The following is a 144,179-nucleotide window of genomic DNA, read 5'->3' on the forward strand; positions in this document are numbered from 1 at the left end:
TGTAGGGGAATGGGTGGGTGGCGGGTTGGTATGAACTTGTTGGGCCAAAGGGCCTGTTTCAACACTGCAAGTAATCTAATCTAATCTAATCTAATTTAATTTAATCTAATCCAAAAAATGTATCCCGGAATCATTGCAGGAAGGTGGGGAAGAAACTGTGCTAGCAAGGGATGAGATGTTTGTATCATTTCTTAGAGTTCTGGTGAAGGGTTACTGGATCATTAATTCCGACTTCTCTGTAGAGATGTTGCCAGGCCTGTTGAACTTTACCAGCACCTTCTGTCCTTCTTACTGATTTGCAGAATCTGCAGTGCCTTCATTTTTTTTATTTGTATCATTGACAGCCACGGGTGAGGTGCTGAAGGATTTGAAGACAGCTAATGTGGCAGCATTATTTTTAAAAAGGCTGCCATGAACCACAGACCAGTGACTCTGACGTCAGAGGTGGCTAAATGTTTATAGGACCTTCTGAGAGACAGGATTTACATGCATTGTGAAAAACAAGGACTGATTAGAGATAAGTTAGCATGACATTTTGTGTGGAAGTACTGGTCTCAAAAAGTAGTTTACATTTTTTGAAGAGGTGACCGAGAAGATAGAAATAATGGCAATCAGCATACATTGTCCACGTGGACCTGAGCAAGCCCCAACATTCGGGAGAGCCAGCCAATAAGGCACAACATTGTCTTAACAGTAGGAGGCAGAGGGTGCTGGGAGAGATTTGTTGTTTCTATTGGTCAACTGTGACCAGCGGTGTGCCACAAGGAGCAGGATGTTTCTTTTCATTGTTTTTATAAATGATTCGGATGGGAATGTAGGAACCTTGGAAGTTTGACTATAAAACCCCCAAAATTATTTGTTATAGTGGGCAGTGAGGAAGGTTCCGGTAAAGAATGGTGGCTCAGTGGTTAGTACTATTGCATCAAAACATCAGGATCCCAGATTTGATGCCAGCCTCGGGCAACTGTCTGTCTGGAGTTCGCACATTCTCACCGTGTCTGCGTGGGTTTCCTCCGGGTGCTCCGGTTTCCTCCCAAAATCCAAAGATGTGCAGGCCAGGTGAATTGGCCATGCCAAATTGCCCATAGTTTAGGTGCATTAGTCAGAGTGAACTGGGTCAGTGTCGGTTAATCTTCGGAGGGTTGGTGTGGACTTGTTGGGCAGAAGGGCCTGTTTACACACTGTAGGTAATCTAATCTTGATCTACTGGGCCAGGGGCCGAAAAATGGCAGATGGAGCTTCTTTCTGTTAAATGTGAAATGTTGCATTTTGTTAGACAAACCAGCGCAGGATTTACACAGTTAACGGTTGGGCCCCTGGGCAGTGTTGTTCAGCAAAGAAACCCAGGTTGCAGGTACATAGTTCTTTGAAAGTGCAGTCGCAGGTAGACAGGGTAGGGAAGAGGGTATTATGCACGCTTATCTTCAACTGACACACCATTGAGTATAGGAATTGGGACATCATGTTGTGGCTCTGCAAGAGAATGGTAAGGACACATTTTGTGTACTGAGTACAATTCTTGTCGCCCTTCTATAGGAAGGATGTTATAAACTGGAAAGGAGACAAAATATTTTAAATGATGTGGCGGAGGCGGGAGGTTTTCAGATATATGGCAAGTCGATGATTTTGTTCCTTTTGCGTAGGAAGATGTGAGGTGACCCTATCGAGGTTTATAAAACCATGAGGGGAACAGATAGGATGCACGTCCAAGGTGTTTTCCCTACAGTAAGTGTGTCTGAAACCAGAGAGGATAGGTTTAAGGTGAGAGGGAAGAGATTTAAAATGGAACTAAGGGGCAGTTGTTTCTCACAGAACGTTGTACGTGCATGTAGCCAGCTATCAGAGGAACTGGTATTGCTCAGTACCATTACAACATTTAAAAGAAAATTGGATGGTACATGTATCGGAAAGAGTTGGAGGAGTATGTGCCAAAAGCAGAAAAATGGAACTGGTTCAGTAGAAGAAACAAGGTATAGAGAATTCCTGATACTGATGTGGTGCTACAGACCACAGCAGCAGCAGAAGAATAATTATATTCAAACAGGATCTGCAACTTTTTCTTCTAGGGATAATCCCTCGGTCTACCATTACTACTAAGCTGATCTATGGTTCGGTGATGAGTGTGGGTGAACATTCCAGACAGAACCATGTGTACCTAAACCTGATGGCAAACCTTTAAAACTAACGCACTTACTGCTTACATTCCAAACAGTTGGACTAACATCTGATAGAGTGGGCGAAATAACACCACGAACAACAGACCAACAGTCCGACCATATTCAGTCATAAGTGGTGATGGACGGTTAAACAACTCACTGGAGGAGATGGCTCACAAATATACCCATCCTAAATAATGGAACAGCCCTGTAGCTTAGTGTAAAAGACAAGGATGTAGTATCTGCAGCATTCCCAAAAAGAAGCGTTTAATCATTGATCTACCTAACCCCCACATGATGCCCACAAGCATCACAGATGCCAGTCTTAAATCAATTCGATTTTCTACACGTGACGTGAAGAAACAACAGAACACAGTAACCTGCCAAAGTCAATGGGCCCTGACATCATTCCTGCAATAGGGCTGAAGACTTGTGCTGCACAACAAGCCGTGTCCCTGGGAAAGCTGTTTCATTCCAGCTCCAAATCTTCTAACTCTCTGGCAATGTGGAAAATTACTCAACTATGTTCTATTTTCCAGGAGGGGAATAATTTCATCAGAACATGTACCACACGCTCAGCTTCATCACAATAGTGAAATTCGTGGAAGTTCTTCTTGACAGCTGTCGAGCTGCACAGAAACGACCAAGCAATGCGAATAATTGTATCAAATTGCTCCGAGGTCGAAAGGATAAACCCAGATGGAATTCATGCTTTGGAGATGCCAGTGTTGGACTGGGGTGTACAAAGCTAAAAATCACACAACACCAGGTTATAGGTCAACAGTTTTAATTGGAAGCATTCGCTGTCGGGGCGCTGCTTCTTCAACCGGGTTGTGTACTTTGTGTTTTTGCTTTTTAACCCTGGATACAGCACCGAATTTTAGCCTCCGTATCGGAAAAGGGGACGGGAAGTACAGTCCTACCGACCCTGTAGCGGCCTACTTCCTAACATCTGACAGCTTGTGACAACCTTTACAGAGCTTTCCCACAGACTGCACAGAAAGATCGGGAAACGAGGAAGCCGTACAACACATTAAGCATCACTCATTCCAGGTCTTGAACATCTCCCTCATGCACTCCTCCCCCAAAATCCCTTAATGTTATCAACCATTGGAAAAATATTAACTATTAACTTCAGCATTCCCTTCGAACCATCGTTTTGTACACCCATTCAATGTAATTATGTCTAATCCTTTATCTTCAAGCCATGGTCCTGCGCTATCTCTTCCCATTTAGTGTCTATGCTGATTCAGTGCGTTTGATCCCACAGGCTTGAGTGGGAGAGACTTCCCCAAGTTCAACAGTCTCTGGATGTAGATATTTATTCTCCTCTCAATGCAGAATGTCCTGTCTGGACCTCATAATGTGGCCTCATGTTTCTGACTTCCCAGCCAGGGGAAATATCATCCTTGTTGCGAATCTGCCTCATCATCATAGGTCCATATTACTTACTCAGATTTCCACTCATTTTCCAAAACCCCTTGGAATACAGGCTCAGTCCACACAAGTTATGTTCCCACAACATGCCTGATATCCCAGAGAGTATCCTTGGGGGGAGGTTTGCTAGTGCTCTTTGGGAGGGTTGAAACTAACTCTGCAGGGGCATGGGAACCTGGACTGTAGCTTTAGGGTACAGGACCTTGAGTGTAAGGGTACAGGACCTTGAGTGTAGGGAGGTTAAGAACATGGCATCGATCTCGAAGGAGGGTGCCTGTAAACAAGAAGGTGGCTTGAAGTGTTTATACTTCAATGCCAGAAGTATAAGAAATAAGGTAGGTGAGCTTGCAGCATGGGTTGGAACCTGGGACTTCGATGTTGTGGCCATTACAGAGACGTGGGTAGAAGAGGGACAGGAATGGCTGTTGCAGGTTCCAGGGGTTAAAGGTTTTAGTAGGGTCAGAGATGGGGTAAAAGAGGGGGAGGTGTGGCATTGCTTGTCAAGGATAGTATTACAGCAGTAGAAAGGGGGATGGAGGAAGACTTGATATCTGAGGTAGTGTGGGCTGAGGTTAGGAATAGGAAAGGTGAGGTCACCCTGTTAGGAGTTTTCTACAGGCCTCCTAATAGTCCGAAAGAAGTAGAGGAATGTATTGCGAGGATGATTCAGGAGAAGAGTGAAAGTAGCAGGGTGGTTGTTATGGGGGACTTTAACTTCCAAGGTATTGACTGGGAAAGCTATAGCTCAAGTTCGTTAGATGGGTCGGTGTTTGTCCAATGTGTGCAGGAGGGTTTCCTGACACAATATGTAGACAGGCCAACAAGAGGTGAGGCTATACTGGATTTGGTTCTAGGTAATGAACCAGGCCAGGTGTTAGACTTGGAGGTAGGTGAGCACTTCGGGGACAGTAACCACAACTCGGTGACTTTTACTCTAGTGATGGAGAGGGATAAGTGTGCACTGCAGGGCAACAGTTATAGCTGGGGGCAGGAAAATTATGATGCGGTGAGGCATGACTTAGGATGCGTGGATTGAAAAATAGGCTTCAAGGGAAGAACACAAATGATATGTGGAGATTGTTCAAGGAACAGCTAATGGGTGTCCGTGATAAGTATGTACCAGTCAGGCAGAGAGTAAAGGGTCTTGTGCGGGAGCCGTGGTTTAATAAGGAATTGGAATCCCTTGTAAAAGGGAAGAGGGCGGCCTATGTAAAGATGAGGCGTGAAGGTTCAGTTGGGGCGATTGAGAGTTATAAGTTAGCCAGGAAGGATCGAAAGAGAGAGCTAAGAGCAGCGAGAAGGAGAGATGAAAAGTCCTTGGTTGGTAGGATTAGGGAAAACCCAAAGGCCTTCTATAGGTATGTCAGGAATAAAAGGATGACTAGGGTCGGTATCGGTCCAGTCAAGGATAGTAGTGGGAAGTTGTGCGTGGAGGCAGAGGAGATTGGTGATACACTAAATCAATACTTTTCGTCAGTATTCACTCAGGAGCAGGACACTGCTGCTGATGTCAATATTGAGTCACAAGTGATGAGAATGGATGTCCTTGAGGTACGTAGGGAAGAGGTCTGGGGAATACTGGAAAGGATGAAAATAGATAAGTCCCCTGGGCCTGATGGCATTTATCCTAGGATCCTCTGGGAAGCTAGGGAGCAGATAACGGAGCCATTGGCCTTGATTATTAGGTCGTCGTTGTCTTCGGGGACAGTGCCAGAAGACTGGAGGATAGCGAATGTGGTCCCCTTGTTCAAGAAGGGGAGCAGGGATAGCCTGAGTAACTATAGGACAGTCAGTCTCACTTCTGTTGTGGGCAAAGTCTTAGAGAGAATTGTAAGGGATAGGATTTATGAACATCTGGATAAGAAGAATGTGATCAAGGATAGTCAGCATGGTTTTGTGAAGGACAGGTCGTGCCTTTCAAACCTCATTGAATTCTTTGAGAAGGTGACCAAGGAAGTGGACGAGGGTAAAGCAGGAGATGTGGTGTATATGGATTTTAGCAAGGCGTTCGATAAGGTACCACATGGCAGGCTAATGCAAAAACTACGGAGGTATGGCATTGAGGGTGCATTAGAGGTTTGGATTAGGAATTGGCTGGCTGGAAGGAGACAGAGGGTAGTAGTTGATGGTATAGGTTCATCTTGGAGCGCAGTTACTAGCGGTGTTCCACAAGGATCTGTTTTGGGACCATTGCTGCTTGTCATTTTTATAAATGACCTGGAGGAGGGCCTTGAAGGCTGGGTGAGCAAGTTTGCGGATGACACGAAAGTCGGTGGAGTGGTGGACAGCGAAGAAGGATGTGGCAGGTTACAGTGCGATATAGATAAGTTGCAGAGCTGGGCAGTAAGGTGGCAAATGGAATTGAATGTAGCTAAGTGTGAAGTCATTCACTTTGGTTGGAGTAACAAGAAGATGGATTCCTGGGCTAATGGTAGACTACTTGGTAGTGTGGATGAGCAGAGGGATCTTGGTGTCTATGTGCACAGATCTTTGAAAGTTGCCACCCAGGTAAATAGTGCTGTGAAGAAGGTATATGGTGTACTGGGCTTTATTGGTAGAGGAATTGAGTTCCGGAGTCCTGAGGTCATGTTGCAGTTGTATACGACTCTGGTGCGGCCTCATCTTGAGTATTGTGTGCAGTTTTGGTCGCCATACTACAGGAAGGATGTGGAGGCATTGGGACGAGTGCAGAGGAGGTTTACCAGAATGTTGCCTGGCATGGTAGGAAGATCGTATGAGGAAAGGCTGAGGCACTTGGGACTTTTCTCATTGGAGAAAAGAAGATTTAGGGGAGATTTGATAGAGGTGTACAAGATGATTAGAGGTTTTGATAGGGTTGACAGTGAGAACCTTTTTCCGCATATGGAGTCAGTTGTTACTAGGGGACACAGCTTTAAATTAAGGGGTGGTAGGTATAGGACAGATGTTAGGGTAGATTTTTTACTCAGCGGGTTGTGAGTTCATGGAATGCCCTGCCAGTAGCAGTGGTGGACTCTCCCTCTTTATGGTCATTTAAGCGGGCATTGGCCAAGCATATCGAGGTTATTGCGTTAGTGTAGTTTAGGTAGGCTTTGGTCGGCGCAACATCGAGGGCTGAAGGGCCTGTACTGCGCTGTATTTTTCTATGTTCTATGTTCTATAGATCCTTCACTGCACTCCCTGAAGATCAGTGTTGTCCTTTATTAGGTACAGAAATCAAACTGCACATAATGTTGCACAATGTCAGACAAGGGTTCTCACCAAATTGAGGCTGCAGTAAGACACCCTTACTCCTGTATTCAAATTCGCTTCAAATGACGGTCAACCCACCATTTCGCTTCCTAAATATTGCTTTCAGTGACTAGTGTACAAGAAGATCCAGATTATTTCCAATCTTACAGCTAACCACTTAGTGGGTATATGTACACTAGTAACTGTATCAATGCCATTCCCAGTCGTGATCTCTGGCGCCAAAACTCACAGCTATGCATGTACTTCCAAGGTCTGTGCAGATGAAAACAAGAACATTCGCATAAGTTACTTAAAAACAATATTTTTAACCTATCCCTTTTCAAATGGCAGGCGACTGTTCTATTGTTCCCACCAAAGTACATCACATTTACACATATTGGTCTTCATCTGCCATGTACTTGTCCATTCACTCCAATTGTCTCAGTCACCTTGGAGCATTTTGATATCCTCTTTACCAACTCATAGTCAGACACTGTTTAGTGCTGTCAGCAGGCTTGGAAATATTACATTTGGGGCGAATAACCCTATGTTTGAGGTGTATTGGGAATATCTGGGGCGCAAGGCCCAATTCCTGTCACACACCACGATACGTCCACTCCCAAAAAAGTGTTCTCACACTCAGGGATCAGTGCAGAAGCCACCTCTGGACTTCCTGGTTTGATGCCCTTCATTGAGACTGCGTCTTTACTTCTGGGGTGTATCACCTCATATTTATCAGTCTTACATTGCATCTGTCATTGATCTGGCCATTTCATCTACATGTTCCTGTTACATAAGAACTTCCTCCTCACTGTCAAACAAACACTTATTAAACCACATTCCCTCACCACCCTCAACATCCACATCTCCATTATTTTAGAGTACCCCAAATAGGAAGTGACACAGCACTGACCCTAATGTTCCACGTCTCCAGTCACACAAACAGCCTTCTGCCACCACCCTCCTTCTCCTTCCACTGAGATTGTTTTAAATAAAACTTGCTAAGTTACCCTTGATACCACAAGATTTTAATAAATTTATCAGTTTCCATGCGGGGCTTTGTCAATGGATTTGGTGAGAAAACCATTAAAAGAACTCCTTGAAAATTTCCAATAAAATTCATTAGGCATGACTTCCCTCCGATAAAGCCAAGGTGAGTGTCCTTGATGAAACATTGCCTCTCAAATGGAGATCCATTTTATCCTTCTTTGTATTCTCCAATAGCTTCCCTGAAAGTGAACTGATTCTCACTGATCTACAGTGCCCTGTTCTTTCTGCACCATCCTTCCTGTACAGTGTAACCACATCCATCCTCTAGCTTCTCTCTTCTCTCACCAGATTCTATATATATGAAAAAAAAATTGGTCGGATCTTTTGTTCCTTATTTCCAACAGCAGCCTGGGAAAAAACGCATCCGGAATATTTTTTTCCAATATTTAGACCAGCTAAAACCAATAGTCGAAGATCACATCTTATATCAATTTGCTCAATAGCTTCCCACTCCATCTTCTCAAATTCTGTCTATGCCTCCTCCTTCACACAGATGGTTTCTAATGGGTTCTAACTGTTCGCTTGTAGTATTATTCTGCTGGATTTCCTTGTGAAAAATCTTAGGATTGTCCGCAATCATGCTTGCTCCCATTCTCCAAGTCCCTGTTTTATTCAGCCCTTTCTGTGTGTGAATTTTCTCGTTTTCATTAAGATTGTTTTTCAATCGTAAAACTCGAGGAAACACAGGCCGAGTTCCCTCACCAGGCAATCTTGCCATCTGTGGGATTAATCTGGAGAATGCCCTTTCAGTATATGTTGGCAGTATATCCTTCCCAAGATCAGGACACCGAAATTTTACACAGTATTAAAGGCACAGTCTCAACAATACTTGGCGTAAGCGAGGGAAGACACATTTACCTTTCATAAATTACTGTAGATGCTGGAATCAGTACTGAAAACAAGAAATGCTGAAGACTACGGCTGTTCAGAGAGCACCAACGGATAGAGACCAAGCTAATACTTCCACTCTGGATGACTGTTCGTCATCTACATTCTGATTCCCATTAAATAAAGGTAAACTGACAATCTATCTTCGTGTTTCCACATGTATCTCCAATACCCATTCCTTCAGTTTCTTTCTAATAGCGTGCTGTGACATTTCTTTTCAAAAAGTCCTCCTGAATATACAATTATATCATATCTGTTGGTTCTCCATTGTTTATATCTTCAAGAAAAAATGCCTGAAAATTATAACTTCCCTTTCATATATGCATTGTCTTGAAGTTGCTATTACTTTCTAAATGACCAATACCAGATTTGTTATAACAGATTTAAACAGATTCCCTTCTGTGCATGACAAGTTACTTGTCCTCTTCTTCCCTTTTTGGATCGTGGAATGCACTTATAACCTTCCAAATTGCACAGGTGAAGCACTGTGTTGCCCAATGCAATCAATCTGTGCATTGATTCTTGCTCTGAAATTTCATTGTTAAGTACATTTGGTCTGTCAGACATATCAATCGCTAAACCCGGCTATGTTTTCAAACACACCTCGTTACTAATATGAATGAGTTGAGTCTTTAGTTACACAAGTCTCATGGTCACTTTGTATTTCTGGGAGATGTTATGTATTCCTCCACGAAGACAGAGAAATATATAACGAGCTAGTATATCTGCAATTTCTCTTTTATCAACAATAAATTATCCTGTCCACATTTGTTCCACACTGCTTAACATTTCACGTGGCTTTAAAATTTCCTTTCAAATATTGTCAGAAGCTTTGCATCAGTCCTTACGTTTCTTTTTCAGTTTGTATTCTTGATGTCTTTTTAATGCCCTTATCAATTTCTTACTCTTCCTTTGTTCCAATGAATCCATACTGTCATCCATTGTTCTGATCGACTTTCCTTGATATAACTTCAACTTCGTCTGTTAATCATGGTTGAGTCACCTTACCCTTTTGCTATATGCACCTTGGAGGATATATGTATAGTGTGCAACTTACAGTGTTTCGATAAATGTAGGGCGGCACGGTGGCTCAGTGGTTATCGCTGCTGCCTCACAGCACCAGGGACCCGGGTCCAATTCCCACCTCGGGAAACTGTCTGTGTGGAGTCTGCACATTCACTCCGTGTCTGCGTGGGTTTCCTCCTGGTGTTCCGGTTTCCTCCCACAGTCTAAATGTGTGCAGGTTAGGTGAATTGGTCATTCTAAATTGTCCATAGTGTTAAGTGTAGAGGAATGGGGCTGGGTGGGTTGGTGTGAACTTGTTGGGCCGAAGAGCCTGTTTCCACACTCTAGGGAATCTAATCAACAGCAAGTGCATGTCTTCCAGTGTATCTTTATGATGCAATTTTAAAATTGCTAATTTGCTCCTCAATCATTCATGATTTCAGTCAGATACATGCAATTTAATTTTAAAAAATACTTTGTATTCAAACGTCATGTAAAATTTAATATAAGAAGATAGTTATTTCCAAAGGCTCCTTTCCCGCATGGTTTTCAAATAGTTCTTCTGATCACACAGCAACTTCTAAACAGCCTGATCTCGAGTTCACTGTTCAACATGTTGTTCAAGGAAAACAGCTCATACACACTCATGAAACTCATTTTCCCAGCATTAACATTAACTTTGATTCACATTGTTTCGATGCGATTTTAATGTCTCCATAATTACTGCAGTATCAAAACTCTTGCATTTCTATTTTGTAACATACGTCGCATTTCTGTCACAGCATTGACATTAATAAATACCTCCCATCAATATTTGCTTATCGTTGCTGTTTCTGAGCTCCACATTAGCAGATTCTGTGTAATCTGAGCGACGTAGGATCGAGGGAAATTAATGGCCGATTCAGTCGAAATGTTTGACCAAGGCATATTTGAACTTTGACATTATCTCGCTGCATCCTACACGTTCTTCACAAGTGTCATTCTGACATTTTCACCAGTTCTCCCGTTATGCTCGTGAAGGAGAGAAGAGCAAAATATTTCAACAATTCTGTGCATTCCCCCAAACAACTGAGACCGCTCTAACCTGGGTGTGAAATTTACAGCAGGCAGGTAAAATGTTGCTGCTGCTGTACAGAATCTTAATACGATCACACTTGGAATAGCGTGCACAGATTTAATCTCCACACTGAGGAAAGCATATTTGAATTAACCAAGAGATTGTTCCCTTAACTTATTTCCGCTGTGAAGGTTTTAATCATAGAATCTCTAAAGTGTGGAAGCTGGCCATTTGACCCATCGACCCCATATTGAGTCTCAGGAGACCATCACATCCCAATCCGAAACACTGCTCTCGCCCAAACATTCCCTGTAACCCTGCATTTTCCATGATTAGTGCATCTAGCCTGTACATTCCCGAACGTCCTGGTAATTTAGGATGGCAACTCCACTTATTCTTCAAATTTTGGGACTGTGCATCAAAACTGGAAAAATCAATGGAAACCTTGACAGACACGGGGAGAACGGGCAAACCCGGCACAGAAATTGAACTGAGGCGGGAATATAACGCGGTTCTCTAGCACGGAGAAGCAGCAGTGCTTACAACTGAGCTACTTTCTGTCGGTCTTAGAGCTTGCCTGCATAATAAAGGAGCAGCACACACTTGTTTCGAGAAAGGAACTTTTCCCACGTGAAGTGAATGTAACAACTACCACTTTACAGAATCAAAGTGTGGCCGCTGACTTTCTGAAGGCTCTGCGTTGTCCCTCATCATAGATCACTTTGCAAGAAACAGATTGCATTTTTGTCAGGTTCAATTTAAACAAAGCTCACTCACACGAAGATTCAGCATAACACGCAATTAGCGTAAATGGCAGCGATGGGATTCAAGCCCACAGCAACTTTCACAGTGAAGCTTACAAATAGCGACTTATGTTGCTCGGCCAGACCACCACGCAAAACTGAACCCATGAACAGGATTTGAATCGAGCTCCTGAGGACATTACTACATTTCTGGCTGCATAGAGAAGTGCACAAATACCAGTGCACAATCATCTCAACTGAACATAACATTGTCTGATGGGGGGACATGTCCAGCTTATAGGAGTGGGAGCGCTGTTACCATCAAACACAGGAAGCATGTATCATAGATAGTCAACAAAATTAACATTTACTGTGAAGTCCGAGATTATTTTGCTAAATCTAACACTTTGCTAAAATTTTAAGTAGACAGCCTAATTTTGCAGGCAGACAGCTTGCCCTTACAAGTCTTGCAAAACTGTCAGATTCAGCAATAGTCACGGAAAACATAAACTTCATATCAACAGCCGAATGTTCACAGTTCTTATCCTCGAGAAGGATAAACGAAATGAAGTAAAAAAAGAATATGTAAAAGTTGTGCAGCCCCTCACGTACGGCATCTTGGCAAGTGTATTGAGCCCCCTGCAGAAGTTACAATAAAGTTTTCTCTTTGCTCTTGCTAGCATTTGAGTCGAGTCGATTTAATTTCTATGACTGTAAACATGGGGGCTCGTCCAGGACCCGGCGACTGGGTAAGAATCTGACTATTCACAGGAGGTGTAGTCGCCAGCACGTTGAAGGACATTCACTTCATCTCGAGCGCTGAATTGGCCCTTTTGCGTGAAAGGACTGGGAATATGTGGATCGCCCCGGGGTAAGAGTCGTGGCTTAAGTAATCCTACATAGAGAATCATTCTAAGGGAATAAATAAAGCTGGAAGAGGTTCCAGTGAACTTTCGCTCGGTATTCGAGTAAAACTCTAGGTTAGGGATTGCTGTCTTTACAGTGCTTTAGAGACAGCAACTTTAAGGGTCGTTTGAGACTTGGAACGATCACTGCCTGGGTTAGACTCGCCAAAGACGTTCTAGACATGTGGTTTCTTGGTATGCGAAATACAAGGAATTGAGGCGGACACGCCCAATTGGAGAAGGGATCTCCAGAGGTAAAAGCAAGTCAAAAAGGGAAAGAAAACAGTACAAAGAAAAGGAGAGAGTGAGACATCTAAACACTTTTCCAGTAAAGTTGAAATGGGCTCCAGCAAGAGCAAACAAAAAGAGGGTCCAGAGGGGACTTGGAATGGTCAACCAAAAGTGCAGAACATGTAAAATAATTACGGCTCAGAGTCTGTAATGCAGATAGTACTGTGGATTAAGGAATACGGTTTTTCGGAGGGTGGCAGTCTTAGTTGAAGGTAGTTGGAAATATTGAAGTCATGGTTGGAGGTGAGAGAGAAGGAGATACGGAAGGGAAGAATAAAACCTATGAATTGGAGTGCTTGTAAAATGTGGAAGGCTGATATCTGGGAAAGTAAATACCAAGTAAAGGACAGATCAGATACACGTATAAACACTAGCACACATGCAGACGTGCGCGAAATACCACCTGATGAAACTGTACAGTGTCTTTAGTCTGTTCGAGATCCTGACCTTGATGACTGCCCTCCCAGTCCTACAGCCACCCTAAGAGATCCACCAGCCGAAGGTTCCAAGCCAGTGGCCGCCGTCTTAGGGTGTGCTGGATCACCAATATTCGATCGTATCTGCACCCAGTTGAAGCAAGAAGCCTAAAATGAGATCGGCCACTCCAAGACCGAAAGACATCCAGTGCCTGCTCCGGATCAGTCCACGACGGACGAGAAGTCAGACAGCGAGAGTAATCACGTGCGATCATCTTAGCAGGTCGTTCTGCAAGCACTAATGGTTGAGGTTGCAGTTCCAGAAGGTCGCCCAGTGCTGGTCCACCGATCATGGACCATAAAGGATTTGGAAACTGCCGATGGGCAGTTGCCTGATCCATGCGACGTTGGAGGTAATAAGTTTGCAGAAAAAGTAACAAAGTTCTGTGTCGAATTCCGTCCCACGTTACATGAGATGAGACATCTCCTAGGACAAACACTGGTGCCGATGTCAACAAAATCAAGTATAAATGGTCAGCCGTAAACGTCCATGTCAGATCAACCAACCCACAAGCGTAAGAGAACACAGACTTAAATGCTTTTGCTCCACGCTGGTAGCCGCCTGAAGGGAGGTATTCTCAGTGCGAATGGACGTTACCTAAGTTGCAATGTGTAAACAACCAGAAGGTGAGACAGTCTCCCAGGACCTTACGCGCCTCAATGAAGTCCATAACGCCCATGTTGGACGGAGACCACCCGAGGACATGACGACAGCAGAAATTACACCGTATGAAGCATACCTGAGGAACATCTTCTTCAATGGAATCAAAGATGAAATAGTCAAAAATGTAAAAGACACATGTATTACCTGGGGCACTAGAAAGCTGAATTGGATAGAACAACATGTGATACAGGCTGAAGAAAATGCTGGCCCAAGGGAAGGATAAGCAGAAACTAAGGATGGAACAGCAAGCACATAAACCTCAGCCTACTATGATACGAATGGTCAGCCATTGGAGGGAGGTCCTACAGGAAGAGAGACGGATGTGTAGGTCGCGGAAGAGGAAGACGAATTGGTCATGGAAGAGGCGCTGGCAGAGGTAGATCTGGCGGGTACTTTATTTGCGGAGCAATGGACCACTGGGCGAGACAGTGTCCATCCAGACAATCCCAATCGGCCCTGGAGGCTGGACAGCAGGGTGACTGACAGGGGAATGCTGAGGTGGAGGTGGGCAGCCCACAAGGTACAGGTAAGCTTCTTTCCATTATGCTTGGCAAGGAAGGCTCGCTTATGCTAATCTCTTCTGCTGAACATACGGGCACTGAAACAAGTCCCAAGGCCATATTGAGCACTGAGATTGCGAAGTGTGGACTATATATTCAATGTAGATATGATGCATATAAGTCGATGCCTACCTCCATGTTATCTGTGGAAGGCACACCAGTTACCTTTTTTGGTAGATACAGGAGCGACATTTTCAGTCCTTAAATTAAGCCAATTCAGAGAAACGACGGAAATAAAGATGAGTGGAAGGCCCCTGAACACAATGGGTGCATCAGAAGTCGTGATATGAGAGAGATTTTCGTCACCCCAAATTTGTGAACCTAGTACCGGGGAAGCATTCCAACGCACATTTTTGTTATTCAATTCTGTCCTTTAAATGTGATGGCTCCGGATCTCATAGGGAGTCTGGGGTTGGATTTGCTCAGTACCCCGAGTGTTTTAACGTAATTCAAAGGGAATATTTACCCGTCCAGGTTGTAAAGTACGACCCAGGAACCCTGATGTATGTCTATGAGTGGCGATTAAGCCAAAGAGTGATAAGTTCAGTGAGTGATTGCCCTGGAAATACATTACCATGTTAATCCTATTAACACCGATTTTCTTGCTGGGGTCATGCTGCACTGCACAGCACATATACACCGCGATGGCCCTGACGAATCATATGGAAAGGATTGCTTCAGGAGATTTGTTAAACTAGATCATTTGTTATTGTGCGAAATTTATTGGATAGATCAGAGATGTGCAGTCAGTGTGAACATATCTAAAGTTTCTGTAACGGCAAACAGACACTTCCTTTTTGATGTGCAAGGCTCTTTTTCCTCACGTGTCATTGACAATGGCGTCCAGCGACAGGTGGCAGGAATTGGGACCATGGGTGCTAAAGGCACAAGGGTTGGTTCTCAGGGACGATGTGGGTATCTGCTTCAATGCAGATATGCCGACATATAGGAAGAAAATAATTTGGCTCACTCAGGCTGATTGCGCAGTCCAAATAAGCCCCATTAGTCCTGAAGAGCGTTGGAGGGTAGTCTAGCGTTTCCCTAAGATAGAAGCCTCGGAGCCAAGATCAAAAACGGCTTCTACTGAGTTGTGGGCAAAAGGCAAACATGGTGTGGGGCTCATACGAGGCTGTGAAACCCTAAGAATAACCCCGAAGTCCGTATATCGTGCATGCAGGGCAGACTAACCGTGAAAACCCGAGGCCATAGAAAGAATTACTCCAGTCTTTGAATCCCTCCTAACGGTTGGAATGATAATCCCCTGTGAAAACACCGTTGAGAACCCCCATTTTTCCGGTCAAAAAGGCAAACATTCCAGTTGAACCGGAGGAATGGAGGTTTGTTCAAGACGTGCAGGCTGTCAATAACGCTGTTGTCCCACACACCCCAACTGTTCCCAACTGCTATATAATAGTACCTCAAGTCACATCGGTCAGTAAGTGGTTCTCTGTTGTGGATTTAACAATGCCTTCTTTCATGTGAATTCTGGTTCGCTTTTTCATTCAAAGGGAAATCATAGCTTCAGGCGACATTGTCAAGGTTACTATGAATCCCACACCATATGTCATGAGGTTTTACGCAGGAGTCTGGCCACTCTAGTTTTAGGCCCGGTGTCAGCGCTTCTGCAGTACAAAAGCACCACTGACAGAGAAACAATGTGAGAATGGTACACTTGTATTGCTCTGCCATCTAGCGAGGTAAGGGAAGAAAGCTTGTCTCGCAAAGCTACAGTTTGTGCAAAACAAAAAAAGGCTCTAAGATCACTTAATATCTGAACCAGGGAAGGTAATTGATCAAGACAGAGTTCAAACAATCCAGCAAATTCCAAAGTCTCACACGAAAAAACAAGTGCTATCCTTTTTAGGCATGTGCTCCTACTGTAGAATGTTTATTTCACATTCCGCACCCCCTGAGGCGCCCCGAAGTGACATAGCTGATAAGAAAGGTTTTCAGAACCTGAGTCCGTTACAATGGACCCTAGAAACCGAGAATTCATTTGTTGAATAAAAAGGCGCTCCAAACTGCACCTACACCGGGGATTCCGAATCCAAACAAGCCTTTTGTACAATCTGAAAATGAGAAGCGTGACTGCATGACATTTGTGTAGTTGCACGACCATGAGGGATAATTGAGGCTGGTATCATATTTTTCGACGAAGCTGGACCCCGTAGCAGCGGGATTGCCTAAATGCCTGCAAGCCATGACTGCAGCTGAAAAAGCTGTTGTCGCATCCAGCGACATAGTCTGCTGTGGTGAATTAACCCTACTGGTCCCACATGAAGTATCCTTACTGCTTTCCGAGCTAAAGACAGCACACATGTCGAAAGCACATTGGCTCGGAAACAATACTGTGTTATTGGAGATGCCGAACATTACAATAAAGAGGTGCAACGTCCTTTGCCCTACGAGCCTTCTCCCCACAAAAGGAGACGGAGACCCACATGCTTGTGTCGCTCTGACAAATGAATGTGCAGCCCTAGACCAGACTTGCAGGATTCACCACTTCAGAATCCGCATATGAAGGTTTTGTGGATTAGTCAGCATTCCAGAGAAAGGAGACAAGACAGAATTGCAGTTGGTATGCTGTAGTGACTATCGACGAGGTAGTCAAAGCGGGATCACTCCCTTCTCATCTGTCAGCTCAGGCAACAGTGCTGATTGTCTTGACTGAGGCATGAAAGTTGGTTAAAGGAAGGCAGTGAATATTAACACCGATTACAGATATGCATTTGGGGTGGTTTATAATTTTGGAATCCCGTGAAAACAGAGGGCCTTCTTGACCTCCACCGGAAAGCCCGTCACATACCGTGACCTGATTTCTGACCTCGTGGAAGTGGTCGTATTGCCGAAATCAATCGCTCTGTGTAAATATGAAGCCAACACGAAAAATATCGATTTTACTTCTCAAGGCAATGCAAGGGCAGGGTTAGAGTTAAGGACGGCAGCGCAGCAGCCGCCAGGTGATCAGTTTGGGATGTGTATGACAAAAATTTGTAACCGAACAGCAGATGTACAGGAGTTACAGTCTCTGGGCTCGCTTGAAGAAACGCGTGAGTGGACAAAAACAAGGCCCAGAGTGAGGGAAGGGGAATGGTGTGGCCCCAATGGTAAACCTTGTCTACCATCATCATTATTTCTATTCCATTCCAACTGACACACGTAAGGGCCATGTGTGAAACGGGGGATGCATGACAGTATTTCAGCACAATGGTACACGAAGGAAATTAATCATTACTCCCATAAATATTGCGAACGATGTGTTATCTGTGCCACTAATAATGTGTAGAGGGGAATGCAGATGAGTCAGGCAGCACACCCCCAACTCCAAATACTCTGCAAACATTTACAAATGGATTTTATTGAACGAACACTCTGCGAAGGGAAAGGGTATTATCTGGTAAATGTTGATGTTTTCCACATGGATGGAAGTGTTCCCCACGTCGAAACATGATGCCAGTGCAGGAGGAAAGGTTTTGCTAACTTAAATAATTCCGAGATGGGGCAACCCTGAAAGGCTTAGTAGTGAGAATGGGACACCATTTGTCAATAATGCCCGACAGGAAATCAGTGATTATTTGGGAATAAACATGAAACAACACTGTGCCTATCACCCAGCGAGCAGTGGGGCAGTGGAAAGAGAAAATGCTACCCTAAAAATAATTTGACAAAATGGTATGAGGAACTTGCGGTGACATGGACAAAAGCACTTCCAATTATTATAATGTGTATGAGATCTAGGAGGAGAGAGAGAGCTAATTTTAGCTCGTTCGAGATTTTGTTTGGTAGGCCTCCCAGTACAGGAATTAGACAAAGACCCACGGTAAGACAGATAACAGACCACTGTGGAGGTGAAATGTTGTGTTCATGTCTGAAACTCTCTATACTTTTCTTTCAAATGCGGAAGGAAGTGGAAGTAGCACTACCCAAACCAGCAGAAGGTAATATGCACGATTAAGAACCTGGAGACTGTATCGTGTTGAATGACTTCAGGAAGTAAAGCTGAATGCGAAGAAATGGCTGGGACCGTTTCAAGTGTTCCTCACGACACAGACGCCGAAACAGCTACCTGGATACACGCCAGCCATTGCAAACGTCTAACTGGGCCTGAGGAGACATCGGACAGCACAGGAACCAGTTCAGTACAAGTAGTAATTATAAGCCTCGTACGCATATGGGGATGCCCCAGTTCGCACTGTTAGCAAGCACCCTGGTAGTACTGGTGTCTGGGATACAGCCGCAGATGGTAATCTTAACTGACGGTGCAAGAAGCAACTTCACATGCGACCCATGGCCGTTTATAAACCAGGATGAGAATAAATTGGATAATAAATATTTATGCAGGGACTTTGCTGGCGCCAGTGACTGGCACTTAGAAGTAGATACCATGGCTACAGGGACACCTGACCCGGGAACTACGTATTCTATTACCAAGGTAGGCGGTACCAGGGCACGGGTGATAATATCCAAGACTCAGAAGAGCGATGAGGGAGTCTGCGGAAATAGATAGATCCTTCTCCGACATCGAGAGCCAGGTGAATATAGTGGATGAGTCACCCCGCACCCCGCTGAGATGTCGTGCGGAATGTCTTGCAGATAGTAGCACTGGTGCATGGCAACCAACAAAATCAAATCATGGACCTAACCCCAAGCAGGGCAGAGGGCATGACGGTCACGCCCGAACCCAGAGGGAGTCGTCAGCGAACTCGGTAGTGGAATTGGCCTTGCAGGAAGTAAATGGCGTAAATGTGACGCCATAGATTGGCAGATGCGAACGACCATTACTAGATGTGAAGGGAACAGAGCATGTGCTTTGGCCCGAATACAACACCGGAAATTAAACGTTGGCTACGTGGATAAACGCCAGCCATTGCTGGCTGCACGACCCAACGGTGGACTGCTGAACGAATTACAGAGAACCTGGCGAGAAATGCTAGCTGTTTGCTTCCGCGGGCGGCGACTATCCTGCCCCTGATAAGGGGATCAATTATGGTAAACCTCGCACCACCCCTCGAAAACAAGGCCAACTGCAATACCAAGGCTGACACGTTTCCAACCACAGCCTCCCATATTATGGAAGGAAGGGGAGAAACGTGTATTTGCACAAATGGCTCAACTCCATCTGGGGATGATTGGGGGTATTGGATACTACATGTTGTACTAGTTGTAGGACTGGTAATACTCATAATGCTTTGTATAGAACCCTGCTTGTGTACCTGTCTACGCCATTTCCATATGAGTGCAGTGGGATTCCAAATGGTAAAACAATCAGTGGCCCCGCAACAGGAGGATCCGATTGCGAGGACCACACCATACCGTGACGTTGACGACTATGACGTGGGAAAATTAGCTGTGTACAGTGCAAACAAGGGCAAGTGATGACACCAACTCATAGCTGTGCTACAGGAAGGTGGTGTCAGAGAAAAAGCCGAGTGCTACCCAAGCAATTTTGATGTAGAGCTATCTCGCTTTGTCTCGTTTTTTTTGTTGTTTTTGTCATTACTGTAAAATGCCAGTATTTTACAGGGATAGATGTAATGGAAAATTAACAAAATTTGCATTTGCTGTGAAATCTGAAAGAGAATACTTTGCTAAATCTAATACTTATATAAAAATAACAATTTGCTAAGATTTTAAGTAGACAGCCTAACTTTGCTCGATTCTGGCAGCAGACAGCTTGGCCTTGCAAGTCTTGCAAAACCATCAGATTCAACAGGAGTCAGGGAAAACATATGCAATCATACCAAGAGCTGAATGTTCCCAGTTCATGTCCTTGAGCGTGTGATATTGATAAGTGAAATGTAGTATATATAGAATATGCACAAGTTGTTCAGTCCCTTACATGCAGCATCTTGCAAAGTGTATTGGGCCCCCTGCAGAGGTTACAGTAAAGCTTTTGCTTTCCTCTTGCTAGCATATGAGTAATATCTATTTAGTTTCCATGACACCTGTTCAACAAATAACCATCTCCTTCTGCATCACGAAGTTGGATCAACAACCTGATGGAACAGCAACATGGCATCTGAGAGAGGTTTAACAAGGAATAGTTCATGTGATGTGCAGATTCTGCTAGGTTATTAACCCCAGATCTACCTGTTTATTAAGGAATAACTCCAATAAATTAAGCCACAGCGTCACGTTAACCTAGGAGGGAGGGATGAGCAGGTTGATCCAAATACCTCTTAAAGTTTCCAAGAATGACAATGGTCTTGTTTTAGGACTCAGAAATGCAAAACAATTACACGTCAAATTCAGGAATCCGTTTCACTTCTCGAACCTGCAACACAGGAACAGCAGACGGAGATTATTCGAAACTGTCACAGCAGATGTAGGAGGAGGATGTTTCGTGTCTGGATCCTGATATAGAGTTTCAGGAAGAGGCTAATCAGCACTTCCACATTCCAACACAGGACCCATAATAGATCATGCAGCACATAACTCGTGTTACATAGCAACAGGATGAGGCCATTCAGCCTTCTAAATGCTGCAACACAAGAACTGGAAGAGACCACAAAGTTACTGGAGATTTTCTCACGAGGTTAAGGCTATTCAGCCGATTGAGTCAATTGCACAAACTTCGCAGGATATGAAACCGTTTGAGTTTTTTTTAATGTGAACAGGAGCGGGCAATCCATCCACATTTATGTTCTATGGGAACAGGAGAAGACCAATCATACTTCCGTTACGATTTCAGGGATATAGGAGGAGACTGTCCCGTTTCTCCGGCCTGTTATGAAAAAACACGAGGAGACACTTCAGCCACTTGAAATGGTGCTCTGCTGCAGCAAGTTTCCATATGTCCCCAGTCCTCTTATGAAGAAAAAGCAGAAGGCACTCACGTCTTGAGTGGCTTGGTCAGGAACAGGAGCAGGAAATTCAGCCTTTTTAATACGAGGACGGCATTCAACGTATCAAGACAATAATGTAGTACCACAAGAAGCCCATTCAAAACTCGAGTGTGTAAAGTAGGAACAGAATGAGTCCAATCAACCACTCGTGCCTTTTTCATGGCAATTGCAGCTGAATTTTTGCCACCTTGTGCCTGTTACACAGGAATCGAAAGAGAATGTGGAGACTATAGAAAGGGAAGAACTTCGATTACATTCGGAAGCCAAACACCCAAGGTTAGAGAACGATACAGAGGTACAGACAGATTCGCGTTAGAGATAGAAAGAGACAATAAAGAGAGAAACAGACCACATGTTGAAATATGGGGGAAAGCACAGGGGAAAACGTCGAATTGGAGGAGTGAGAATTTGATAGATCCAATCACATGAAAGAAAACATAGAATAAAAGACAGAAGGAGGCCAATCAGCCCCTTGACCCTGTCACAGAGGAACAGAAGGAAGCCATTCTACTTCTTCACTCTGTTTTGCAGTAAATAGTAGTATTAAAATACTTAAGGAGAAATTAACGTTAAAGTTTGAGTAAGGACAACTTTATACGTTTTAGGCTGGCATTTTGAAAAAGCTGCTTAAAAGAAGCTATTGTCATGAAATTGGGAGGCCTTCACAAATGAGATTAAAGGGACTAGCGACAGTATATTTCTTTTCATGAGGAGTGTAAGGCTGGTAGCTGTAGATAATGCTGGATGACGAAAAGGATGGAGGTTCTGGTCAACAAAAAGAAATAAGCATTTGATTGGTGTAGGTAGCAAAGATCCACTGAATCCATCGAGGAGGACAAGGACAGTAGGATAATACTCAAGAGGGAAATCAGGAGGGAAACATGGAGACATAATATAATTTTGGAAAATAGAGTAAGCAATGATCCAAAGAGTTTCTGCAAACATATTATGGTTAAACGAATAACTGGGAGAGAATCGGTCCTCTTAAAGTTCAGCAAGGCGACCAACATGTGGGACCACAGGATTTAGGGTGACACTAAATAGATAGTTCGCGTTCTTATGTACTGTGGAGAAGGATACGTGATGCAGATAACTTGAGGAAATGAGCAATGATATCTTGATAAGTGTTCCTATGACAGAATATGAGGAGCTGTCCATCTTAAAATGCATTAAGGTGAATGACTCCCTGTCATTTTTCCTCCTTTGCTTGCAGGGGTTTTCCCCCATGTCGTAACAGAGTCAAGTTTCTGGAATGTGCTTTATTCTTGATGCTACTGAAAAAACTCCACAGAGGCCAGCATCCCATCACCAGAGAGAGTACTTGACACTGATCCAGCTCCCTCAGAGGCAGCTGTCAGGGTGACCGAACCACTGGTACCCCAGTTTATGTTTTCGACACTTCTGTTCTTTTTGTGTGTGTGTGCCAGGTGTGAGACAGTGAAAGACACAAGGTATACAAATCACTGTTCCATTTCCACGACCAGGAAGAAAAGTGGTCAGTGACCAGCAGTGCCCTTCACACCAAAGGGCAATGCTGCATGATCAAACGGTGAAGGGGACGGCAGGGATTAAATCAAAATAGAGATGGAACTCCCCCTCTTTAAAGCGATTCTTTGATAGGTACGCAGAACTTAGTACAATGAAAGTCATGCAGGTTAGTTTGGTTTTAGAGAAGCATGAAAGACCTGCACAATATCGAGGGGTAAATGGTCTGTACTTTTCGATGTTCTCTGACCTGACCAGGTGTTTCAATGAACTCTCCCTTGATAGAAAGCTCTTTAGATCAAGTAGATTGGATGGGGCGGTGTTTGTGCAGTGTGTCCAGGAAGCTTTTCTAACGCAGTATGTAGATTGTCCAACCAGAGGGGAGGCCATATTGGATTTGGTACTCGGTAATGAACCGGGACAAGTGGTGGGCTTGTTAGTGGGTGAACATTTTGGTGATGGTGACCACAATTCTGTGACTTTCACCTTGGTTATGGAGAGAGATAGGTGCTCGTAACAAGGAAGTTTTTACAATTGGGGGAAGGGAAATTACGATGCTGTAAGACAGGATTTGAGGAGCATACGTTGGGAGCATAGGCTGTCAGGGAAGGATGTGGTGGAAATGTGGAACTTTTTCAAGGAGCAGATACGACGTGTCCTTGATATGTATGTACCGATCAGGCAGGAAAGAAATGGTCGTGTGAGGGAGCCTTGGTTGACGAGGGAGGTTGAATGTCTAGTAAAGAGGAAGAAGGAGGCTTACATAAGGTTGAGGAAACAAGGTTCAGACAGAGCAGTGGAGGGATACAGGATAGCCATAAGGGACCTGAAGAAAGGGATTAGGAGAGCTAAGAGAGGGCATGAAAAATCCTTGGCGGATAGGATCAAAGATAACCCCAAGGCATTCTATGCGTATGTGAGAAACCTGAGAATGACGAGAACGAGGGTAGGTCCGATCAAGGACAGTGGTGGGAGACTGTGTATTGAGTCGGAAGAGATAGGAGACGTCTTGAACAAGTACTTCTCTTCAGTATTTACGAACGAGAGGGACTGTATTGTTGAAGAGGAGAGTGTGAAACGGACTGATAAGCTAAAAGAGATACCTGTTAGGAAGGAAGATGTGTTGGACATTTTGAACAACTTGAGGATAGGCAAGTCCCCCGGGCCTGACGGGATATATCCTAGGATTATGTGGGAAGCAAGAGAGGAAATTGCAGTACCGTTGGCAACGATCTTCTCGTCTTCACTGACGACGGGGGTGGTACCAGGGGACTGGAGAGGAGCGAATGTTGCCCCTGTTCATAAAAGGGAATAGGGATAACCCCGGGAATTACAGGCCAGTTAGTCTTACTTCTGTGGTAGGCAAAGTAATGGAAAGGGTACTGAGGGATAGGATTTACGAGTATCTGGAAAGACACTGCTTGATTAGGGACAGCCAGCACGGATTTGTGAAGGGTAGGTCTTGCCTTACAAGTCTTATTGAATTCTTCGAGGAGGTGACCAAGCATGTGGATGAGGGTAGAGCAGTGGATGTAGTGTACATGGATTTTAGTAAGGCATTTGATAAGGTTCCCCATGGTAGGCTTATGCGGAAAGTCAGGAGACATGGGATAGAGGGAAATTTGGCCAATTGGATAGAAAACTGGCTAACCGGTCGAAGTCAGAGAGTGATGGTAGATGGTAAATATTCAGCATGGAGCTCAGTTACAAGTGAAGTTCCGCAGGGTTCAGTTCTGGGTCCTCTGCTGCTTGTAATTTTTATTAATGACTTAGATGAGGGAGTCGAAGGGTGGCTCAGTAAATTTGCAGATGATACAAAGATAGGTGGAGTTGTGGACAGTGAGGAGGGCTGTTGTCGGCTGCAGAGGGACTTAGATATCATGCAGAGCTGGGCTGAGGAGTGGCAGATGGAGTTCAACCCTGCCAAGTGTGAGGTTGTCCATTTTGGAAGAACAAATAAGAATGCGGAATACAGGGTTAATGGTAGGGTTCTTGGTCAGGTGGAGGAACAGAGGGATCTTGGGGTCGATGTACATAGATCTTTGAAGGTTGCCACTCAGGTGGATAGAGTTTGTAAGAAGGCCTATGGAGTATTATCGTTCATTAGCAGAGGGATTGAATTCAAGAGTCGTGAAGTGATGTTGCAGCTGTACAGGACTTTGGTTAGGCCACATTTGGAGTACTGTGTGCAGTTCTGGTCGCCTCACTTTAGGAAAGATGTCGAAGCTTTGGAGAGGGTGCAGAGAAGATTTACCAGGATGTTGCCTGGAATGGAGAGTAGCTCGTACGAGGATAGGTTGAGAGTTCTCGGCCTTTTCTCGTTGGAACGGCGAAGGATGAGGGGTGACTTGATAGAGGTTTATAAGATGATCAGAGGAATAGATAGAGTAGACAGTCAGAAACTTTTTCCCCGGGTACAACAGAGTGTTACAAGGGGACATAAATTTAAGGTGAAGGGTGGAAGGTATAGGGGAGATGTCAGGGGTGGGTTCTTTACCCAGAGAGTGGTGGGGGCATGGAATGCGCTGCCCGTGGGAGTGGTAGAGTCAGATTCATTGGCGACCTTTAAGCGGCATTTGGATAGGTACATGGATGGGTGCTTAATCTAGGATAGAAGTTCGGCACGACATCGTGGGCCGAAGGGCCTGTTCTGTGCTGTATTGTTCTGTGTTCTATGTTCTATGTTCTAACCCATTGGGATGGTCGAAAATTAATTGTTCAGCTTCTCGCCGAGATACTTGTATCATGGACAGCCACAGGTAAGCTGCCAGAAGACGGCAGGGTGGCCTATATTGTACGATTTTTAAAGAACAACTGGGAAGGAAAAGCCAGGATCTGCAGATCGGTCTGCCAGATGTCATTGGTGGGTAACTTGCAACAGGGGATTCTGAGAGAATAGTTTTTGGAAGGTAAGGACTGAGCAAGATATTCAATACGGCTTTTTGTGTGGGAAATCATATTTCACAAATTTGATTTAGTTTCTTTTAAGATGTGACGAAGTAGATTGGTGAAGGGGCGGAAATATGAGTTGGTCATATGGTCTTCTGTAAGGTGTTGCAAAAGATTCCACATGGTAAACTGGATAGCATTTGTTAGATCACATGAAATACTGGGGGAGTTGGAGGTACTTGACCCGAAGGTAAGAGATGAAGGAAATGTGTGTGGAGAGTGTTTGTTTTGCCCTGGAGGCCTGTTTCCAGTTGAGTACCATAAGGATGTATTGGATTTTGTAATGAACATAAAGGATTTGGATGTGACGAAGGTAGGAATGCTTCGTGGGTGTGCAGGTGACATCAACGTTCGTGATTTAGTGAACAGTGCAGATGGTCAACTCAGAGTACAACGGGACACTGATCAGATGGGCCAAAATGTCGAAGACTTGCTAATGGAATTTATGTTCTACAATCTTAAGGTGTAACGGTGTGATGAGGCAACTAGGGGCAGAAGTTATAGGTAGGATCTTGGGATATGTTGCCAGCCACAGACACCAAAATATAAATAATAGAAAATCTGTAGTGTGGAAACAGGGCATTCGTCAAATTGTTTTACATTGACCCGCCAAACAGAATCTCGAATAATGCAACCATGTATTACCTCGCTAACCTGACATTTCGCACAGCCAATCCACCACAACCCAGCAGTTTAGCAAGGTCACTGCGCATGTTGTACTGTGGGACGAAAGCCAAAAACAGTGTTGAAACCCACACAGACCCATGGAGAATGTGCAAACACCACACATGCAGTCACCCAAGTTCGGAATCAAAGCTCGGCCCTTGGTGCCGTGAGCCAGCAGTGCTAACCACGGAGCTACATTCTACCCCCGTGACCAGCGCAGAGAGACTGCATTCTCCTACTTTCTCTGGAACCTTCACATCTGTTCAGCTGATGTCGAGTTCCAGTGGGGTACTTTCGGCATGCCCACTTTTTCTCTTGCACGAGGATTTACGTTAACCCTCCCAACCTCTGAGGGACAGGGCCTTCAGCTGCAATTGACCACGTCTTGCACTTCTGCACTCACCCCCTCCCCCTTTCCTAGATCAAGTCAACCATCACTACTGCGGTATACATAATAATTGACTATTGAAAAATAAAACAAAGAGTGCATATGCTAGAGATCTGAAACAAAAGTTCTTCGACTGCAGCGTCCTCAGGTTTGAAATGTTCACTCTGCTTTCTTCCTTTAGATGTTAAGAGTCCTACTGAGTTTTGCCAGCAATTTCTTGCATATCTAATGCCCTGTTTACAAAATGCACAAAATTTGCAATTTTTACTTTGAGAGATAACTCCCACCAGTACTTGTTTCTTTGAGCTATTTCTACGGTCCAGACAAATTGTTTCTGTATATTCTGAGCGCCGTGGGTTATGGAGAGATTAATTATCGATTCAGCGAGATGTCACTGAGACCTTCCTTGATGTTAAGATAAGTTCGCTGCATCGTGTTTGTCGTTCGCAAGTGGAATGGTGAGATTCTTCCCGGAGCTCCCCCTGTGCTGGCTGAGTGGAAAAGCACAGTGATCTCCCGACAAATATGTACGTTGCTCCGGATCTCTGCTCTAATCTTGCGAGTAATTCAGAGCAGGCAGGCATGGTCTTCTGTCATTGCCCTCACTCCTGGACCTGGGGGAAGGGGATGTCCTGCCTGTGACCTTTCTCACCCGAGAGGAGATTATGCCCATGCCCAAAGGTTTGGGGAGGGCAGTAATGTCACCCTGCCTGCCACGTACAGGCTCAATATCAGCGGCTGTGCAGGTTCTCTCCACACGACTGCGCTTGTCCCAGTGCACTATGGGTTTTCAAAAATGGCACAGGTTCCTTGGGATGCTGGGTAATTCCAGGCTCTATCGTGGTGTGAATGGTGTGCAGTAAGAAGTGGGGAAGACCGATGTGATTCTCATGGTGAGGACCCAAACAATAATTAATGTGGGTAGTTTGGTGAGATCCCTTCAGCCTCATGTTCGAAATCTCTCCCCAACCCCAAATCAACTGGCACTTTGCATAAAAAAACATTAATTATGAAGATGAATCCATTAGATCAACAGGAATTAGAGCAGGAGACGGCCATCTAGCCCCTCAAGCTTGCACTGCAATAACGTCAGAGCGGATCTTTCCATAGACCCAACTCCACTTACCCGCCCTCTCACCATTACCCTTGATTCCTTTACTCTTCCAAAATCTAGCTTTGCTTTAAAAGCATTCAGAAAAGGTACCACAACTACTTCATGCAACAGAGTAGTCTACAGATTTACATGAAGATGTTCCTCCCAACTCTGTCCAAAATCTGGTCAAATTCATTTTGAGAATCCCCCTAGGTTTAAGTTTCACCCAGCAGTGAGAACAACCTCCCGACTATTACCGTATCGTTCCCTTCAAAATTTTATGTTAGCATAAATCCTCAATCATCCATCTAAGTCATCATGAGTTTAGTTCCAATCTACTGACTCGCTCTTCATTATTCAACGCTATCAATTCTAGAATCAGCATAGTGAAACTCTTCTGCACCCATCGAGTGCGAGTCCGTTCTTTCTCAAGTAAGGAGTCCAAACCTGTTTCCGTTACACGAGTTGTGGTGTCATCAGCAACATTTACAGCTCCAGCATAATCTTTGTTTTTAAACTGTATCCCTTCAGCAATGAAGGATGATATTACATTTGCCTTCTTAATTATCTGCAAATCAATGCTTTGTGAATCCTGCACAAGGAAAACCAGGGCCCTCCACATAGCAGCATGCTGCATTTTTTTCACCGTATAAAAGGATGTCCAGTGTACTGTTATTCCTGCCAAAATGGATGAACTCACATTGACCAACATTGTACTCAATCTGGGAGACCTTTCCCCATGCACTATACTATCGATACCCCTCTGCCGACTTTCAGTGTCTTCTGTAAACTACGCCCACCCACTTATTTTCTATCACCTGCAAAATTTGTCACGCACAAAATCATCTACGCAATACCCTGATCAATGGATTTAAGATCCTCCTTTTCAGTATTACAGATGTCGTTCTTTGATAGGAGATCTACCCTACCTAATCTTTACTTTTGTATAACATCCCTTCATCTAATGTCCGGCGAAGTTTCAGTTCTCAGTGTTGGTCGCCCGATTACCATGTTTCTCGAATGGCATTAAATCTTATCCATTTCTCAATCCCATTTGAGAATATAAAACATTTTGCAACGTTTCATCAACTTTTTAAAATCATCATTCCCTTCTTCTTTTGGGCCATTATTTCTCATACTGACGCCGTCAGGAAACAGTGTGACACCGTCATACTCACAGAATCAGGCTTGATAGGTCATGTTTCAAGAAGCTTCATCACCCAACACTAGGGATATCTGTCCATCCGGCATGATAGACAACCAGTGGTGGCGACTCGGAGGGATACTTTCGGGAAAGGAGTTACACTGGAATTCCCCTACATTGATTCCAGAACCTGGAAAATCTTATGGTAACAGGTCGGAGATGGTCAAGGAAAGCTCTTGATGATAGACACCTACTGCCCTCCACACTGTTACTCGGTGATAGCACAGTTCCCCTCGATGTTGAAAACAAATCGGAGGAAACACTGAGGGCGCCAGGGACATAAAACTTAGTCTCGGTGTGAACTTCAAAGTCCATCACCAAGAGTGTCGCCAGAGGCCCAACACTGACTGAGCAGGGAGAGTCCTCAAATACACAGCAGCCAGACTAGGGGAAGTGATGAGGGAACCAACAAGAGGAAAACATTTTCACCAAAACAATTGTTACAGATGGATCTACCTCGACAGTATCTGTTGAAGCAGCCAGCACACAGTCGCGGTGGAGGGATAATCTCAGCCAGATATTGAAGATACCGCCTACTGTCTTATGTGGCACTCCCTCCAGTGCAGTAGGACATACTGATCAAGGACCGAGTAAATGGAAACTGCACCTCCATGAGGCACTGTGGGCTCACAGTAGCTGCTGCATTAATGGTCTTCCCTCTCTCATAAAATCAGAAGTGAGCTGTTCACTGATGGTTCCAAAATGTTCAGAACCATTCTCAACTGCACCCATGCTAAAACAGGCTAATCAGACCATCAGAAAATTTAAACTGTAACAGAATGACGCCATTCAGCCGTTCGAGTCTCTTACTCAGCAATTGAACCACATCTTTTAATCTCTTATGTCAATTACATGGAAAATGTAAGGGCATATACAGCCTTGCAAAGCTGCTACACGGGATTACTGGAAGGACTGGTTACTGAAATGGGAGCTGGACTAAATTAGGTATAAATCAGTCTCTGTCAGTTTGACAGAAACTCACGACTGCAGTGACGCAGTGACCAGCGCTGGGGCCTCAGGTACTTACCACTAATATCAAGATTTCGAATGATTTAACAAATGTATTCTAACTAAGATAGGCAAGAGCTTAAATTGTCAGGAGGCCATGCAGTTTCTTTAATTGGATAAACAATGGATGATAATTTGGAACCTGGAATATAACGTGGGTAACTGTGAACCTGTTAATTCTACAGGAAGAATCACAAGCTATATATTAATAAACATGGAGAGATTACAGGACTTCGTGGTAAGTGTGTACTGGAGGATTCACGCTGTCGTTCACAAATGGGAAGTGTTGCTCCATCTCATTTGAACATCAGCTCCCTGATGTTCGCAGTGGCGCAGTTGATCTCAGTACATACTGAATATTTTTATGTGCTTGGATGGCGGTGAGGAGTGCTGGGACTGTCTGTTTTGTGCTGTGTATCAAGGGGAAGGCCTTCATCCGATAGCCAATCCTTTCTTTTGACGTGGAGACTCGAGGACAATGAATGAAGAGGACAGCGCAATGAGTTTTCACGAACATGACGTACTGTGCATGGTCACACTGCAACATGAATTGGGGGAGGGACAGAGGATCCAATCACAAGAATGAGAACTAAATGCATTGCCAGATCAGCTGAAATAGTTCGTTAGAACTTACTTTCAATCCAACACAGAGAACCATTAATTCAGAGGAGTTATCTGTTCAGCACAGTGTGAAATTCAAACTCTGTATAGTCTAACCGAGCTATCTGCTGAGGGTGGAAAGATGTGCAGACCATGCAAATGCATTAATCTGTAAACTCGTACAGGATATGCGTCTAACTCTGGGAGCTGCCCCCACAACAGCAGTGTATTCATCCAGACACATGAGGTACCTGTCCAGCATTGGCAGCTATGCAAATCACAGCAGTGCATTGATCTGTAAACCCGGACGAGATATCTGTCGTGCACCACGAGCTATGCAGACCACAGCAGCACAATTGTATTCAGGCTACTCTCAGTGAAGCACACTGGAAGAGGTTGAGATGGCTTTTCAGCCACGTTCTCTAACTTCCAATATTTTTTGATATACTCTTCCAATTTTTCAGGAGAATGGATTGTAAAGTCCTGAAACAAACCCAATGTCAGCATGTGGGCCAGCAATGGACATGCCCATCTCCTTTTACTAAGAGACAGCATTGCAAGGAATTTGGCAAAACTGCGTTGAGTCTCCAAAATCATTTTTTAAGAAGGAAACAAATCTCTTAATGATAGTGGCAGAGTCAAAAAGTTCCATCTGGAGCTTCTCTGCTCTGCCCGCTCTTTATATCTACCTTTATTATTCTGTTTTCTGGAGACACTTCTTTTTTGCAAACTTTTAAAATTTTAAATTTCCTCCGATGTGAATGGAGGAGGTGAGTCCCAGCCAGGGGACTCTCGCGGGAATGGGAGGCCTCGAGAAAGCAAAGTGGGGCCTGGAGACTGGGCCGACTACAATCTGAATACTGGAATTGGTGCGGCCTGGAGAATCAGCCCGATATGGTCTGACGCCTGGGCCTGTGCGGTCTGAAGACTGAGCCTAGTATGGAGTGGAGACTGGGCCTGGCATGGCCAGGAGACTGGGCCTGGCATAGTTTGTAAATTATGCCAGTGGCCGCCTGTAGACTGAGCCTGGTGCTGTGTGGCGACTGGGCCTGGGGAACGAGGGAGACTCGGCCGGTATAGTCAGTTGACCACGTCAGGTACAGTCTGGAGACTGGGAGCCATACAGCCTGGGGACTGGGCCCATTACGACCTGGACGCTTAGCACGATGTGGCCAGGAGACTGTGGTGGCTGCAGTCTGGACACTTCACCTGGTGCAGTCTGGAGACTGGCCCGGCACTGTCTGGCTACTGAGCCCGCTGCAACCTGGAGACAGGACTCGGTAGTGTCTGGATACTGAGCCCAGTGAGGACTGGATGCTGGGTCTGGTTAGTTCTGGAAACTGGGCCAGGTATTGTATGGAGACTGGACCGGGGCCGCCGGGAAACTGGGCCCAGTGCTGTCTGGCGACTAGGCATGTGGAACTCTGGAGACTGGGCCCCATATTGACAGAAGACTAGGGAGACTGGGCTCGATGTAATCTGGATACTGGCATCAGTGCAGTCTCGAAATGTGGCCCGGCCCAGTGTGGAGACTGGTCCCGGAGTATCTGGACACTCTTTGCTGGCATAAATTTGTGTGTCAGGGACTGTAATTCAAGTTGGCTATTTTTTTCCCTTTTACTCTTCTTCTGGACTTCCAATTTTCATTCTTTTATTTTTGGACCAAATATCTAAGAATCTGTACCCAGATTCCTTTAAACTAAGATGGAGCCATAAGTGAAGCCATTGCAATGCTTCCACTGCATTCATTAAAGTGTACGTGACATTGAAGCCAATTGAATTCAAATGTGAGGGATTCACTGTCTTTGATGGCTTTTCCAAACAGAGCTGCTGCTTCTGCAGGGGCACGGGGCGTACAGCAGAGGCTGGTATTACATCACTTCCAACATAAGATGGAGAGACAAAGAGAGACAGTGAGAGAATGAGGAGAAGCATTTTGAACCTCATTTCAATGGATTCACTCGCAAAACAACACAAACCCAATTGCTCAAAGACGCAGATGCAGAGATTGACACATTACCACACTAAAGCACGAACACGAAGACACAGGAAAACACACATACACATACACACACACACACACACACATGCACGCACGCGCACACACAAACACATAGTCCAATGCAGAGCTTTGGCTCCGAGTCACTGCCTTGCCATTCAATAAGTTAATGGCTGATCTGATCCTGGCATCACCTTTATTTCCTCCTGGGAATTAAGGCAGAGCCATGCGGTTCAGCTGGTAAAATGAGTGATTGTAATTCCATTAGTTTGAAAATAGGTCTGTAAAAGGATGAGCCTGGTCCACATGTTAACATCATAAATGAGTGCAAAGCCAATTGTGATGATATTTGGCAGCAAGGTTCAAAAGATGATTGGAGAAGCTGTTCGAAGTTAAAAGGACATCGGGCAAGTGGGAGTCTTTCACTGTGAGATAGTGAGATTTCAGGGACAGCATGTTCTTGGCCGTGTGGAGAGCAAAGCTCGCAGGGGTAGGGATCAGGGCATGGCAGCGGATTTGAGTGTCTCGTCAAGGGAAAACAAGCAAGTATATGTCAGGTATAGGCAGCAGGGATCAATGGAATCCCTTGAGCGTAATGTGTGTAGGAGAATACTTACCAGGGAAATCAGGAGGGCATAAACGGGACATGAGACAGCGGTGAAGGTTAAGGAGAATTGAAAGAGATTATATTAGCATGTTAAGGGCAAAAGAAAATCTAGAGAGACAATAGGGCTCCTAAAAAACTTAAGCAGCCATCTTTGTATGGACTCACACAAACCATTACGTTTATGAGGTTTATTGTCACGTGTGCTCACATGAGGACGGAAAACTGTGCAAGGGACCATATATGACGCAACCTTCGGCACAAAGTTTCCCTCCCCCACCAAAGTACAGAATCTTGATACAAAGCAGAAAAGTAAAGAAAACACAGTTAAAATGTAAGGAATTATAGACATTCTGATAAAAGTGGATGCACAGAAACACAGATAACAGTTGAACAACACACGACAAATGTCTCTGATTTTGCTGGGTTCACAGTCCTCACAAAGATTTGAACTCATCCCACTCCGATGCCTGAGAGCTAGTTCCTGCTCAGTGGGCGAGATACACCATGAAAATATCGCGACAGCATTTACTGTGGAGGAAGACATGGAAGCTGGGGAATTTACGGAAATATATTGATGCAGTGATGTTTTGAAATGCGGCTAACTTACAGAACAGGAAGTGCCAGAATTTTGAAAATGCAAAACGTTAGATAAACACCCAGGGCCTGTTCAAGTATACGTTTTTCTACGTGGGCCTTCGTGAGATCCAACAAGATCCTACGTGGTGGCCTGATTAATAAGATTAGATCACAGGGGATCAGGAAGAGCTTCTAAATGAAAGTAGGAGGCAGATGTTGCAGGGAGAGATTTGCTGTGACCAGCGGTGTGACACAGGACCAGTGCTGGGGCCACTTTGTGTTATTTTGAGAAATGATTTAGATGAGAATATACAAAGGATGGATGGTAACATTGTAGACGACACCAAATTGCTGTTAAAAGGCAGTGAAGAAGGTCATTTAAAAGGAAAATGAGATCATGATTAACTGTGCGAATAGGCCAATGATTGGCAGGAGGAGCATTCTGCAGATAAATATGAGGTGCTCCCTTTTTTTTAGACAAATCAGAACAGGACATACACATGTGGACGGGGTGGTATGGAAGGCAATAGGTACGATTACCTTCATCAGACAGAGCAATGAATATAGTAATTGGGACACGAAGCTGTGGCTGTACAAGATGACAGTAAGGTGAAATTTGGAGTACTGCCCTGATATACGAAGAAAGTTATAAACCATAAAGGGTGCAAAATATTTAAAATGATGTGAAAAAGACTGGAGGTCTTGAGGAATAAGGGTAGCCTGGATAGAACAAAGAGAAAAGAGCAAAGAAAATTTACAGCCCAGGACGCCTTTTGGCGCTCCAAGCCTGAGCCAATCCAAATCCACTGTGGAAATCTGTCACCCAATTCCTAAGCATGTGCAACCCTCTGCTCCCCATGTATTCATCCATCTGTTCAGACGCATGTGAAATGAATCTAACGTTACTGCCTCTCTACCTCTGCTGGCAACGCATTCCACACACGTAACACCCTCTTTGTGAGGTGTTTGCCACGAGTATCCTCCTCAAACATTTCACCTCTCACCTTGAAAGAGTGATCTCTCATTACTGAATCCTTCACTCTGGGAAAACGTTTATCTAGATCTACCTTGTCTACATATTTTATGATTTTGTAGACCTCAATAAGGTCTCGCCTCAATCTCCTTTTTTCTAATGAAAAAAAATCCAAAGCTACTCAACCGCTCTTCATAGCTAGCACCTTCCATACCAGACAACATCCTTATAAACCTTGCCTGCATCCTCTCCAAAGCCTCAACATTTGTTTGGTGATGCGGCGACCGGAAATGTACACAGTATTCCAAATGCAGCCGAACCAATGTCTTGTACAATTTTAACAGACCTGACAGTTCGTATACTCAATACCCCATCCAATGAAGGCAAGCATACTTTATGCCTTCTTGACCAATCCATCCACCTGTGAGCGACATTCAGGGTACAATGGACTTGCACTCCCCGATCTCTCTGCTCATCAACTTTTCACAATGCTATTCCGATTAATGTACAATTCGTTCTAAAATTAGACTTGCCAAAATGCATCAACACACATTTGCCTGGATTGAACTCCATCTGTCACTTGTCTGCCAACCCTCCAGTCTATCTATATTCTCCTGTATTGACAGTGTCCTATGTTTTCTGCTCCTCCACCGATCTTCTTGTAATCTGCAAACTTGCTGATTATACCAACAGTGTCATTTTCCAGATCATTGATGTACAACACAAACAGCACTGGCGCCAGGACTGATCCCTATGGAAAATCACTCGTCACCTTTCTCCATTTTGAGAAACCTCCTTCAACTGCTATTCTCAGTCTCCTGTTTTTCAACGAGTTATTTATCCACCGAGCTAGAACACTCTGCACAGCATGTGACTTCACTTTCTCCATTTGTTTACCATGGGAACCTTATCAAACGCCTTGTCAAAGTCGATGTATATGACATCTACAGCACTTCCTTCATCTATCAAGGCGGTTACTTACTCAAATAATTCGAGTAAGTTGGTAAGGCACGATCTCCTCCGTACAAAATCATTTTGCCTATCACTGCGAAGTCCATAGGTCCATTCTGTTCGAAATATAAATAGATTTTCCCCCTCAGTACCTTCTCCAGCAACTTTCCCACCACTGATGTCGGGCTCACTGGTCTGTAGTTAACTGAAATGTTCCTAGTACCCTCTTGTACAGGAGGGAAAATGAGAAATTTTCCAATCGCCCAGCACCTCAGCTGTGTTTAAGGATGCTACAAAGTTAGCTGACAGGGCCGAGGTATTTTCTGTCTTGCCTCCGTTAGCAACCTGGAATACATCCCACCCGGTCTTGTGGATTTGTCCATCTTAATAAGCTCTCGCCTACCACCCACATCATACCTACTTTTGTGAACGTAATCCAGAGTAATCTATCTTCTATCTCTAATCTCAATATTCATCATGTCCCTCATCTCAGTGAACACTGAGGCAAAGTAATCATTAAGAATTTGACACATCTTCTCAGGTTCAAAATGCAGCCTTCCTTCCTTCCTTATCCTTTAGTGGACCAATGCTTTCTCCAGTTACTCACTTACTTCTTATATCCGAATAAAAATCTTTGGGATACTCATTAATTGTTCTCGCAAAAATTATTTCATGATCACTTTTAAAAGAACATAGAACATAGAAAAGTAGACGCTTTGGTCCACGATGTGGTACCGAGTATTAATCTTAATGTAAAAGCAAATAACTTAAGGTACACACCCCTCAGTTGTCTGCTCTCGATTTGCATGCCCAGCAGTTGTTTAAATGCCCCGAATGACTCTGCTTCCACCATCATCGTTGACAACGCTTTCCATGCATTCACAACTCTCTGCTGGAGGAACCTTCCTCTGACATCCCCTCTACACCTTTCTCCTAATACTAAAAAACTACGACGTCTCGTATCAGTCAATCGTGCACTGGGGAAAAGTCTCAGGCTATTGACTCTATCTATTTCTTTCATTACCTTGTGTACGTCGATCAGGTCACTTCTCTTTCTCCTCTCCAGAGGTAATCGTCCGAGCTTGGTCAACCTCTCTCCACAAGTCAAGCCCTCCAGTCCAGACAGCATCCTGGTAAACCTTTGTTGGACCGTTTCCAAAGCCTCTGTACCTTTCCTACAATAGGGTGACCAGAACTCTACACAATATTCCATGTGTGGTCTCACCAGTGAATTGTAGATCTGTAACAAAACCTCGTGGAATTTAATTCGATCCCCCTGTTAATGAAAGCCGAAACATCATATGCTCTTTAACACTCCTACCCACTTGGGAAGCAGCTACGTGGGATCTATCTACTTGAACACCAAGATCTCTCTGTTCCTCCACACTGCCAAGAATCGTGTCTGTAATCCTATATACAGCTTAAGAGTTCGACCTTCCAAAATATATCACCTCATATTGTCAAGATTGAGCTCCATTTGTCATTTCCAGCCCAGCAATGCATTTTACCGAAGTGACGCTGTAGCTGCAGTATTCCTCGATACAATAAACGGACCTCCAACGTTTGTGTCTTCTGCAAATTTACTCACCAACCCTCAACCTCCTCACCCAACACATTTATAAAGTGTACAAAGAGCACAGGCCCAAGAACAGAGCTCTGTGGGACCCACTCAACACTGACCTCCAGGCAGAATTCTTTCCACCGACATGCACTCCGTGCCTTCTGTAATCCAAACAATTCTGAATCCAGATAGCCAAGTCTCCCTGTATCCCATACTTCCTGACTTTATGAGTGAGGATATCATGGGGAACCTTATCAAATGCCACATCTACTGCTCGACCTTGTTCGACCTGCCTTGTCAACTCCCCAAAGAAAAATAAAAATTGTGAGGCATGACCTGCCCCTCACAAGGCCCTGCCGACTGCCTTTCTTCAGGCTATGCTTTTCCAAATCGTCATTAATCCTATGTTGAAAAACTTGGTGCTCGAAAATCACAGCAGGCCAGGCACCATCCGAGGAGCAGGAGATTCGACGTTTCGGGCATAAGCCCTTCTTCATTTCTGAAGAAGGGCTTCTGCCAGAAACGTCGATTCTACCTGCTCCTCGAATGCTGCCAGGCCTGCTGTGTTTTTCGAGCACCACGTTTTTCCACTCTGATACTCCAGCATTTGCAGTCCTCACTTTCTCCTAATCATAAATCCTATCCCTCAGAATTCTTTCCAAACTTTGCTGACCATAGACGTAAGACTAATTAGTCTGCAATTGCCAGGGATTTCCCTATTACCCTTCTTGAAAAGTGGAAGAAACTCCTTTCTCGAATCCCGGAGTAGCTAAGGATAAATCTGGCCTTGCCCTGGGGACTCACCAATCTTAATGTTTGCCAAAGCTTCCTGCACATCAGCTTCATCGATCTTGATTGAATCAAGCCTGTATAAGAGTTCCTCAAAGCTCCCATTCGAAACAAGGTCCCTTTCTTTCGTGATAAACGAAGCAAAAGACTCGTTTTGGGCTTCCCCGTCTGCTCATATTCTGCGCACAAGCTTCCGACGCTATCCCGGATCGTCCCTACATTATCCCTGATCATTTTCTTATTCCTGACGTATGAGTTAAATGCCTTTTTCATGTCCATTCCTGACTCTCCTCAGTCCATTTCTGAGCTCCTTTCTCGCAAGCCTGTGATCCTCTAAAACTGTGGTAGATCCTTGTTTCCTCCACCTTACGTGAGCTGCCGTCTTTCCATGGATGAAAAGTTCATCTGTTCTTGTCATCCCCTTCTTACCTGTCTCAGAGAAACACATTTTTGCATCACTCGCAACAACTTCTCCTTAAACAGTCTTCACATGTCTGCTGCGCCCTTTCTGTGTAACAATAGCTCCCATGCTGTACTTCCCAACTCGTGTCTGATAGCGTCATCATTTCCTTTTCCTCAATTAAGTATCTTCCCTACCTGTAACTGCTGTCTTCCCTCTACAAGACTTCTATAAATGTGAGGCAATTATGATGACTGTCACCAAAGTGTTCTCCCACCGCGAGATCTGACACCGGTCCTGGCTCATTTCCGAGCACCAAATCTAAAATAGCCTCTCCCTTCTTCGGCCTGTCTACATACTGAGTAAGGAAACCCTCCTGAACAAACCTGACAAAAGCGGCTCCATCCAACAATCTCCTCTATGGAGATTCCAGTTGATTTTGGGAAAATTGAAATCACCCATAACAACAACTTTGCTACATCTGCATTTTGACAAAAACTGCCCAACAATGAATTCTTCAATCTTATTAGTCCGCTTAATTCCTCGTTTAAGAATGGTCCTACTCTCCCAATATTCCACGAAGGTCCGTTCTGTTCTTAGCTACCTGGACTCTATGTACGCTTCTCTTTTCCTCTTGTCTATTTGTACCATTTCTGCTGTCATCCACGATTCACGAATCTTGCCTTTCCTATCCTTTGCTTTCAACGGGACATGCTTATCTTGCGCTATCTTTACACTATCTTTGAAAGCCTCCCAAATTTGAAATGTGGACTTCCCTTCAAATAGCTGCTCCCAATTCGCATTTCCCAGCTTCTGCCTAATTTTGAATAATTGGTCTTGGCCCAGGTTAGGACTTTTCCGTTAAGACAACTCTCATCTTTGTCTATGAGTATTCTAAGGCCTACAGAATTGTGGTCACTGTTCCCTTAGAAATCCCACAACGCAAATTCTACCGCCTCGCCTCGATCATTCCCCAACACCAGCTCCAATAAGGCCTCTTCCTACGTCCGACTATTGACATACTGCTCCAGAAAACATTCCTGGACGCTTCTTATAAATTCCATCCTATCCAGACCTCAGACACTACTTGTCTGCGAGTCACTGTTGCGAAAATTAAAATGTCTAATCACCACCACACTGTTGCCTCGACATCTTTCCATAATCTGTTCACCTATTTGTCTTTCGACCTCACACACGCTGTTGGGAGGCCTGTGATACAGCTCCAACAATGTAACTGCACCCTTCTTATTTCTCAGTTCCACCAATAATACTTCACTACTAAAGCCCAACACATTGCCCTCATTTTGCAGAGCCGTGATATCATCTCTGACCAGCAATGCAACTCCTCCCCACCCTTTTTACTTCTTTCCTTGCCCTGTCTGAAGAGTTTATATCCGGAACATTTAGTTGCTAATCAGGCCCTTCTTTCAACCAAGTCTCTGTGACTGTAATAACGACATTATTCCAGGCACCAACCCAAGTCCTACGTTCATCTGCCTGCTCCACTATACTCCTTGCATGAACGCATATGCACTTGAGAGCACCAGTTCTTTGCATTCATCTGCTCTCTGCCAACTCATACCATTATTAATGTTAACTTCATGATTCTTATAGTCTCCAGTTTCCACCTTGTGGTCTACTTCTCTGCTATTCTGGTTTCCAGCCCCCTGTCACATTAGTTCAAAACCTCCCCAACAGCAGTAGCAAAATCTCCCGCAAGGACGTTGGTTCCAGTCTGGTTCAGGTGTAGACCATCCAATTTTTAATACTCCCACCTTCCGCAGAACTCGTCCAAATATCCAACAAACCTGAACCTCATGCACAATCCCCCAAGCCACGTGTTCATCCTGCCTGTTCTTTCATTTTTCTGCTGGCTTGCACGTGGCACCGCAAGTAATCCCGAGATCACGGCCTTTGATAGTCTGGAAATTATTTTCCCTTTTGCGTAGCAAACTGAGTGGTGAACTTGCAGAGGGTTATAATAATGCTGGACATGGATAGGGTAAATTGCCAACGTCTTCTCCTCAGGGAAGAGGTGTCCAAAATCAAAGGTACAGGTTTAAGGTAAGAGTGGAGAGATGTTATAGAGATCGAAGAGTTAGATGTTTCGCACAGACTGCTGTGTATATATAATGAACTGGCAGAGAAAGCGGTACAGGGAAATACAATTCCAAAATGTAATATACAATTTCATGGATACATGAGTAGGAAAGATTTGGAAGGCTATATGCCAGATGCAGACAAACAGGATTAGTTCAGTTTAGGAGAACGAGTGAGCATGGACATGTTGGCCTGAAAGGTCTCTTTGTATATTGCGTGAATTTTAGACCCTATGACATTATAAATCACGTTCATCACCAATGCTTTGCTGCTCTCAGCTCATTTCTACGACAAAAATCCTCTTCAAAGTTCGTGCTCCTGTTACTTTGAAAATAATATTCTTAACATTGATGTAGTTATGTACGCCACAGCAGCAACAGCAAAATGGTATTGAACCATAAAATGCAACCTTTTGCCCGGTATCCTCCCTCAGTCTACCATCACCAACAAGCCGATATATGATTCAGTGATGAGTGTGTTGCACGTGCCAGGGTTAGAAACGGGTGTACTGAAACCTGATCACAACCTGTAAAATTTACTCAACTGGACTGGTTACATTCCATACAGCAAAACGAACATCTGAAAGAGAAGGTGAAATGCTTTCAAGACAAACAGATCTGATCGAAACTCTTCAGTCCTGCCCCATCTCGTCGTAAATGGTGATGGACGAATAAAAACTTACTGGAGTAGATGGCTCCAAAATATCCCAATTATTTAGAATGGAATAGCCCTGCGCATCAGGATAAAAGCAAAGCATGCAGTATTTGCACTGTCATCAGCCAGAAGTGTTCTGTCGATGATCCACTTCACCCTCGCCATGATACCCACAGGATCACAGATTTACATCTTCAAACACTTTGATTCACTGCATCTGACGTGAAGAAACAGCTGAACAAATTAGATGTAACAAAGACAATGGGCCGTGACACCGTTGCTGGAATAGGACGGAAAACGTCTGTAGCATGTTGTCCCTGGTGAAACTGTTTCATTCCAGCTCCAAATCTTACAGCTCCCTAACAACGTGGAAAGTTATTTAGCTGTGTCCCATCCCGAAGAGAAGAATAATTACAATTTAACCAATTACCACCGCTTCAGTCCCATCAAGACAGTAACATTGTGGGAGTTATTTTTGACAGAGCTGTCAAGCAGCTCAGAAATAACCTGCCCAGTGTGGTCTCTGATGGGTTCCCATGTTGAAATGATGCTGTTGTGGAAATGCCATTGCATTGTTAACCACGCCAGGCTAATGCTCTGACAGCTGGTGCAAATTAAAAAACATTTAATAATATATCGAGATCGAAAATCTAGTGTCAGTCAAAGTGACCCTGAATTCAATGTCGATTGGAAGCACCACTTTATTCCCCAATGTACTTTCAGGAAGCAAATCTCGCATGCTTTCCTGGTCTGGCATAAACGTGACGTCAGACACAGAGACATATGATGAATTCATCAATAGTTTCCGAAAGGGCCAAGCAAGACCATCGATTATATCACATTGCTCTGAGGTCTTCAAGAATAAACCAGATAGAACAACCATCACCACGCTCAGATTTGGGAAAAGTATCTGGATACACAGTCCTGGAGACCTGCAGAGCCCTGCTTCCGAACACGTGACAGCTTGTGACAACATTTACAGAGGTTTCCCACAGACTGCACAGAAACATCGGGAAAGGAGTACGTCATTCAACACATTGAGCCTCCACCGATTCTAGTTCATTTGAGAATATCCCATCAATGCACTTTGCCCACACAATATGCATATTCCTTAATATGATTAACTATTATAAAAATATAAAAATAGACATTTGATTAATCCCTTTGGTACATTGAGCTTTCTACCATAATCCAAAATGATGGATGTTGCTCTATCTCCACACCATTAGCCTGTTCAATTCCTCTAGTGTATAGAAATCCTCATTTATATTCAGTGCCTTGACTTCCACAGCCTTATGTGCGAGAGAGACCCCCAGGTTCACCAGTCTCTGAGCACAGACATTAATTGACATCTCAGTGCAGAGTGACCTTTCTGTACCTAATACTGTGGGCACCTGTTTTAGACGTTCCAGCAAGAGGAATTATCATCCCTGATACCAATTGGGCTCACCCTGTCAAAGAATTATATATGTCACTAAGATATCCTCTCATTTTCCTAAACCCTCAGGATGCAGGCTCATTCGTCCGATACTCCTCTCCTACACAATCCTTTCATCCCAGAGATCAGTCTGGCTCTACGTCGCTGCTCTCCCTCAATGTCTGGTGTCGTTTGTTAGTTAAGTAGTCCAAAACTTCACAAAAAACTCCACAATGTTCGAGATGACGTATCACCAAGCCCATGAACAGTTGCAGTGAGATACCATCACTGCTGGACTCAAATCCCCTTGAAATGAAGTGCAACACAACATTTCTCTTCCTAACTGTTTTCTATTCCTGCAATATTGCTTTCGGTGAATGTAGTGAAAGGAGATCCAAATCCTTTTCAGTGTTACAGATAACCATGTGGGTCTATGTACGCTGGTCAGCGTGCCAATGCCATTCCCAGTATTGATTTCTGGTTTCAGAACTCACTGTCCTGCATGGACCTCGTAGGGGTTTGCAGCATGAAATAATAAAATGACCATAATTCACCTTATCCTAGCAATGTTCTTTCACCAATGCCTTTTCAAATGGTATTTTGACATTCTATTTTTCCCACCAAAGAGCACATCAGATCTTCACCTACCACGTATTTACCCAAGGCACTCCACTTGCCACAATCACCTTGGAGCTTTATTTTTCCTCCTCACCCACTCCCATCCAACATCGGTTCGTGCCATCAGCAGACTTGGAAATATTGCATTTGATCCTCTCAATCAAATCTTCGAAGGGTACTGGGAATAGCTGAGGCCGAAGTACCACTGTCTGTAGTATCCCATAATGCTTCCTCTACAAAACAAGGATATCTTTAAACCGATATACTGCTTCCTGTCAGCTCGCCCATTCTAAAACCATGTTCATGTATTAGCCCCATTACCACTCAGTTTGATTTTGACCTCTAGGCTTGGGACTTTATGAAAAATATTGCTAAAAAACTCAAATGCACTGCATTCATTGTTTCTCCATACTGCATCGGACAGTCATGTTAACTTTGTCGGTAACTATTACTTGCAACACAAAAAGTTTCTCCAAAACCGTTTATTTACAAACATCATTGTGTTGTCGAGAATGTGTTGCTGGGAATGCACAGCAGGTCAGGCAGCAACTGAGGAGCAGAAGAATCAACGTTTAAGGCATCAGCCCTTCATCAGGAATAAGACTTGTGGGACAAATCTGAGAGATAAATGGGACGATGTTAGGGTTGGGGGGAATTTAGCTGAGAAGGCGAAGTGTGTTTTAAGGTGATGGAGAAGGTGATAGTTTTGAAGGAGGAGGGATGGACAGTTCTGGTGGGCGGTGTCGAGTTAGAGGCTTGGGACTGGGATAATGTAGGGTGGGAGGAATTGAGGAGGCTGTTAAAATCCACATTTATCCCGTGTATTTGTCGGTTCCAAAGGCGAAATATGAGGCATTCTTCATGCAGGCGTCGACGAGCAACGGTTGGCTGGACCTGCATCTCGTTGATGTAGAGGGAGAGGGCGCTGAAGAGTTCAGCCAGAGGGCTTTGGGGTTGGTGGGTGCTTGTGATGCAGAAGATGTTCCATGAAACAATCCACAAGAAGGGAAGACAGAGCGTCTTGTTTCCCTTTCCAGATTCCGCATGTCTCCCTGAATGTCTGAGGCAGCTCACACTACAGCCTCCAAAATAACATCCCCAACACCTGCACTAACTTTTCAATAACAGGAGACAGTCAGAAGTCCCTGAGATGCAACATAGATGCCTGACCCTTTAGAATAATACTTGAGGGACGTCCATGTTACTGACCGCACAATCAGCTGAGAGGGATATACAGGCAGTCCGTGGACAGGCACAGACCAAGTTACAAAGAGATGCGTCTAACCTGCTGAAAGCCCCTCTATCCAACATGGAGCACCATATGGGACACACTGGGAAGAGAACAACTGCCTGACACACACCATTTAATTTTTTTCTGATCTTCAAAATGCCAACACTCGACCCACTGGGGAGTCAAAAGCCGAGGTCATGGAAAGACACAGAAAGACAAGTAATTAATTAACTGCTTACATATTGTGAACTTATAGATAAAGAGACAGGAGAGTAGAACTATCTGGAGAAGTGAGACAATGGTTGTCCCAATCACAAGGATGAGAATATTCAATATAGTCATTGTCAGATCAGTAGAAATGGTTTGGCACATCAACTTCTGAATCTGCCTCATAGAACCGCCCAGACGACATAAACGGAGCAAGATACCGGCCAGAATGGAGAGCTGTGCAGACCGTTCTGGTGGAGTACTCCATAAATTGGGCTATCTTCCCAGCATGGGGATCATTGAGAACCATTGCAGTATATCATTCATATGCTTTATTTCAGAAATGTGTTGCATGGGAGGATTTGCAATCCATCGAGAGACAGTAGATGAACTCCCATATGTTTCTGCATCTCATTTGCACATTATATGTATTTGTGTTGGTGTGTTGTTGGCAGTCGATATGAAAACCGTTTTCTTTAGGTAGAATACGCATGGAGGAAATCAGTTTAAATGTGAACAACTGGCAAAGATTTGGGTAATCAACATAGAGAGACTAAACACCGTGGTATAAACAGAGAATGCATCTTTTAAAAAATGTTTTGCGATTTACATCTGAAAGAAAAAATCTGGGACTTTTTCAACATATAATTTCAATTTCATCACATTGTAAACTTTTGCTACAAATTCTGTTGGACGATAACTTGGTAACTTTTAACTTTGTAAAACCCCAGTCTTCAAATTATGACTGAGTGAATAGGTTCCGATAACCCCTTCCTGACAGGATTTTTATATCATAATAAAAGGGAGAATTTTTTCGGTCTGGATGGAATGGCCTCAGCCTATCCCTGTGTACCAGGCTCAATAGGCTGAATGGCCTTCTCCTAAACGTGTACAGCAGGCCGGAGGCATTAAATGACGCAGCAACCCTTGGATGATGAGCAGCCAGTAAACAGTATTTGCTGGAGCTCTCACCCTTCTCAGTTACAGAAAAACAAACAGCCCTATTTACTCCGTGTGTCCTTTCATTAACACCTCGTACAGCTGCAGCAACACTTCTCTCCTTTAGCAGAATGTGCCAAATATCAGCTTTCAACCTCTTTAAGTGGGAATAGGCTCGTATGGTCTGACTAACCTCCTCATATCCCTCTGTAAAAGGCACATGGTGTCATATTGGTTTCTCCCCGTTCCAGAGCAGCAGTCTTGGTGCTCTGAAAGATGTCTCAATGTTCTGAAAGGCCTTAATAACTGGGCATTTAACACTTCGAGTAGTATTGCACAAAGTAAGTGAACAATAAATATTTTTACGTTGCTTTACGGCCTTTAGACATGGCTCCATCAGCCATTGTTTACAGCTGTTCAGTTGTTTTTTCCCTGTCTTGTTTCATAAACAATTTGGGACATATGCAACCCTGCAGTGATCTGACATTATTCATAAATACAAGGATTAAAATGATTGAAAGATTTATGGTCTATCCCTCAGCAACCATCATCCATTCCGTTGTTCCAACACGCCGGTAAAAGCTTCTGTTAATTTAACCACGAATACAGAAAAGCTCATCTTGCCTCGCAATCTGTTAAAGCATGGGTGACAGAGAACTACCCAAAATATCTTGTTGAACAATAAAACTAATAATTCTAAAGTGAACATTAAACAACAAAATATTCCAACTCCGAGAATCCTTTGTCTAAAATATTTATCTAGCTTCTACTCTGCCACAATATACTGATCCAATAAAGCCCCTATTTAATTTACAGCCTATAACTTTCAAAACCAGCCAGCAGTGTAAATCCTCCTCTGCAGAATTCTCCGTGTCACCTTCGGCCTTCTGCTGCAGAATTTGTTTTAATATATGGGTAAAAAAAAGGTACCTGTTAGAGAGAGTTCCAGTCGTTCAATGTCAGAAGGTGCTCTTTTTATTGCTAACTGTCTGTAATGTTGGCGTTTTATATCCCAAAACAGTGGATCATCTCATTGGTTTGATGCTGTCAAAACAGCAAAATTCAAATTCGATTCACATTTAGAATATTGGGGAGTAATTTAAACAAGTTGGTTGAATTCGAAATACTGTGAAAACAACAAGGTGTCTTATGTTACAGCCCAAATGTTTCATTTTAAAATTGTTCAGGGCACTTTGTGCCTGCAGTCAGCCACATGACAGCTTGTCAACTTTCTCTTAAAGGTATTCTTTCAACTTCATGCTTTTAACTTCATCACATTATAACTTCTCCAGAGTTGGTCACCAAATACTCTAAGCTTCTTGAACGTACACAGCAGCTTAAAATACAACTTCCACGGAAACAATCACCAGCATTTCTAGTAAATTTTCAATAACCGAATTAAATTAAATGTCACTGAATGACAAGTTACAATCCTAGTCTGAAGCAAACACAGTTGAAGGGATTCCTCATGCAATTGAGCAAATTATCAGCAAAGATTGGTAAACACGGGCTTTCAGTAAATAGGCTCAGCACAAGTTACAAAGACGTATCTGAAAGCTGCTGAAATCCCTCTGTCCAACATGAAGCAATGTGCAGGACAAAGAAACCGCAAGTTATGCTTCAAAAAGAACATTCCGCAGCTTCTTCATAGTGGAATCTGATGCTGTGGGGTAAGCATCACAAAAGGCCAGGGAAAGATAAAGGATAGTTATTCACTTTTAAACTGAATGTCAGTTTGATGAACAACAAATGTGAGGGTTTGCAAAGTAGAGAGCGGGAGAGACACTGGGAGAGAGCATTGTCGAAGGATGTGTTCACAGGTTTCAGTATGCTGAAATTAAGACATTTCAACAGCACTTCGCGGCATTTCCAGTAATGATGTAGAAACAGAATGTTGGTGTGAGCTCAGACAGAGTCAGAGAGTCATGGAGATGTATAACATTGAACTAAACCCTTCCATGCAACTGATCCCTGCTGAACAGAAATCCTAAAACAATCTAATCACATTGGCCAGCACTTTGCCTGTATCGGTCTAAACCGTTTGTCGTGATATACCTATCCAAATACCTTATAAATGTTGTAATTGTACCTGCCTCAACCACATCCTGTGGCAGTTCATTCGAAACAGGCACTACCTAATGCATGAAAAAGTTGCTCCTTAGGTTCCTTTTCATTGTTTTCCCCTCTCACCTTAGATTGCAACCATCTAATTTTGGGGAAAAGACCCTTGATATTCACCCTGTCCATGCCCCTTATGCTTCAGGCAAAGGAGACCCAAACTATTCAAACTGTCTCGAAAGCTCAAGTACCAGCAACATTCTTGTAATTATTTTCTGACTCACTGCAAGTTTCACAACGTCTTTCCCAAAGGAGGAAAGCGAGAATTTGAATGCAGTATTTGAAAAGTGATTGAACTACTGTCCTGTACATGACGTCCCGACTCCTCTCGTAAAAGCGCTGACCAATAACGACAAACATACCAAAGCATTTTCACAATTCTATCGAACTGTGACTGCACTTTTAAGGAGCCATGAACCTGACCCCCAGGTCTCTTTGTTTATCGACACAGGACCTGCTCATTGAGTGGATAAGTTTTGCAATGATTTGCCTCTCCAAAATATAGTACTTCACATTAATCTGTCGTAAACACCATCTGCCACTCCTCAGCCTATTGGCCGATCTAATCAATATCCCGTTGTACTCTGAGGTAACCTTCTTCCCTGTCCACTACACCATAACCTTTGGTGATATCTTCAACCTTGCCAACTAGTCCTCCTTTGCTCACATCCAATACTTTCATATAAGCAATGAAAACTAGTGGAACCAGCACCAATCCTTGTGGCACACCTCTGGTCACAGCCTAGCCAGTTCAAAAACAACTCTACACTCGAACCCTCAACTCCTACCTTCAACCAATTTTCTAATCAAAAGGCTGGTTCTCCCCGTATTCCACATATACTAATCTTGTTAACCGGTCTACCGTGTGGAAAGTTGTCCAATAACTTACTGAGGTCCATTTCAACGCAAAGACATGCCAGAGAATTCCTAGAGGGCTGGTACTCCAATGGCAACGCCATAAACACGAACATAGATCTAGATGCCATCTATCAACCCCTCAGAAAACGAACAGGAAATGACATCACCACAAACCCCAGGAACCACATCCAGGAGAAAGATATAAACAGAAAGCAGGGACAACAGATTCGCTTCACTGGGAGGTCAGGTAACGAAACGTCTGGATATCAAACCTACAGCTCAGCAAGCAAACCTACACCCTGATACTTACCTGGTCTAGTCTACATCTGGCTCCAGACACACAGCAACTCTGAACTGCCCTATCGAAAATCAGAGTTGGTCAATAATTTCTGCCTACCCAATGACAACTTCATCCCATGACGGAATAGTGAAAAAAAACTCGATTCCTGCTGTCTATATCTGACATATGATTCCCACTTATCCAGGAACAGAACCTCAACGTCTCGAGTCATCCAGCATTTCTCACACCTCCCACCTTTACCCTTCACCCGAACAGGAGCATACTGACTCTGAACTCTTGACATCTCGTTTTTGTAGGCGTCTCCCTTCCCAGATGGCTACTTACCTGCCACGATGAGGTCCAATGTATTTTGAATATTCGCGCCTAATATCATCAAATTTGACCTTCCTCCAATTTCGAACTTTACGTTTTAGAGCCGGTTCGCCTGTTATTTTAAAACTAATAAATTCATGATGACTTTCCAGAAATAGTGCCCCCCCCCCCCAATGGTAGTCAGCTTTAGCTCCTTCTCTGTGATAGCGAGTAATGGGCAAGCAGCTGCAGCTTTGATACGGGGGTGGGGGGGGGGGGGGGAGGGTGGGCTCAGCAAAGTCTAAGACTCTTTGGGCTGAATCTAACAATATTTTGTTTCAGTCACATTTTCATTGTGTGTGACAGGGAATTGTTTGCTCGAGGCCGAGCTTGTTTCCTTTCGAACTCACTTCATTCACTACATACCCCAATCCACGATGTCCCTTTCATTCAATGACAGTTCAATTCTCCCACTTATAATGGCTGGTGATACTCACCATCGCCTGGATGCTCCTGGTAATTCCGGGATCCCTGGCACTGGCGCTATCCTTAAAAGGACAATGGAGGTTTCTCAGTTGGGAGCATAGTTTACCGTGAGCATTCCAGATAACTGGCAATTACACAACGTCTTCGCGGGCACCGAAATCCTGCTGGATGGGCGCGTACAGAAGAGGACCATTCTCTTCTCAGAGGGGGCCACACCACCAGACCCACCCAGCCGAGTGGAGTATCTGCAGTCTGAAGAAATGGCCAGCAATACGAGACAAGCATCAACGACTTTCACCGTATTCTCTCTGCTCCTTCATGCTGAATGTCTGTTATACCTCCTGCCCCGTGAACAAGGCTCATTCTCCACCACTCTCTACACTGCACACAGTAACTTCCTACCTCACTCTCTCTCTTTTTCTCTCTTTCTAGCCAATCCCCCAAGAACATTCTGCTATCCTCCCACATTAAAAACACTGCATGGATTCAACACTGCGGACTGACTACATTCGGATACTATCCCAATTCATATGCCAACAGAAACAGCACGGCCACCCACACCCACCCTCACTCCCTTCTTTCCGATCTCTCATTGCAGGAGAAAAAGCATGGAATAGTACGGAAAGTGCCAAGCCAATTTTTGGAGTGCCCGATACCTGTGTCCTCACCCCCTTCCTGCCACCCTGTGGAGGGGACCATGGTACAATTCGGCGAGGACAAGGATGCGTCGCGTGGAGACTCGGAGATATCCATTCCCTACAACTGAGTCAGAAGCAATTTTCATTGAGGGACAATTCTCACTTTGAACCTACTCGCAGCTCCGTTTACCCACGGCATAACTCAGAACGAGTGGCCTGATGCAATCGATCTTTTGTATCGAGTTGGTACAAATGGAATCCCCACTGTCTCAGTGGGCATGAGGTTGTGCCCACAACACATTGTCTCCAACAACTCCCAGGAAGGAAACATGTGGCTCTCTCTTACGCATCCTTCTGTAAACAGCTCAGAAACTGAACCGTATTTGTAGTATTTGCTGCTCTCCATATCTGTCCTGGCATCTCGAATAATCTGAGCTCATATGCACCCAGGACCGTCTGCTCTTGGACCCCGTCGAGAAAGATACAGGTTGTTTTATGCTGTTTTTCAAAGTCATTCCAACCAAATTGCACGACCTTACACTGCTCTACTTTGATCCTCATCTGTGTCATACCTGCAAGCATGGAAATTGTACTCTATTGTACTCCACGCAAGACGATTGACATATTGGCCATCTCAAACATCTGAGTAAGAGTAATGCTGACACAGCGAGTGAAATAGTGAGAAAGTAACCGAAGATCAAACGATATACTTACAGATTCCCTACGTCTGTATAAATGTCAAGGCATTGTTGTGTATGCCAATGTTTCTGTATTACTGTTTGTGTACCTGTATCAATGTGTATTTAAATGTAGGTACATTTATATGTGTATTTGTCTCTGCGCGAGTCTGTTTGTGGATGCAGGTTTTGCATTCTCTGTGATGCTAAAAGAGATACAATGTCGCCCACAGCGACAGGGACAGAGGGTAATAGGCCTCGATGATTCAGTCTGGTGCAGAGTGGTAGAATTGCAGGTCACAGCGCATGCGCACTGTCAGGTCCAACCTGAAAGTGCGCACACACACACACACACACACACACACACACACACACACACACACACACACACCCACACACACACGCGCGTACATATGGAAGAATTGCAAATAGACTTGGGTCCGTCAGAATAGATCTGTGCACCTCCGACCGAAATATTTTATCAGGAGATGAGATAATTTATTGCACATTCAGTAACTTGCAATGTTTCCTAATGCTTAAATATTGTTCGAGAAAGAAACGAAAATTCTGAAAAAAGGCTGTATAGCAGTCGGAATATCGCAGGAACAACATTGCTAACTATCAGCAAAACTGCTCTATGCTTCCAAATATACTATTTGAAAAACAAAACAACTGTGCATCGTTCGAGATTCACATCATTTGGTGTCTTGTCGAAGAAAAAACCTGCCACACATGCAATCGTGTGGGGTCGCCAGCAGAGTGTAGTGTCGCATGAATATATTAAAAAACGGACAGACAGAAGACAGGTGGGAGACTTTGATTCCAATATTAATGGAATTACTCGGAAAACAAGATTGCAGAGATGCAGACTGAAGTATTCACAAGCAGAGACAATGACACGAATACACAGAACACATGCACACAACTATGGGCACATGCACACAAACACATGAATACACTCCCCACAAGTACGCACCCACAAACACACAGGGGTATATGTATGTGTGTATACACAAATGTGTTTGTGTGTGTATATATATATATACATATATATATATATATATATATTATAAGTTCAACAGGCAGTTAATTGGTTTAGTTCAGTTGGCTGAATGGTTGTGAATGGTTGTTTTAAGAGCAGAGTGACGCCAACAGTGTGGGATCAATTCCCATTACCGGTTTTAATTCCATATGAACGACACTCCTTCGCCACAGTTTCCCTCACCTGCGATCTGATAGCCCTCAGGTTAAATCACCACCAGTCGTTTCTCGCAAAGAAAAGAGCAGACCGTACGGTCTGGTCAGACTAAGACTACACCACAATTAATAGGCAATCAATGGTCAGTCGGACAAGGCAGGTGAATGACTTGGAGAAAGATTTCAGCAATGATGAGTCGAATAGCCTAATTCTGCTCCAGTTTCTCATTCGCATACGAACTTATGGTGTACAGAATTCTTTTTCTGCGAATTAAGTGGAGGCTAAATTTGAAAAGTATTTGAGTGAAGCGCATTAATGGAAGTCTCGTCAGGTTTGAGGGGCTGAATGTTCTATATCTGTTCCAAACTGTTGTGTTTCAAAAGGGCAGTGATTGTTTTGAAGGGAACAGTCTTTGAGAATAAGGCATTCTCATTTCAGACTGGGATAGAGATGTTGCTTGCTCTTTAGGATTGTGCAATCTGTGGTGTTCTCTTTTTCAATACGCTGCGAGGACTGGATGACTGAAAACACTCAAGGTTGGGTTCCAGAGGGGTTTGATGAACAAGACGACAGTGTTCAGGAATGTTCAGCCAAACTCACATCAACAATGAACATTCTGAATGGTGCAGCATGCTCGACGGACTAAAGGGATAACTGCTTCTCCTAACCAATGTGTGCTTATCATGGCTGTTGAAGCTGAAGATGAAGACCCCATTCATCCATTCTGCCCTCGACGGATTTACACAAGAATAGATAGACATATTTCAGCCCTTTAAGTATATTACACAGTATCGGGGTGGGCTGAGTTGCGAACCAATGTTTCTAGTCAGCTGGCCTGCAACAGGTGAGCCCTGGTTAACTATAAAGGAAGAAATATTCACGATAAATGTTTATTTTCATGTTGCGAAACAGTAACGTAGTGGAGTGCCTCAGGAACCAATGTGAGGCAATCAACCATTTATAATGTACACCAATGACGTGGATGAGGGGATTGATTGGATTGGAGCACACTTAGTTCATTCGCTGAGATAGTCATTTAGTTGGACATGGAGACTCTGCATTGGGTAAAAAAAGACAGGGGAGGTTAGTGAGAAAATCTTCAGCAGTAATGATTTTACGACGATTCGTGCTGTGACTGACGTAGAAAACAATATTAAAATGCTTAAATAGAGGAAACATTCGTAATATTCTGTGGTACTCAGGGATTTATATGTTCCAGCACTAGAATCACTTAAATTTAGTCCGGAGATTTAGGAAGTGATTACGAGAGTGTATGCAATGATGCAGTTTCATACAAAGGCTATCAGGTTTAATCATGAGGATGTTTACTTGCATTTGTACATGACAATGCTTAGATTATAATCTAATGCATTGTGTGTCGTTCTGAACCCCTATACTGTTAGAAAAATATGCAATTGATTTAGAAGCTTTTCAAAGATGTTGCACTTTACTCGTTACTAAAATGAAGGCCTGATGGATGCATAGAGTCATACAGCGAGTAAATAGACCGTTCGGTCAAGCTATCTGCACCGACCAGAAATTTAAATCTGATGTAATTCCATTTGCCTCATTATGAACATAACCATCTAATGCGCCTATGCATATACCCATCCAGATGAATCAAAAAGTTTGTAATTGTATCCAACTCTACCATTTCCTCTGGGAGCTCGTTCCACATGCACGCTATCCTCTGCATGAAAATCTTGCCCCATCACCTAAATTTATGCCCTCGTGTTTATAACCTCTAAAAGTAACCTTACCTGTTTACCGTATCGACATCCCTCGTGGCCTATACAGGTCCAGGGCAGTTCAGGCATGAAAGTGGGAGATATTCGTATTGAACCATCTAACCTGAGGAGAATGCATCAGAAGCATAGCCGATGGATGAGAAAATGAAACTAAGGACTCAATTTTAAGGAAACAATGCATTACTTTTATGGCAGATACTATGAAGACAATAAATTCATGTAGGCACATGTAATCATGTATTTTCATTTTAAACTATGAATCACTCCTAAATTGAGAAGAGACCAATGATGGAGTCATACAGACAGGGGAACATTCAACGAGACTGTACATGGTTCCCGTTAATTTCGTGTAATAGCAACATATGAGAGCTGAAAACCCAACAGACACCTGTTTCACTTATGTAGGATCCCTGTTGAGGATTCAATGGAATATCTCTACTGCCTGCCGCAAAGGAAATTCAGCTAAACCAAACTGTTCCAGGCAGACACCCCAATGCTAGCAGCTTGTGTGAACAGAATAACTTCAGAGGTAGAAAAACAACTGAGACAATCGCAATTTTCCTTTTGTCATGATATTAACTATTACTTGGACGAAACTCTTCTGAACTAATATTTTGCAGGATTGTGCACATTTCTGTGTCACAGAAAAATAAATATTGATGTACATATTGTTAATTTCCAAACTGTTTCTTATTTACCTTTCCATCGTAGCTCGAGTAACTTTGCTTTAGAACTTATTTTTTTAAAAATTAACAATCTGCATAACTTGCTAATAACACTGAACCTGAAGGAGAAAGTGAGGACTGCAGATGCTGGAGATCAGAGCTGAAAAATGTGTTGCAGGAGAAGTGCAGCAGGTCAGTCAGCATCCAAGGAGCAGGAAAATCGAGCTTTCAGACATAAACCCTTCTTCAGGAATGAGAAAGGTGTGCCAAGTAGGCGAAGATAAAAGGTAGGGAGGAGGGACTTGCGGGAGGGGCGTTGGGAATACGATAGGTGGAAGTAGATTAAAGTGAGGGTGGTCGGCCAGAGAGGGGGTCGGGGCGGAGTGGTCAGGAAGAAGATTGCAGGTCATGAATGCGGTGCTGAGTCCGAGGGTTGGGACTGAGATAAGGTTTGGTGAGGGGAAATGAGGAAGCTGGAGAAATCTGCAATCATCCCTTGTGTTTGGAGGGTTCCTAGGGGGAAGATGAGGCGCTCTTCCTCCAGGCGTCGTGTTGCCATGTTCTGGTGATGGAGGAGGCCAAGGACCTGCATGTCCTAGGCGGAGTGGGAGGGGGAGTTAAAGTTTTCAGCCACGGGGTGGTTGGGTTGATTGCTGCGGGTGTCCCAGAGGTGTTTTCTGAAACGTTCCAAAAGTTAGCTGCCTGTCTCACCAATGTAGAGAAGGCCACATCTGGTGCAGTGGATGCAGTAAATGATGTGTGTGTAGGTGCAGGTGAATTTGTGATGGATATGGAAGGATCCCTTGGGACCTTGGAGGAAAGTGATGGGGGAGGTGCGGGCGCAAGTTTTGCATTTCTTTCAGTTGCAGGGGAAGGTGCCGGGAGTGGAGGGTGGGTTGGTGGGGGCTGTGGACCTGACGAGGAAGTCATGGAGGGAGTAGACTTTCCGGAACGCAGATAGGCAAGGGTAGCAAAGTATATAGAACAGAGAACATACAAAATAGAACAGTACAGCACAGAACAGGCCCTTCAGCCCACGATGTTGTGCGACTACTGATCCTCATGTATTCACCCTCAAATTTCTGTGATCATATGTATGTCGATGAGTCTCTTAAATGTCCCCAATGTCCCTGCCTCCACAACTGCTGCTGGCAACGCATTCCATGCTCTCACAACTCTCTGTGTAAAGAACCCGCCTCTGACATCCCCTCCATACTTTCCTTCAAACAGCTTAAAACTATGACCCCTCGTGTTAGTCATTTCTGCCCTGGGAAATAGTGTCTGGCTATCGACTCTATCTATGCCTCTCATGACCTTGGATACCTCAATTAGGTACCCTCTTCTCCTCTTCTTCTCCAATGAAAAAAGTCCGAGCTTAGTCAACCTCTCCTTATAAGATATGCCCTCCAATCCAGGCAGCATCCTGGTAAACCTCCTCCGAACCCGCTCCAAAACATCCACGTGTTTCTAATAATAGAGCGACCAGAACCGGACGCAGTTTTCCAAGTGCGGTCTAACCTAAGTTTTATAGAGTTGCAACAAGATCTCACGACTCTTAAACTCAATACCACTGTTAATGAAAGCCAAAACACCATATGCTTTCTTTACAACCCTGTCCACATGGGTGGCCATTTTAAGGGATCTATGTACCTGCACCCCAAGATCCCCCTGTTCCTCCACACTACCAAGAATTCTATCCTTAATCCTGTACTCAGCTTTCAAATTCGACCTTCCAAAATGCATCACCTCGCATTTATCCAGGTTGAACTCCATCTGCCAAATATCAGCCCATCTCTGCATCCTGTCAATGTCCCGCTGCAGCCTACAACAGCCATCTATACAGTCAACTAGACCTCCAACATTTGTGTCATCTGCAAACATGCTGACCCATCCTTCAAACCCCTCATCCAAGTCATTAATAAAAATTACAAACAACAGAGGCTCAAGGACAGAGCCCTGTGGAACACCATTCACCACAGACTTCCAGGCAGAATATTTTCCTTCTTCAACCACTCGCTGTCTTCGCTTGGCCAGCCAATTCTGTATCCAGACAGCTATGTTGCCCTGAATCCCATTCCTCCTGACCTTCTGAATGAGCTTACCATGGGGAACCTTATCAAATGCCTTGCTGAAGTCCATATACACCACATCCTCAGCTCGACCCTCATCAACTTTTCTAGTCACGTCTTCAATGAACACGATAAGTTTTGTGAGGCATGACCTGCCCCTCACAAAACCGTGTCAACTGCATTTAATCAAGCCATGCTCTTCCAAATGGTCATAAATCCTATACCTCAGAATCCTTTCTAACACCTTGCAGATGACAGACGTGAGACTGACTGGTCTGTAATTGATGGGGATTTCCCTATTTCCTTTCTTGAAGAGAAAAGTGGTAGGGTCAGTTCGGAGGTGGCGGAAATGACGATAGATGATACGATGTGTCTGGAGTTTGGTTGGGTCGTAGGTGCAGACCAGTGGGGTTCTGTCCTGGTGGCGATTGGAGGGGCGGGGTTCAAGGACAGAGGAGCGGGAAGTGGAGGAGATGCGGTGGAGAGCATCGTCAAACACGTCTGTGGGGAAATTGCAGTCTTCGAAGAAGGAGGCCTTCTGGGTTGTTTGGTATTGGAATTGGTCCTCCTGGGATCAGATGCGGTGGAGGCGAAGGAATTGGGAACATGGGATGGCGTTTTTACAGGGGGCAGGGTGGTCGGCGGTGTAATCTAGGTAGCTGCGGGAGCCAGTCTGTTTATCGTAAATGTCCATCTTGAGTCGGTCGCACGAGATAGAAATGGAGAGGTCGAGGAAGGTGGGGGGTGGGGAGGATGCTGAGAAGGTCCAGGTAAGTTTGAGGTCGGGGTGGAAGTTGTTAGTAAAGTGCATGAACTGTTCAATTTTCTCGTGGGAACACGAGGTGGCGCCGATACAGTCATTGATGTAGCTGAGGAAAAGGCGGGGTTTTGTCCCAGTGTAGCTGGCACATATCCGACGAAGGGGCAGGCATAGCTGGGGCCCATGCGGGTGCCCATGGCTACTCCTTTGGTAGGAAGGAGGAGGGAGGATTGGAAAGAGAAGTTGTTCAGAGTGAGGACCAGTTCAGTCAGTCGAAGGAGGGTGTCAGTGGAAGGGTACTGAATGGTTCGGCAGGAAAGGAAGAAGCGGAGGTTTTGAGGCCTTCATGATGGGTATGGAGCTGGATATCGACTGGATGTCCATGGTGAAGATAAGGCATTGGGGGCCAGGGAAGTTAAAATCATGGAGGAGGTGGAGGGCCTGGGTGGTGTCCCGAACGTAGGTGGGGCGTTCTTGGACTAAGTTCTTGAACCTGAACCACTCTGAGACCGATATCAACTGCCACAAGACATCTCCTGAAGTGGTGTATGTTCATGTGCGGCAAGACTCGGCTTAGATTCAGGCTTGTGCTTTTAAGGTGTGGGTAAAATACAGGTAATCGTACTGCTGAACAGCGCATATTTCCCCAGAAAAAATAAGGCGCACATTGAGCACCTCAAGATTGACGTATAGGAATATGATGAAGCTAATCAGCCTCCCAACTATTAGATAAGAGGGGTAGCCCATTCTCTCCCTCCTGCTGTTTAAAGAGGAAGAGAAATAAGCTAGTCAAAATGTTGAGTTGCCAAATAGGAACCAGCGGTCGCCAAAGCATGTCCTTGAGCTTCTTCAATTGGATCAGGTGGCTTCAGTCCCTCAGTCCCTCAAACAGGAGGATGACATCAATGCCCCAACACGACAAACGAAGAAGCAGAGACTGGATGGACAGACTGATCCACGTTGTTCCGCCTGGCTCCAGTGTTCATGGTACACACGTGTTACTTTATTGTGGGTTGCTGACGGTGAGGAAGGACAGTAGTTGTTTTGTGCTGAGTCTCAAGAACGCAACTTCCATCTCCAATAAGATAGGCTAGTGTTCTCTTTGGATGTCAGAAGCTGGTGGAACTTGCTACCTCTATCAAGAATAAGGCATTTTTCCTGCTTACAGATTTATGAACAACATGATGATCAGTGAAGGGTCACAAACTAACTGCACATTGGGATAGTGAGAGTGTATTCAGATCCTGCAGCTCTGTCTCGCCTAATATGGGGGCCCCACAGAGATACGTAAACTATCAGGCAAGGTATCATCGTGAAAAAAAATTTCTTATGCTATCAATGTCTTTCAATCAACATAATGAATGTTAGTCCACAATCTTCAACATTTAATACAATCACCTCTTATTCTGTCAGCGTGCTCCAAATTGAACACTTATTTCCTTCACACTCTCCTCATAGTATCATCAGCCCAGGGATTAATCTGGTGAAAATCCTTTGCACTGACTCTGTTGTGCGGAGAGTTTTGCTTATAAATGAGTGAACCTCTGTCCAGAATACACTAAATACTGCTTCAAGAATTCTCTACAGCTTTACTTCTACCTCGATTCATTTTGTAATGAAGGGTAACATAAAATTCACTATCGTGATTCATAGATGGCCTGCATGAATTCTGTTAGTGACTGATGACCAAGGTCATCAAGTTCCGTCTTTTTGAAAAGCGCTTCCCGACTTCTCACATTCTAAGAAATACAAAATGAAAAGGACTGTATACGATGTTCACATCAGTTGATTTTCAAATTATTTACTTGCGTTGTGAATCGTGGTGTTTCAACGACTCATACATGTAATACCAATTAGTCTAAGCCTTCAGAACAGAACAGGGCCCTGCTCTCAGTATTCTCTTCATCATTCACTTCTCAATGCATTTATTATATTCTCCCTTACGCTTCACTGTTACTTTCATAGAACATAGAACATAGAACATTACAGCACAGAACAGGCCCTTCGGCACACGATGTTGTGCCGAACATTTGTCCTCGCTTAAGCACCCATCCATGTACCTATCCAATTGCCTCTTAAAGGTCACCAATGATTCTGACTCTGCCACTCCCACAGGCAGCGCATTCCATGCCCCCACCACTCTCTGGGTAAAGAACCTTACCCTGACATCCCCCCGAAACATTCCACCCTTCACATTAAATTTAAGTCCCCTTGTAACACTCTGTTGTACCCGGGGAAAAAGTTACTGACTGTCTACTCTATCTATTCCTCTGATCATCTTATAAACCTCTATCATGTCACCCCTCATCCTTCGCCGTTCCATTGAGAAAAGGCCGAGCACTCTCAACCTAACCTCTAACGACCTATTCAGTCTTCACTCACATGTTCTTCACTCACCTGTGCACAACCATGTGAAAATATCTACTCAGATTAAAATACACCGCTCCCACTGCTTCTCATTCGTCGATGTCACAACCAACATCCTCCACAAACTTCAGTATCTTTATCAAAAATAATTTTACTGTCATGAATCTCGGCTGACTCTGATAAATCATATCATTATTAACCGAGGCTCTGGTTATCGTTAATTACAAACAGCCCGACCAACCATCAAACCAAAAATCTTGGTCCGCGAGGTAGTTGACACCTTTGTCATCACAAAACGAAACAAGATAGTAGAGACATGTAACATCATAAACAACACCCTCACAGGCATAAAGTTCACCAAGGAGGAAGAAAGCGACAACAAACTCGCATTCCTGGACGACACAGTCGAAAGAATGGACAACGAAGAACTTCAAACCTGCGTGTACAGAAAACCGACAAACACTGACCAAATACTTAACTGCACCAGAAACCATCCCAACACACACAAACGAAGCTGTACCAGAACACTATTCCAACGAGCCACCACACTGCAGCACAGACAAACTTCGGAAAACAGGGGAGAACCACCTCCACAACGTATTCAAGAAGAACAGATGCTCAAAACATACAGTCCGCAGATTCTTCAGAAACAAACCACGACAAGCAGGCCAAACACAGCCAGAAACCCTGACCTCCTTAGCATACATCAAAGAAGTCTCAGAAACTACAGCCAGACTACGAAGACTTCTCGGAATCCTCATCGCACACAAACCCACCAACGCTCTCAAACAAAAGTTAAAAAACTTGAAATACCCAGTACATCCCATGGAGAAAACCAACGTCATCTACAAAATTCCATGCAAGGTCTGCCCCAGTCATCATCTCTCTTTCTGCCAGATAGAATGTAACGCAATGTGAACAAAACAGGATAAGTTTAAAAGGAGAGAAGAGTACGTTATGTTTAAACTTTAATCACTGGATGTCCAGATCGATAAGGTTGAACATATATGCATAGGATATTCGGAATTAAAAACACAGATACAGAGAACACAATGCGCAGGGCCATGTGAGAATACAGAACAACAACAGTCAAGAAATAACTCATTCCGAGCTGGTGCAGAGATGATGGTCTCAGTAACTGCCAGCTTTGCTGTAATTTTCACGTGGAATCCTAAATTGTAACAATGAGATATTCGGGCCATCGAACCTACACTGACCTCTGAAGAGCACTCTACCTAGAACCACCTGCCACTCTATCCAAGTATCTCCTATGGCTATCCTGCCACCTCCGCTATACCTGTACTCCCATAGCCAAGTCAAGAAGCTGCAGATGAGCAATTTAATATGGTCAATTCCCTTAAACTTTCCATGTTTGGACTGTGGGAGGAATCGGGAGCAGCTAAAGGAAGCACTTCCAAACAAGGGAAAAATGTGAAAGCTCAATACAGGCACTGGACTAAGCGTAAAATTTTACCAAGGCCCGTAATGCTATACAACATCAGCACTAACCCTTGAGCCACCGTGCCACCGGGCCACACTTACAACTGCGTTACTGTGTCAAGGAATACTGGGGAACATGGAAATCTGAAAGGTAAACAGAAAATGGTGGCGAAATTCATCAGATGAGTCAGGATCGAAGAGTGAAACAGAATTGGCATATTGTGTCTGATGTAACTCTGTTCTGAAAAATTCATATTGGTCTCAAAACGTAAATTCTGTTTCTTGCTGCTCAGATGCTGATAGATGTGCTAAAGTTTTCCTGCGCTTTCAAATGTCTTTTGTTCTTTTGGACTGGATATATATCTGACCTGAAAGGAGATGCAGAAGCTGCCATTTCTGTTGACTCTCAAGCATTTGGTTACCGTATGGAAATGTAAAATAAAAAAAAAAGATGTTTGACAAATTTTCAACATTGATAACGTCATGGACTGTTATTACTCGCCATGAAAATGTTGAAATCAGTGGCCATGATGTCGCATAATCAACCCTCTGAAAGTAATCGATGAAGTAAATACCCCGATCATTACATCAATGCCATGTCGTATCCTGATGTCACTGGGGTCGCACTCATCTACCAAGTTCTCAAACTTTATGAAACATGAAATATCTTGGCATATTTATACAGGACATATTCATTCATGAGTTTTGAACGCACTAGCATGGGAAGATTGTATTTGACAAACCGAATCATTCTTCAGAAGGTGACAGAGAGCCATCTGAATGAATCTCTTCTCTCCAAGTGATGCGCATACGCACACAGCTGTTTTTAGGGACTTTTCAAGATGTTTTCAACAACTGATCGTGAATTATCAACAAATTAGTCCCGAGACAGAATGGCATGTAACTTGGAAGATAACTTGCAGAGGTTGTTTTTATTCACTATTCCCATTACTAGTGCAGAATATTCTCTAATTCGGATTTGTCATAATTTGGTCAGGCTCCTTGATGTCAGATTACGTCAAGTCCTGTTTCGATGGAAAGGGAGTTTACTCTTATATCACCTCAAATTACACTGGAAGATCCATTGAAAGAATAAAGAGAAAAAGATGAGAAGACTGTTTCATTTAATAATGTCCTCAAAATTTTCAGAAGTAAATTGGGCACTGACTTTTAATTCTGTCCGAAGGTTTCTGTCCTATTAGTAATAAGTCTCTTTGGTGAAGCTTTGTGAAAGAGAGGCGGAAAGAAGCTTCAGATTGTATCAGTAATGACCAAAACCATTCTGTTCACGGTGCAGCAGATACGTGGAAACATATTATTGCCTGTAGCTGTTGGAAATTGATCGTTCCAAACTCATCATTCACTGATGTCCTGCAATAGCACAGAAATCAGCAACGTTCAGCATCTAGTTGAGAGCAAAAAGCGAAAGTGATGGTCAGGGAAAGTGGGAGTAATAGGGGAAGTGGAGTGACATACAGTACAGGAAGTGTTAAGGGAGATGGTCAGTGGAAGCGTCTGTAGCAGCAAAAGGCGCAATGACAGGGAAGTAGGTTTTAAAGGAAAGATTAGGAATGCGAGGAGGAAGTGTGGCTGAAAAAGCATCAGTGGCAAAGAAAAAGCTGTATTTGGAAAATTGAGATTGATGAACAAACAAATATCACTGTTCAGGAAATCTGGGGTCTGGTTTCCTTTGAAAATTAAGAACAGATTTCTCCTACTTTTAAAATTAACACGAGATTCTTGTTCATATTGTGCATTAACTCTGCATTTCTGTTTGTCTATCAAGTGCACACAGCATTTTCTTTTCTCCCCAATGCATTATTTCAACATGACGTCACTTTTTAAAACAATATTCCGAACGGTGGTTGTTTCTTCTATTAATTTGCTTCCAACTCAACCCAATGATGAGAACGAGAAAATTGATCTTCTACGGAATGTTTAACTGTAGAATTTAATGCAACCTTTATTCTCATCGCTCTACCTCTTTCAAGCAAACTTAGCGAAAGAGTCTGCGTCCATCCTGCAGGTGAAAAAAGATCTTCAGATCTGAGTATTGCAGTGAATAACATAAAGAATAAGCTGCTCTATGACTCTATGAAGGTGCGCGTAAAACGGAAATGTTACAATGCACCGTTCCAAAACCTTGTCGAAAATTAATGATGTACAAGCCTTACGCATAATACATTCGACGAGATTACTTCCAGTCTGGAAACAGACCCTTCGTCTGAACAAGTGCATAACGATCCACCGAAGAGCAACCCACCCAGACCCATTACCTGACATTTTATCACTTCAACTAACACTACGGGCAATGTAGCATGGCTAATTCACCTAACCTGTACTGTGGGAGGAAACAGGAGCACCCGGAGGAAACCCATGCAGACACAGGGAGAATGTGCAAATTTCACACGGACAGTCGCCTGAAATGATGAATTGAACCCGGCTCTCTGGTGCTGTGAGGCAGCAGTGCTTACCACTGCGCCACCGCAGAGCAGAGTATAAAGGCAGAATTCAGCTCCATGTCCAAAATACTATTTGTGGCTCCCTCATAAAAGACCTCAATGGCATCACACTACAAATTCACGAAGGGAGAAAAATAAACAGGAGAATGGCATTCTGTATTCTTCCTCTGGAACAACTTGTGTAGAACAGGAAGAAAATCAAGTTTTGTTTCTGATATTCATAAATGTTGATGGTTAGAATGTGCGCGATGATGGGGGTGTTGTCGGATGATAAATAATGCTGTGGATGACACAATGCTAAGCCGGGTCGTTCACAGTAAGGAGGATCGTGTTAGGTTACGGAAGGGTACAAAAAGTTTGTTCAGATGGCCAGAACAATGACCCAAAAAATACCTAACGCTGGAAAATGTGTATGCCTCACTTTGGAAGAAAAAAACAAGACAAGAGAGTACTCAACCATGAAGATAAGCTAGATTTGCTTTTCGAGCAGAGAAGGTTGAAGAATGAACCTGACAGAGGTCGTGTAAGGTACGGACAGAGTGAACAGACAGGAGCTGTTCCCCTTAGAAAGTGACACATGATTTAAGTGAAATACAAGATATTGTGAAAGTATTTGTGGAATCAGCTTTCAACAAAGAGGATGGTATTTTTCCAGAATGCATTGTCGGGAAGGTTGTTGTAGAAGGCATTGTTACAAAACTTATAAAGTACTGGTATCATGAGGGACATAAGAAGAGAGGATGTGTTGGTATGCTAAATGATATTAAGGTGGACAAATCCCCAGGACTGGATGGGATCAATACCAGGTTGCTGATGGAGGTGTGAGAGGGAATAGCAGGGGCTCTGACAGAGATCTTTGTCACCTCCTAAAACACAGGTAAAGTGCTGGAGGACGAGGATATTTTTAATGTTGTTCCCCTGTTCAAGAAGGGTTCTCCGGTTTTTTCAGGTAACTACAGACCTGTGGGCCTGATGTAAGTGGTGGGAAAGTTGTTAGAGAAGGTACGGAGGGATCGGATCCATTTCTGTTTGGTAGATAATGGTCTTAAAAGTGATACGCAACGTGGTTATGAGCGGAGGAGTTCGTGTCTTACAAACTTATTCGAATTTTTTGAGGAAGTGACCAAGTTCATAGATGAAGGATGTGATGTCTATGTCATATACTTGGACTTTGATAGGTTTCCCCACGGTAAACGAATGAAAAACGTGAAGCCACATGGTGTGCATGGTGAATAAAGACCTTTTTGAGCAACAGAAGACAGAAACTAGTAGTTGAAAGGAGTTTCTCGAAATGGAGAAATGTGACCAATGGTGTTCTGCATGGATCAGTGCTGGGGTCACTGTTGTTTGTGGTTTCAATAAATAATCTGGAAAAGGACATTGATGGTCTGAATGGTAGGTTTGCAGACGATATGAAGATTGGAGGAGTAGCAGGAAACTCAGTGGACTGTTAAATAGCACAGGAAAATACAGATAAACTGGAGATTTGAGAGAAGAAGTGGCTGATAGAATTCAAATCCGGCCAAATGTGAGGTGATGCATTTTGGGAGGTCGAGTTCTAGAGCGAACTATACTGAAAATGGCAGAGCTTTGGGAAAAGTCGATGAACAGAGAGATCTGGGAGTTCAGATCCATTGTAGCCTGAAGGTGGCTGCACAGCAGATAGAGTGTTCAAGAAGTCATATGGTGTGCATGCCTTCTTCGGACGTGGTATTGATTATAAGAGGTGGCACGTTATGTTAAAATTGTACAATACATTGATTCGGCCGCATTTAGAATACTGTGTACAGTTCTTACCAGATCACCAAAATGATGTGGACGACTTGGAGTGGGTGCAGAGAAGTTTTACGAGGATGTTGCCTGGTATGGAAGGTGCAGCTATGTTGAAAGGTTAAGTAGGTTAGGTTATTTTCATTTGAAAGAAGGAGATTGAGGAGTGATCTGACTGAGGTTGACAAAATCATGAACAGCAAAGACAGGATGGATAGAGACAAACATTTTCCTCGGGTAAACAATTCATTAACTAGAGATCACGTTTTCAACCTGACAGGTAGAAAGTGTAAGGGTGTTCACATGGTAAGTACTTCACGCAGAGAGTGGTGGGCGTTTGGAACGCGTTGCCATCAGAGATGGCAGAGTCAGACACGGTCGATTCAGTTAAGATGGTCTGGTCAAATGCATGAGTAGATGGGGAGCAGAGGGATACAGATGCTTAGGAATTGACGAACAGGTTTGGACCGTACATTTGGAACGGCTCTTACTTGGAGGACTGAAGGGCCTGTCCCTGGGCTGTAAATTTCCTTTGTTTTTCATTGTTCTTTGAGATGTGGCGGTGTGACATTTTTGTCATCACAGAGATATAACTGACGGGGTGCAGGACTGGTAACTCAGTATTCTATTGTACAGGAACCATACCCAGGAGAGAAGAGAGAGAAAAATGGAGGTGGTTTTGTTTATTAATTATGGAGTGAGGTACTGATTTCAGGAGGAATGATATCTTGGAAGAATCTTCAAGCGAGGCTTTGTATATTGAAAATGAGAACACTACAGATTGCACAATCCTAAAGAGGAAGCAACATCTCTATTCCAGTCTGAAATGGGAATGCATTATTCTCAAAGATTGTTCCCTTCAAACCAATCACTGCCCTTTTGAAACACAACAATTAGGAACAGATATAGACCATTCAGCCCCTGACTACACTCCCATTGATGCACTTCACTCAAATACTTTCCAAAGTTAGCATCCATTTAATTCGCAGAAAGAGAATTCTGTACAGCAGAAGTTCACATGCAAATGAGAAACTGGAGGAGAATTAGGCTATTCGACTCATCATTGCTAAAATCTTTCTCCAAGTCATTCACCTGCCTTCTCCGACTGACCATTGATTGCCTATTAATTGTTATGTAATCTTAGTCTTACCAGATGATAGGGTCTGCTCTTTTATTAGCGAGAAACGACTGGTGGTGATTTAACCTGAGGGCCATCCGACCACAGGTAAACGAAACGGTGGCGAAGGAGGTTCCTTCATATGGAACTGAAACCGGTAATGGGAATTGATCCAATACTGTTGGCGCCACTCTGCTCCTAAAACAAAAATTCAGCCAACTGAACTAAACCAATTCTCTGCCTATTGAAATTATATATATATATATATATATATACATATTTCTGTCTGTCTGTCTATCTATCTATCTATCTATCTATCTATCTATCTATCTATCTATCTATCTATCTATCTATCTATCTATCTATCTATCTATCTATCTATCTATCTCTCTATCTATCTATCTATCTCTCTATCTATCTATCTATCTATCTATCTATCTATCTATCTATCTACCTATCTATCTATCTCTCTCTCTCTCTCTCACTATCTATCTATCTATTTATCTCTCTCTCTCTCTATCTACCTATCTATCTATCTATATATATATATATATATATATATATATAAAATAAACCCCTGTGTGTTTGTGCGTGTGTGATTGGGGGGAGGGGATTCATGTGTTTGTGTGTATGTGCCCATATTTGTGTGTATCTCTTTGTGTATGTGTTCTGTGTATTCGTGTCATTGTCTCTGCTTGTATGTTCTTCAGTCTGCATCTCTGCAATCTTGTTTTCCCAGTAATTCCATTCATCTTGGAATCAAAGTCTCCCACCTGTCTTCTGTCTGTCCGTTTTTTTAATATATTCATCACACTGCACTCTGCTGGCGACCCCACACGATTGCATGTGTGGCAGGTTTTTGCTTCGAGAAGACACCAAATGATGTGAATCTCGAACGATGCACAGTTGTTTTGTTTTTCAAATAGTATATTTGGATGCACAGAGCAGTTTTGCTGATAGCAAGCAATGTTGTTCCTGCGATATTCTGACCACTATTGAACCTTTTTCCAGACATTTCGATTCTTTCTCGTGCAATTTTTAAGCATTAGGAAACATCGCAAGTTAATGAATGTGCAATAAATTATCTCCTGATAAAATGGTTCAGTCGGAGGTGCACAGTTCTATTCTGACAGACCCAAGTCTATTTGCAATTGTTGTGTGTGTGTGTGTGTGTATGTGTGTGTGTGAGTGTGTGTGTGTGTGTGCGCGCGAGCGCGCACACGCTGTCATGTTGGATGGTACTGTGACCCGCCATTCTCCCTCTCTGCATATCAGACTGAATCATTGAGGCCTATAACCCTCTGCCCCAATCGCTATAGGCGACATTGTATCTCTTATAGCATCACGGAGACTGCCAAAACTGCATCCACACACAGACTCACGCAGAGACAAATACACATATAAATGTACCTACACTTTAATACACATTGATAGAGATACACAAACAGTAATACAGAAACACAGGCATACACAACAATCCCTTGACATTCATACAGACGTAGGGAATCTGTAAGTACATGTTTTGATCTTCGTTTAATTTCTCACTATTTCACTCGCTGTGTCGTGGTTTCTCAGCATTACTCTTACTCAGATATTTGAGTTTGCCAGTATGTCAGTTGTCTTGCGTGGAGCACGATGTTGTAAAATTTCCATGCTTGCAGGTGTGTCACAGATGAGGATCAAAGTAGAGCTGTATAAGGTGGTGCACTTTGGTAGGAATGACTTTGAAAGACAACATAAAACAATCTGTATCTTTCTCGACGGGGTCCAAGAGCAGAGGCTCCTGGATGTAAGTGAGCACAGATTATTGGAGATGCCAGAACAGACAGGAAGAACAGCAATTACTTCAGACACGCTTCAGTTTCTGAGTTGTTCACACGAGGTTGCGTAAGAGAGTGCCACCGTGCATCCTTTCTGGGAGTTGTTGGAGACAATGCGTTGTGAGCACACTCACATGCCCACTGAGACAGTGCGGATTCCATTGTACCTACTCGACTCAAAAGGTAGATGGCATCAGGGCCAGGCCTTCTGAGTTATGCCGTGGGTAAACGGAACTGCCAGTGGGTTTAAAGTGAGAATTGTACCTCAATGAACATTGCTTCTGACTGAATTGTATTGCGTAGATATCTCCGAATCTCCACGCGAGGCATCCTTGCCCTCGCCGAATTGTACCCAGGAACCCCTCCACACGCTGGCAGGAAGGGCGTGAGGACTCCAACAATTGGCTTGGCACTTTCCGTCCTCTTCCATGCTTTTTCTCCTATAATGGGAGGTAGGAAAGGAGGGAGTGAGGGTGGGAGTGGGTGGCCGTGCTGTTTCTGTTGGCATCTGAAGTGGCGTAGTGTCCGTACATAGTCAGTCCACAGTATTGATTCCATGCAGTGTTATTAATGTGGGAGGATTGCAGAGAGTTGTTGGGGGATTGGAGAGAAAGAGAGAAAAAGAGAGAGCGAGAGGTCGGAAAGATACTGTGTGCAGTGTAGAGAGTGGTGGAGAATGAGCCTTGTTCACGGGGCAGCTGCTATCACAGATATACAGTGAGCATGAGGGAGCAGAGAGAATACGGTGAAGGTTGTTGGTGCTTGTCTTATATTACTGGCCATTTCTTCAGACGGCAGATACTGCACTCGGCTGGGTGGTAAGCTCAGACCATGGTTGGTGGGTCTGGTGGTGTGGCCCCCACTGGGAAGAGAATGTTCCTCTTCTGGACTAGCCAATCCACAAGGAATTCGGTGCCCCGTCGACAAAACATTGTGTAATTGCATTTTATCTGGAATGCTCACGGTAAACTGTGCTCCCAACTGAGAAACCTCCATTGTCCTTTTAAGGATAGCGCCAGTGCCAGGGATCCCGTGAAATCCAGGAGCATCCAGGCAATGGTGAGTGTCACCAGCCATTATAAGTGGGAGAATTGAACTGTCATTGAATGAAAGGGACATCGTAGATTGAGGTATGTAGTTAATGAAGTGAGTTCGAAAGAAACTAGCTCGGTCTCGTGCCGATGATTCCCTGTCACACACAATGAAAATGTAACTGAGACAAAGTATTGTCAGATTCAGCCCAAAGAGTCTTCGACTTTGATGAGCCCACACCCCGATTCAAAGCTGCAACTGGATGTCCATTACTCGCTATCACAGAGAAGGAGCTAAACCTGACTTACCTTTGGGGGGGCATTATTAGTGGAAAGTCATCATAAATCTTTGGAAACGGACGAACTGGATCTAAAAGGTAAAGTTCGAAATTGGGAGAAGGTCAAATTTGATGATATTAGGCACAAACGTTCAAAATACGATTGGACCTCATCGTGGCAGGTAAGTGGCCATCTGGGAAGGGAGTCGCTTACAAAAACGAGATGTCAAGAGTTCAGAGTCAGTATGCTCCTGTTCGGGTGAAGGGTAAAGGTGGGAGGTGTGAGAAATGCTGGATGACTCGAGAAGTTCAGGTTTTGTTCCTGGATAAGTGGGAATCATATGTCAGATGTAAACAGCAGGAATCGACTTTTTTTCAATATTCAGTCATGGGATGAAGGTGTCATTGGGTAGGCAGACATTATTGGCCATCTCTGATTTCCCAGAGGGCAGTTCAGAGTAAAACACATTGCTGTGTGTCTGGAGTCAGATGCAGACAAGACCAGGTAAGTATTAGGGTTTATGTTTGCTCGCTGAACCGGAAGGTTTGATATCCAGACGTTTCGTTAACTGGCTCGGTAACATCATCAGTGGCGACCTCCAAGTGTCGCGAAGCTGTTGTCTCCTGCTTCCTACTTATATCTTTCTCCAGGATAGGGTTCCTGGGGTTTGTGGTGATGACATTTCCTGTTCGTTTTCTGAGGGGTTGATAGATGGCATCGAGATCTATGTGTTTATTTATGTCGTTGTGTTTAGAGTGCCAGGCCTCTAGGAATTCTCTGGCATGCCTTTACTTAGCCTGTCCCAGTACAGTCAGACTACTCAGACCCCTCGGAATCCTAATAGTACACAAACCCACCGACACGCTCAAACAAAAACTAACAAACTTAGAATACCCTGTACATCTCATGGGCAAAACCAACGTCATCTACAAAATTCCATGCAAGGACTGCCAAAAACACGACGTAGGACAAACAGGAAGAAAGTTATCCACCAGGATCCACGAACACCAGCTCGCCACAAAAAGACACGACCCTCTCTCCCTCTTAGCCGGAAACACGGATGAAAATAGCCACCGTTTCGACTGGGACCACACATCTATCCTGGGACAGGTTAAGCAAAGGCATGCCAGAGATTTCCGAGAGGCCTGGCACTCCAGACACTACGCCATAAACAAGCACATAGATCTAGATGCCATCTATCAACCCCTCAGAAAACGAACAGGAAATGTCATCACCACAAACCCCATGAACCCCATCCAGGAGAAAGATATAAATAGAAATCAGGAGACAACAGCTTCGCTTCACATGGAGGTCGCCACCGATGATGTTACCGAGCCAGGTAACGAAACGTCTGGATATCAAACCTACAGCCCAGCAAACAAACCGACACCCTAAATCTCAACCTGAGCTTCAAAACTTAACAAACCATGCAACATGTTCGTATTGCAGTTTGCTTGCTTAATGAACATATGTATATCAGATTGGTTTTCCAAACAATTGAAAATGGATTAATCATCGTCATTAGACTATTAATTCCATATTTAAAGTGAATCGCCAGAGGAGTCGAAAGGCATTAGGAATGCACCTCAGAAGGAAATCAGAAGGCCAAACAGGGTACATGAGGTAGCTATGGCAAGTAAAGTTAAGGAGAATCCAAAGGCATTCCAGAAATGCATTAAAGAGAAAAGAGCAACTCGGGAGATGAACAATTTTGCCGATGTGCAGAACTGCAAAAGGTATTTAAAAAACATTTTGTTTCATATTTACTGTGCAGGAGGATATGGAAGCTCGAGAGTTCCGAAATAATCAATGACATCTTGGAAAATATCTGCATTACAGAGGAGTTCTTAAAACATATAAAGTTGGAAAAATCTCCAGGACCTGATCAGATGTACCCTCGAACTCGTGGAAAGATAGGGAACTGAATGCTGGGCCCCATGCTGAGATGAATGAATCGTGGAAAGCCACAGGTGAGGTTTTGGAAGACTGGAGTTTGGCTAACGTGGCGACATTACTAAAAGAATCCAAGAAGGGTGATAAGGAATAGCGGTGAGCCTGAAGCCACTGGTGGACAAGTTGTTGGGAGAGGATTATAAGGCACAGGGTTTGCATGTATATTGAAAGGCATCGACAAATTAGGAACAGTTAATATAGATTTAAGCGTGGGAAATCCTGTCTCTCCAACTTGACTGACTTTTCTGAACAAGTGACTAAGATGCTTCATTGAGGCAGAGAAATGTATATTGTTGAAATGGACCTCAGTAAGTGATTTGGAAACTTTCAACATGGCAGACCGGTTAATAAGATTAGTATTAGTATATATGGAATACAGGGAGAACTCGCCATTTGATTAGAAAATTGACTTGAGGTAAAAGTTAAGGGTTGTGATGTAGATTGTTTTTGAACTGCTAGTCTGTGAGCAGAGGCGTACCGCAGGATTGGTGCTGGTTCCACTAGTTTTCATTGTTTATATGAATGTATTGGATGTGAGCATAGAAGGGCCAGTTGGTAATGTTGAAGATATCACCAAAGTCTATGGTGTAGTGGACAGGGAAGAAGGTTACCTCAGAGGACAACGGGATCTTGAATAGATGGGCCAATCAGCTGAGGAGTGACAGATGGTGTTTACTATAGATAAATGTGAAGTGCTATATTTTGGAGAGGCAAATCATTGCAAGACCTATCCACTCAATGAACAGGTCCTGCATCGATATACAAAGACACCTGGAAGTGCAGATTCCTGGCTCCTTGAAACTGCAGTCACAGTTCGACCGGGTTGTGAAAAAGCTTTTGTACGTTTGTCGTTAAAGGTCAGCGCTTTGACGAGAGGAGTCGGGACGTCATGTGCAGGACAGTAGTTCCATCACTTTTCAAATAGTGCATTCAATTCTAGCACTGCTCCAGTGGGTGAGACGTTCTGAAACATGAAGAGGGTTAGAAAATATTGACAAGAATGTTGCTGGGACTTGACCCTTAGAGACAGTTTGAATAGTTCGGGTCTACTTTGCCTGGAACGTAAGGGGCATGGACAGGGTGAATATCAAAGGTCTTTTCCCCAAAACTAGAGGGTTGCAATCTAAGTTGAGAGGGAAAAACAATTAAAATGGACCGAAGGAGCAACTTTTTCATCCAGTGGCTGGTGTATGTTTGGAATGAACTGCCACAGGATGTGGTGCAGGCGGGTACAATTACAACATTTCTCAGGCATTTAGATAGGTATAAGACTACAAACCGTTTACAGCGACATCGGCAAAATGCTGGCAAATGTGACTAGATTGTTTTGGTATATCTGTTTCAGCAGGGATCAGTTGCACAGAAGGGTTTATTTCAATGGTATATATCTTCATGACTCTCTGACTCTGTCTGAGCTCACACCAAAATTCTGTTCCTGCATCATGACTGGAAATGCTACAAAGTGCTGTTGAAATGTCTTACTTTCAGCATAATGAAACCTGTGAACACATCCTTCGACAATGCTCTCTCCCAGTGTCTCTCCCGCTGTCTACTTTCCAAATACTCACATTTGTTGTTAATCAAACTGGCATTCAGTTTTAAAGTGAATAACTATCCTGTATCTTTCCCTGACCTTTCGTGATGCTTACCTTACCGCATCAGATTCCACCGTTAAGAAGCTGAGGAAAAGTTTTTTTTAAAGAATAGCTTGCGGTTTCTTTGTCCTGCACGGTGCTTCATGTTGGACAGTGGAATTTAAGCAGCTTTCAGACACGTCTTTATAACTTGTGCTGAGCCTATTTACTGAAAGCCTGCGTTAACCACTCTTTACTGATCAGTTGCTCAGTTGCATGAGGAATCCCGTGAACTGTGTTTGCTTCAGACTAGGATTTAACTTGTCATTCAGTGACATTTAATTTAATTCAGTTAGTGAAAATTTACTAGAAATGCTGCTGATTGTTTCCGTGGAAGTTGTGTTTTAAGCTGCTGTGTACATTCAAGAAGCTTACAGTATTTGTTGACCCACTCTGGAGAAGTTATGAAGTGATGAAGTTGAAAGAATACATTCAAGAGAAAGTTGAAAATCTGTCATGTAGCTGACTGCAGACACAAAGTGTCCCGAACAATTTTAAAATGAAACATTTTGGCTGTAACATAAGAAACCTTGTTGTTTTCACAGCATTTCGAATTCAACCAATCTGTTTAAATTACGCCCAAATATTCTAAAAGTCAACCGAATTTGAATTTTGCTGTTTTGACAGCATGGAAACAATCAGATGATCCACAGTTTTGGGGTATACAACGCCAACATTACACACAGTTAGCTATAAAACGAGCACCTAATGCCATTGAACGGCTACAACTCTCTCTTTTTCAACCATTGTATATAAAAAAAATTGCAGCAGAAGGCGGAAAACGACCCGGGGAATTCTGCATAGAGGATCGACACTGCTGGCTGGTTTTGAAAGTTATTGGCTGTAAATTTAATAGGGGCTTTATGGGATCAGGATATTTTTACTGAGTAGAAGCTAGATAAATATTTTTGACAAAGGAGGCTCGGAGTTGGAATATTTTGTTGTTTAATGGTCACTTTAGAGTTCTTAGTTTTTTTGTTAACATGCTATTTGGGGTAGCTCTCTGTCACCCATGCTTTAACAGATTACGAGGCAAGATGTGCTTTTCTGTGTACGTGGTTTAATTAGCAGAAGCTGTTTCCAGCGTGTTGCAACAACGGAATGGATGACGGTTGCTGAGGGATAGACCATAAATCTTTCAATCATTTTAAACCTTGAATTTGTGAATAGTGTCAGATCAGTGCAGGGTTGCATATATCCCAACCTGTTTATACAACAAGACAGAGATAAAATAACTGAACAGCTGTACAAAATGGCTGATGGGGCCATGTCTAGAGGCCATAAAGCAATGTAAAAATATTTATTGTTCACTGACTTTGTGCAAAGCTGCTCCAAGTTTTACATGCCCAGTTATTAAGGCCTTTCAGAACATTGAGACATCTTTAAGAGCACCAAGACTGCTGCTCAGGAACTGGGATAAACCAATATGACACCATGTGCGTGTGACAGAGGGAGATGAGGAGGTTATTCAGCCTATTCGAGCCTTATGCCACTTAAAGAGGTATAAGCTGAAATTTGGCACATTTTCCAAAAGGAATGAGTCAAAACATAGAGAAGTGTTGCTGCAGCTGTACGAGGTGTTAATGAAAGGACACACGAAGTAAATAGGGCTGTTTGCTTTTTTTAATGCGAAGGGTGAGAGCTCCAACAAATACTTTTTACTGGCTGTTCATCAACCAAGGGTTGCTGCGTCATTTAATGCCCCCGGCGTGCTGTACACACTGAGGAGAAGGCCATTCAGCCCATTGAGCCTGGTACAGAGGGATAGGATCAGGCCATTTCATCCAGACCGAGTAAATGTTCCCTTTTATTATGATATAAAAATTCTGTAAGGAAGGGGTTAATGGAACCGATTTGTTCAGTCATGATTTGAAGACGCTGGTATTGGACTGGGGTGTACAAAGTTAAAAATCACCAACTTTTTGTACAACAGAATTTATAGCCCAATTTACAGTGGGATGTAATTGAAATTATACTTTGAAAAAGACCCAGATTATTTCTTTCATGTGAAAATCACAAAACATTTTTTAGAAGATACATTCTCTGTCTATAACACGGTGCTTAGTCTCTCGATGATTATTACCCGAACCTTTGCCAGTTGTACACATTTGAACTGATTTCCTTCTATCTAAAAAAAGATTTTCATTTCGACTGCAAATGACACATCCACACAAACACACATAATGTATGACCGTTTTCTGGTGCAAATGAGATACAGAACTATACACCCATGGGAATATATTTACTGTCACTCGATGGATATGAGTGATACACTGCAATGGCTTGCAATGTTCCCCATGCTGGACAGATAGCCCAATTTATGGAGGACTCCACTAGAATGGTCTGCACACCTCTCCATCCTGGCTGGTACCTTGCCCCGTTTTATGGTGTCTGGGCGGATCTATGAGGCAGATTCAGAACTTGATGTGGCAAACCATTTCTACTGATCTGACAATGTCTTTATTGAATTTTCTCATCCTTGTGATTGAGCCAACCATTGTCTCAATTCTCCAGTTATTTCTACCTTCCTGTCTCCTTATCCATAAGTTTACAACATGCTAGCAATTAATTACTTGTTAATTAATTACTTGTCTTTCTGTGTGTTTCCCTGACCTTGGCTTTTGACTTTTCAGTGTGTCGAGTGTTGGCATTTCGTAGATCAGAAAAAAGAAATGGTGTGTGTCGGGCCGTTATTCACTTCCCAGTGTGTCCCATATGATGCTCCATATTGGATAGAGGTGCTTTCAGCAGCTTTGACGTATGTCTTTGTAACTTGGTCTGTGTCTGTCCCCGGACCGCCTGTTTATCCCTCACAGCTGATTGTGAGATCAGTATTATGAGGAAGTCCCTCGAGTTTTATTCTGAACGGTCAGGCATCTATCTTGCAGCTTAGGGACTTCTGACTGTCGACTCCTAATGAAAAGTTCGTGCAGGTGATGGGGATGTTATGTTGGAGGTTGGACTGTGAGCTGCCTCAGATATTCAGGGAGACAAGCGGAATCTGGAAGGGGAGACAAGGCGCTCTGTCTTACCTTCTTGTGGATCATTTCACGGAACATCTCTGGGTCACCCACACGCACCAACCGCACCGCCCTCTGGCTGAACCCTTCAGCGCCCGCTCCCTCTCCATCGACGACATGCAGGTCCAGCCAACCGTTGCTACTCGACGACTGCATGAAGAATGCATTACATTTCGCCTTGGGTCTCTAGAAAAACACGGGATAAATGTGGATTTTCACAGCCTCCTCACTTCCTCTCTCCCGATATTATCCCATTCCCAAGCCTCCAACTCGACACCGCCCACCAGAACTGTCCATCCCTCCTTCCCTCAGAACTATTAACTTCTCCTTCACCTTTAAACTCACATCTCCTTCTCAGCTAACTTTCCCCCAGCCCCAACCCCGTCCTAATTATCTCTCAGCATTGTCCCACAACCCTCATTCCTGATGAAGGGCTGATGCATGAAACTTTGATTCTCCTGCTTCTCGGTTGCTGCCTGAACTGCTGTGCATTCCAGCAACACATTCTCGACAACACAATGATGTTAATAAATTAACGGTTTGGGAGAAACTTTTGTGTTGCAAGTAATAGTAATCGACAAAGTTAACATGACTGTCCAATGCAGTATGGAGAAACAATGAATGCAGTGCATTTGAGTTATTAGGAATATTTTTCATAAAGTCCCAAGCCTCGAGTGCAAAATCAAAACGAGTGGTAATGGGGCTAATAAAGTAACATGGTTTTAGAATTGGCGAGCTCACAGGAAGCAGTGTATCGCTTTAAACATATCCTTGTTTTGTAACAAAAGCATCATGGGATAGCACAGACAGTGGTACTTAGGCCTCAGCTATTCCCATTACAAATCAAACATTTGATTGAGAGGATCAAATGCAATATTTACATGTCTGCTGATGGCACTAACCGATGTTGGATTGTAGTGGGTAAGGAGGATGTAATAAATCTCCAAGGTGATTGAGACAAGTCGCGTGACTGGGCAAATACGTGGCAGATGAAGAGCAATGTGTGTAGATTTGATGTTGTGCTCTTTGGTGGGAAAAATAGAGTGGCAAATTATCATTTGAAAAGGCATTGGTGAAAGAACATTGTTATAATTAGGTGAATTATGTTGTTTTTTCCGCTGCAAACCCCTCCCATGTCCATGCAGGACAGTGAGTTCTGAAGCCAGACGTCAATACTCGGAATGGCATTGGCACGCTGACCAGTGAACATAGACCCACTTGGGTAGCTGCAACACTGAAAAGGATCTGGATCTCCTTTCGCTTCAGTCACCGAAATCAATATTGCAGGAAAAGAAAACAGTTAAGAAGAGAAATGTTGTATTGCACTTCATTTCCAGGGGATTTGAGTCCAGCAGTGAATGTATCTCACTGCAACTGTACAGGGACTTGGTGATGCCTCATCTCGAACATTGTGAAGGATTCTGTGAAGTTTTGGACTACTTAACTAACATACGACAAACCAGACATTGACGTAGAGCAGCGTTGTAGAGCCAGACTGATCTCTGGGATGACAGGATTGTGTGGGAGAAGAGTATGGGGCGAATGTGCCTGTATTCCTTGGGGTTTAGGAAAATGATTGAAGATCTCAGTGACATAAATCATTCTTTGACAGGGTGAGCCCAATTGGAAGCAGGGATGATAATTCCACTGGCTGGGAGGTCTAAAACAATTGACCACAGTTTTCGGTACAGACAGGTCACTCTGCATTGAGATGACAACAAATGTCTGCGCTCAGAGACTGGTGAACCTGGGGGACTCTCTCGCACAAAAGGCTGTGGAAGTCAAGGCACTGAATGTAAATGAGGATTTATGTACACTAGAGGGAGAGGACAGGTATAGGTTGTAGAGATAGAGCAACAGCCATCATTTTTGCATGATGGTAGAAAACTCAATGAACCAAAGGGATTAATTCAATGTCTATTTTTATATTTTTATAGTAGTTAACCATATTAAGGAATATGCACATTGTGTGGAGAAAGTGCATTGATGGGATATTATCAAATGAAATAAAACGGGTGGGGGCTCAATGTTTTGAATGACCTACTCCTTTCCCGACGTTTCTCTGCTGTCTGTGGGAAAACTCTGTAAATGTTGTCACAAGCTGTCATGTGTTCGAAAGCAGGCCTCTGCTGGTCTACAGGACTGGGTATCCGAATACTTTTTTCCAATTCTACGCCTGGTAATGGGTGTTCTAAACGGTTTATACTTGAAGACCTCAGAGCAATGTGATACAATTGATGGTCTTGCTTGCCCCTTTCGGAGACTATTGAAGAGTTCATCACATGTCTGTGTGAGTGACATTACGTTTAGGCCAGACCAGGAAAGCATGCGAGATTTGCTTCCTGAAAGTACATTGGGGAATAAAGTGGTGCTTCTAATCGACGCTGCATTCAGGGTCACTGTTACACACACTAGATTTTAGATCTCGATAGTTTACGACTTGTTTTTAACCTCCACCAGCTGTCAGAGCATGAGCCTGGCCTGGATTAGTATTCCATTGGCATTTCCACAGCAGCACCATCTCAAAATATGGACCTATCAGAAACCACATTGAGCAGGTTATTTCTGAGCTCCTTGACAGCCCTGTCAAACAGAAATCCTACCAATGTTACTATCTTGATGGGACTGAAGCAGTGGCAATTTGTCAAATTGTAATTATTCTTCTCTTACGGGATGGGACACAGCTAAATAATTTTACACGTTGTTAGTGAGCTGTGAGAGATGGAGCTGGAATGAAATAAATTCCCCAGGGTGAACATGCACCAGTCCTATTCCAGGAATGGTGTCACCTCCCATTGTCATTGATATATCTATTGTGTTCAGCGGTTTCTTCACGTCAGGTGCAGTGAATCGAAGTGGTTGAAATCGGAAATCTTTGATCCTGTGGGTCTAATGGCGAGGGTGAGGTGGATCATCGACGGAACACTTCTGGTTGATGGTAGTGCAAATACTGCATGCTTTGCTTTTACCCTGATGCGCAGGACTATTCCATTCTTAATAATTGGGATATTTGTGGAGCCATCTCCTCCAGTAAGCTGTTTATTCGTCCATCACCAGTTACGACTAGATGGGGCAGGACTGAAGATTTTCGATCTGATCTGTTGGTCTTGAAAACATTTCACCTTCTCTTTCAGATGTTCGTTCTGTTGTATGGAAAGCAACCAGTCCATACCAGTAACTTTAACAGGTTGTTACCAGGTTTCATGTTTCTAACCTTGGGATGTGCAACACACTTATCGTTGAATCTTAGATCGGCTTGTTGGTGATGGTAGACTGAGGAAGTATACTGGGCAAAATGTTTCAGGTTGTGGTTCAATACCATTTTGCTGCTGCTGCTATTACTCCATCAATGTTAAGAATGTTATTTTCAATGTTCGAGGCTCACGATCTTTGAAGAGGATTTTTGTCCTAGAAATGAGCTGAGAGCTGCAAAGCATTAGTGATGATTGGTTATAATGTCATAGGGTGTTAGAATCACACAATATACAAAGAGACCGTTCGGCCCAACGTGTCCATGCTCACCAGGTTTCCTAAACTGAACTAATCCTGTTTGTCTGCGTCTGGCATGTAGCCTTGCAAAGCTTTCCTACTCATGTATCCATGGAATTGTCTATTAAATGTAATTGTATTTCCCTGTACCACTTTCTCTGGCAGATAATTACATATACACAGCAGTCTGTGCGAAACATCTAACTCTTCGATCTCTTTAACATCACAACACTCTTACCTTCAACCTGTACCATTTATTTTGGACACCTCTTCCCTGGGGAAAAGACCTTCGCTATTTACACTATCTATGTCCATCATTATTATAACACTCTGCAAGTTCACCACTCAGTTTGATACGCAAAAGGAAAAATAATTCCCAGACTATCAAAGGCAGTGATCTCGGGATTACTACCGGTTCCACGTGCTAGCCAGCATAAAAATGAAAGAATATTCAGGATGAACACGTGGCTTGGGGGATGGTGTCGGGGGTTCAGGTTGGTTGGACATCTGGACCGGATCTGCGGAAGGAGGGATTATTAAAAATTGGATGGTCTACACCTGAACCAGACTGGAACTAACGTCCTTGGGGGAGTTTTTGCTACCGCTGTTGGGCAGTTTTTAAATGAATGTGACAGGGGGCTGGAAACCAGAATAGCAGAGAAGTAGACAACAAGGTGGAAACTGGAGATTATAAGAACCATGAAGTTAACATTAATAAGGGGAAGAGTTGGCAGAGAGTAGATGAACGCAAAGAACTGGTGCTCTCAAGTGCATTTACTTTCATGAAAGGAGTATAGTGGAGAAGGCGGATGAACGTAGGACTTAGGTTGGTGTCTGGAATTATGTCGTTATTACAGTCACAGAGATTTGGTTGGAAGAAGGGCCTGATTAGTAACTAAATGTTCCAGGATATAAACGGTTCAGACAGGGCAGGGAGAGAAGTCAAAAGGATGGGGAGGAGTTGCATTGCTGGTCAGGGATTATATCACGGCTCTGTAAAAGGAGGGCATGATGGTGGGCTTTCATCGTGAAATGTTGCGTGTGCAACTGAGAAATAAGAAGGGTGCAGTTACATTGTTGGAGATGTAGTAGAGGCCTCCCAACAGTGCGTGTGAGGTAGAAGGACAAATAGGTGAACATATTATGGAAAGATATCGAGCCAACAGTGTGGTGGTGATTAGACATTTTAATTTCCCCAATATTGACTGGCAGATAATTAGTGTTTGAGGTCTGGAAAGGACAGAATTTATAAGAAGCGTCTAGGAGAGTTTTCTGGAGCAGTATGTCAATAGTTCGACCAGGGAAAAGGCCATATTGGACCTGGTGTTGGGGAATGATCCAGGTGAGGCAGTGGAAGCTGTGTTGGGGGATTTCATTGAGAACAGTGACCACAATTTGAATACTCATAGACAAAGATGACAGTCATCATAAGGGAAATGTACTAAACTGGGCCAAGGCCAATTATATCAGCATTAGGCAGAAGCTGGGAAATGCAAATTGGGAGCAGCTATTTGAAGGGAAATCCACATTTCATATGTGGGAAGCTTTCAAAGATAGTGTCAAGATAGTGCAGGATAAACATACCCCGTTGAAAGCAAAGGATAGGAAAGGCAAGATTCGTGAACCGTGGATGACAGGAGAAATGGGACGAGTAGCCAAGAGGAAAAGAGAAGCGTACATAGAGTCCAGGTAGCTAAGAACAGAACAGGCCCTCGTGCAATGCTGGGAAAGGAGGACAATTCTTAAACGAGGAATTAAGCGTACTAATAAGATTGAACAATTCATTGTTGGGCAGTTTTTGAAAAATGCAGATGTAGCAAAGTTGTTGTTATGGGTGATTTCAACTGTCCCAAAATCAACTGGAATCTCCTTGGAGAAGATTGTTTGAATGGAGCCGCTTTTATTAGGTTTTTTCAGGAGGGTTTCCTTATTTAGTATGTAGACAGGCCGACGAAGGGAGAGGCTATTTTGGATTTGGTGCTCGGAAATGAGCCAGGGCCGGAACCAGATCTCGCGGTGGAGGACACTTTGGTGACAGTCATCATAATCGCCTCATATTTATCAAAATTTGGAGAGGGAAGACGCCAGTTGCAGGTAGGGAAGATACTAAATTGGGGAAAAGGAAATGATGACGTTATCAGACAGGAGTTGGGAAGTACAGCATGGGAGCTATTGTTCCACAGAAAGGGCACAGCCGACATGTGAAAACTGTTTAAGGAGAAGCTGTTGCGAGTGATGCAAAAATTTGTTCCTCTGAGACGGGTAAGAAGGGGATGACGAGAACAGATGAACTTCACATCCATAGGAAGAAGGCAGCTTACGTAAGGTGAAGGAAGCAAGGATCTACTACAGGTTTAGAGGATCACAGGCTTGCTAGAGTCAGGCACGAAAAAGGCATTTAACTCATACGTGAGGAATAAGAGAATGATCAGGGATGAAGAAGGGCCGATCAGGGACAACGCAGGGAACTTGTGCATAGAGTATGAATAGACAGGGAAAGCCCCAAATGAGTCTTTTGCTTCGGTTATCACAAAGGAAAGGGACCTTATTGCGAATGGGAGCTTTGAGGAACTCGTATACAGGCTTGATTCGATCAAGATCGATGAAGCTGATGTGCTAGAAGCTTTGGCAAACACTAAGGTTGGTGAGTCCCCACGGAAAGGCCAGAATTATCCTTAGCTACCTCGGGACTCGAGAAAGGAGTGTGTTCCACTTTTCAAGAAGGGTAATAGGGAAATCCATGGCAATTACAGACTAGTTAGTCTTACGGCTATGATCAGCAAAGTTTTGGAAAGAATTCTGATGGATAGGTTTTATGATTAGGAGAAAGTGAAGTCTGCAGATGCTGGAGGACAAGAGCTGAAAAAAAGTTGTGCTGGAAAAACACAGCAGGCCAGGCAGCATCCGAGGAGCAGGAGAATCGACGATTCGGGCATAAGCCCTTCTTCAGGAATAAAGATGGTCTTATGCCCGAATCGTTGATTCTCCTATTCCTCGGATGCTGCCTGGCCTGCTGTGATTTTCCAGCACCACTTTTTTAACATAGGATTTATTATTATTTGGAAAAGCATAGCCTGACGAAAGGCAGTCTGCGTGGCCTTGAGAGGGGCAGGTCACGTCTCACAAATTTTATTGAGTTCTTTGGGGAGGTGACAAGGCTGGTCGACGAAGGTCGAGCAGTAGATGTGGCATTTGATAAGGTTCCCAATGATAGCCTAACTCATAAAGAGGGGAAGTATGGAATACAGGGAGACTTGGCTATCTGGATTCAGAATTGCTTGGATTACAGACAGAATTCTGCCTGGAGGTCAGTGTTGAGTGGGTCCCACACAGCACTGTTCTTGGGCCTGGGCTCTTTCTAAATTTTATAAATGTGTTAGGTGAGGGGTTTGAGGGGTTGTTGAGTTACTTTGCAGAAGATACAAATTTTGGAGGTCCGTTTATAGTATCTAGGGATACTGCAGCTCCAGCGTGACATTGGTAAAATGTAGTGCTGGGCTGAAAATGACAAATGGAGTTCAACCTTGACAATATGATGTGATACATTTTGGAAGGTCGAACTCGAAAGATGAATATAGGATTACAGACAGGATTCTTGGCAGTATGGAGGAGCAGAGAGATCTTAGTGTTCAAGTAGATAGATCCCACGTAGTTGCTACCCAAGTGGATAGTAGTGTTAAAGAGCATATAGTGTTTTGGCTTTCGTTAACAGCAGATCGAAATTAACGCCACGCAGTTTTGTTACAGTTCTCCAAGTCAATGGAGAGACCACATATGGAATATTGTGTCCAGTTCTGGTAGCCCTATTTTAGGAAATGTACAGAGGCTTTGGAGACGGTGCCAAACAGGTTGACCAGGATGCTGCCTGGACTGGAGGTCTTGCCTTGTTAAGAGAGGTAGACGAAGCTCGGACTTTTACCTCTGGAGATGAGGAAGAGACGTGACCTAATCGAGGTATGCAAGCTAATGAAAGAAATCGAGTCAATAGATTCAGACTTTTCGCTAGTGCAGAATTGGCTGGTACGAGGGCTCATATTTTTTAAGATATGAGGAGAAAGGTAGAGAGGGGATTTCAGAGGAAGGTTCCTTCCGCAGAGGGTTGTGAATGCATGGAATGCGCTATTAGTGGTGATGGTGGAAGCGGAGTCATTCGGGACATTTCAGAGACTGCTGGGCATGCAAATGGATCGCAGGGGTGTGTAGCTTAAGTTATTTGACTTTACATTAGGATTAATGCTCGGTACCGCATCGTAGATCAAATGGCCTACTTTTCAATGTTCTATGTTCTAAAAGTGGTCATGAAATAACTTTAGCGAGCACAATTAATAAGAATCCCAAAGCCTTTTATTCGGATACAAGAAGCAAGCGGGTAACTGGAGAAAGGATTGGTCCACTCAAGGATAAGGAAGGAAGGCTGCATTTTGAACCTGAGAAGATGTGTGAAACTCTGAATGATTACTTTGCATCAGTGTTCACTGAGGAGAGAAGAGATAGAAGTTTGATTACTCTGGATCACGTTCACATAAGTAGGTAAGATGTGTTTGGTAGGCTCGAGCTTATGAAGGTGGACAAATCCAGAGGACCGGGTGGGATGTATTCCAGGTTGCAAAGGGAGGCATCCTTAAACACAGGTGAGGTGCTGAAAGATTGGAAAATTGCTCATGTTGCCCTCCTGTACAAGAGGGTACTTGGAACATTTCGGTTAACTACAGACCAGTGAGCTTGACATCAGTGGTGGGAAAGTAGATGGAGAATGACCTGGGGGGTAAAATCTATTGATATTTGGAACTGAATGGACTTATCGGTGATTCGCAAAATGATTTTGTGCGGGAGAGATCGTGCCTTACCAAGTTACTCGAATTATTTGAGTAAGTAACAGCATTGATAGATGCAGGAAGGGCTGTAGATGTCATATACATAGACTTTGACAAGGCGTTTGTTACGATTCCCATAATAAACTAATGGAGAAAGTGAAATCACATGGTGTGCAGTGTAAAAGCTATGTGGCTAACGAACTGGTTGAAAAACAGAAGACCGAGAGTAGTAGTTGAAGGGAGTTTCTCGAAACAGAGAAAGGTGACGAGTGGTGTGCCACAGGGATCAGTGCTGGCGCCAGTGCTGTTTGTGATGTACATAAATGATCTGGAAAAGGGCACTGTTGGTATAATTAACAAGTTTGCAGATGACACGAAAATTGGTGGAGGAGCAGAAAACGTAGGACACTGTCAAAGAATACAGGAGAATATGGATAGACTGGAGGGTTGTCCGAGCTATAGTAGGTGGAGTTTAATCCATGCGAAGGTGAGTTGATGTGTATTGGGAAGTCTAATTTTAGAACGAATTGTATAGTAAACAGAATAGAATTGTGAATAGTTGATGGGCAGAGAGGTCGGGGAGTGCAAGGTCATTGTACCCTGAACGTCGTCACAGGTGGATGGATTGGTCAAGAAGGCATATAGTATGCTTGCCTTCATTGTATGGGATAGTGAATATAAGAACTGTCAGGTCTGTTAAAATTGTACAAGACATTGGTTCGGCCGCATTTGGAATATTGTGTAAATTTCTCGTCGCCCCATTACCAAAAAGATGTGAAGGCTTTGGACAGGGTGCAGGCAAGGTTTATGAGGATGTTATCTGTAATGGAAGGTGCTACCTATGAAGAGCGGTTGAGTAGCTTAGGATTGTTTTCATTTTCATCATCTCATTTTCCTTTCAAATGACCTTCTTCACTGCCATTTAACCAGCAATCCTCAGAATCCTAGTAGTACACAAACCCATCAACACTCTCAACCAAAAACTAACAAACTAAAAAGACCCAGTACAACCCATGGACAAAACCAACGTCATCGACAACATTCCATGCAAGGACTGCCACAAACACTACGTAGGACAGACAGGAAGAAGATTAGCCACCAGAATCCACGAACAACAGCTCGCCACAAAAAGACACGAAGTCATCTATCAACTCCTCAGAAAACGAACCAGAAATGACATCACCACAAGCCCCACGCACCCCATTCAGGAGAAAGATATAAATAGAAATCAGGAGACAACAGCTTCGCTTCACTTGGAGGTCGCCACTGATGATGTTTCCTAGCCAGGTAATGAAATGTCTGGATATCAAACCTTCAGCTCAGCGAACAAACTTACACCCTTCACCTCAACCTGATTTATAAACCTTCATAAACTTTGCAATATACAGCAATTTGGTGTCGTCTACAATGTTACCATCCATCATTTGTATATTCTCATCCAAATAATTTCACAAAATAACCAACAACAGTGGCCCAGCACTGGTCCTGTGGCACACTGCTGGTCACCACAAATCTCTCCCTGCACCATCTGTCTCCTACTTTTATTTAGAAGCTCTTCCTGATCCCCTGTGATCTAACCTTATTGACCAGGCTACCGTGTGGCATCTTGTTGGATATCACGAAGATCCACGGAGAAAAACGTATGCTTGAACAGGCCCTGGGTGTTTACCTAACGTTGTGCATTTTCAAAATTCTGGCATTTCCTCTTCCGTAAGGTACCCGCATTTCAAAACATCACTGCATTGATTTATTTCCCTAAGTTCCCCAGCTTCCATGTCTTCCTCCCCAGTAAATGCCGACGCGATATTTTCATGGTGTATCTTGCCCATTGAGCAGGAACTTGCTCTCAGGCATCGGAGTGTGGTGAATTGGATACTTTGTGAGGAGTGTGAACCCAGCATGGTCAGAGACATATCTCATGTGTTGTTGAACTGTTAACTGTGTTTATGTGCTTCCACTTTTACCAGAATGTCTATCATGCCTTACATTTTAACTGTGTTTTCTTTACTTTTCTGCTTTTTATCAACATTCTGTATTTTGATGGGGAGGGGACTTTGTGACAAGATTGTATCATATATGGCGACTTGCACAGTTTTCCCTGTCCTCATGTGAGTTCACGTGACAATCAACCTCAGAAACTTAATGGTTTGTGTGTGTCCATACAAAGATGGCTGTCTAAGTTTTTAGGAGCCCGATTCTCTCTCTTGACTTTCTTTTGCCCTTAATATACTAATATAATGTCTTTCAATTCTTCTCAACCTTAACAGCTGTCCCATGCCCCGTTTTTGCCCTCCTGATTTCCCTGGTAAGCATACTCATACACACGTTACGCTCACGGGATTCCATTGATCGCTGTTGCCAATACCTGACATATACTTGCTTGTTTTCCCTTGACCAGACACTCAATAACCGCTGCCATGATCCCTGCTCCCGCTAATATTGCTCTTCACACGGACAGGAACATGCTGCCCCTGAATTCTCACTATCTCGCTTTGAAAGACTCCCACTTGCCAAATGTCCTCTTAACTGCGAAAAGCTTCTCCAATCATCTTTTGTACCTTGCTGCCAAATATCATCACAATTAGCTTTGCCTTAATTATTGATGTTAACATGTGGACCAAGCTCATACTTTTCCAGAACTATCTTCAAACTATTGAAATTACAGTCATCCATTTTAACAGCTGAACCTCATGCTCTGCCTTAATTCCCAAGACGAAATAAAGGTGATGCCAGGATCAGACCAGCCATGAACTTCTTGAATGGCAAGGCAGCGACTCAAGGTCTGCATCTGCCGAATGTCTGCATCTTTCTATGGTTGTTTGTGTGTGTGTGTATATCTGTGTTTTCCTGTGTCTTCGTGTTCGTGCTTCAGTGTGATATTGTCTCTATCTCTGCATCTGCGGCTCTGAGCAAATGGGTTTCTGTTGTTTTGCGAGTGAATACATTGAAATGAGGATCAACGTGCGTCTCCTCATTCTCTCACTCTCTGTCTTTTTCTCTCCACCTTTGTGTTTTAAGTGAGGAAATACCAGCCTCTGGTGTACGCCCTGTGCCACTGCACAAGCAGCAGCTTTGTTTGGAACAGCTATCAAAGAAAGTGAAACCCTCACATTTGAATTGAATTGGCTTCAATGTCACGCACACCTTAGTGAATGCAGTGGAAGCATAGCTATGGTTTCACTTATGGCGCCATCTCAGGGACAAGAAATCTTGTTACAGATTCTTAAGTATTTGGAAAGAATGAAAAATGAAAGTCCAGAGAAGAGTAAAACGGAAAAAAATGAACCAACACGAATTTCAATCCCTGACACATCAGTTTGTGCCAGCAAAGAGTGTCCAGAGTGCATCGAGGTCAGTCTCCAAACTGTACCAGACCTAGTCTTCTGTCAATATGGTGCCCATTCTCAAGAATTCCACAGGTCTAGTTGCGAGACAGCACTGGGCCCAGTCTCCCGGCGACCCCGGTCCAGTCTCCACACCATATCAAGCCCAGTTTCCAGAACAAACCAGGCTCAGTATGCAGTATTTACCACGCTTAGTATCCTGACACAACTGAGTCCTGTCTCCAGATTGCACCGGGATGAGTACAGACAGGGCAGGGAACAGTCTCCAAACCGCACCAGGGCAAGACTCCAGACTGCTCCGACCACAGTCTCCTGGCCACACCGTGCTCAGCCTCCAGGCCGTAATGGGCCCAGTCCCCAGGCTGTACCAGTCCGAGTCTCCAGACTGTACCAGAGCTTGTCAACTGAGTATACCGGTCTCGTCTCCATAGTTCCCCAGGCCCAGTCGCCACACAGCACCAGGCCCAGTCTCCACACCATACCAGGCTCAGAATCCAGACCCCACCAGGCCCAGTCTCATGACCGTATCGGTCCCATGCTTCAGGCCACACCAAGTCCATTACCCAGATTGTAGTCGGCCCAGTCTCCAGACTCCACTGTGCTTTCTCGAGTCCTCACGTCCCCGCGACAGCCCGCTGTCTGGGATTCACCTCCTCCATTCCCATCGAAGGAAATTTAATTTTTTTAAAGTTTGTGGAGAAGAATTCTCTCTAGGAAACAGAATAATAAAGGTAGATATAAAGAGCAGGCAGAGCAGAGAAGCTCCGGATGGAACATTCTGACTGCCACCATCTTAAGGATATTTGCTTCCTTCTTCAAAGAATGATTTTGGAGGTTCAACGTAGTTTTGTCCAATTCCTTGCAATTCAGTCCCTTAGTCAAAGGAGATGGGCATGTCCATTGCTGGCCCATATGCTGACATTGGGTTTGTTTCAGGACTTTACAATCCATTCTCACTAATAATCGGAAGAGTATATCAAAAAATACTAAAAGTTAGAGAAAGTGGCTGAAAATCCATCTCAACCTCTGATGGTGTGCTTCACCGAGAGTAGCCTGAATATAATTGTGCTGCTGTGGATTGCATAGCTCGTGGGGCACGACAGATATCTCGGCCGGGTTGAAAGATCAATGCACTTCTGTGATCTGCATAGCTGCCATTGCTGGACAGATATCTGGTATGTCTGGATGAATACACTCCTGTGATGGGGATAGATCCCAGCGTTAGACGCACACCTAGTCCGAGTTTATAGATTAACACACAGGCATGGTCTGCACATTTTTCCGCACTCGGCAGATTGCGCGTTTAGACTGAACAGAGTTTGAAATTCACACTGTGCTGAACAGATATCTCCTCTGAATTAATGGTTCTCCGTCTTGGACTGAGAGTAAGTTCAAACTAACTATTTCAGCTGATGTGGCAATGTATTTAGTTCTCAGTCTTGTGATTGGATCCTCCGTCCCTCCCTCAATTCATGTTGCAGTTTGACCATGCTCAGTACATCTTGTTCCTGAAAACCAATTGTGCTGGCCTCTTCATTCAGAAGCAGTCAGCCATTCGCATATTCATCAAATCTCCATGTCAAAAGAAAGGATTGCCAATCGGAAAAATGCCTTCCCCTTGATATCACAAAACGCACACTCCCAGCACTCCACACCGCCATCCAAGCACATAAAAATATCAGGTGTGCATTGAGATCAACTGGGCCACTGAGAACATCAGGGAGCAGATCTTCAAGGAGATGAAGCAACACTTCCCATTTGTGAACGACAGCGTGAATCTTCCAGTACACATTTACCAAAAATACCTGTAATCTCTCCACATTTATTAATATATAGCCTGGTACTCTTCCTGTAAAAGTAACAGATTCACAGTTACCCACGTTATATTCCAGGTGCCAAATTCTCATCCATTGTTTATCCAAATAGATATGCTGCACTGCCTCCTGACGACTTAGGTTTCTGTCTATCTTAGTTAGAATACATTTGTTAAATCTTTCAAAAACGTTGATATTAGTGGCAAATAACTGAGGACCCAGCACTGGTCACTGTAGCATCGCAATTGTTAATTTCTGTCAAACTGACAGAGACTGATGTATCCCTAATTTAGCCCAGCTCACATCTCAGTAACCAGTCCTTCCAGTATTCCTGTTTACAGCTTTGAAAGGCTAAATATTCTCTTCCATTTTCCAGACATAAGAGATTTAAAGATCTGGTTCAATTGCTGAGTAAAAGACTGGAACGGCTGAATGGCATCATTCTCTTCATGTTTAAATTTTCTGATGATCTGAATAGCCTGTTTTAGTATCGGTGTAGTTGTGAATGGTACTGAACATTTTGGAACCATCAGTGAACAGCTCACTTCTGATTTTATGATGGAGGGAAGATCATTAATCCTGCAGCTAATGCTAGCCCACAGTGCCTCATGGAGGTGCAGTTTCCATTTGCTCGGTCATTTAGCAGCATGTCCTACTGCAGAGGAGGGAATGCCACATAACACAGTGGGCGTTACCTTCAATATGTGGCTGAGATTTTCCCTCCACCAGGACCGTGTGCTGGCTGCTTCTTCAGATACTATCGAGGTAGATCCATCTGTAACAATTGTTTTGGTGAAAATGTTTTCCTCTTGTTGGTTCCCCCATCACTTCCCCCAGTTTGGCTGCTGTGTATTTGAGGCCTCTACCTGCTCAGTCAGTGTTGGGCCTCTAGCGACACTCTTGGTGATGGACTTTGAAGTCCCACACCCAGACTAGGTTTTAGCTCCCTTGCACCCTCAGTGCTTCCTCCGATTTGTTTTCAACATCGAGGGGAACTGTGTTATCACCGAGGAAAAGTGTGGAGGGCAGTAGGTGTCTCATCAGCAGCTTTCCTTGACCATCTCCGACGTGTTACCATGAGATTTCCCAGGTTCTGGCATCAATGTTGGGGAATGCCAGGGTAACTCCTTTCCCGACAGTATCCCTCTGTGTCGCCACCACTGGTGTGTCTATCATGCTGGATGGACAGATATACCTCGTGTTGGTGATGAGGCTTCTTGAAACACTACTGATCAAGCCTGATTCTGTGAGTATGACGGTGTCACACTGTTTCCTGACGGCGTCAGAATGAGAAATAATGGCGGAAGTGAAGACGGGAATAATGATTTTAAAAAGTTGGTGAATGGTACTTTATTGCAAAATGTTCTATATATTCAAATGGAATTGAGAAATGGATATGACTTAATGCCATTAGAGAAATATGGTGTTTGGGCGACCAACACTGAGAACTGAACATCCTCCAGATTTTAGGTTAAAGGATGATATACAAAACTAAAGATGAGCTAGGGTAGACCTCCTAACAAAGAATGACATCTGTATGATTAAAAAGGAGGAGCTTAAATCCATTGATCAGGGTATTGTATGGAAGACTTCGTGTGTGACAAAGTTTGCAGGTGACAGAAAATAAGTGGGCGGGCGAAGTGTATAGATCATACTGAACGGCTGCAGAGGGGAATAGATAGTATAGTGAGTGGGGAAGGGTCTCACAGATTGAGTACGATGTTGGTCAATGTGATTTAATCCATTTTAGCAGGAATAACATGACACTGGACACCCTTTTGTGCGGTAAAAAATTGCAGCATGCTGCTATGCAGAGGGTCCTGGTTTTTCTTGTGCAGGATTAACAAAACATTGATTTGCAGATAATTAAGAAGGCAAATGGAATATTATTTTTCATTGATGAAGAGATACAGTTTTAAAACAGAAAGATTATGCAGGAGCTGTAAATGGTGCTGATGACGCCACACCTCGTGTACCATGTACAGGTTTGGACTCCTTACTTGAGAAATAATGTGCTAGCACTCGATGGGTGTTGAAGAGCTTCACTATGCTGATTCTAGAATTGAGAGCGCTGAATATGAAGAGAGACAAAGTAGATTGGGACTCTACTCATGGGCACTTAGAAGAATGATTGAGGATTTATGCTCATACAAAATTTTGAAGGGAGTACATACGGTAATAGTAGGAAGTTTGCTCTCACTGTTGAGAGAAACTAGAAACTAGAAGGATCCTCAAAATGAATGCGACCAAATTTTGGACAGAGTTGCAGAGGAACATCTTCATGTGAATCTGTAGAATACTCTGTTGAATGAAGTACTTGTGGTTACTTTTCTGAATGAATTTAAATCAAAGCTAGATTTTGGAAGCGTAAAGGAATCAAGGTTAATAGTGAGAGGGAGGGTAAGTGGAGCTAAGTCTAGAAAAAGTGCAGCCCTGACATTATTGGAGTGCAGGCTTGAGGGCTAGATGGCCGACTCTTGCTCTAATTCAATATGATCTTATGGATTCATCATAATAATTAATGTTTTCATGCAAAGTGCAAGGTGGTTTGGGTTTTGGGGAGAGATTACTAACATAAGGTTGAGAGGATCTCACCAAACTCCCCACATTAATTGTTACTTGGGTCCTCAAATGAGAATCACATCGGTCCTCCCCCACTTCCCATTGCACACCATTCCCACCACGGGACAGCCTGGAATTACCCAGCATCCCAAGGAACCTGTGCCATCTTTGAGAACCCATAGTACACTGGGACAAGCACAGTTGTGTGGGGATTACCGGCACAACCCCTGATATTGAGCCTGTACGTGGCAGGCAGGGTGCTATTACTGCCCTCCCCAAAGCTTTGGGCATGAGCTCCTCTCGGGTGAGAAGGGCCACAGGCAGGACATCCCATTACTCCAGGTCCAGGAGTGAGGCCATGAGATTAGACCACGCGTGCCTGCTCTGAATTTCCTCCCAAGATTAGAGCAGGTATCGGGCGCAATGTACATAATTTTATTGAGATCATGTGATTCTCCACTCAGCCAGCACAGGGGGAGCCCCGGGAAGTAACTCACCATTTCCTTTGAGAACGACAAACACGATGCAGCTAACTTATGTTAACATCAAGGAAGGCCTCAGGGAACAGATCACTGAATCTAAAATTAATCTCACAACAGCCCACGGCGCTCAGAATACACCGAAACAATATGTCTGGACATTAGAAATAGCACAAAGAAACAAATACTGGTGGGAGTTATCTCTCAAAGTCAAACCTGCAAATTTTGTGCATGTTGTAAGCAGGACATTAGATATGCAAAATATTGCTGGCAAAACTGAGCAGGACTCGTAACATCTGAAGGAAGAAAGCAGAGGGAACATTTCAAATTTAAGGCGCTGCATTTGAAGCATTTTTGTTTCAGATCTCCAGCATGTGCAATCTTGTTTTATTTTTCAATAGTCAATTATTGTGTATACCACAGATGTGATGGTTGACTTGATCTATGAAGGGGGAGGGAGTGAGGGCAGAAGTGCAAGACATGGGTCAATTGCAGCTGAAGGCACTGTACATCAGAGTTTGGGAGGGGTAACGTAACTCCTCGTGCGAGAGAAAAGGTGAGCATGCCGGAAGTACCCCACTGGAACTCGACATCATCTGAACAGATGTGAAGGATCCAGAGAAAGTGGGAGAATGCAGTCACTGTGCGCTGGTCACGGGGGTAGAATGTGGCTCAGTGGTTAGAACTGATGGGTCTCGGCACCAAGGGCCTAGCTTTGATTCCGAACTTCGGTGACTGCTTGCGTGGTATTTACACATTCTCCCTGTGTCTGTGTGGGCTACAACACTGCTTTTGGCTTTCATCCCACGGTACAACATGTGCAGTGACCTTGCTAAACTGCTGCGCAGTATCCTGGGTTGTGGTGGGTTGGCTGTGGGAAATGTCACGTTAGCAGGGTAATACATGGCTGTATTAGTCAAGATGCTGTTTGGCGGGTCTTTGTGCACACAATGTGCCGTGTGGCCTGCTTCCACACTACAGATTTTCTATTAGTTATATTTTGGTGTCTGTGGCTGACAACGTATCCCAAGATCTTACCCAGTTGCCTCGTCAAACCGTTACACCTTAATTTTGTCGAACATAAATTTTATTAGCAAGTCCTCGACATTTTGTTCCATCAGATCAGTGTCCCGTTGTACTCTGAGTTAACCCTCTTCACTGTTCACTAAATCACCAACGTAGATGTTACCTGTAAAGCCACGAAGCATTCCTACATTATTCACATCCAAATCATTTATGTTCATTACAAAATCCATTAGATCCTTATGGCACTCAGGTAGAAATAGGCCTCCAGTGCAAAACAAAAACTGTCCACAACCACTTCCTTCATCTCTTATCTTCGAGTCAATTACATCCAACTCTCCACGTATTTCATGTGATCTAACAAGTGCTGTCCAGTTTACCATGAGGAATCTTTATCAACACCTGACTGGAGACCATATGGACTACCCATACCTCCGCCCCTTCACCAATCTACTTCGTCACATCTTCGAAAAACAAAATCAAATTTGTGAAATATGATTTCGCGCACAAAAAGCCATATTGTCCTGCTCAGTCGTTGCCTTTCCAAAAACAAGACTCTCAGATATCCCTGAAGCAAGTTACCCATCAATGACATCTGGAAGACCAGTTTACAGTTCCTGGCTTTTCCTTCCCAGTTGTTCTTTAAAAAGCGCACAATATCAGCCACCCTGCCGTCTTCTGGCAGCTTACCTGTGACTGTCCATGATGCAAACATCTCAGCGAGAGGGTGAACAATTAGTTTCCGAGCTTCCCAATGAATTCTGTGAAACACCTGATCAGGTCAGAGCACATCGAACAGTGCAGGCCATTTAGCTCTCGATATTGTGCAGGTCTTTCATGCTTCTCTAAAACCAAACTCACCTGCATGCCCTTCTTTATACTAATTTCAATGTGCCAATCCAGGAGTCGCTTTAAAGACAGGGAGTTCCAACTCTATTTTGATTTAACCACTGCCCTCCCATTTGGTGTGAAGGGCCCTGCTGGTCACTGGCCACTTGGGTGTTCCTTTTATTCCTGGTCGTGGAAATGGAATAAAGATTTGTACTCGTTGTGTCTTTTCCTGTCTCACACCTGCACATACACACAAAAAGAACAGGAGTGGCAGTGGTTCTGTCACCTTGACAGCAGCTTCTGAGGGAGCTGGATCAGTGTCAAGCACTCTCTCTGGTGTTGGGATGCCGGCCTCTGTGGAGTTATTTCAGTAGCATCAAAAATAAAGCACATTCACGAAACTTCACTCTGTTATGGCACGTTGGAAAATCCCTGCAAAAAAAGGAAAAAATTAAACACAGGGAGTCATTCACTTTAATGCATTTTAAGATGGACAGCTCCTGGACAGCTTCTGTCATTTGAAAACCTGGCAAAATATCATTGTTCATTTCCTCAAGTTATCTGCATCACGTATCCTTCTCTACAGTACATACGAACGCGAAATATTTATTTAGTGCTGCCCCAAATCCTGTGGTTCCACATGTTGGTCGCTTTGCTGAACTTTAGGAGGGCCTATTCTCTCCCAGTTACTCGTTTGATCTTAATATGTTTGCAAAAACTCTTTGGATCATTGCTTACCCTATTTTCCAAAATTATATAATGTCTCCACGTTTCACTCCTGATTTCCATCTTGAGTATTATCCTTCTGTCCTTGTACTCCTCGATGGATTCAGTTGGTCTTTGATACCTACACCTATCATATGCGTCTTTCTTTTTGTTGACCAGAACCTCCTTTCTTTTAGGAATCCAGCGTTCTCTCCAGCGACCATCCTGACCCTCCTCATGAAAAGAAATATCCTATCGCTAGACTCTTTAGTCTCATTTGTGAAGGCATCACACTTTCATGCCAATAGCTTCTCTCAAGCAGCTTTTCAAAGAGCCAGCCTAAAACGTACAAGGTTGACCTTACTCAAACTTTAACGTTTATGTCATAACTAATTTCTCCATAAGTATCTAAAAACTAATATTTGCTGCATAACAGAATAAAGAAGTAGAATGGCTTCCTCCTGTTCCTCTGTGACAGGGTCAATGGGCTGAATGGCCTCCTTTTCTCCCTCTATAACAGACTCGAGAGGCTGAATTAACCTGGTATAAAAGGCAAGAGATGCTGATGGTCTTCTCCTATCCTTCTGAAAATGGCACATGGGGACAGAATTACTTCCTTCTGTTCCTAATAAGCAGTTTAAATGCTTTGGATGATTTATCGAGGTTTTGGAATGATTTGTAAAAGGGCACTTAACAATTTTAGTGAAAGTACAAAAGGCAATGGGTAGTAAATCTTGTTACCCGATTTTGTGGTCTCGAGAAAATGCCCACCAGACATTTTGTGCAGGGTGCTCTGTTATTTTATCTCTGTCATGTACATTCCTGCAGTGTTCTTACAGTGCTCCGACATACAGGGAGAAGAGATTTATAATATGGAAAGTTTACGGTCAGCCACCCTCATCCATTCCGTCCAGATCGTGGAAGTTGTTCCTTTTATTGTGATACGTAAAGTGATGTAAGGGAGGTGTAAATTTCACCTCTTCCTTTGGTGACTGTGAATAATGTCAATCTCCACATAATCAGCAACAGTACTAACAGGGATCAACAGTACCACAGAGAGGAGGTGGAGAGATCAGAATCTGAGAACGTTCGACTCGGATGTTCCATCAATTAATCAGAGTCTGAGAACATTAGACAGAATGTTCCAACAATGGACAGAAGTTTATACTGGGATGTTTGGCTTCCTTCTACATATTATGATTGAAAATAATTATCATGTTGGATCGAATATTATTCAATATTTTGATTATGCAGTCCGAGCTTTCTTTGGTGTCTCTGGTAAGCTTCACAGTTCAGTCATTTATTCTATAAACCATGTTTTACTGTAACACTGTTCTTCTCATTGACACTACCATCCTTGCCGCTCCTATTGTTGCTGCTGAGACTCTGAATTCAGATATTCACTTTACAAACCACTACTAACTGCATCAGTGAACTTGATAATTCACTATCTACTTCATTGCTTCGTGCAGTGTTACTCATGGGTCTGTATGTTGACCGACTCAATTTCAGTAGTGAACCATGTTTCATTGTATCACTGACCTTGATGTTTAAATATTGGGAGCATAGAGCACTGTTTTTTATTCTGATTGCAAACTCAATTTCCTTCCTTTTACTCCATCACATCCCTGACCAATATCTGAGGCTGAAACAGACAAAAGACAACAGTAGTGATCCCTTTGGCCCTGATTTCATTCCTGCACCATAACCTGCCCACTCCTCATTATAATTACTGATACCTGTAGGATATACTTCTATGGCTCATCCCATCTGCTGTTTGAACATTGCGCTATGGCAGACAGTCTTAATGAAGCCAATAATCTGCTGCTAAAACTCCCAGCTTCAATTCTGCAGAAGCTAATCTGCGTCGATTCCATATGGCTCTTATCTGTACCCTTAAAAAATTCCCAATCATTCTGTCATTCCTTTGCGCACTGATGTTGTTATTGGGTCTGGAAATGCCTTTACCTTAATACTCTCAAGCGTATACGCACATCTGTCCATGAACAGTTTCTCAGTCCCTCTCTGTCCATCATCCCAACCCCTGCCAGTTGTTCATATTTAAACTAATTTTCTCCATATGTGTTGTCTCTCAGACAATGATTTTAACATCTAACATTGCCTATGTCATACACACACGAATGCACACATGAAAAAAAACCTTGCATCAAGTTGATGCATGGAGTTACAGAAACATAATTTTTGGGAGCCCCATTAACAGTCATTTAAAGTACGGAATACAAATCTTCCAATCCTGAAGAGATATCTATTGCAACAATATCCTGTCCCAGATTTTCAATATTCCCCATGCTGGGCAGATTGTCTAGCTTACTGAGAATTACAGGAGCATCGTCTTCACCGCTCTCCTTTCTGAGCAAACAACCTATCTGAGTTAAGACCGTCTGTGTTTTTTCTGTGAGGCAGATTCAGAATATAATGTAACAAATTGTTTCAGCTGATCTGGCATTGCCTTTATTCAACGGTCTCTTTCTTGTGATTGCATCTATCAAGGTCTCACTCTTCCGATTAGACGTACTCCCCTGTGCTTTCCCCCATATTTCAACATGTTCTGTTTCTGTCTTAACTTTCTCTTTCTGTTTTTAACGTGAATGTTTCTGTCCCTCTGTATCGTTCCCTTAACTTGGATGTTTGGCTTCCGAATGTAATCAAAGTTCTTCCCTTTCTATAGTCTCCACATTTCCTTTCAATTCCTGTGTAACAGGCACAAGACAGCAAAAGCTCAGCTCGAATTGCCGTGAAAAAGGCACGAGTGGTGGACTAGTCTCATTCTGTTCCTACTTTACACACGCGAGTGCTAAATGGGCTTCTTGGTGTTCCTACATTATAGTCTTGATACGTTGAATGTCGTCCTGATGTTAAAAAGGCCTATTATCCTGCTCCTGTTCCTGACCAAGCCATTCAAGACGTGAATGCCTTCTGCCTTGTCTTCATAAGAGGACTGGGGACATATGGAAACTTGCTGCAGCAGTGCACCATTTCAATGGGCTGAAGCGTCTCCTCGTGTCTCTTCATAAGAAGTTGGAGAAATGGAACAGTCTCCTCCTATAGCCCTGAAATCGTAACGAGGGTGTGATTGGTCTTCTCCTATTCCAAAAGAACATAAATGTGGATGAATTGCCCCCCTTGTTCAAATAAGAAACCATCCCAAACGGTTTCATGTTCGTCTGCAATTCTTGTGCAATTGACTCAATCGGCTGAATATCCATAACCTAGTGTGAAAAGTTCCAGTAACTTTGTGGCCTCTTCCAGTTCTTGTGTTGCAGCATTTAGAAGGCTGAATTGATTCATCCTGTTGTGTGTAACACGAGTTAGGTGCTGCACGGTCTATTATGGATCCTGTGTTGGAGTATGGAGGTGCTGTTTGGCCTGTTCCTGAAACTCTATATTAGGATCCAGACAAGAAACATCCTCCTCCTACATCTGCTGTAACAATTTCGAATAATCTCCTTCTGCTGTTCCTGTGCTCCAGGTTCGAGAATTGAAACGGATTCCCGAATTTGATGTGTCATTGCTTTCCATTGCTGAGCCCGAACACAAGACCATTGTCATTCTTGTAAGCTTTAAGAGGTATTGGATCAATCTGCTCATCCCTCTCTCCTAGGTTAACGTGACGCTGTGGCTTATTTTAATTGAAGTTCCTCCTTCATAAACAGGTAGATCTGGGGTTAATAACCTAGCAGAGTCTGCACTTCACATGAACCATTCCTTGTTAAACCTCTCTCAAATGCCATGTTGCTGTTCCATCAGGTTCTTGATCCAACTTCGTGATGCAGAAGGAGATGGTGATTTGTTGAACGTGTGTCGTTGAAATTAATTCGACATTTCTCAAATGCAAGAAAAAGCAAAACAAAAGGCTTGCAGGGGATAAGGATGTTACACCTCTTTATTGTAATGTTCGGCATCTCCAATAACACAGTTTAGTGTCTGAGCCAATGTGCTTCCGACATATGTGCAGTCTTTTGCTCGGAATCCAATAAGGATAATGCATGTGGGACCAGTAGGATTAATTCACCAGACTGACTATGTCCCTGGACGCTACAACAGCCTTTTCAGCTGCAGTCATGGCTCGCAGGCATTTAGGCAATCTTGCTGCTACGGGGTCCAGCTTAGCCGAAAAATAAGCTACCAGTCTCACTTTTCCTCCATGATCGTGTAACAGCACAGATGTCATGCAGCCACGCTTCTCATCTGCAGTTTGCACAAAAGGCTTGTTTGGATTCGGAATCCCCGGTGTAGGTGCAGTGTGGAGCGCCTTTTTTAATTCAACAAATGCACTCTCGATTTCTTGGGTCCATTGTAACGGACCCAGGCTCTGAAAACCTTTCTTATCGGCTATGTCACTTAGGGGCGCCCCAGGGGTGCAGAATGTGGAATAAACATTCTACAGTAGGAGCACATGCCCAAAAAGGATCCTCCTTATTTCTTCGTGTGAGACTTTGGAATTTGCCGGACGGCTTCAACTCTGTCTTGATCAATGGCCTTCCCTTGTTCAGATATTAAGTGACCAAAGAACTTCACCTGTTTTGCACAAATTGTAGCTTTGCAAGACTAGCTTTCTGCCCTTCCCTCGCCAGATGGCAGAACAATGTAAATGTGTCCATCTCACATTGTTCCTCTGTCAGTGCTGCTATTATACTGCAGAAGTGCTGACCCCGGGGTAAAAACGACAGTCTCCAGACTCCTGCATAAAGCCTCATTATATATGGTGGGGGACTCATAGTAACCTTGATAAAGTCGTGTGAAGCTATATGATTTCCCTTTGAATAAAAAAGCGAACCAGAATTGACTATCTATGTGAACCGGTACACGAAAGAAGGCATTGCTAAATCCACAACAGAGAACAGAACCAGAGTCCTATGTAACTTGAGTTACTATTACATAGGGGTTGGGAACATTTGGGGCTCGTGTCACAACAGCGTTATTGACAGCCTGCAGGTCTTGAACAAACTTCCATTCCTCCGGTTCAACTGGAATGCCTTTTGACCGGAAAAAATGGGGGTTCTCACCTGTGAGTTTTCGCAGGGGATTATCACTCCAGCCTTTAGGAGGAATTCAAAGACTGGAGTATTTATTTTTCTATGGCCTCAGGTTTTAACGGTTATTGCGCTCTGCAAGGATGATACTCAGACTTCGGGGTTATTCTTAGGGGTTCACAGATTCGTATGAGTCCCACGCCATGGTTCCCTTTTGCCCACAACTCAGTCGAAGACGTTTTAATCTTGGATCCGAGACTTCTGTCTTCGGGAAACGCCAGTCTACCCTCCTACACTCTTCAGGACTGGCGGGGGTTATCTGGACTGTCTGATCTGCCAGAGTTAGACAATTTAGTTTCTTCCTATGTGTCCGCATATCTGCATTGAACCAGATACTCACATCGTCGCTGACGACCCAAACTTTGTGCCTTGAGCACCCATGGTCCCAATTCCTTCTGGACGCCTTCACCAGTGACACGTGAGGAATAAGTGCCTTAAACATCAAAAAGGAAGTGTCTGCTTGCCGTTATAGATACTTTAGATAAGTTCACACTGACGGCACATCTGTGTTCATTCCAATAAATTTTGCACAATAACAAATGATCTGGTTTAACGAATCTCCTGAACCAATCCTTTCAATATGATTCGTCAGGGCCATTGCGGTGTATATGTGCTGTGCAGCGTGTCTCCAGCAAGATAATCGGTGTTAGTAGGATTAACATGGTTACTTATTTCCAGGGCGAGTTAAGCATTCACTGAACGTATCGATCTTTGGTTCAATCGTCACTCATAGACATACATCAGGGGTCGTGGGTCGTATTTTACAGCCTGCACGGGTAAATATTCCCCTTGGATTACGTGCAAACAGTCGGGGTACTGAGCAAATCCAACCCCAGACTGACTATGAGATCTCCAGCCATCAAATTTAAAGGACAGAATTCAATAACAAAAATGAGCGTTGGAATGCTTCCCCAGTACTAGGTTCACAAATTTGGGGTGACGAAAATCTCTCTCATATCACGACTTCTGATGCACCCATTGTGTTCAGGAGCCTTCCACTCATCTTTATTTCCGTCATTTCTCTGAACTGGCTTAATTTAAGGACTGAATATGTTGCCTCTGTATCTACCAAAACGGTAACTGATGTAACTTCCACATATAACATTGAGGTAGGCATCGACTGATATGCATCTTGTTATATTGAACATATAGTCCACACTTCGCAATCTCAGTGCTCAATCTGGCCTTTGGGACTTATTTCAATGCCCGTAAGTTTTGCAGAAGAGATGAGCATAAGCGATCCTTCGTTGCCAAGCATAAGGGAAAGAAGCTTCCCTGTACCTTGTGGGATGCCCACCTCCACCTCAGCATTCCCCTCTCAGTCACCCTGCTGTCCAGCCTCCAGGGCCGATTGGGATTGTCTGGATGGACACTGTCTCGCCTAGTGGTCCATTCCCCCGCAAACAAAGTAGCTGCCAGATCTACCTCTGCCAGCGCCTCTTCCATGACCCCTTTGTCTTCCTCTTCCGCGACCTCCACACCTGCCTCTCTCCATGCAACACCTCCCTCCAACGGCTGACCAATTGCATCATAGTAAGCTGAGGTTTATGTGCTTTTTTTCCATCTTTAGTTTCTGCTTCTCCTTCCCTTGGGCCAGCATTTATTACAGCATGTATCGCATGTTGTTCTATCAAATTTAGCTTTCCAGTGTCGCAGGTAATGCATGTGTCTTTTACCTTTTTGACTATTTCGTCCTTCTTTCCATTGATGAAGCTGTTCCTCAGGTGTGCTTCATACGGTGCGATTTCTGCTGCCGTCATGTCCTCGGATGGTCTCCATCCACCATGGGCGTTATGGACTTCACTGAGGCGCGAAAGGTACTGGGACACTGTCTCACCTTCTTGTTGTTTACGCGTTGCAATTTTGGTCATATCCATTCGCACTGAGACTGCCTCCCTACAGGCGGCTTCCAGCATGGACCAGAAGCATTAAAGTCTCTGTTCTCTTACGTTTGTGGGTTGGTTGATCTGGCATGGAAGCTTACGGCTGACCATTTATGTATGATTTTGGTGACATCGGCTCCAGTGTCTGTCCCAGGAGATGAGTCAACACAGAACTTTGTTACTTTTTCAGCAAACCTATTAGCTCCAACCTCGCATGGGTCAGGCAACTGCCCATAGGCAGTTTCCAAATCCTTCATGGTCCATGATCGGTGGACCAGCACTGGGCGCCCTTCTGGATCTTCAACCTCAACCATTGGTGCTGCTTAGATGATCGCACGTCAGTACTCTCGCTGTCTGACTTATCGCCTGTCGTGGACTGATCGTGAGCAGGCCCTGGATGTCTATCAGTCTTGGAGTGGCCGTCCTCATTTTCGGCTTCTTGCTTCAATTGGTTGCAGGGACGATAGTCTATTGGTGATCCAGCAGACCCTAAGACGGCGGCCGCTGACTTGGAAACTTCGACAGGTGGATCTTGTCGGGGGGCTGTATGTCTCGCTGGGCAGTCATCATGGTCAGGATCTGGAACAGACTTAAGACAACGTACAGCTTCATAAGGTTGTTTTCCACACACGTCTGCATGTGTGCTCGTGTTTATACGTGTATCTGAACTATCTTTTACTTGATATTTACTTTCCCTGATATCACCCTCAGCCTTCCTTATATTATAAGCACTCCAGTTCACAGATTTTATTCTTCCTTTCCACTTCTTCTTCTCTCTCACTTCCAACCGTGACTTCAATACTTCCAACTGCCTTCAACTAAAACTCCCATCCTCCGAAAAACCGCGTTCCTTAATCCACAATTCTAACTGCTTTACAGACTCTGGGTCGTAATTACTGAACATGTTCTGTACTTTTGGTTGACCATTCCAAGTCCTCTCTGGACCCTCTTTTTGTTCCTTTTTGCTGGAGCCCATTTCAATTCACTGGATAAGTGTCCAGCTGTCTCTCTCTCTCTGTCTCTGTACTGTTATCTTTTCCTTTTTGACCTGCTTTCACTTCTGGAGGTGCCTTCTCGAATTGGGCACGTCTGCCTCAATGCCTTGGATTTCCCAAAACAAGAAGCGACATGTCCGGTACGTCTTTGGCGAGTCTAACTCAGGCAGTGGCGGTTCCAAATCTAAAACTACCCTTAAACTTGCTGTCTCTGAAGCACTGTAGAGTCAGCTTTCACATCCCTTGTGTTTTACTCAAATACCGAGCGAAAGTTCACTGGAAACTCTTCCTGCTTTATTTATTCTCTGAGATTGATTCTCTATGTAGGATTACTTAAGTTTAAACTCGTACCCTGGCCCTATTCGATTGAAATCCTGGCTTTGGTGCGATCCACAGATTCCCAGTCCTCTCACGCAAAGGGGCCAATTCAACGTTCGAGATGAAGCGAAAGTCCTTCAACGCGCTGGCACCTACACCTCCTGGGAATATTCAGATTCTCACCCAGTCGCGGGGTTCCGGAGGAACCCCAAAGTTTGCAGTCGTGGAAATTAAATCGACTCGACTCAAATGCTAGCAAGAGCAAAGAGAAAGCTTTATTGAACTTCTGCAGAGTTTCAATACATTTGGCAAGATGCCGTATGTGAGGGACTGCACAACTGTCACATATTCATTTTGTACTGCATTTCGCTTATCATTATCAAGGACAAGAACTGGGAACATTCGGCTGTTTGTATAAAGTTTATGTTTTCCCTGACTATTGCTGAATCTGACAGTTTTGCAAGACTTGTCAGGGCGAGCAGTTTACTTGCAGAATCCAGCAAAATTAGGCTGTCGATTTAAAATTTCAGCAAATTGTTAAATCTAGCAAAGTAATCTCTTTCGGATTACACAGCAAATGTTAATTTTATTAATTATCTATTATACGTGCTTCATGTGTTTGAAGTTAACAGTGTTCCCACTCCTATAAGCGAACAGTTAGAACCGATTAGAAACCATGAGAACAATATGGAGATGAAGGAGGAGGCATGGACAGAATTTGAGAAGATGGACTGGGAAGCTCTTGAGCAAATTGATATAAGATGTGATCAGGGATTGATGGTTTTACCTGATCTAAAAATTGGACAAATGATCCGGATGCATTTTATCCGGTTACACTGTATTGGAAGGGTGATGCAGAAGGACCAGGGCACTATAGATCAGTGAGTATCGGTTTACTTTTAGGGAAGCTATTGGGGAATATAAAGAAGGATAAAATTGCTTTCCATTTGAGAGGCAATGTTTCATCCAGGACAGTCACTTTGGCTTTATCGGAGGGAAGTCACACCTTATGAATTTTATTGGAATTTTTCAAGGTGTTTTTTCAAATGGTTTTCCCACCAAGTCCATTCACAAAGCCCCACATAGGAAACTGACAAATTAATTAAAATCTGAAGGTATCAAGGTTAACTTGGTAAGTTATATCCAAAACTACCTCAGTGGAAGGAGAAGGAGGGTGGTGGCAGAAGGCTGTTTGTGTGACTGCAGATGTGTAACGCAAGGATCAGTGCTGTGTCATTTACTATTTGGTGTGCTCTAAAATAAAGGAGATGTGAATGTTGAGGGTTGTGAGGGAATGTGGTTACTAAGTGTTTGTTTGATAGTGAGGAGGAAGGTCTTATGTAATAGGAACATGTAGATGGAATGGACAGGTCAATGACAGATGCACTGTAGCACTGATAAATATGAGGTGATACACCTCAGAAGTAAAAAGGAAGACAGGGGAGTACTCAATGAAGGGCAGGAAACTAGGAAATCCAGAGGGGGCTTCTGCACTGATCCCTAAGTGTGAGAACACTTTTTTTGGGACGGGTTGTATCGTGGTGTGTGACAGGAATTGGGCCTTGGGCCTCAGGTATTCCCAATACACCGCAAACATCGGTTTCTGGGCCCAAATGCAATATTTCCAAGCCTGCTGACAGCACGAAAAACTGTCTGACTATGGGTGGGTATTGAGGATATCAAAGTGCTCCAAGGTGACTGAGACAAGTTGAGTGAATGGACAAGCACATGGCACATGAATACCAATATGTGTAAATGTGATGTTGTGTACTTTGGTGGGAATGATAGAACAGTAGCCTGCCATTTGAAAAGGGATTGGTTAAAAATATTATTTTCAAGGGACTTCTGCGGATTTTCTTGTTTTCATCTGCACAGACGTTGGAGGTACATGCACAGCTGTGAGTTCTGGCGCCAGAGATCACTACTGGGAATGACATTGACACAGTGACTCGTGTACATATACCCACTAAGTGGTTAGTTGCAAGATTGGAAATAATCTGGATCTTCTTGTACACTCGTCACTGAAAGCAACATTTAGGTAGATAAATTGTGCGTTGACCATCATTTCAAGGGAATTCGAATACATGAGTAAGGGTGTCTTACTCCAGCTGCAATTTGGTGAGAATGCATGTCTAATATTGTGCAACATTATGTGCAGTTTTGATTTCTGTACCGAATAAAGGACAAAACCGACTTTCAGGGAGTGCAGTGAAGGATCTCTGGGATATCAGGCATGTTGTGGGGACTTAATTTATGTGGACTACGCCTGTATTCCAAAAGGTTTCGGAAAATGAGTGGATGTCTGAGTAAATAATATAAACCTGAGACGGTGAGACAGATTCGAAGCAAGGATGATAATTCCCCTGGCTGGGACGTCTGAAACAAGAGGCCATATTATGATGTCCAGCCAGGCCATTCTGCATTGAGTCGAGAATAAATGTCTCCACCCAGAGACTGTTGAACTTTGGTAATTCTCTCCCACTCAAGCCTGTGAGAGAAAACGCACTGAAAATGCAAAGACACGAAATGGGAAGTGATAGCGCAGGACCATGGTTTGAACATAAATGATCAGACATCATTTCAAAACGATGGATCGAAGGGACTGCTGAAGATGTTATTTAATATTTTTCCAATAACATTAAGGGATGCATACATTTTCGGGATGAAATGCATGAGGAAGATGTTCAGCAATGAACTGGAATGGGAGATGTATAATGTGTTGAATGGCTCACTCATTTCCTGATCTTTCTGTGCAGTCTGTGGGAAAGCTCTGTAAAGGTTGTCATAAGCTGTCAGATGTTAGGAAGGAGGCTTCTACATGGGTCGGTAGGACTTTACTTCCCGTCCCCTTTTCCGATACGGAGGCGAAAGATCGGTGCTGTCTCCGGGGTTAAAACGCAAAACCTCCAAATGTACACAACCCGATGAAGGAGCAGCGCTCTGACAACGAGTGCTTGCCATTAAAACTGTTGGACTATAACCTGGGAATGTATGATTTTTAATTTTGTTCAACCCAGTCCAACACCGGTACCTCAAAATCGTGAACTCCACCTGGGTTTATCCTTTCGACCTCGGGTTAATTTGATACAATTGATCACCTTGCTTGGCCGTTTCTGTGCAGCTCGACAGCTGTCAAGAAGATCTTACACGAATTTAACTATCGTGATGAGTCTGGGGGTGTTGTACATGTTCTGATTGAAATTATTCCACTCTTGGGGAATAGGACATACTTGAGAAATTTTCCACATTGCCAGGGAGAAAGCAGAGTTGGAGCTGGAATAAAACAACTTCACCAGTGACACTGCTTGTTGTGCAGCACAAGTTTCCAGTCCTCTTGCAGGAATGACGTCAGGGTCCATTGACTTTTTCAGTTTACTGTGTTCTTCACGTCACGTGCAGAAAATCAAATTGATTTGAGACGGGCATCTGTGATGCTGTGGGCATTATGCGGGAGTTAGGTAGATCAATGATTCAACGCTTCTGGCAGGGGATGTTGCAGATACTTCATCCTTGTCTTTTACACAGAGCTACAAGGCTGTTCCATTATTTAGGATAGGGATATTTGTGAGCCATCTCCTCCAGCGAGTTGTTTAACCGTCCATCACCACTTATGGCTGGATGTGGCCGGACTATTGGGCTATTGTCTTGGGGTATTTCGCCCTCTCTGTCAGATGTTGTCCCAACAGTTTGCAATATAAGCAGTAAGTGTGGTCGTTTTAATAGTTTGCCATCGGGATTAGGTATACATGGTTCTGTCTCGAATGTACAAATACACTTATCACCGAACCATAGACCGGTTTGGTGGTAATGGCAGACTAAGGGATGAACCCCAGCAGAAAAAGTTGCAGATTGTGGTTGAATATAATTATGCTTCTGCTACTGCTGTGGTCTGTAGCACCACATCAGCATCAGAATTCTCTGTACCATGTTTCCTAAACAGAACTAGTTCCATTTTCTGCTTTTGGCACGTACTCCTCCAACTCTTTTTTATACATGTCCCCATTCAATTGTCTTTTAAATGTTGTAATTGTACTCAGCAATACCAGTTCCTCTGATAGCTGGCGACACATACATCACATACATATATATATATATATATATACCACCCTCTGTGAGAAACAACAGCCCCTTAGATCTCTTTTAAATCTCTTTCCTCTCACCTTAAACCTATCCTCTCTGGTTTCAGACACACTTGCTGTGGGAAAAAAGACCTTGGCCGTGCATCCTATCTGTGCCCCTCATGATTTTATAAACCTCTGTAGGGTCACCTCACATCCTCCGACGCAAAGGGAGCAAAATCACAGACTTGCCATATAGCTGAAAACCTCCCGTTTCCGCCACATCTTTTAATATATTTTGTCCCCTTTCCAGTTTATAACATCCTTCCTATAGAAGGGCGACAAGAATTGCCCTCAGTACACCAAATGCGTCCTTACCATTCTCTTGAACAGCCTCAACATGATATCCCAAATCCTATGCACAATGGTGTTTTAGTTTAAGATAAGCTTGCATCATACCCTCGTCCGTACCCTGTCTACCTGCGACTCCACTTTCAAAGAACGATATACCTGCAACCTGGGTTTCTCTGTTGAACAATACTGCCCAGGGCCCAAACGTTAACTGTGTAAATCCTGCGCTGGTTTGTCTAAAAAAATGCAGCATTTCACATTAAACAGAAAGAAGCTCCATCTGCCATTCCTCGGCCCATTGGATCAAGGTTAGATGACCTACTGTGTGGAAACTGGCCCTTCTGCCAACAAGTCCACACGGACTCTCCGACGATTAACCCACCCCGACACATTTCCCTCTGACTAATGCACCAACGTATGGGCAATTCGGCATGGCCAATTCATTTGGCACATCTTTGGATTTTGGGAGGAAACCCGGAGCACCCGGAGGAAACCCACGCAGGCACAGGGAGAACGTGCAAACTCCACACAGGCAGTTCCCCGAGGCTGGTTTCGAAGCTGTTTCCTGGTGTGTGTGGCAACAGTATTAATCACTAAGCCACCGTTCTTTTGCGGGACCTTCTTCACTGCCCACGATAACAAATAATTTTAGGGGTTTCATTGTCAAACTTACTTTCCAAGGTTCCTACGTTCCCATCTAAATCGTTTAGAAAAACAATGAAAAGGAGCTCCTTGTGGCACACCGCTGGTCACAGGCAACGAGGAGAAACAACAAATCTCTCCCAGCACCCTCTGCCTCCTACTGTTCAGGCAATGTTGTATCTAATTGGCTAGCTCTCCCAAATGTTGGGGCTTGCTAATATCCACGTAGACAATGTATGCTGATTGCCATTCATCTATCTTCTTGGTCACCTCTTCAAAAAATGTAAACTAATTTTTGAGACCAGTTCTCCCACACAAAAAGCCATGCTGACCAACTCTAATCAGTCCTTGTTTTTCCCAATGCATGTAAATCTTGCCTCCCAGAAGCTCCTGTAAGCATTTTGCCATCTCTGATGTCAGATTCACTGGTCTGTAGTTCCTGGCAACCTTTTTAAAAATAATGTTGTCACATTAGCTGTCTTCAAATCCTTCAGCACCTCACCCGTGGCTGTCAATGATACAAATAAAGAAAATTGAAAGGACTGTAGATTCTGTTAGTCAGAAACAAGGACAGAAGGTACTAGGAAAGTTCAACGGGTCTGGCAACATCTGTGCAGAGAAATCGGAATTAATGATCCAGTAATCCTTCACCAGAACTCGAAGGAATGATACAAACATCTCAGCCCGTGCAAGCACAGTGTCTTCCCCAAAATCCTGCAATGATTCCGGCATACATTTGAACATGTCCCGGGTTTTTTTCTACGGTTATGCATTTTAAGACCGTCAGCTCTTCCGCTTCTGTAATGTGGTTTCGTTTCAAATATCACTTATTTTTATTTTCCTGACTTTCCTCTCTTCCGCATTTTGCTCTAGAGTAAATACCGACGAGAAGTCTTTGTGTGGGACCTCATCCTTCGAGCAGAAACAGGAGATAAGGCAGCGGGGAGGGGGAGGTCGATTCCTTATGTACAGTGTGAACCCAGCATGGCCAGGCATTTATGGACTCTGTTGTTGAACAATAAACTGATTTTCTGTTTTTCCACCACTACAGGAGCGGCCGTAATGTTTTACATTTAATTTTATTTTCTTCATTTTTCTGATTTCTACCAAGATTTTGTTTCTTGGAGGTGGGGTGTGTGGAAGCTTTGTATCTAAGATTGTGTCACTTGTGGCGAAAGTAAACTTGTCAGTGTCCTCACGTGAGTACATTTGACAATAGACCTAATAACCTCATTCATCTCCTGTGGAGCCAATCATTAGATGGCTGATTGTTTTTTATTGCGTCCTAATGCCTCTCGACTTTCTCCTTTGTCGTTAATATATTTATAGAATCTCTTTCAAATCTCCTTAACCTTATCAGCCAAAGCCACCTCATGCACACTTTTTGCCCTCGTGATTTCCCTGGTAAGTGTTGTCCTACACTCAGTATGCTCAAGGGATTCCTTTGATACCATTAGCCTGAACCTGACATATGACTCCTTTTTTCGTTGTCCAACGCCTCAAAATCCCCTGACATATCCTGTGCCCTACTTCGGTTAGCAGTGCCCCTCACACTGACGGAACATGTAATTCCTGAAATCTCACTATCTCGCTTTTGAATGCCTCCAACTTTCCTGACGTCCTTTCACCTTCAACAGTTTCCCCCAATTTGCTTTTGAAAGTTTTTGCCCAATTTCACATCAGAACCGGTCTTGTCCCAAATTATAATGTAAACTTGCGTTGACAGAATTATGTTCACAGGTCCCAGAATGCCCTTACTCTCACATGACACCTAATTGCCCCGCCTTATTTTCCAGGATGAATAAAAGGGGAGGCCATGATCAGATCAGCCACGGTATGTAAAGACAGACATGAAGGTCTGAATATCTCCATGGGTCTGTGTGAGTGTCTCTCTCTCTCTCTCTCTCTCTGTGTGTGTGTGTGTGTGTGTGTGTGTGTGTGTGTGCGTATACACGTGCACGCTTGCGTGTGTACTTCAGTCTACTGATGTATATATCCCTGCAGCTGCGTCTCTGAGCATTTGGCTTTCTGCTCTTTGGTAGCAAATCCATTGAAATGGGAATCAAAATGTTCCCCCTCACTCTCTCACTGTCTGTCTCTCCCTCTTATGATTAAAGTAAAGTAATAAAATTCTCTCCAGACGCTCCATTTCACGGCACATGCAGCAGGTTTGTTTGAAAGGGGCATCAAGTACAGTGACTCTCTCACACTTGAATTGAATTGGCTTCATTGTCACGTGATCTTTAATGTTTGCAGCGGAAAGTTACCAATGACTTCACTTACGCGCCATCACAAGTACAAGAAATCTCAGTGTAGATTCTTCAGTATTCTCTAATAATTGAAAGAATAATCAACGAAAGTCCAGCAGAAGAAAAAAAATGAAAGAAAGAACTGACTCGAATTACAACCCAGTTTGTGCCAGCAACAAATATCAAGACAGCACTGGGTGCACTCTCCAGACTGCACCACGCCCAGTCTCCAGACCGCACCATGACTAGTCTCCTGGCTGCACTGGGCCGACAATCGTATAACATAGAGAGTTACAGCACAGCAAAGGCCCTTCGGCACTCAATGCCATCGAACGGTGAACATAATCTGATTCACATTTATACCACATCGTTCCATCATTATCCATATGTCTATCCATGGCCCATTTAAATGTGCTTAATGTCGGCGACTCGACTACTGATGCAGGCAGGTCATTCCTGGCCCCTATTGTACTCTGAGTTTAGAAACTACATCTCATATCAATCCTATGTCTCTGACCCCTCAATGTAAAGCTTGGCCTCCTCGTGGTAGCCTTCACCATCCGAGGATAAAGCCTCTAACTCTCCATTCTATCCAACCCTCTGATTATCTTGTACGACTCGATGAAGTCACCTCTAAATTTTCTTCTCTCCACCGGATACAGTGTAATTCCTCATTCACCCTTTCCTCGTAAGACCTTCCTTCCATGACAGACAACATTCTCGTAAATCTCATCTGGTACCTGTCCAAAGCTTCCACATCGCTCATATTATGCACTGACCAGAGCTACAGGCAATAATCCAGGTGCGGCCTTACCAGTGTCTTGCTCAGTTGAACCTTGCCCTTTTGGCTCCGAAACTCAATCCCTCTACGAATAAACGCCAACACACCATATGCCTTCTTAACAACCCTATAACCCTGAGTGGCAACTTTCAGGTATGTATGCACCTGGACACTGAGATCTCTCTGTTCATCTACACTGCCAAGACATTCACCATTAGCTCAATCACCTGAATTGTTCTCATTTCTTCCGAATTGAACTACATCAAACTTGCCTCTATTAAACTCCAATTGCCACTTTTCAGTCTAGCACTGCATCTTATGTATATGTCAGAACGATCCACAACCATGCCTCCCTTCGTGTCGCCTGCAAATTTGCTCACCCATCCATCTTCGCCCACATCCAGATCATTTATAAAAACGACAAGCCGCAGTGGCCCCAAAACAGGTCCTTGCAGCACACCACTGGTAACTGACCTCCCGAATGAGCATTTCCCACAAACCATCACCCTCTGTCTTCTTTCAGATAGCCAATTTCTGATCTAAACCGCTGAATCACCTTGAATCCTAAAACTCAGTGTTTTGTGCAATACCCATTTGTGTGGAATCTTAATAAATGCTTTACTTAAGTCCTTGTACACCACACCAACCACTTTACCTTCACCCACATGTTTTCTCACCTTTTCAAAGAACTCAATGAGGTGAGTGTGGCACGACCTACCCTTCACAAAACTATGTTGACTATCTGTAATCAAATTTTCCTTTCCAGGTGATTACAAATCTTATCGCTCTCAAAATTGTCCAACATCTTTAACATAAATAGTGTAAGGCGCACTGCCCTTTCATTACCAGGGTTGTCCCGACACTCCTTCTAAAACAAGAGAACAACTTTTGCTATCCTCCAGTATTCTGGCACAACTCCTGTCGACAATGATGACATATATTTTGAAGTCAAAGATTCTGTAATTTCCTCCCTGGCTTTCCAGAGATCCCAGAATAAATCCCGCTGGCCCAGAGTTAATAACTATATTCAGATCTTCCAAAATTGAGAAAACCACCCCTTTGTTAACATCAATCCCATATAATCTTGTCGCCTTTATCTCCGTATTCTCAATGACATTGCCCTTTTCAAATGAGAATACTGACGAAAAGTATTAAATAAGTGCTTCCCCGTGTCCTCAAATTCAACTAACACTTCCGAATACTAACTTTCACTGGACCAAATCCTACTGGCGACATTATACAATATCTAGTCTCAAGACTGTCGACCACACCAGGTTTCGTCGGCAGACCACACCAGGCTCAGTCTCCAGAGTGCGTCGTGCCCAGTCTCAAGGCCTCACGGGGCCCTGACTCCAGACTATACCATGGCCAGTCTCCATCGCACACCGGGCCAAGTCTTCAGACCGGAGCAGGCCCAGTCTCCAGACCGCAGCAGACTCAGTCTCTGGGACACACTGGGTCAGACTGCAGAACATTCCAGGACCAGTCTACCAACTGCATCGGGCCTATTGTACAGGCGGCACCGGGCCAAGGTGCCAGGCCACACTTGGCCCAGTCCAAAGACCGCACGGGTCCCAGTCTCCAAACTGTAACAGACGCAGTCTCCAGACTGACCCGGGCCCAGTATCCAGACAGCACTTGGACATGTCTCCAGGCAGCACTGTTCTTTAAATCTTGAAGCCTTGATTCCCCTCACGATCCTTTGGTCTGGGACTCACTTCCTCCACTCCCAAAGGAGTCACGTTAAAAAGATAATAGATTGTGAAGAAAATTCTCTCCAGAAAATACAACAAATAAGAAACACACAAAGTGTGGGCGGTGCATTGGCGTTCAACCTGGAGCATTATGACCCTGCCACCATTTTTACGACATTCCACGCTGTTTCCTTCTTCAAAGAATGCCGTTGAAGACCCAGAGCAGTTTTCTCCGATTCCTTGCAATGTTGTCCTTGAGATAACGGAAAGAGATAGACATGCCCTTCCTTGGCCTGTATGCTGCCATTGGGGTTGTTTCATGACTTTACAATCTATTCTCACTAAGCTTTCGAAGAGTATATCCAAAAAACATTCAAAGTGGTAGAAAGCGAGCTAAAATTAAACTCAACCTCTCCTAAATTGCTTCACTCAGGGTGGCTTCGATGCAATTTCACGACTGTGGTCTGCATAGCTCCCTGTGTTTGACAGATATCAAGTGCGCATATGTAGGTAAATGCACTGCGGTGGTCTGCATTATCTCTTCTGCTGGACAGATAAATTTTCCAGGTCTATAGATCTAAGCACTGCGGTGGTCTGCTTCGGTCCCCACGCTGAACAGATATTTTTTCCTGGTTTATAGATCACTGCAGTGTTGCGGTCTCCCTAGCTCTCAGTGCTCGACAGAGACCTATGAGAAAGTGAGGATTCAGAGGCTGTAAATCAGAGTCGAGAGTGTGCTGCTGGGAATTCACAGTAGGCCAGTCAGTATGCAAGGAGAAGGAGAATCAACGTTCCTGGCATAATCCCTTCATCAGAAATCTGATCAGTGCTTATTTCCGAAACGTCGATTCTCTTGCTCTTCGCATGCTGCCTGGCCTGATGTGCGTTCCCAGCATTCTAGTCAGGGTATAAAGGTCAATGCACTGCTGTGTTCTGCATAGCTCCCAGTGATGAACATACATCTAGTCCGAGTTTAAAGATCGAGGCAATGCTGTGGTCTGCACAGCTCCCCGTGCTGGACAGATGTCTAGTTTGGGTTAAAAGAGCAATGCACTGCTGTGGTCTGCACAGTTTCTGCACTCAGCAGATTGCTGGGTTGGACTGAGCAGACATTGATCGACACAGTGTCTTGTGCTGGATTTAATGTTTCTGATTTAATGTTTCTCTGTTATGGATTGAACATATAATATACCTAACAATTTCAGCTGATCTGTAATGCCTTCCATTATCATTTTGTGATTGGACCCACGGTTTTCCAGTCCATGTATGTTGCAGTGTGCCTATGCACAGTACATCAGGTTGGTTAATACCCAGTGTCCTGGCAGCAATCACAGCCTCTTCATTCAGAACCAGACAGCGATTCCCAACGTATTCAGGGCTCCATGTAGCCGGAAATGAAAGACTTCTGAATAAAGGCCATCCCCTTGGTCAACAGCTCAAAAACAGCACCCCTCACCACTCCCCACCGCCAACCAACCACTTGAAAATATCAGTTTGTAACGGGAACAGTGGGGCCACTGGAAACATTAAGGAGCAGACCAACAGGGAGATGGAACAACACTTCCCATGACTGAAAAGTTCAGACTGAGCCCAGCAGTACACACTGTGTCTCTAAGTCCTGATATCTCCCTACATTTATTTATTATACAGACTGTTGTTCTTGCTGGAAAATATCATAGTTTCACATATACCCACGTCACATTCCAGCTGCCAAGTTGCTTTCCATTGCTTCTCCAAACAGAGATTCTCTACCTCCTCTTGATAACTTAATTTTCTGGCGATCTAAATTAGAATACATCTGTTGCAATTCTCGAAAACGTTGCGAATAGTTGAGGTCCCAGTACTGGTTACTGTGTCACTGCAGTCGTTAATTTGTGTTAACCTGATAAAGACACTATTATGCCTAACGTATCCCTTCGCCCGGCTCAATATTCAGTCCTCCCATATTCCTGTGTGACTGTTTTGAAAGGATGAATGTTCCTTGTAATTTCTAATGGATCAGTAATTAGATATTAAAAGATGAGTTTCAATTGCTGGCCAAAAGGCAGAAATAGCTGAATAGCCACATTCTGTTCCTGTTTAAAATTCTTGATGGGCTGAATAGCCTGCTTCAGTGTAGGTGTAGTTCTGAATGTTACTGAACATTTTGGAACCTTCGGTGAGCAGTCCACTTCTGACATTATGATGAAGGGAACGCTATTGATGCTGCAGCTGCTGACAGACCATGATGACTCACGGTGGACCAGCTTCCATTTGCTTGTTCCTTTCGAAGCATATCCAACTTCACAGGAGGGAATGCCACATAACACAGTGGGCAGGATCTTCAATATGAGGTGGCTGAGATATTACTTCCACAAGGACTGTGTGCTGGCTGCTCCAACAGATACTGTTAGAGACAGAGCCATCTGGAAACAGGAGTTTGGTGAGAATGATTTCTTCTTATTGGTTCCCCCCTCAGTTGCCCCAGTCTGGTTGCTGTGTATTTGATGTCTCTCCCTGCTCAGTCAGTGGTGGACATGTGGAGACACACTTGCTGATGGCCATGAAGTCCCAGACCCAGGGTCTGTTCTATGTCCGTCTCACCCGCAGTGCTTCCTTTGATATGTTTTCAAAGTCAAGGGGAACTGAGTTACCTCTGAGAGCTGGGGTGGAGAGGAGCAGGATATATCCATCCTCAGGCGATTTCCTTGACCACCTTTGACCAGTTAGCGTGAGATTTCCGGGGTCCTGAAATCAATGTTGGGGAATTGTAGGGTAACCTCTTCCCTAACTTTAACCCAGGGAACCCCCATCACATTTTGTTCTGTCCTGCCAGTGGGACAGACATACCCAGGGATGGTGATAGTGCTTCATGAAACATTACCCATCAGGCCTGATTCTTTGAGTAGAATGGTGTCAGACTGTTTTCTAACTGGGAACGTAATGCTCGAATGTAACAGGTTCGGCAGCATCCGAGGAGCGGGGAAATCAACTTTTTTGAACATCAGCCCTTCATTAGGGATCAGGCTTCTGGGCTGGGTGGCTGAGAGACAAATGAAAAGGGTTTGAAGCTGAGGGCAAGGTAGCTGAGAATGTGATAGACAGGTGAAGATGGGGTAGAAGGTGATAGGTCAGAGAGGAGAGCCGACCAGAAAAAGGGAAAGATGAAGGACAGGTCAAGGGTGCGGTGCCGAGTTGGAGGCTTCGGATTGCAATAATGTAGGGGGAGAGCAAATGCGAAAAATGATGAAATCTACATTGACGCTGTTGAGTTGCAGTGTCCCATGGCGGAATATAAGGCGTCTTCCTCAAGGTTTCGGATGGTTATTGTTTCTCGATGAAGAAGCCAGGACCTGCATGGCCTTGATGGAGTGGGAGGCGGAGGAGAAGTGTTCAACATGGGGCGGTGGTGGTGATTGCTGCGGGTGTCCAAGAGACGTATTCTGAAATGATCTGCAAGATGGCGTCCAGTGCCCCCGATGTGGAGGAGACCAAATTGAGTGAAAAGGACACTGTAGATGACATTGGCGGAGGCATCGGTAAGTTTCTGTCGGATACAAAAGGATCCTTTGTGGCCAGAGATGGATATCAGGCGGGAGGTGTAGGCGCAGGTTTTGCAGGTCTTGCGGTGGCACGGGAAGGTCTCAGGAGTGGGATGAGGGCTGGCGGTCGTCAATCTGACAAGGAGGTCGTGGAGGGAATGGCCTCTGATCAGGGTAGGGAGGGAACTATATTCCAATTTGTGGGGTCGGTTTGGAGTTGGCGTAAATGGCGACGGATGATGCGATGTATACAGACGTTGGTGGGGTGAAAGGTGAAGGGTGTCTGTCCTTGTTGCGTTGGGAGCACTGGGGTTGGAAGGAACAGGTGCAGGAAGTGTAGGAGATGCGCTGGATGGCATCAACAAACATGTGGGAAAGGGAAATTGTAATCTTTGAAGAAGGAGGCTATCTGTTTTTTTACTGAGGTGGAATTCGTCCTCCTGGCACCTGTTGGGACGGATATTGAGCAATTGTGAATCAGGAATCGCGTTTTTAGAAGAGGCAGGACAGAAGGAGTTGTTGTCTCTATGGAGGTCAGTGCGCTTGTAGGAAATGTCCGTTGTTAATTGGTCTCTATAAATGGAGATGGAGAGGTCTAGGAAGGGATTAGGTGCCCGAGAAGGTCCAGGTGAAATTGAGGTTGGCTGGAGTATATTTATGAAATTGATGAGCTGTTCAATTTCCTCGAGGGAGCACCAAGTAACTGCAATACAGTCACCAATGTAACGGAGGAAAATATGGGGAATGGTGCCAAAGTAGCTGCGGAAGGTTTCCTGGAATATTCTGTACCCAATATTTTATAACGGACATTCCACGAACATTCTATCCCTGATATTCTTTGTGAACGGCCGGACGTCAGTTAATTGCACAAATGGTCATATGCTGAGGGAAATGATTCCGTTCCAAGGAGAGGGAGACACTGATCCGAAGTCCCTCAGGCAGTGAAAGGGTTGAGTACGTTTTCCCTGTATGTCCATTTTTCACGACACAGGATCGACCACAACTTAGACGAAAAGGCAGTAATTTCGAAATTCCGTTTGTCTTCAAGGAACTGGGAATGAATCCTTCAGGATCGCAACTTTTTCACCCTGCGTATTATGAACTTGAAAGAAATGACCTGTGCCTGCTCTCGAGTTATCGTGTTTGTGGGAATTTCTCAGGAACCATCTGTTCTTGTGGATGTGTCTCTCTGTGTTTTGGGAGGGAGGGCTTCTTATGATTTGTGACATTTTTGTCAGTAATTCAGAATTTCCCATTTGTTATTGCAGCTCCAATGATTTCAGTAATAATTTTCGATGTGCAGTTACACATTTGATAATCTCACTGGGTCTTCAGTCAGACTAGGAAATTTGCGTACAGGCTGATGGATAATCTGCTTGTTTTCCTTCCTCACCGTTAACCCACTGACAATCTACATCCTGCATGAGAAAGATTGTGGATTGTCTCCATGTGTGAGACGTTACCTGGTGGCCAGGGCAGCGGCAGACCTACTGGTCATTATCTTCGACATGATACTGAGAAAGATTCCCGTTGTTTTTGCGGAATTGTATTATTTTTTCACATTCATCCCCGTCTGTAATATCCACGCTGTCCTGGTTTATGCATCAATTGACTGTTCTGTCTGGTTCACCGTCAATTTCACCTTTGAACGGTTTGTGTCAATTTGCTGCCATAAACTGAAAAATAAATATTGCAGTGAGAAAACAGCGGTTGTGGGGCTGGGAGCAGTGACTATGCTGAGTTGTTTAAAGAATATTTTCTGGTATTTTATGCTCACAACTGGGTATTGGCTGTTGTACCGCCCCGGGTTTTGTGCTGCAAAAGATGGTGTTCAATCCTCCCATGTCAGGGTCACAATCCAATTCATATTATCCACTGTAACCCCGGCTCTAGCGTTTCTCCTGACTCTGCTGCTCAATGGTCCCACCACCACACACATTTTAGTGATGAGTAGTGCCCGCAGGAGACTCCGAGCTACCACCATGGGGACGCTCAGGCGGAAACAAAAATGAGAAATCGAACTGAATCCATCATTCTACTGTTTTTGATCTCGGCCAATTTCATCCTGCAAACGTCAATATTTATGCTGTATTCTATGTGGGTCCGGTTTCAGGAAATTGTGAATACCCCTCTACATCTCCATCGTTATCTTCAGGATTTGGGCTTCATGCTGCAGCTTTTCAGTTATTGCACAAACACCGCGATTTGTGCAGTCACGCAGAAGAAGTGAAAGGGTACGTTCCCATGTGCAAGGGTACGTTACCCAGGTGCAAGGGTACGTGACGTCTCTGATCATGTTTTCCGGGTCCTTAAGGGGGAGGGGGAGGGGGAGAAGCCCGAAGTCGTGGTCCACATTGGCACCAACGAAATAGGTAGGAAGAGGGCTGAGGATGTTCGGCAGGATTTCATAGAGCTAGAGTTAGAACAAACAGAGTTTTTGTCTCTGTTTTGTTACCCGTGCCACGTGATAGAGAGTCAAGGAATATGGAGAGAGAACTGTAAAATGCGTGGCTACAGGGATGGTGCAGGAGGGAGGGATTCCGTTTTCTGGACAACTGGGTTTCTTTCTGGGGAAGGTGGTACCTCTATAATCAGGATGGTGGACACCTGAACCTGAGGGGCACCAGTATTCTTGGGGGGAGGTATGCTGGTGCACTTGTGGGGGGGAGGGTGGTGAGGGTTCAAACTAACTCTGTAGGTGCATGGGAAACTTGACTGTAGCTTTAGGGTGCAGGACCTGGAGTGTAGGGAGGTTAGGAACATGGCATCAATCTCAAAGGAGGGTGCCTTTAAACTGGAAAGTGGCTTGAAGTGTGTATACTTCAATGCAAGAAGTATACGAAATAAGGTAGGTGAACTTGCAGCGTCGGTTGGTACCTGGGATTTCGATGTTATGGCTATTACGGAGACATGGGTAGAACAGGGATAGGATTGGCTGTTGCACGTTCCAGGGTTTAAATGTTTTAGTAGGGTCAGAGGTGGGGGTAAAAGTGGGGGAGCTGTGGCATTGCTCGTCAAAGATAGTATTACAGCGTTGGAAAGGACGATGGATGAAGACTCGCCATCTGAGGTAGTTTGGGCTGAGGCTAGGAATAGGAAAGGTGAGGTCACCCTGTTAGGAGTTTTCCACAGTCCTCCTAACAGTCCTAGAGACGTAGAAGAAAGGATTGCGAGGATGATTCAGGAGAAGAGTGAAAGTGGTTGTTATGGGTGACTTTCACTTTCCTGATATTGACGGGGAAAGCTATAGCTCGAGTTAGTTAGATGGGTCGGTGTTTGTCCAATGTGTCCAGGAGGGTTTCCTGACACAATATGTAGACAGGCCAACAAGAGGTGAGGCCATACTGGATTTGGTTCTGGGTAATGAACCAGGCCAAGTGTTAGAATTGGAGGTAGGTGAGCACTTTGGGGACAGTGACCACAATTCGGTGACTTTTACTCCTGTGATGGAGAGGGATAAGTGTGCATTTCAGGGCAAGTGTTATAGCTGGAGACAGGGAAAATATGATGCGGTGAGGCACGACTGAGGATGCGTGGCTTGGAAAGGTAGGCTTCAAGGCAAGGGCGCAATTGATATGTGAAGCATTTCAAGGAGCAACTATTGAGTGTCCTTGATAAATATGTACCTGTTCGGCAGGGAGGAAAGGGTCGTTGTTAAAAGGAAGAGGGCGGCCTATGTACAGATGAGGCGTGAAGGATCAATTGGGGCGATTGAGAGTTATAAGGTAGCCAGGACAGATCTGAAGAGAGAGCTAAAAGCAGCAAGGAGGGGACATGAAAACTCCTTAGTTGGTTGGATTAGGAAAAAACCCAAAGGCTTTCTATAGGTATGTCAGGAATAAAAGAATGACTAGGGTTTTAATAGTTCCAGTCAAGGAAAGTAGTGGGAAGTTGCGTGTGGAGGCTGAAGAGATCGGGGAGGCACTGAATGAATACTTTTCGTCAGTATTCACTCAGGAATAGGACATTGTTGCTGATGTGAATACTGAGTCACAATTAATTAGAATGGACGGCTTTGAGGTCTGTAGGGAAGAGGTGTTGGAAATTTTGGAACGGGTGAAAATAGTTAAGTCCACTGGGCCTGATGGCATTTATCCTAGGATTCTCTGGGAAGCAAGGGAGGAGATTGCAGAGCCATTGGCCTTGATTTTTATGTCCTCGTTGTCTACAGAAATAGTGCCAGAAGACTGGAGGAGAGCAAATGTGGTTCCCTTGTTCAAGAAGGGGAGTAGGGATAACCCTCCTAATCATAGGCCGGTAAGTCTCACTTATGTTGTGGGCAAAGTCTTAGAGACAATTGTAAGGGATAGGATTTATGAACATCTGGATAGGAATAATGTGATCAAGGATAGTCAGCATGGTTTTGTGAAGGGCAGGTCGTGCCTCACAAACCTTATTGAATTCTTTGAGAAGGCGAGTAAGGAGGTGGGCGAGGGTAAAGCAGCAGATGTGGTGTATATGGATTTTAGTAAGGCGTTTGATGAGGTTCCGCATGGGAGGCTACTGCAAAAAATACGGAGGTATGGCATTGAGGGTGAGTTGGAGGTTTGGATTAGGAATTGGCTGGCTGGAAGAAGACAGAGGGGAGTAGTTGATGGTAAAGGTTCATCTTGGAGTGCAGTTACTAGCGGTGTTCCGCAAGGATCTGTTTTGGGACCATTGCTGTTTGTCATTTTTATAAATCACCTGGAGGAGGGGCGAGAAGGCTGGGTGCGCAAGTTTGCAGATAATAGGAAAGTTGGTGGAGTTGTTGACAGTGAGGAAGGATGTGTCAGTTTACAGCGGAATATAGGTAAGCTGCAGAGCTGGGCGGAAAGGTGGCAAATGGAGTTCAATGTGTGTAAGTGTGAGGTGATTAACTTTGGTATGAGTAACAAAAAGATGGGGTACTGGGCTAACGGTCGGATACTTGGTAGTGTGGATGAGCAGAGGGATCTTGGTGTGCATGTACACAGATCTCTGCAAGTTGCCACACAGGTAAATAGTGTGGTGAAGAAGGCAGAAGGCATTCTGGCTTTTATTGGTTGAGGAATTGAGTTCCAGAGTCCTGAGGTCATGTCGCAGTTGTATATGACTCTGGTTTGGCAGCATCTGGAGTATTGTGTGCAGTTCTGGACGCCATACTATAGGAATGATGTGGAGGTAGTGGAACGGGTGCAGAGGAGGTTTACCAGGATGTTGCCTGGTATGGTAGGAAGATCGTATGAGGAAAGGCTGAGGCACTTGGGGCCGTTTTCATTGGAGCAAAGAATGTTTAGAGGTGACTTGTTAGAAGTGTACAAGATGATTCGGGGTTTTGATAGGGTTGACCACGGGAACATTTTTCCACGTATGGAGTCAGGTATTACGAGGGGGGATAGCTTTAAATTAAGGTGTGGCATTTATAGGACAGATGTTTAGGGTAGATTCTTCACTCAGCGAGTCGTGAGTTCATGAAATGCCCTGCCAGTAGCAGTGATGGACTCTCCCTCTTTATGGGCATTTCAGCGGGCATTGGATACGCATATGGAGGATAGTGGACTGGTTTAGGTAAGGTTGGCTTGGATCGCCGCAAATTCGAGGGCCAAAGAGCCTGTACTGCGCTGTATTGTTCTATGATCTTAGTTCAGACAGCTTCTGAAGAATGCGCTGAAATGTCCATTTACCTAAATTCAACAATCAAATTCAATCGTTATTCAATCCATTCAGGATTTTCTCATATCACTTCAGAGTTTCAGTGATGAAGCAGTCTGTTTCTATGTTAACAGACTGACGGGAGCTCTGGTCTGTCCAACATTATCCCACAATGGGGTTACATGGACACATTAGAATGTTTCTCACAACTTAGTGACCAATGGGAAACGGCAACATCCATCTGACTGTACTCTATCACTTCAATTTGTAAACAAAAATGTTCATTAAAAAGCGCCAAGCAGCAGAGTGAAAGGTATTGTTGCTTGCCGTTGCTGTGAAGAAGCTGGGCTGGAGAGAGAACGACTCAGCCCCAAGTCCTGGTCCACACGAATGGGAGGGATTGGGCCTGAAGTCAGCAGTTGGGTTTACGTCATTCTATCCTTGCTTTCACCTCTGCATCCCCCCACTCAGACCTGGCCTTATGCACACTTCATCTCTCACCCTTTTTCATTCTCCCTCCATATCTCCCTCTCATGCTCACACTGTTCCTCTGCTTCTCTCACTCCGCCTTCCATTTACACAGTCTATTTCCCTGTCCTCCGCTCCGCATTCTCCTGCGCTCTCTGCGTTCTGCACTCGTTACATCCCAATCTCCCTCTCTCCAATTCTGTCTTATCGAATCCTCTTTTTACGTTCGGTTGTTGGGGGAACAGAAGAGGGGTGTGGATATTCAGGCCGATTCTGGGGAGAAAAGATGAATGTGGTTTGCCAGGCAGTTGTTCACTTAACAACCTGGGGCTTGGGACAATGTCCTTTCTCGTGAATAGAATGAATGTGAGAGCATTAGTCGTTGCAAGGAGGTAACATTGGGGGAGGCACCATCGTCTGTGGAAGGGGCTGAAGAGTAGGAGTTGGAAAACAGGCTGCTTCACACGGCAGAGACTGTGTGGAACCCATTGTAGATACTCATTGGTCTGAGTGTGAATGTGATCAAAGGCCAGTTCGAGAGAATTAACTAGGGAGGGGTATGTGACTAATGCTCAGGGTAGGGAGAGTGCATGTGAGTGAGCGTGATGGTAAGGGAGAATTCGGGCGGATGAGCGTGACTGTGTGGACTGCGCAGTCGAGTAGGTGTGACGGTGCTGGAGTGTATGAGGAGTGTTGATGACGGCAGAAGACTGTGCATGGAGATTGAGAGGGACCGTGGGGTAGTGTGCAGGAAACGGAGTGCGATGGTGGGGAAATATTCACGGGGATCGAACATGACAGTGTGGGCGTTTGCGGGGGAGAGCGCGTGATGCGGTATGAGTGTGTCGGGAGGGACTGAGTTGGTGTGGGAGTGTGTGGGGCAGTGAGTGTGATGATGGTGGGGCATGATGGTGGGGAAGTGTGCAGAAGAATGAGGGATATGGTGTTGGCGTGGGAAGGGTAGAGCGTGTCACAATGGAGGAGAGTGTAGGGGAAATAAAAGTGATGGTGAGGGAGTGTGAGGGGGAGTGAGTGCAACAGTGCAGCTGCATGCAGGGGAGTAAGCGTGATGGTGGGGTGTGTATAGCACGGTAGGCGTTATAGTGATAACGTTTACGAGGATTGAGCATAATGTTGGGGAACTCCTGGGGGGAGTGAGCATGGTAATGTGGGCATGTTGGAGGAAAGAGAGCTTAACGTTGAGTGGAGATTTTGGGTTAGGAAGTACGTTGTTTGGTGAGTGCGGGAGTGAGCATGACGGTGACAGAGCTTGTTGGAGAGTCAGCTTGAGTGAGGGAAGTGTGCAGGAGTGTGAACATGATGGTTTGGGCGTGTGCAGGGAAGAGAGGGTGACAGTGGAAAAGAGGGTAGTGGAGTGAATGTGATGGTGGGGAGATGGTCGTGAAGTGAATGTGATGGTGCAGTAGCATGAAGGGGAATGAGAGTGACTGTGATGGAGTTTCTGGGGAATGAGTGTGATGGAAGCAGTTTTGATGGGAGATGGTATGACACTGGTATAGAGTGCTGAGGAATGGGTCTGACAGCAGGGCCGTGCGTGGAAGAGTTAGCGGGACAGTGGGGAGGGGTGCAGGGGAGTAATGTGACGGTAGGACAGTAAGCGGATTATTGCGCATTACGGTGTGGCGGTGTGTAAGGAAGTGTGCATGTCGGTGGGGTTGTATGTTTGGTAGTGAGTATGATGGTGGGGACGTGTGGAGGGGAGTGAATGTGACCGTGGTGGATTGTCTGAGGGAGTGAATGTGAATGTGGGGAGCATTCAGGGGAATGAGCATGATGGTGGAGTGTGTGTGAGTGAGTGAGCGTGATGGTGGGCATATGTGTGGGCAGTAGGCTTCACGGTGAGGCAGTGTGTGGCGGTGCGAGCATGAAAGTGGGGGAGTGCATGGGAGAGTGAACATGATGGTGGAGGGATTTGGGGGATGTGAGTGAGATGGTGCGCAAACGTGTGGGGAGTAAGTGCAATGGTAATGGGGTATGTGAGGGTGTGAGTCTGACGTTACGGGAGCTTGCAGGGGAGTAAGCATGACGATGTGGGTGGGCAGGTGGAGTGAAAATGGCGTTGGCATTTGTGCATCTGAGCGAGCCTGTCCATGGGTGTGGGTGCAGCAGAGTAAGATTGACAGTGGGGGAGTGTATGGGTGCATGCGTGACATTGGCAGAGAGGGCGAGGGAGTGAGCATAATGGTGGGGCAATATGTGAGTGAGTGAGCGTGATGGTGGGTGTATGTGCGGAGGAGTGAGAGTGAAGGTGGAGAAGTATGCGGGAGGTGAGCATTACAGTGATGAAGAGGAAGGAGGAATGAGCGTGATGGTTTTGGGAATGTGCAGGGAAGAGGCAGTGACGGTGGGGGAGAGTGTGTGAGAGTGAGTGTACAGTGCGGGAGTGTGTAGGATTGAGTGTGAAAGTGGGGACGTGCGCAAGGCAGTGAGGGTGATTGTGGGTAATTGTGAACGTGACAGTGGGCAAATGTGCGGGGAGGTGAATGACAGTGTGCAGTCATGTTTGAGAATGAATGTGATTTTGGAAAGAGTGATTGTGACCATGGGACAGGGTGCAGGGAGTGATCGTGATGATATTGGAGTACGCAGGGGAGAGAGTGTGACGTTGGTGGAGACTCCTGCTGAGTGAATATGACATTGGGGGAATGTGAGGCAGAGAGCGTGACGATGGGCTAGCGTGTGGGATGAGTAGGCAACCCAGTGCAGGAGTGTGCGGGGAGTGAGTGTGACGGTGGGTGTGCATGCTGGTGAATGAGTGTGATAGTGGGCGTGTGCATGGAGAGTGACTAAAATGATGGGACAGTGTTTGGGGAGTGAGTGTGATTGTGGCATAATGCAGTGGGGAATACGTGAAATGTCGGCGGCGTTTGTGGGGAGGCGGCACGATGATGGGAGAGTGAGTTTGATGGAGAGGGAGTACATGGGTGAGAGTAATGGCGGGGGGGGTGCGCGGGGGAGTGGGGGTGCGCGGCGGAGTGAGCATAACAGTCGAGAAGCAAGGGGGAGTGAATATGATAGTGGGGGATTGTGTGAGGGATTGACTCTGACAGTGTTGGTGTGGGCGGGTAGTGATCGTGATGGTGAGGAAGAGTGCGGAAAGTAACAATGACGGTAGGGGAGTGTGTCAGGGAGTCAGCGTCAGGGTGGGAAGCGAATGGGGATTGAGCATGAGGGTGCGTGAATGTTTGGGATAGTGACGGTGGGAAATTGTGCAAGGGCGGGGGTCTGATGGTGGGAGAATGCACGGGAGGGAGATTGACGTTTTAGAAGCGTGTGGGGGCGTGAGTGTGATGATGCTGAAGTGTGCAGGTTATTGAGTGTGACGGAGGGGGAGAGTGCTGGAAAGTGAGTGTGATGGTGGTGGATTGTGGGTGATTGACTGAAACACAGAGCAGTGTGCAGGGCAATCAGTGTGACGATGGGGAATGCACCTGGGAATGAACGTTGTGTAGGGGTATTAGTGGGAGGGGACTTAGCGTAACGGTGGGGCAGTGTGCAGGGGAGTGAGTCTGATGGGGGAGTGAGTATGACGGGGGCAAAGTATCTATGACACTGATTGAGATAGTAGGTGTGCATGTGTAGGAGATTGTGTGTGACGGTGAGGTAGCATGCAGAGGAGTAGGTGTGATGGTTGGGGTGTGTGCAGGAAGGTGAGAGTTACTGGGTAGTGCCTGATGGGGAGTGAGCATGATAGTGGCAGTGTGCACAGAGAAGTGAGCATGATGGTGGGGTGTGCGCGGTGGAGTGAATGCAACACTGGGGCAGGGTGCGGTGAATATAAAAATAACACTGAGAGAGCATGCGGGGGAGTGAGTATGACATTGTGGTGTATGTGGGGGAGTGAGAGGGACTGTGGGGAGTTTTTGGGGAAGAGAGTGGGAGGCTGGAGATCAAGAGCGGGAGTGAGTTTGACGGCAGTGGAGCGTGTGGGTGACTCAGTGTGATGGTGGGTGAGCGTGCGGGGGAGTGGACATGATGGTGGGTGAGTGTGCAGTGGTGTGTGTGTGACGGTGGGGGAGTATGCCAGGGACTGAGTGCAAAGGAAGTGGTGCATGTGAGGGAGGGAGTGTGATGGTAGAAGAGTGCGTGGGGGAGTTTGTGTGATGGTGTAAACATGTATAGGGGAGTGATTTGAAAATGGGTGCGTTGACTTCATTGTGTGGGAGTGTGTGCGAGAGTGAGCGTGAGGGTGGGAGAGTGCGTGTTCGACTGAGTGTGGGGGTAAATCAGAATGATATTGGGTGAAAATGCAGGGGAGTGGGTGTGAATGTGGGAGATTTTGTGGGAGAATGAGCATGTTGGTGTGGGTGTGTGTGGGGCAGTGAACATGATGTTTGGGGCGTGTGCATGGGAGTGTAATGGTAGGGGCTTGTGGGCATGTGAGCGCTATGGTGGGGTTGTGAGAGTGTGAGGGTGGAGAAGAGTGTGTGGGAATGAACATGACTGTGTTTCAGTGTACAGTGTAGTACGCATGACAGTGTGGAGAGTGTGGGGGTTGAGTTTGATAGTGGGTGAGTGTGCAGTGTACTTAATATGATGTGAAGGAGATTGTGCGGAAGTTGGGGCGAGTGAGGCATGTGCTGGGGGAGTGTGCAGCGGAGTGATGGTGATGGGGCAGACTGGGTAGGGGAGTGAGCATTGTGTTGGGAAAGTGCGGGGAAGAGAGTGTGAAGGTGGACGAATGTGCAAAAATATGAGCATAAAGATGGAGGCGTGTGAAGGGAAGTGAGCATGACGATGGGTGTGTGTGTAGGGGAGTGAACGTGATGGTTGGTGTCTGTGCAGGAAACAGAGCATGATAGCTGGAGACCTTTTGCGGGAGTGAGACTAAAGATTGGTGAGGGATTGTGCAGGTGAGTTACTGCGACTCTGAGTGCATGTACACAAGAGTGAGTGTTACTGTGTAGCAGTGTGCAGGGGAGTAAGTGAGAATGTAGTAGAGCGTGTAAAGGAATCACTTTGGTGCTAAGCAAGTGCGCGGGAGAGCGGGCATGAGAGTGGGGAAGTGTGCAGGTGAGTGAGCGAGACAGTGGGGGTATGCACGGGAGTAAGCGGCACATTGATAGGCCAAGCGTGAGGTGCAACGTGACGGAAGGAGATCATGTGTGGTACTGGTCAGGGGGCACAGTAGTGAGCATTATAGTGGGGGATTGAGTGAGGCACTGAGTGTGATGGTGCGGGGGAGTGAGTGCGGTTTTGAGCATGACAGTGCAATGAAGTGAGCGCGAATGTAAGCGTGACTATGACGGAGTGAGTGTGAGGGGGTCAAGATGACAGTGATGAAGTGAGTCTGAGAGGTTCAGAGTTGCGTTCACTGGGTGAGAGAGACGAAGTCAGAGTGACAGTGATGGAGTGAATATGAGGTGGTCAGAAAGACGGTGACCGAGTGAGTGTGGGGGACAAGCGTGGCGGTGATGGAGTCACTGTCAGGCGATCAGCGTGAAAGTGAGAGTGTGAGTGTGAGGGGGTCAAGATGTCAGTGACAGAGTGAATGTGAGGGAACAGGGTGACGGTGATGGAGTGAGTATGATGGAGTCAGGGTGATTGTGATGAAGTGTGTGTGTGAGGCGGTCAGGGTGACTGGGATGGAGAGAGTATGAGGTGGTCAGGAAGAAATTGACAGAGTGTGAGGGAGTCACGGTTACTGTGATGGAGTGAGTATATGGTGATAAGGGTAGCAGTGATGGAGTGAGTGCGTGGGGTTCACGGTGATGGTGATGAAGTATGTGTGAGAGGATCTGGGTGAAGTGAGGGAAATGGGTTTGAGGGCGTCAGGGGGTCAGTGATGGAATGAGTGTGAAGGGGTCTGTTTGATATTGATGGAGTTTGTGTGAGTGGGCCAGGGTTCTACCTGAGTGAGTTTGAGGGGTTCGTGGTGACAGTGACGGAGCGAATGTGAGGTGGCGAGGGTGCCAGAGTGAGTCTGAGGTGGTCAGGATGACTTTGAGTGTTTGAGTGGGTGGGAGCCAGGATGCCAGAGCGGACTGGGTGTGATTGGGTTTGTGTGACAGAGTGAATGTGATGGGTCAGAACGATGGCGACGAAGGGAGTGTGAGGTGGTCAGAGTAACAGTGCTGGAGTGAGTGTGAAGTAGTCGGGGTGACAGTGAGGGGTGCAGTGTGAAGGTGTCAGGATGAGGAGTATACAATGAGTGTTAGCGGTCAGGGTGATGGAGGGAGTCTGATAGGAACAGGGAGAGAGTGACAGACTGAGTTTAAGGACGTCAGGATGAAAGTGAGGGAGTGCGTGTGAGGGGGTCAGCTTGGCAGTTACAGAATGTGTGTGAGTCTAATGGGGTCAGGGTGATGGAGACAGAGTGAGAATCAGCGATTGAGAATGAAGGCTACTGAGTAAGTGTGATCAGTTTAGATGACGGTGACACAGTGTGCGAGAGGCGCTCAGTATCATGGTAACGGAGTGAGTGCGAGGGGTCAGAGTGTCGGTGATGGGGAGAGTTTATGGGTGTCAGAGTTAATATGATGGAGCGATACTGAGGGGTTCAGGGTGACAGAGACCTAGAGAGACTGAGGACGTCAGCGTCATGGTGCGGAGTGAGTGCGATGGCGTCAGGGAAATGGTGATAGAGTGAGTGTGAGGTGGTCAGATTGATGGTGATGGAGAGAGATATTGAGGATGCCAACTTTACTGTGATGGACTGAGAATGAAGGGTTCAAAGTGACCGTGATGGACTGAGTATGAGTGACCTAGTGTGATGTCAACAGAGTGATTGTAAGGGGGTCATGGTGACAGTGATGGAGTGAGAACGAGGGTGTCAGTGTGACATTAATGGAGTGAGTGTGAGTGGCTCAGGTTACATTGATAGAGTGAGTGTCAGGAGAAATTTGTGATGGAACGGACTCAGTGTGATTGTGTCAGGGTAACAATAACAGAGAGGTTTCAGTGTGTGCGTGGACCAGGGAAAGTCTGAGTATAAGGCGATAAGTATAACGGGGGTGCAGTGATTGTTAGTGGGTCAAGGCAATGGAGTGAGTGTGAGGGGGTCAGGATTGCAGTGATGATGTGAATGTGATCAGATCATTGTGAGGGCAATGGATTGATAGTGAGGCGAGTAAGTGTGATAGAGCCAGAGTGTGTACGAGGGGTCAGGTTGATGGTGACAGAGTAAGTGCGACAGGGTCAGGCTGACAACAGCAGAGAAAGTGGGAGGCCGTCAGGATGACAGAGTGAGTGTGAGGTGGTCAGCATGATCGAGAGAATGTGAGGAGTGATGGTGACGGTTATGGAGTGAGTGTAAGAATATCAGGGAGACACTGTGAGTTTCAGGGTTTCAGGGTGATGGTGAAATAGTGAATGTTGGTGAGTCAGGGTGACAACGGTGGAGTGAGTGTGAGGGAGTCAGTGTGTCAGTGACGCAGTAAGTGTGAGGGGGTCCGTCTGACGGTGATGGAGTTACTGTGTGGGGATCAGGGTGACAGAGAAAGAGTTAATGTTACAAGATCGAGGTGACGATGATGGTGTTAGTGTGAATGTGTCAGTGTGGCGGTATGAGTGTGAGGGAGTCATGGTAACGGTGATGGAGCGAGAATGAAATGGTCAGGGTGACAGTGATTCAATGAGTGTGAGAGTGTCTTAGTGAAAGTGACCGAGCGTGTGTGAGGTAGGGAGGTAGGCTGACAGTAACAGAGTAAGTGGGAGGAGATCCCGATGACGAAGTAGTGGGAGTACGTGTATTGAGTCGGAAGAGATAGGAGAGGTCTTGAATGAGTACTTTTCATTAGTATTTACAAATGAGAGGGACGGTATTATTGAAGAGGAGAGAATGAAACGGACTGGTAAGCTGGAGGAGATACTTGTTAGGAAGGAAGATGTGTTGGGCATTTTGAAAAACCTGAGGCTCGATAAGTCCCCTGGGGCTGACGGGATATATCCTCGGATTATGTGGGAAGCAAGAGAGGAAATCGCAGAACCATTGGCAATGATCTTTTCATCTTCACTGTCAATGGGGTTGGTGCCAGGGAGTTGGAGAGTGGCGAAAGTTGTGCCTCTGTTCAAAAAAGAGAACAGGGATAACCCCGGGAATTACAGATCAGTTCGTCTTACTTCGGTGATAGGCAAAGTAATGGAAAGGGTACTGAGGGAAAGGATTTATGAGTATCTGGAAATACACCGCTTGATGAAGGACTGCCAGCACGGATTTGTGAGGGGTAGGTCTTGCCTTACAAGTCTTATTGAATTCTTCGAGGAGGTGACCAAGCATGCGGATGATTGTCAAGCAGTGAATGGAGCGTACATGGATTTTAGTGAGGCATTTGATAAGGTTCCCCATGGTAGGCTTATGCGGGAATTTAGGAGGCATGGGATAGAGGGACGTTTGGCCAGTTGGATAGAGACCTGGCTAACCAGTCGAAGTTAGAGAATGGTGGTAGATGGTAAATATTCAGCCTGGAGCCCAGTTACAAGTGGAGTTCTGCTGGGATCAGTTCCGACTCCTCTGCTGTTTGTAATTTTTATTAATGACTTGGAAGAGGGAGCCGAAGGGTGGGTCAGTTAATTTGCAGACGATACGAAGATTGGTGGAGTTGTGGATAGTGAGGAGGGCTGTTTTTGGCTGCAAAGGGGCTTAGATATGATGCAGAGCTAGGCTGAGGAGTGGCGGATCGAGTTCAATCCTGTCAAGTGTGAGGTTCTCCATTTTGGAAAGACAAATAAGAATGTGAACCCAGGGTTAACGGTAGGGTTCTTAGTAAGGCGGAGGAGCAGAGGGATCTTGGGGTCTATGTTCATAGATCTTTGAAAGTTGCTTATCACGTGGATAGAGCTTGTAAGAAGGCCAATGGTTTATGAACGTTCATTAGCAGAGGGATTGAGTGCAAAAGTCGTGAGGTGATGTTGCAGCTGTATCGGACCTTGGTAAGGCCACATTTGGAGTATTGTGTGCAGTTCTGGTCGCCTCATTTTAGGAAAGATGTGGAAGCTTTGGAGAGAGTGCAGAGGAGATTTACCAGGGTGTTGCCTGGAATGGAGAATAGGTCGTACGAGGATAGGTTGAGAGTGCTAGGCCTTTCCTCATTGGAACGGCGAAGGATGAAGGGTGACTTGATCGAGGTTTATAAGATGATCAGGAGAATAGATAGAGTAGACAATCAGACACTTTTTTCCCCAGGTACAACAGAGTGTCACAAGGGGACATAATTTCAGGGTGAAGGGTGGATGGTATAGGGGATGACAGGGGTCTGTTCCTTACCCAGAGAGTGGTGGGGGCATGGAATGTGCTGCCTGTGGGAGTGGCAGAGTCAGAATCATTGGTGACCTTTAAGCGGCAAGTGGATAGGTACATGAGTAAGTGCTAAAGTGAGGACAAATGTTCGGCACAAAATCGTGTGTCGAAGGGCATGTTCTGTTCTGTATTGTTCTATGTTCTATGTTCTAAGGCGGAGTGATTATGAGGAAATCGGGTGGATGCAGTGAATGTGATGTGGCAAGGATGACAAAGACGGAATAAGTGTGATATGACTGGGGTGACGTCAATGGAGTGAGTCTGACGTATCTGGTTATTTGTTCCAGTGGAGTGTGAGGTGGTGTCAGGGTGACAATAACCAAGTGCCAGTGAGTGGATCCGAGTGACAGTGACAGAGTATGTGTAAGTGGTCAGGATGATAGTTCCGGAGTGAGTGTGAGGGTGTTAGGATGACGATGGCGGAGTGAGCGTGAGGTGGCAAGGTTAACAGCGATGGAATGAGTGTGAGGGGTTCAGGGTGACTTTGGTGGAGTAAGTGTGAGGTGGCCAGAGTGAGAGAGATGGAGTGAGAGAGTGTGAGTGGCGATGGTGACATCGACAGAGTGAGTGTGAGGGCCAGGGTGGTAGCTCCAAAGTGAGTGTGATGGGGTCAAGGGGATGGTGAGGGAGGGTGTCTGATAAGGTCAGATTAATAGTGAAGGAATGAGTGCGAGGAGGTCAGGGTGACAGTGATGGAGTGAGAGTGAGTGATACAGGGTTATGGCGATGGTGTGATTCTGAGGGGGTCAGGACGACCGTGCGAGTATGACGGTGTGCAGGGTTGGGATGATGAAGTGATCAGAGGCGGGACAGGCTGCCAGTGATGGAGTGATTGTGAGGGGTACAAGGTGACTGACGAAGTGTGAGGGAACCAGGGTAGATGTGATGGAGTATATGTGATCACGTCAGGGTGAGGGTGATGGAGTGCGTGTGAGGCAGGTCAGTGTGATGGTGAGCTAGTGACTGTGAGGTGGTCACTGTGACAGTGAAAGAGTGAGTGTAAATGGTCAGGGTTATAGGAATGGAGAAGTGTGGAGGAGGATCAGGGTGACAGTGACAGAGGGAGTGTGAGCAGTTCAGGGTGACGGTGACTAATGGGAGTAAGTGGGTCAATTTTACCTGTGACACAGTGAGTGTGAGGGGGTCAGTGTAACGGTGACTCAGTTGAGTGTGGGGGTGTCAGGGTGACGGTGATGGAGAGTGAGTGAGGGTACTAGCCTTACTGAGATGAAGTGAGTGTGAGGGCTGCGGGTGATGCTGATAGAGGAAGTGTGAAGGTTTCAGGGTGATCCTGGGAGAGTGAGTGTGACGAAGTCAGCGTGACACTGAGGGATTGATTTTGATGGTTCAGGGTGACAGCGTGTGAAAGAGTCAGGGTGACGGCGTGAGAGTGAGCGATTCTGATTGACGGTGATGGAGTGAGTGTGATGGACACAAGGTGACTGTGATTGCAGGAGTCTGTTGGGGTCCCGGTGACGGGGACAGAGTGACAGCCAGCAAGTTAGCGTGACAGTAACAGAGTAAGTCTGATCAGTTTAGATGATGGTGACCAAGTGAAAGATGGGTGTTCAGGGTGACGGTAACTGCGTGAGTATAAAGGGGTCAGGGCGTCGGTGATGGAGTGAGTGTGCGGGTGTCAGAATGGTGGTGAAGGAGTGATTGTGAGAGGGTCAGAACGACGATGAAAATTGAATGTGAGTGTGTTCGTATGACCGTGACAGAGAGAGTGGAAGGGGATCAGTGTGTCGGTGATGGAGTATCTGTGTGAGGTGTTAGGATGACAGTGATGGAGATAGTTTCAGGGTGCCAGTGTTCCTGTGATGAAATGAGACTGAGGGCGTCAGTATAATACTGATGGAAGGAGAGTGAGAGCTTCAGTGTGAGGTGGCAAAATGTGCGTTAGAGTGTCAGGGTGATAACAATGGAGTGAATGTAAGGGCTTTCAGGGTGACGGAGTGAGTGTGAGTTCATGAGGGTGACAGAGAGAACGTGTGGGGGTCGAGTGACAATGACAGAGTGAGTGTGAGGGGGTTAGCGTAACAGAATGAGTGTAAGTGTGTCAGGGTGATGGTATCAGAATTAGTGTGAGAGAGGGTCAGGATGACAGTGGCACAGTGAATGTGAGGGGATCAGGTGACAGAATGTAGTGGCTGTGAAGCTGGACAGCGGAACAGTTACAGAGAGAGTGTGAGGGTTTCAGGGTGACAGTAACTGACTACGTGCGAGGGGTATGACGGTCGCTGAAAGAGTGACTGTGATGGAGTGACGATATTGATTGAGTGTGAAAGGGAGGACTGAGTGTGGTTGGTTCTGGGTGACAAAGTGAATGCATTGAGGTCAGGGTGACAGTGACGGAGTGTGTGTGCGGGATTTATTGTGACAGAGATGGACAAGTGTGAGGTGGCCCGGAGACAGAGTAATTTTGAGATGTTCAGGATGACATTGCGGGTTTGAGTGTGATAGGCTCAGGGCGGCGGGGAGCTCTGAGTGTAATTGGTCTGGGTGATCGTGATGGACTGAATGTGATGGGCTCAGAGTGACTGACACAGAGTGAGTGTGGGAGTAACAGGGTAATGGTGAGGGAGTGAGTCTGATGAGATCAGTGTGACGGTGACAAGCTGAGTTTCGGAGTAAGGGTGACAGTGACAGAGCGAGTGTAGGTTGAATAGCTTAAAGATGATGGAATTAGTGAGAGTGAGTCAGGGTGACAGTAACTGCGTATGTGTGATGTGGACAGGATGACCGAGACTGTGAGTGTGAAGGGGTCAAGGTGCCTGTGACTGAGTTTGAGGGCGTCAGAGTAACAGTGAGAGAGTGAGTCTTTATGTGTGTTTTCGGTTACTGTGTTGGAGTAAATGTGTGAAGGTAAGGATGACAATGACAGATGAGTGCGAGGAGGTCAGGGAGAGGGGGATGGAGTGATTGGGAGAGTGTCACGGTGATCCTGACGGAGTTTTTGTCAGATGATCAGGGTGACAGTGAAGGGTGAGCGTGAGGGGATCAGGTGATGATGGAGTGATTGTGAGGGGCTCAGGATGAAGGCCTGTATGCAAGGAGGCCAGGGTGACAATGACAAAGTATGTGTCAGGTAGATGAGTGACGAATGAGTGTGAGGGATCAGGGTGAGGGGGACGGAGTGAGTATGAGAGTATCACGGAGACCCTGACGGAGTGTGTGTGAGTTAGACAGGGTGACAGTGACGGAGTGAGTGTGAGTGGATCAGGGTGATGATGATGGAGTGCGTGTGAGGGGCTCAAGATGAAGAAGTGATTATGAGGAGGTCAGGATGATAGCGAAGGAGTGTGTGTGAGGGGATAAGTGTGACATTGAGTGAGTGATTATGAGGGGGTTAGGTTGATTGTATCCAAGTGAGTATGAGGTATCAGGATGATGGTAATGGAATGAGTGTGAGGGGATCAAGGAAAAAGTGCTGGAGTGAGTGTGAGGGGTCAGGGTGCCTGTGACTGTGATGACGGGTTTACATTGACGGACTGAGTGTGATGGGCTCAGCGTGAGTGTGAGGTGCCAGGGTGACGGTGAGGGACTGAGTCTGATGGGATCAGTGTGACAGTGACAATGTGAGTTTCGGAGTGAGGTTGACAGTGACAGAGCGAGGGTAGGGAGAATAGCGAGATGGTGCTGGAATTAGTGTGAGTGGGTCAGGGTGACAGTAGGTGAGTATGTGTGAGGAGGACATGGTGACAGTGCCTGAGAGAGTGTGAAGGGGTCAAGGTACCTGTGACTGAGTTTGAGGACGTCTGGGTGACAATGAAGGAGAGATTCTGAGGGTTTCTGGGTAACACTGATAGAGTGAGTGTGAGCGTGTCAGAGTTTATGGTGATGGAGTGAATGTAAGGAGGTAAGGAAGACAGTGACTGATGAATGTGAGGAGGTAAGGATGAGGGGGATGAAGTGAGGGTTAGAGTATACTGGTTACCCTAGCGGAGTGTGTGAGATAGGAAAAAGTGAGGACTGCGGATGCTGGAGATCAGAGCTGAAAATGTGTTGCTGGAAAAGTGCAGCAGGTTAGGCAGCATCAAAGGAGCAGGAGAATAGACGTTTCGGGCATGAGCCCTTCTTCAGGATTCCATTTTCAGCTATGTGTGAGATGGTCAGGTTGACAGTGACGGAGTGAGTGTGAGGATGGCAAGGTTATCACACTGACACCCCCCATTAACTCCGTTACCTACATCCTCGCCCCTCACAATTATTCTGTCACCATCTCACTGCCACCTCACACTCACTACATCACTGTTACACTGATCTCCTCACATTCACTCCATCACCGTTTGCATGACATCTCACACTTACTCCTTCACTGCCAACCTAACCCCTTCACATTCACTACACCAACATCACACGGATCCCAACACAATCACTCGTACACCGTCACGACACAAACTCATTCTGTCTCTGTCACCCTGACTCCTTCGCACTCACTCAGTAGCACAGTAAACATTATCCCATCAAACTCATTCTCCATTAACCTGACCACCTCACACTCACTCATCTATGACACGCTGCCCAATGCAAAATCGCTCCATCAAGGTCACCCTGAACCCCTCACAGAAACTCAGTTATCGTCACTATGACGCCCTCACACTGACTTAGTCACTGTCAACCTGACCCCCTCACATTCACCATCACCCTGACCTCGTCGCACTCACTCCATCACCATCACTCTGACCTCCTCACACTCATCCGTGACTGTCTCCCTTAAGTCCTCAGACTCACTCCATCACCATAACCTATGACACCCTCACACACACTCCAGCATCGTAACCCTGGCACTCTCACACTCACTCCGTGAGCACCATGCTGAAACCATCACACTCACTCCAGCACCATCACCCTAACACCGTCACACCCACTCCATCACTGTCAGCCTGACAACCTCACACTCACTCTGTCACTGTCACCCTGAACCCCTCACACTCACCCAGTTTCTGTCACTGTCAGACCCCTATGATGACTTGGTCACCGTCAATCTCACCCTCCCACACTCACTGTTTCATCATCAACCTTACCCCATCACACTCATTCCATATCTAACAGCCTGAGCACTCAATGCAGTTTGTCACCACCACCCAGACCCCCACACACTCACTAAATCACCATCACCCCGTCACCCTAAAACTGATACCGTCACACTCATTCCACCACTCTCTGCCTGACATCCTCATTGTCAATCCGTCACTTCCACCTGGACTGCCACACGTATCCTCCATCATTGTCATCCTGGCGCCTTCACATTCACTCAGTTATTGACAACCAGGACCCCTCACATTCAGTCAGTCACCGTTACTCTGTCCCCCTCACACTTCTCTATCACCATTTCCCTTACAGGGTCACAATCGTAACAACCACTGCATCAATGTCAACCTGAACATACATATTCTGTCCCTATCATAGAACATAGAACATAGAACAGTACACCACAGAACAGGCCCTTCAGTCCACGATGTTGTGCGACCACTGATTCTCATGTATGCACCCTCACATTTAATGACCATATGCATGTCCAGGAGTCTCTTAAATGTCCCCAGTGACCCTGCCTCCACAACTGCTGCTGGCAACGCATTCCATGCTCTCACAACTCTCTGTGTAAATAACCCGCCTCTGAAATATCCCTCTATACTTTCTTGCAACCAGCTTAAAACTACGACCCCTCGTGTTAGTCATTTCTGCCCTGGGAAATTGTCTCTGGCTATCGACTCCATCTATGCCTCTCATTATCTTTTAGACCTCAATTAGGTCCCCTCTTCTCCTCTTTTCTCCAATGAAAAAAATCCGAGCTCAGTCAACCTCTCTTCATAAGATAAGCCCTCCAGTCCAGGCAGCATCCTGGTAAAAACCTCCTCTGAACCCGCTCCAAAGCATCCACATCTTTCTTATAATAGGGTGACCAGATCTGGACACAGTATTCCAAGTACGGTCTAACCAAAATTTTATAGAGCTGCAACAAGGTCTCATGGCTCTTAAACTCAATACCCCTGTTAATGAAAGCCAAACCACCATATGCTTTCTTTACAACCCTGTTCACTTGGGTGGCCATTTTCAGGGATCTATGCACTTGAACCCAAGATCCCTCTGTTCCTCCATACTGCCAAGAATCCTATCCTTAATGGTGTACACAGCTTTCAAATTCGACCTTCCAAATTGCATCACCTCGCATTAATCCAGGTTGAACTCCATCTGCCACCTCTCAGCCCATCTCTGCATCCTGTCAATGTCCCGCTGCAGCCTACAACAGCCCTCTATACTTTCAACGACACCTCCAACCTTTGTCCATCTGCAAACTTGCTGACCCATCCTTCAATCCCCTCATCCAAGTCATTAATAAAAACTACAAACAATAGAAACCGAAGGGCAGAAGCACACACAGTCATGCTGAAGCACACACAGTCACGGTCACCCTGAGCCCCTCACACTCTGTAAGTGCCCGTCACCATGAGCCACACACACTCATTTTTTACCGCCAGCCTGATATGCACACACCATCTGTCACTTGGTCACTGTCACCCTGACTACTTCACAACCGCTCGGCACTGTCAGCCTTACCCTCTCACACTCACTCCGTCACCATCACTTTGACTCTCTCATAGCCACACACTCACTGTCACCCTAACCCGCTCATATTCACTCAGTCACAGTTTCCCTGACAGGGTCACAATCCCTCAGTCACTATCACCATGACTCCGTCACATTAACTGCATCATTGTCACACTGAGGCACAGATACTCACACAGTCACCGTCACTCTGTCCCACTCTCACGCACTCTATCACCGTTGCACTGACCCTCTTACACTTACTCTCTCACCATCAACCAAAACCCCTCACACCGACTCTGCCATTGTCACACCGACTCCCTCACAATCACTTGTTTACTTTCAACATAACCCCGTCACAGTCCCTACATCACTTTCATCTTCTCCCCTCACACTCTCTCTGTCACTGTCAGTCTGACCTCCTCACACTCATCCTGTCACTGTCACTCTAACTCCCTGACATCAGCTCTGTCATCATCACCCTGACCACATCAGAATCCCTCCCTCACCATCATCCTGATGCTCAATCTCACTCCATTGCCGTGACCATTACGTCCTTACCCTCCAACCCCAATTGTCTCCCTGACAACCTCCTATTCACACCGTCACCGTTACAATGAACCCCTCACTGTCACACCATCACACTGACTGTGTCACACATACTCCCTCCCTGTTCCCCTGATCATTCGACCTCAAACCCTCACTATCACGCTGAACTCCAACACTCACAGTAAACCTGTCTACATCATACTGACGACCTCGTCTTCATTATTATACTCTCCCACTTAATACGTCACTGTCACTCTGACACCTCACACTCAGTCTCCCAATATCAGAATGACCGCTCACACATACCACGTCATTGTCACCCCGACCCACTCACACTCTTTCCATCACTGTCACCCTGACTTCCCGACATTCACTTGGTCACGGTCATCCTGCCTCCCACACTCACTCCATCACCATCACCCTGACCCCTTCACACTCTCACTGTCACCCTGACCCCCTCACACTCATTCCGTCACTGTCGCACTGACCCCCTCACACGAACGTCATCACCATCACACTACCTCCACACACTCAGTCCATCACTGTCACCCTCAATCCCTGACGCTCACGTTGTCACCATCACACTGGCTCCATCAAACACAATCCCTCACACTCAACCTGATAGCCTCACACTCAATCCGCCTCTATCACGCTGAACCCATCATACTCAGTCTGTTTAATAACCCTAATAGTCACAGTCACAAGCACCTTGAACCACTTAATCTCACTCAGTCACTATCCCTATGTGCCACCCACACTCACCCCGTCAACGTTTCCCTGATCTCCTTACACTCACTGGGACACAATCAACCTGGCACACTCACACTTCTTCACTAACTGTCACCCTGACCCACATGCACTGACTTCATCACCATCACACAACCTACCCTACACTCACTCAATCACTGTCACCTACATCTCCCTGACACTCACTTTGTCACCGTCACAATGACCCCATCAGAATCACTGCCTGACCCACACCCTGATACCCTCACACTCACTCTATCTCTATCACGCTGACCCCATCACACTCAGTCTGTCACAATAACCCAGACTAGTCACATTCGTAGGCATCCTGACACCTGCACACTCACTCAGACACTGTCACCATGTCCCCTGACATTCACTCCATCACTGTCACCCTGATGCCCTCGCAATCACTCTGTCATCCTGATCCTTCACACACCCTCCATTACCATTACACAAACCCAATTACACTCAGTCACCCCGCCACCCTGATCCCCTCACACTCAAAAACTCAGTGCCATCCTGACCACCTCAACCTCACTCTGTCCGCTGACCATCTCACACTCATTCCATCTCTGTCATCCTGGCCATTTAACTCACTCTGTCATCGTCACCCTGACCCCATCACATTCACTTTTTCGCCCAGACACCTTGAACCCCCTCACACTCAAACCCTCAAAATCATCCTGACTACCACAGACTAACTCTGTCACTATGAACCTGACCCACTCGCACTCACTCCATCAGCGACAACCTTACATACTGCACGTAGTCAATCACCATCACACTGAACATCTCACACTCACTCTGTCACTATCACACTGACCTTCGCACACTTACTCCATCACTACCAATCTGAACCCCACACATTCACACATTAACTATCTTTCTGGAACCCTCACACTCCCTCTGTAACTATCATGCTGTCCACCTCACACTCATTCCATTACTGTCACCCTGCCCTCCTCACACCCATTCTGTCACCCCGATCCCCTCACACTCACTCAGGCATTTTCACCTTGACCTTCTCACATGCACTCCATAACCATCACACTCATTCTGTCACCATGACCACCTCACACTCAATCCGTCACCCTGAAACCACTCACACTCACTCTGCTGTTGTCACCCTGACCCTCTCACACACGCTTTGTCACCATCACACTGATCCCCTCACACTCACTCCATCTCTCTCACCCTGACTCCCTCAATCCCACTCTGTCATTGTCGCCCTGACCCCCTCAGTCTCACTCGATCACATTAACGCTGGCACCCTCAAACTCTCTCCATCACTGTCACCCTAACCCCTCACACAGGCTCCATCAACGGTACACTGACCCCCTTAGACTCACTCTGTCACTGTCACACTCAAATCCTCACACTTAATCTGTCATTGTCACTTGATCCCACCACACACCTTCACTACCACCTTGAAACCCACACTCTCACTTGATCACTGACACACTGACCTCCTCACTCTCACTCCGTTACCATCACCCTGAACGCCTATCTCTCACTTGGTCTCCATTATCGAACCTGACCGCAGTTACTCTGTCACTGTCACGCTCACTTGCTAACTCTCACTCGGTCCCCGTCAACCTGACCTCATCAGAATCTCATGATCACAATCATCTTAAGACCATTTCACTCATTCCATCACGGTCAATTTGAATCGGCCACTCTCACGGCATCACCTTGACTCGGTCACACACACACACACACACACACACAGACAAACACACACCCCCTCACACCTTCAACCCTTAAATCAATCCCTCAGTGTCACACTGACTCCCTCAGACTGACTTCGTAAACGTCATGGTTATCCCCAAACAATCACTATATCATTGTCACCCTGGCCTCTCATCACACACTCTCCCAGAATCAACCTGAACCTCTCTCACTCACTCCATCACCGTCACAAAGACCCCTCACATTCATCCCATCACCATCACTTTGGACCCATCACAATCACTCCGTCATCATCATCCTGACCCGGTCACATTCACTCCATCATTGTTACTCTGACCCACTCACAGCCACACCCTCACTGTCACCTGACACCCTCACAGTTACTCCATCACTGACACACCAACCCCTTCACACACACTCCATTAGTGTCATACTCACACCCTGACACTACATCTGTCATCGTCACTCTGACACACACACATTCACTCCGTCACTGTCAGCCTGACACCCGCATTATTACCCCCTACCACTCACTACATCACTGTCACCCTGATCCCTCACACTCACTCTCCCAGTATCAGCCTGAACCCCTCACACTCCCTCCATCACTGTCAACAGGAGCCCTCACAATCCCTCCATCACACGCACCATCTTCATAGACACTCCTTCACACACACTGTATGAGAAAGTAACCCTGACTAGTCACAGTCACAGGCACCCTGACCTCCTCAAACTTAGTCACCATCACTGTGTACCCCTCACACACACTCCACCTGACCTCCTTACAAACTCTAATTAATCCTGATCCCACTCACACTCACCTCATCACCGTCACCCCGACCCAATCACACTGAATCCTCCAAGCCTCCTTGACACCTTCCCACTCAAACCCTCCATGTCATCCTGACCTCCTCAGATTCACTCTGTCCCCCGACCACCTAATGCACACTCCATCTCTGTCACCCTGGCCACCTCACAATCACTGCATCACCCCAAACTCCTCACATGCACTCATTACTGTCACCCTGACACCTGCACACGAACTCAGTCACTGTAAACCTGACCCCCTCGCACTCAATCCTTTAGTGTCACCCTGACCCCTCACACGTAGTGCAGCAAAGGCTTCCTGAAACCCTCACAGTCACTCCATCGCCCTGACCCAGCCACAATCACTCCACAACTATTACACTTACTCCGTTAAAATAAGTCTGTCCCTTACTCCGTTAAAATCAAACATACCCTGACATGGACTCTGTCACTGTCAGCCTGAGCCAAGCACACTCAGTCCGTTCTGTCATCGTTACCTCCTTACAGTCACTCTACCACTGTAACCTGACTACCTCACACTCAATCCGTTACTGTCACCCTCACTCCCTCACACTCCCTCTGTAACTGTCACGCATATCACCCTCACACTCACTCCGTTTCTGTCACTCTGCTCTCCTCACACTCACTCTTACATTGTCACCCTGACCCTCTAACACACATTCCATCACAATCGCCCTGACCCCGGCGTTCACTGTGTTCCCTGACTCACTCACACTCACTCAGCAACCGTCATCCTGACTCCCTCACACTCACAGACTCATGCTGACCTGACCCCTCGCACACACTCCATCACCAATACACCTACCCCCTTACACGCACTTCGTTACTGCCACACTCACACCCTGACACTCCATCTGTCATCGTCACTCTGACCCCTTCACACTCCCTCCTTCACCAGCAGCCTGACACTCGCATATCCAACCCATCAGGGTCATTCTGATCCCCTCACACTCGTTCCAACCCCGCACCATGATCGCCCCACACATACCCGTCACTGTCACCATTCCCTCTGTATAATCAGTCCATCACTGTAATGTATGATACCCTCACAGTCACTCCATCACCGTAACCTTGGCACACTCATATTCACTCTGCCACTGTCACAATGACCCACTCACACTCACTCTATCTCCGTCACCCTGAACGCATCACACTCACACCCTCAATGTCACCTGACACTCTCACACTCACTCCATCGCAGATACTCAGTCCCCCATATTCTCACCCACTCACTGTCACACACTGACATGCAATTTGTCACTGATACCATCAGCCTGACACCCGCACACTCACTCCTTCACTGAACCCCTGACCTCCTCACAACCAGGCCATTGCCCTCACCCTGATTTGATCACGTTAACTCCATCACTGCTATCTATACTCACTCCGTTGCCCTGACCCGCAAATAATCAGTCACAGTCATAAGCATTCTGACACCTCACGCTCACTGAGTCACAATCATT

This window comes from Chiloscyllium punctatum, chromosome 46 (assembly GCF_047496795.1).
Source record: "Chiloscyllium punctatum isolate Juve2018m chromosome 46, sChiPun1.3, whole genome shotgun sequence".
NCBI classification, from domain to species: Eukaryota; Metazoa; Chordata; class Chondrichthyes; order Orectolobiformes; family Hemiscylliidae; genus Chiloscyllium; species Chiloscyllium punctatum.